General features: G+C 42.3%; 7 protein-coding genes and 1 pseudogene across 11 annotated transcripts; 2 read left to right on the top strand and 6 right to left on the bottom strand.

The window, feature by feature from the left end:
- The first annotated feature begins 4,052 nt into the window (after positions 1–4,052).
- apof (apolipoprotein F) lies at positions 4,053–6,749 on the top strand. The gene is made up of 2 exons (XM_085456558.1): positions 4,053–4,211; positions 4,784–6,749. Exon 2 carries the CDS (start codon positions 4,820–4,822, stop codon positions 6,098–6,100), a length of 1,281 nt encoding a protein of 426 aa, XP_085312684.1. The 5' UTR covers positions 4,053–4,211; positions 4,784–4,819; the 3' UTR covers positions 6,101–6,749.
- A 2,426-nt stretch (positions 6,750–9,175) lies between these two features.
- stat2 (signal transducer and activator of transcription 2) lies at positions 9,176–19,034 on the top strand. 3 transcript variants are annotated; one of them, XM_085456555.1, is made up of 24 exons: positions 9,183–9,398; positions 9,752–9,883; positions 9,971–10,115; positions 10,493–10,588; positions 11,181–11,273; positions 11,360–11,438; positions 11,595–11,677; positions 11,772–11,923; positions 12,027–12,185; positions 12,286–12,375; positions 13,104–13,163; positions 13,300–13,320; positions 13,417–13,510; positions 13,764–13,811; positions 13,908–13,991; positions 14,146–14,244; positions 14,368–14,503; positions 14,696–14,748; positions 14,943–15,028; positions 15,657–15,793; positions 15,905–16,093; positions 16,176–16,230; positions 16,420–16,511; positions 18,226–19,034. In XM_085456555.1, the coding sequence occupies exons 2-24, from the start codon at positions 9,753–9,755 to the stop codon at positions 18,453–18,455; spliced, it is 2,412 nt and encodes an 803-aa protein (XP_085312681.1). In that variant the 5' UTR covers positions 9,183–9,398; position 9,752; the 3' UTR covers positions 18,456–19,034. The 3 variants fall into 3 exon arrangements, with proteins under 3 accessions (XP_085312683.1, XP_085312681.1, XP_085312682.1); XM_085456556.1 differs by having other exon boundaries at positions 9,184–9,398; positions 11,598–11,677; XM_085456557.1 differs by lacking the exon at positions 16,420–16,511 and having other exon boundaries at positions 9,176–9,398; positions 18,226–18,350.
- A 6,466-nt stretch (positions 19,035–25,500) lies between these two features.
- LOC146709543 (G protein-coupled receptor 84-like) lies at positions 25,501–27,907 on the bottom strand. Its single transcript, XM_085458042.1, has 2 exons — positions 27,728–27,907; positions 25,501–26,974 (listed from the first exon to the last, which is right to left on the bottom strand). Exon 2 carries the CDS (start codon positions 26,961–26,963, stop codon positions 25,740–25,742), a length of 1,224 nt encoding a protein of 407 aa, XP_085314168.1. The 5' UTR covers positions 26,964–26,974; positions 27,728–27,907; the 3' UTR covers positions 25,501–25,739.
- A 14,753-nt stretch (positions 27,908–42,660) lies between these two features.
- LOC146709542 (G protein-coupled receptor 84-like) lies at positions 42,661–43,857 on the bottom strand. Its single transcript, XM_085457944.1, has one exon. The coding sequence runs from the start codon at positions 43,855–43,857 to the stop codon at positions 42,661–42,663; it is 1,197 nt and encodes a 398-aa protein (XP_085314070.1).
- Positions 43,858–49,880: 6,023 nt separating this feature from the next.
- LOC146709541 (zinc finger protein 385A-like) lies at positions 49,881–77,518 on the bottom strand. 2 transcript variants are annotated; one of them, XM_085456553.1, is made up of 8 exons: positions 77,044–77,518; positions 62,133–62,278; positions 58,057–58,167; positions 53,084–53,264; positions 52,576–52,905; positions 51,913–52,100; positions 51,736–51,822; positions 49,881–51,621 (listed from the first exon to the last, which is right to left on the bottom strand). In XM_085456553.1, exons 1-8 carry the CDS (start codon positions 77,054–77,056, stop codon positions 51,394–51,396), a joined length of 1,284 nt encoding a protein of 427 aa, XP_085312679.1. In that variant the 5' UTR covers positions 77,057–77,518; the 3' UTR covers positions 49,881–51,393. The 2 variants fall into 2 exon arrangements, with proteins under 2 accessions (XP_085312679.1, XP_085312680.1); XM_085456554.1 differs by lacking the exon at positions 77,044–77,518 and adding an exon at positions 73,078–73,488.
- A 6,881-nt stretch (positions 77,519–84,399) lies between these two features.
- Positions 84,400–85,980, bottom strand: LOC146709540 (neurogenic differentiation factor 4-like). The gene has a single exon (XM_085458041.1). It carries the CDS (start codon positions 85,978–85,980, stop codon positions 84,991–84,993), a length of 990 nt encoding a protein of 329 aa, XP_085314167.1. The 3' UTR covers positions 84,400–84,990.
- Positions 85,981–93,740: 7,760 nt separating this feature from the next.
- endou (endonuclease, polyU-specific) lies at positions 93,741–97,112 on the bottom strand. 2 transcript variants are annotated; one of them, XM_085456550.1, is made up of 8 exons: positions 97,009–97,112; positions 96,776–96,898; positions 95,093–95,252; positions 94,801–95,006; positions 94,578–94,691; positions 94,380–94,486; positions 94,155–94,297; positions 93,741–94,075 (listed from the first exon to the last, which is right to left on the bottom strand). In XM_085456550.1, exons 1-8 carry the CDS (start codon positions 97,055–97,057, stop codon positions 93,961–93,963), a joined length of 1,017 nt encoding a protein of 338 aa, XP_085312676.1. In that variant the 5' UTR covers positions 97,058–97,112; the 3' UTR covers positions 93,741–93,960. The 2 variants fall into 2 exon arrangements, with proteins under 2 accessions (XP_085312676.1, XP_085312677.1); XM_085456551.1 differs by lacking the exon at positions 96,776–96,898 and having other exon boundaries at positions 97,009–97,110.
- A 1,878-nt stretch (positions 97,113–98,990) lies between these two features.
- On the bottom strand, positions 98,991–110,862 carry LOC146709538 (uncharacterized; annotated as a pseudogene).
- Between the last annotated feature and the right edge of the window lie 3,977 nt (positions 110,863–114,839).

Genomic DNA, 114,839 nt, shown 5'->3' with positions numbered 1-114,839 from the left:
TTATTACTTATTATTAATCTCTGTCTTTCACCTGTCTCCCACCCCTCACCCCCAACTGGTCGCAGCAGATGGCCTCCCTGAGCCTGGTTCTGCTGGAGGCTTCTTCCTGTTAAAAGGAAGTTTTTTCTTCCCACTGTTGCTGAGCGCTTACTCATAAGGCGTTGTCTGATTGCTGGGGTTTTCTCTGCATTATTGTAAGTACATTGAGGCGATTGTTGTCGTGATTAGGTCAGATTATAAATTAAACTGAACTGAATTAAATTACAGTGCCAACAGCTCATCAGTGGCTTGATGAGACAGAAGAAACACCCCTACAGACTCATCACATGCAGAACAATTGGTTTCGTTTTCTTTTTGTTTTAATTTTAAATGGAAAATATTTTTAACACTTTTATTCAATTTGTCGGTGGTTAATTTGATAAATTGATAATGCTTTATTGATAGCTTTATTTATTTTCAAATGACTCTAGCAGTTAGCAGTAGGCATCACCCAGCTAACTCTGTCCATAGTTGCTGAAACCTGGTATTAGCATCTCTTAAACTTGATCTAGAATGTTAACGCTTTCATTTTGTACAGAACATGAAATGCATGGAGAACAATTCATCTTTCGCTGAAGGACTTTGTCATTCAGACACAAATAAAAGTTCTGAGCTTTTCTATTTCTTTCTTCTTCTTTTTTTAACCTCAGTTACTTTGAATTCAGTTTTGCCATAGGCAAAAATATTCTATTGCAACAATAAATCTAAATGTTTAAAGTCTTTCTAACTACACAAAAACAAATGCTCATTAGTATCACGGTATCATGGCTGCAGTCGTGCTCAGTCATACATTGCACAAACAAAGTGAAGCAGGCACTTAAAAAACCTGTGGTTCAAAACCTGTTGATGTAAATAAAGTGCTCCACTTATATGAAAAAGCTTCTGAGGATTTTTTATTGGACCCTAGGGTCTTAATCATATCCATATGTGTCATTTCCACTGAATTCCTTGCAGAAATTACTGTGTAAGCAATCAGTCCTCTAATTAGACATTTTATATAATTTATCAACCACATTAAATAGGACCGCTTTCCTGTGTCCGGGCAAGAGCGTCATATATTTGTGTTGTACACTCATCGGTCACTTCATTAAGAAATCTTGCTGCTATCTTGATTGAGCTCCTTTTTCTTTTAGAACTGCACTAATTCTTCATGGCACAGATTCAACAAAGTTTTTAAAACTTTGATTCATACTGACACGACAGCATCACACAGTTGCTCCATATTCATCATCTGCACATCCACGATGACACTCTCCCCTTCTACCACATCCCTAATCTGTTCTGTTGGGATGTAAATAGTCAGCAACTAATACTAATATTTAAAAAATAGGTGAAACATTCAGGTGGTTCATATTTCTTGCGTCAGATGTAAAAAAAAAAAAAAAAAAACAGACAGCGTTCTTTTCAGAACATTTTGCTCGAATCATTAAGTCTGTGAAGGTTCTCAGTCATCCAGGTCATCGTAGTCAAAGGAGCTTGCAAAGAAAAGCGTCTGGACTTCTTTAAGTTGCTTGAAGACGTTTCACCTCTCATCCGGTCAAACCAGATTTAAACCCAGTGGGAGAGGTGAAAACATCTTCAAGCAACTTGAAGAAGCAGAAGTTTTATTTATATTGACATCTGCTCCCATGAAAAAGAAAATATTTCCAACATCGCCCCCTAGTGCCAAGAAATCCTCCTATCACACATTATGCCAGGCATTTCATTAGGTACACTTTGCTACTATTGAGTTGAACCCACTTTTACCCCCAGAACTGCCTTAATTCTCATGCCATTGAGTCAACATGGTGCTGGATACATTCCTCAGAGATTTTTGTCCATTTTTACATAGTTGCATGACAGCATCACACATGCTTCAAATTTGTTGGCTGCACATCCATGATGTGAATCTCCCGTTCACCCACATTTCAAAGGTTTTCTGTCAGATTGAGTTATGGTGGCTGTGGAGGCTGTTTGAATAGGGGGAACTCATTAACATCTTCAAGAAACCAGTGTGAGAGGATCTGAGCTTTGTGTGTTATCCTGCTGAAAGCAGCCATTGTAAGATGGGTAGTCAATACAGTGATCATAAAGGGATCCAAAGTGGTATGCTATGAAATATTTTCACACCATTAGCTGACATATATGGTGTCTTCTGCAGTTGTAGCGCATCTTCTTTAAAGATGTGATGTCCTGTGTGCACAGAGATGCTTTTCTACATATCTTGGTTATGATGAGTAATTGTTTGAGTTACTGCTGCCTTCCAATCAGCTTGAAGTGGCCTGCCCATTTTTCTCTGACCTCTGCTCATTTTCTAAACCCTAGAGATGGATGTGTAGTAAAATCTCAGCAAATGCACAGTTTCTGAAATACTCAGACCAGCTAGTGTGGCACCATCAACCCACTACATTCAAAGTCATGTTTCATCCTTATGCTGATGCTTAGCAGAGCTTCAGCAGGTCTTCTTGACCTAATAAAGTGGCCAGTGAGTGCATATATTTAAGAAACTATTGCTGGTTAACATAAATGGGCCAAAACAATCTGCTCATGTGATATGATTGATTATCGTCTAATTGGAAGCAGCTCTGAATTTTATGTGTCTGTGCAGAGCGTTATATTACTGAATTACCAGACATGCAAGAATGACAACAGGACTTGTGAACACATGAAATGACTGATTAACTTTTATTTATTTATGGGTTTTTTTTACATTTTTTTATGGTAGTTGGACAATTTGGTTCTGAATGATCTTATTTATTTGTAGGACACTCATTGACATACATGGAAATTTAAAACTTTAACTCTAGAGTGTTATCGGAACCTACAAGGAACCTATTACTACTGGAAACTATAAGTGTGGGAGAACATAGGGATGAAAAACCTAGTTTTCCAAATTCTGGAAGAACACTGAACAAGTCTGACATGCTTCAGTCCACTACTGACTGGTTAAATGCAATAATATCACTCTCTGTCACATAACCTGAATTTGCTGAATAAGTGGGAGAAATCCATGTGGAACCTCAGAGTGAGTCCCGGGGAGGCCAGTTTTGATGTCTATTTAAGTTACCGAATACGGTTCCTCACCAAATATGGGTTATTCCTGTTATTTGAGAGTTCTGCAGGATTCTAACAGGGTAAAGCTATTTTTGTGTAAGGGTAAAATCGGTGTGTAAAGAACAAAAGAAAGAGAGTAGCCATAATGAGTGAGTGGTATAGGATCAGGAGAAGAAGTTAAGTTCTTTGGATAAGAAGTTCTTTTGTGCTTAATGCCGGTCCAAGAGCAACAACAAACAGGATATGTGCTTATTTTTGAAAATGTTTCACGCCTCAAATCAGTCAAAAAAAACAAACAAACAAACAAAAAACAAGCAGGCATTGCAATTCATTAGATTGTAATTTTAAAAATGTAATAAAGGTAACGACTTAAATGCGTCATCACAATGACTCTGATAAAGTCACATTTCTAAAAGACACTGATGCTCCAGGTCAAAACTGCACTATTCTGGGTGCAAGATGGACTTTTACCAGCGTTATATTGTGTGTCAACAGAGCTTCAGGGCAAAAAAAAAAGAAGAAAAAGAAAAAGTATGTTTGTAAATGGAGCAGTGTGTAATGCATTAGGATGTAAAATAATGGCACAAGGAAAAGAAACGCACACACAGCACACAGAGTTTTATGTGGGCTTTTGTGATGGGTCTTTACCTTAAATCCTCCCCCCCCCCCCCCCCCCCCCCCTTCACTTGGTTCTGTAAGAGATAAATTCGCTAACGGCACGAGGGGAGATTTCTTTCAAGTATTTGGGTCAAAAACAAAACCTGGCGACTGTGTGAGAGGGAACAGGGGGAGCAGAGGGACTAGGTGGGGGGCGGGGAGAATGAGAGGATGGCGGGGCAGACAAACAAAACTGCTTTAGAACACATGGACTTTCCCCCACGTGAATCAATATTCAAGCCCTGATCTCCCTGTTGAGCAATGAGGCCAAAGAGAAGAGGGAGTTGAAAGACGGATGATACAGAGGGAGGGCTGTGGGATGTCATGTGTAAAGAAAGAGATTCTCATTGGAGGCAAAGGGAGAGAAGATCACTATGTACGTTTGGAGAAAAGGGAAAAAGGGGAATACAAAAAGCATCCTACATGGAAGCCATCTTGGTCAGACGCTCAGGACTTCATGAGCAACACTAATTATTAATAAGGTAGGTGTACGATAAACATATGGAACAGGATGTTTTTGTTGTTTTTGAGAACAAAACAGGACATGAGCAATTGCTTCAGCTCCGAGTGAGAGGCCAGTTTCAGGACGTGTTGCTCTTTCTTGCTTTGCTAAACAAAATCATTTTTTTACTGCTTTTGCTTTTTTTTTGGGTTTAATTTCACTTTAGATGTAGAATAGATTTGTTAATAGCATTTTTTTTTTGTTAAAGTTACAGTGCGATTAACTCTTTTTTTTACAAACAGCATTTTTGTTCTGGATTTAAAGGTTAAATGTTCTACTAAGGTTATTTTCCTGCACAGCGTACCTTTGCAAATGCATAAACACCATTAAGTCAATATTTGCTTAGTGCCTGCAGCAAAGGATTTAACACCACAAGAATAACACTGCACGGCAGCTAAAAAATTATGAACTCATCTATAAGACAAAGTGGTTTACATTTACTGTGATGACAAACTAACCAAATAATCCAGGTCTTTGATTGCACTATTTACTCAGCACATACAATAATAACCCTAATGTTTTTTTTCCCTTGTTTTTACTATTCCGATTTAGTGTAGTGGCTTTGGAAAAGTGTTCTTTTAAAGCAGGATGATGTCCTCCAAGCTGAAGTGGCTGATTGTGATCCAGCTCCTGCTGAATGAACAGGCCTTGTGCAGGGTCCCACCTCCTTTGGTGCAAAAGAGCACTCTGCTTCCAGGAAGTGACACCCATGAAGCTGTAGAGGAGGTGTCCAAACAGAATCTGGACTCTCTCCTGGGATCTCAAGTTCAGTCTGGTCTCTTACCTGAGGAAAAATCTAAAAGAATCCGATCTGCCCAACGAATGACATCGGTCCTTGGGGCGAAGCTTCAGGAGCAGATTCAAGCTCATTTACATATTCAGGGGAACATCAGCTGTGAGGAGCTGCTGTCAGCCAGCGCTGTGGATGACTCGCTGTCCTCCATGTTTCCACAGGAGCTGTTGGGTCTCTCTTTGGTGCCTGTGTTGGTGGTGGCAGGGTGCCCAAAGGAAGCACAGACCCTGTTGCTGAAGCTGTATGATCTGCTGGGAGTGGCTGATACAGAGGAGCTCCTGATGGAGGTAGAAGGCCTAATAGAGCGAAGGATGAGTAAATCAGCAGCTGCACCAACACCCACATCAGCATCATTGCCTTCAGGGAGAGATCAAACTCAGCGACACATAAAAGCTGTGATGTTTAACATTGAGCAGCTGGCATTCGTGGGAGAAGGCAACACTATTCAGGAGGGGCACTGCGAGGGTTGGAGTCGAGTAAATGGGACCGTGCTGATAGGAAACGCTGTGGAGGGAGGCACAGGTGGACTGGAGGATGCTGTGAGCAGCTGTGAAAGCCTGGGATTCCTGTGTGCTGGTGTGACCAGCAGTGGGCGTCACACACCCGGGATGTACCAGGCAGTGTGGAAAAAAGGTAGTCGCATATTGCCATCTGAATCCACAGAATCTGAGACCTGGATCCATCAGTGCAGCGCCACAGCAGCAACTGGTCACCGGTGGAAGCGCAGCACCCAGAGGAACTGCATCAACAAAAGCGAGCAGCGCGTGTACAGTGTAATGGAGTGGATCCCTGGAGTCAGCACACTCTATAACCTTGGCACAGCTGTGTATTACGCCTCAGTCAACTGTTCTGAAACAGCCAAGGAGAGAGCCATCCTGAGCGCCGTTGACCTCGGAACAGATGCCCTCATGGTCGCCACGGGTGGGACTGCTGGGGTAGCAGGCTATGCTCTGGGTGCAGGGGTGAAGACCGGAGTGAAAGCTGGGGTCAAGTATCTGCTCAACTCCATGAAGGAGGAAGATGACATGCTGGTGAACCAGTTCAGCGTGGAGGAGGGTGTCATCACCATAGACTGAAGAATCAATGAATCACCCTCTTAAACTCTGGCAATAAATACTGACATAGCTACATGTGTAAAGATAGAGGATCAATAATTGATAGCTTACCTGTTTGCATAGTAACTATTAGTGATAATTTGCAGTGCAATTTTTCTTTTCTTTTTTTGTAAGTGTGTACACAACGAAAGAATATTATTAAGACAGATTCCAAATTGTCTGCATATATAAAATAATAAAAGAGAGACAATGTAAGCTAACGATGAAATAAAAGTCATTCCACAGAGTGAAAAATGTCCACATGAGCTGAAAACAGATCCAATAATTTATATCCTCAGAAAGTAAGCTTTAAGCCATTGCTTAGAAATAATATTTTAAGTATATACTTTATAAAGTAGTTTACTAGTTAATCGTATTAGGCAGCAACACTGATGACTGGTCTCAGGAAACAAAACCTTCAGTCCCTCAACACTTTGATTTTGCCCGTCTCTGTTTATCATCTTTTTTATTTTTAATTTGTCTCTTCCTTCAGCTGAAACCTACAGTCAGGTTGTCAGGTCGCAGTCATATTCTCAGCTCGGATTTAATTGCAGGGACACTAGCCTCATGATAAAATATTGTTGCTGTATATGTTTTCCTGTAAATGTTATTAAATTTTACATTAAATTGGTGGCAGTGTATAAAGTTATCAGATTGTTTTTTGTGCTGAAAATATTTAATGTGCACGCTCGTGTTGAACTGCAGTACATACCTAACACAGCTTTAAAGAATATTTACATAATACTTTAAAAAGAAGAAAATAAGTGGCATGGGGTTTGGCACTTATAAGGCGCCTTCAAACTCAATTTAAGCAATCAAAATGCTTCATACTGTAAATTTGAGTCAGCTGATCACACACACATGCGTGCGCGCACACACACACACATATTTGTACAAGGCTTTTTGCAATACCTAAGGACTTTTACCTAACATTCACACTCCAACAGATAACACAAACTGGCCATAAGTGCAGATGTGTTAGTGTGTGATTGTGATGTATTTTATTATCTTTACCCATATAACTAGAACAGACTTAAATGAAATCAATAAAACTCTTTATGTTTTATTTAAATTTTTTTCAAAGTAAACGCTAACAATGAAGTTCAAGGTCAAATGCTTAGCCAGTTGTGGAATTTGAAGATAAGCCATAAAGAATTGTCGGTAGATTTAAAGTTTTCACTGATTTTATCATTTGGGGTGACCCTGACCTTAACCTTGGCCCAATTTTCAGCACAATTAAATCAGCTCGAGCTGTTATTGATATCTACCATCACACAAAATTTTGATATCTTCAAAACAGTGGATGTTATGCTGCTAAGAAACAGACAGACAGACAAACAAACCGAACTGATTACATACTGCCTCCCTTCAGGGGGGTGAAAAATTCTGTTTAACTGCTTCACTTTCAGGGCCTTGACATTTTGCAGTTGGCCACACTGTTGCAAATTAGACTTAGATTTAAGAGACGCTCCTTGGTATTGGCTTACAGGATACACTCAAATTTCTATTTAATTCCAGCTGTCTGAGACGTTTGTGAATTTGTCTGTTCTCTCTGTTGATGCAGATTATTTATGAACCAAAAGAAAGAAACCCACTGTGTTTCTTTTTTTGTGTGTGTTTGGTGCTGGCCCTGTGACTGACCAGTGACCAGTGCAGAGTGTTGCCTGTCTGTTGCCTAATTCCCTCTGACTTGATCAAGATATTCTTACACAACATATTATTTATTTAAAATAACCTGCCACACTCTAAATATACTGAAAAAAGGATAAGAATCAAAATATTTAATCTGATAGGCCCAACAGACCTATAGAATGTATGGTTAAGTTAATAATAATAACTATATTAGATTTGCAAAAGAGAAATTATATTTAGAACTTAGGAATTTCTTCACACCTGCATGGCGCATTTGAGTCAAAGTTAAAAAAAAAAAAAAATCCAAACTGGCATCCTAATTTCTTTGAGTGAAGTGTGACATCTACTGGTGACAGTAGAAATCGAGAGAATGAACACATTAAATACAGTGTGCTGTCGTCTAATAAGCAAAATATGCCTGGCTTGTAAATCAAAACATGCGGAGCCACCCACTGTGAATAGCCCCTGTGGGTTAAGGAGCAGTAAATTGCTGAGTATTTTCTTTCAACCTTTAAAAACACAAAGATTTTGTTTTTCAGCACTTTTCACAGTATGAAAAACATAATGTCACATGCACAAACCCAATATCTGATTTACACACATGAGGACTTGCGTAAATACCTCTGAGCAGTTCTTGCCTTTAATATATTACCCTTTCTTCTTCATCTCCACTGGACCTTTAGTTAGCAACAAGCTGTACAAACTGCGCACAAAATGACAGTCTGTGTATGCTGATTTTTCTAAATTCTCGTTAAGTACAGTAACGAAGTACTTGTACTTCTAAGTACTTCGTTGCACGCCAGCTCTGGGGAGCAGCTACTGTACTGAAAATATGCACAAAGAACTGGAGACTTTCCATGTGTGTCAACGTTTTAGTTCACTGGTAGACAAAAACACCAACTACTCTTCTTCTTAGTATTAATATTATTATTAGTAGTATTAACGTTGTTGTTAATACTAGGTATGAAGGATAAAACGTCATGCTTTTCGAATTTTACTCCAATAAACGTAAAGGTACTTTTTTTCATTTTCATTGTGTTTGCATAAAGGAATACAATAAAAACGACGTGGGAATACAATAAAAAACGCTTTCTTCTCAGATGATTCTACGAAGACACACAACCTGTTTTGAGGTTTGTTGTGAGTCACATGCTCCTCTTTGGCTTTGTCACTTTCGAAACGTCATTTCTCGGGAAATCTCTTGGTTACACGGCCGTAAGTTTCTATTTTGCTCACTGCTATGCAACGCGAGAGATTGACAGATGCGTTAACCAGCAGAACGCGTGGTCCTGTCCACAGACTAACCAATCAGGCGTTAAGTCTGAACTCACGAGGAATCTGCGAGTCTTCTCGCGACATTTCGGCTCTTTAACTGCCTTTGGTGGAAATTCTTTCAGAGCCAAAATGGCGTCGGGAGTTTAGACGTCATGGTCTTCTTGGGCGGGACAAATAGATATCCAATGAAAAAGCAGTAAAATAAAGACTTGACGGGGAAACACTTTACACGCTTGGTTGCTCTTGACAGTTGTTTTGTTTTACCAGCGTTCCAAAGTAGCTCGACGGAAGAGCTAGATATGCACATTGTCTTAATCTAGCGGAAAGCTAATAAGGTATACTAAGTGGATTCGCACTGATATCTTGCACTGAGGTGAGTAAATGTGTTATTATCGACGGGTCATTATCGACGGGTATTTGTGGTCTTGGCACTTTTTCCGCCAGCTAGCTAACCTGCAGATATAAAGTTTAAATTTTCAGTATCGCTCTTAAACAGTGTGCACGGATTTCACGTCATGCAGTAAGGACTTGGTCTACGGTCATCTGTTGTTCGCTCAGCTGTTGATTTCATACTGGTACAAACTCGCCCACTATACTCTTTATGGCACTGTTTATAAAGTAGTCGCACTCTAGGATGACAAGTTAACACCCGGCATAGATACACATTCGTTCCCGTTGACTTGAATCCAGCCTTTAATGTGATTGCTGGCTGTTTGTGTGCCTTAGGATGGCACAGTGGGACAGATTGAGACAGCTTCCTGTTGCGTACCGACAGCAGTTACACGAGCTCTATGACAGAGATGCTTTACCCATGGATGTTCGGCACTACCTGGCCCCTTGGATAGAGAAGCAGGAGTGGTAAGGAACCCTGTGATTCAACGAGTTTCAATGATTACTGTAAGTGAGTATGGCTGTGAAAAGCTCTTATTATGTCATTTTCTACAGGCAGCGGGCAGCACGGGACCATGCCTTTGCTATGGTGCTGTTCCAGGTCCTGCTTGAGAATCTGGACATCCAACACAGCCGCTTTGTCCAGGAGGAGTCATTTTTACTGCAGCACAACATTAGGCGCTATAAGCAGAACTTTCAGGTGTGTCCAGTAAAGGAGCAACCCAGTGACGTCTCTGGTTTAAAATGGAAAAGCAAATTTTGAATAATAGTATCATAATTCCAACCACTCCGTTTACCATGATTTGCTTATGTGTTTACATGCTCAGAATTTCCTGTTTAGCCAAGTGAGAGATATTTAGACATAGGAAAACATTAACCTGTTATTAATCCTTTATTGGCTGATGAGAAATGATAATATGACAGTAAAGGTTTATAAAAAGTGACAAAAGTAAAAAAAAAAGCCTTTTAATGACCTCCAGTAAGTCTGCACAGTTGATTGGCCTATATACTGTATCAGTGTAATATAATATACTTTAACACATGTGACTCCCAGCCTCTGCTATTTCTCTCTTACAGAGGTATGTGGATGATCCGTGTGCTTTGGCAACCACCATCCTTTGGTTTTTGGAAAAAGAGAAGGAAATCCTGGAGAGCGCTGAACTGGCTGAAAAGGTTGGTGTAACGTCTCATTGTGGTAATTAAAAATAAACTTTATGTATAGCCACTTTTGATAACAATGTAGCTAAGTGCCTTAAGAAAAGAAATAAACCCAGAAAAGCATAGGTATTTAGCATGTACTGTAAAATGGTAATGCTCTGCTAAAAATAGTGCCCCAACACTACACTTGCACACTTGGATATACCTGTATGTGGTATTTTTTTTTTTTACAGGAAAACATTATATCATATGATCTATTGGTGTATTGCCATGTTTTGGCTTTTTTTATGTTATGACTCCATTGTTAGCTGTTGTGTTTGTAGTATTGCAATTCAGCTTTTAAGTGTAAAATTAAATGCAAACTTTCAAGGAGCCTAGTGTAAATTTTTATCCTGTTTTAGTTTTTTCCATTCAGTTTTTTAAAAAGAGCTGTGTGTGCGAAATAGAACCATGAAACTCACTGTGTGGGCTAAAACGTGAAGATTTTCCCCCCAGCAGTTTTTACACTACACTCTCACTTACTATTTCCCTTGTGACAGCTTCACCCAGTATTACATCTGAAAGACAATAAGATCTTGGTATTAGCTCCACCTTTGTTTATTCTTAGGTCCAGCTTTTGCAAGTTGAGCCAGAGGCAATGGAGACAAGCAGTCAGCAGGACCTTGAACGTAAACTGGCTGGCTTGAGGAATGAAGTGCAGGTGGAGATTATGTTCCTTTGTGTTATTATTTGTATTATATGGATAAAGCATGTCGCAGTTTTTTCATTTCCTTTTTTGTGCTATAGTGTATGGAACATACAATCATATGTCTGGAGGAGCAGCAAGATGAGTTTGATTTTAAATTCCAAACCCAGAAGTTGGAAGGTAAACAAATGAAAACAATCTGGTTATATTTGCATGCTTTAATGTCTGTGAGAGTTAGTAATAAATCTAAAAAAGATTTAAATCAGAGCTACATGTACTCTTTTGTTTTGGTCTTTGTCATGTGGAAATTTTCATCCCACCATGGAAACTTTTAAGCAGCTGTGGTAGACGAGGCCAGGAAAAAAGAACAGATTAAAGCGCTTCAGTTGCTTGTCAACAAGTTGAATAACTGCAGGAAGGTATGGAGTCAGTAATATTCCTAAATATATTCTTAAATGTTTTATTGTAGTTGTTTAATTATTTACATTCTTATCTCATTTTATCACTTTTTAGAGCACGTTGTCAGGCCTAAATGATATTCTGGACAGGATTCAGGACATCATTGATGTGCTTGTGAAGAAGGAGCTGGTGGAGTGGCAGAGGAGGCAGCAGAAAGCATGCATTGGTGCTCTGGACAATGTTTGCCTGGATCAGCTGGAAAAGTGGTATGTTTATTCTCTTTGAGCTGAATTTGTATTTCCAAAGTCCATCCCCCCATTCTCTAAAATCTGCATGAAATTAAAATAAATTCTCTTTCTGAATCTCTAGGTTCAGCTGTGTGGCAGTGTGTCTGTTCCAGGTGTGGGAGTTTCTTACTAAGTTGGAGGAGCTAGTAGGAAAAGTGTCCTATGAAAATGACCCTGTGAAGGCCCAAAACCCCACACTGCAGAAGAGAGTGGACACTCTTCTAAGAGACTTACTCAAGAGGTATTTCTTTTAGGACACTCTATGATGTTCTCTTTCACTTTTATGTTTTTTTTAGTTAATTAAATGACATTCCCTTTTTTTCTTTTACGTTTACATTTAGCTCCTTTGTGGTTGAAACTCAGCCATCCATGCCTCAGGGGAAAGGATCTTTGGTTCTCCGCACAAATGTCCAGTTCTCTGTCAAAGCCAGGTCAGTGCCCAGCACAGAAATCAGCGTGCACGCAGTGTTTCAATGGACTTATCTGCATTAATAAGAGAGCTACTTTCAGCTGCTCCCTAATCCACATGTTTGATTTGGCAGATTTTGTTTACACTGGGTGTCCTGGCTGGCACAACCCCAGAGGGATTTGTGTCTCCTCCTGGGATTGAACTTTGATCTTTTGCTTTTTAGGAAAATGTTTAAACCTGTAGAGCCACTAATGAGCTTACAGTAAATAATGTCAGAATCAGAATACTTTATTGTGCTCCAAGACAGTAAGAACATTTACTAACTAAACCAAATTAAATAATACAGTATATTACAAAGTTACAAAAAATTAATTAATTATAAATTATAAATATCTCAGCATATTACACAAAGTAAGAATATATGTTTGACATTGCGCCCCCCTTATCTTACTGTACTATGCTGTACTTATTAGGATAATGTGCATATCAAGCTGCTGTATCTTTATAGAAACAGACTGGTATAGAGAGTGGTTTGGTTGGCCTTTATTTCCACCATGTAAACAAAGAATCAATTGTGAAATAATGCGAGTAAGTCTGAAAGTTTGTTGCATTCCTGCAGAGCCATCTCATCTTCTTCCATGCTGTGACCTTGGGAGCATTCCTGGTTTCCTGTTTTTTTTTACATTTTTGTCTTCATCATCTTCATATTTCTCAAGCTCTAACATTTTGCACCTGACTTAACCATTTCAGACTTCTTGTGAAGTTTCCGGAACTGAACCACTCCATGAAAGTGGATGTATCCATGGACAAGTAAGTTTTCTCTTTCAGACCTTTAGTTGTTTTCATTACCCTTAAAACAAACTTCCAGGATTTAACATTAGAGAAAGATGTCTAATTCCTCCCTGTGATCACGTCTGCTGTGTTTTTTTCTCACCCTTGAATATAGGGAGGCTCCTCAGATCAAAGGGCAAGTTTTTTTCATTTACATCTAAGTTTCAGAAGCCACGTTGAGCTTTGACATTTGCTGTGAACTTGTTTTTAGTAAACCTCCTGTCTTTTGTAGGTATCGACGTTTCAATGTCCTGGGGACTAAAATTAAGGCCTTGAACATGGCTGAGAGCACGAATGGAGGCATGGTGGCAGACTTCAGACATCTGGTATATTCAATAATGAATTCATAAGCAATTAGATACAAAGACTTTTATACAACTGTGACACAAAAATGGTTTAAAACCAAATATTTAACAATGTATTTAACATGTAATACATCAGCTACACTCAAGTAATTCAAAAAATAACATTTATATCAATATACAGCCTTTACTGGCAGGTGAGAATTTTTATTTGTTATTTGGGAGTGACTGTGTGTGCGTTCTTACTAGTTAATTCATAAATACTATTTGTCTGTAGACTCTGAAGGAGCAGAAATCAGGAGGTGGTGGCAAAGGAGTCAGTGATGTGAGTTAATATCGGTAACCCTGCTGATACCATCTCTTCTTAATGTTACATCATAATAAAGGAATAATGATCTGTGTGTTACTTTCTTGTTTATAGATTTCTCTGAGTGTTACAGAGGAGCTGCATATCATCTACTTCAACACTGTATTTGAGCTGAAAGGCTTCTCTGTTGAGCTGCAGGTGGAGTTTCTTCTGCGTTTTTCATGTTATATGGCTGCCATCACAGATAAAGAACATTAGTTCCGTTTAAAAATTAATCATTAATTTGCAGCTTTGGTGACAGAACTATGACCTAAGTAGAAGCTATATGTTTTTATGGCACACACACTTGTAGGCCTCCACCCTCCCTGTGGTCATCATCTCAAACTCCAGCCAGCAGCAAAGTGCCTGGGCATCTGTCCTCTGGTTCAACATGCTCAGTCAGGATCCCAAGGTGATAAGTCACTGTTACTGGCAGACATGCTGTGCTTTTGCATTCAAGTTCCCTTGTAATACAATTACGGGCCAGACTAAATTAATCGTGTACATATGATGTGCATATGTCTGCTTTTCCCAGGATGTTATGTTCTTCGCCAACACTCCTGCAGCTACTTGGCCTCAGTTTGGAGAGATGTTGAGCTGGCAGTTTCTCTCGGCCACAAAACGTGGCCTGGATGACACTCAGCTGGAAATGATTGCAAACAAGCTCTTTGGTAAATTCTTCCACCGTCTTCTGCTTCATTCTGCTCATTGTTGACAACACCTACTTTCATGTACTGTTAAAATGTATCTTGATTTTGCAAACTTTACATTTATAGATAGTAGCACAAGACTGACATAATTCGTTGTCCTTTGTGGCTTGTAAGCATGCTTGTGATTGTCCATCGTGTTTTTTTAATCTCCAGGCAAAAAGCCAAACTATGACAGCTGCACAGTCCCGTGGTCAAAATTTACCAAGGTAAGAGCCCTAAAAGCTACTGGTTTTTTTGTAATCCCTCAAGCCATACTTTGCAAGTCTTGAGTAATTTAACCTTAAGCCTCACCACTAAAAACAATTATTACATCTCATCTAAATATATCTGAGCATTTCGTTGCAGAGAACATAGGCCTGTAAGTGTGTCCAAATGACATTTTCTGCTGTTTGTGTTACAGGAGAATACTCCTGACACTTTCTGGGTGTGGTTTGATGGCATTTTGATGATGGTGAAAACATACCTTGAGGATCTGTGGAGGGATGGGTATGATTGTTATACATTCTTAGAAGCTTTTTTGCTTGAATGATTCATAGGTCAGTTTTAATGGGTTAAACAAAACAAACATTCCTCTGATCATGGTTAACTTTAAGGACTGGACTGAGAATGACTGAAAAACAAACCAGTGTCCAAATAAAAATTTTGAAAGACCTTCAGAAAGCCTGGAGAACTATTGCTCAAGATAGCTTACACAATTACAAAATAACAAGGGATTTTGACTTTCTAAATGAATGAGATGTGGCTCAAGACTTCTGCACAGTACTGTACCTTCCATATTATTTGTACGTCACACAGAACAAATAGGTACCTCTTAACTCGTGACAACTATATTGGATAATCCTTTTTTGGAAAAATCTGCAGGTTGTCCTCCAAATGTTATCAACAAATGTCTGTTTTATGTAAAGAAAAGTAAGCGTCTGTATTTGAAAACTTGACAGCAGTGTCAGGTTAATGTTTAAGCAGATTAAAAGAATCCAGCCACTTGCCACACTGTCAGTATTGTAATCTGGATAACTCTGTTTCTAATATGCATGGTCCAGTTTAGCTCATAACGTCAGTCTCCGTGAAACCTGAAATGTTTGCCTTTTAAAATAAAATTCCTTTTGTGCTTCAGGCTCATCATGGGTTTTGTGACCAAAGGCAAAGAGAAATCTCTCTTGAAGAAGAAAAAGAGAGGCACGTTCTTGTTGCGTTTCAGTGAAAGCGTCATTGGGGGAATTACCTTCTCCTGGGTGGAGATCACTGTGACTGGTGAGAGTGTTTTGGGTTTTTTTTGCTTGTATGTCTGAAAGAAATACAACTAAGCTGCATTTCACAGTGGCCGGGGTAACCTGTTTAATACATCATCCACTGTCTGTTTAGGTGAGCCTGATGTAAAGACAGTCCAGCCCTTCACCAAAGTTGACCTTTCCCAGATTCCCTTCCATGAAATCATTCGAAATTACCAGATCTTAGAAGCTGAAAATGTCCCAGAAAATCCTCTACTCTACCTGTATCCGGACACCCCGAAAGATAAGGCTTTTGGAAAGTATTACACTGAGAAGAGTGGAGGTAAGGCCACCATTTAAAATATTATTGAAGTTAGTCCTGCAGATGACCCATTAAATCAAATTTCTCTTTCTTTTTGTTTCAGAGGACAGTCCATACATAAAGTACATCAAAACCAAGCTGGTGTTTGTTTCCAAGGAGTAAGTATGCGGTCCATATACATTCAGGCTAATTTATAGTGTCTTGCTTGTTGGAATTAAAGAAAAAAAAAACCCATCCCATTAATACAACAAACTTAAATACACTTCACTTAAAAAGTGGTGTGCCCACACCTTTTTTTTATGTCATGAGCTAATGGTTGTAATGACTGTTTATCATTGGTCATGTAGGAACACACTGGAGGCCAGGTCACCCATGCCCTCTGACATGGCACAGGGTGAAGGCCTGGAGCCAATGAATGGCCTGTGTGGAGAGGCAGCTGGTGAGTCATGCCTCTCCTTGCTGTCCAATCCAGCTTAAGACCTTGTCAAACAAATTACTCACCTTCCATCAAAAATCTCTGTCACCATCCCTGTGATGGTCTTGCAGTGCATGAAATCAATGCGTAGCATGCTGTCTGAATATAGTAGATGTCAGGTGACAGCTTTTTAAAAGATTTATTTATTTATTTTTTATCCTTGAATTGAACTTTTGTGGGAATGTTGGCTGCTTTTACTGCATGCACATGGTGCAGTGACCATAAAGCCTTGTTCTGGCCAAGCAATAGAATCACTAACACGTTTTATTATCCTGCTGCTTTTTGGTCCTTTTACATTAAATTACATTCTTGGAGTCGCTATTAAAATGACTACTGAAGTAATATACATACTTGCATCTCTAAAACTCACAATTAAATTATATTTACTTCATTTAATTACTACAAAAATGTTTACAGTACGTTATGTTTGACTTTTTGGTCAAATCAAAACCTTGCTTGATCCCATTCATAACAAGCAAAAATCTTACCTGATTTAAATCTTTGCGATCTCCCCTTTGAGGTCACCTTCTCTGCTGTCCTCACTGCTCAAAGTGCTTTTGCCCTGTTTGCATTGATCCCTACAAGTCCTGTTCTCATCACTTGCAATTGTTCATCTGCAATGCATGCTGGATCTCTTCAAGCTTTAAAGGTTAAAGTCATAGAGAACTGTAGAGTGCAACAGGGACTGCCCGCTTTTTTAATGGCTCCGCTTTCAGAAGCAAATTTTCCATTTGTTTTCTCTATTGACACGTCAGAAAATCCTTAGAGAAAGACTTAAGCCTTGAGCGAAGGCAAACAGCTATGAGGTTGAATCATAATTTGAATTGGAAAATGAAAAAAAAAAAGTCCTAGACCATGTACATAGATAGCTTAACTTTAATAAAATGCCCGTCCCCACGCGTTTGAAGGCATTTTTGAGGTTCAAAATGTGTTTTGTTATAGTTAGGTTTAGGCTAAGCGGCTAGGGAAAGTGTAATGTAAATGAGATGTCTGGACTAAGATATGAAAATGTGTGTGTGCTGTAATATAGAACAATTCAGTTCAATTTAGTTTTATTCATATAGCGTCAGTGCTTTGTTCATGGCTGCAGTCAAACTCTCACAGTTTCTGAGGTTTTGCACTCGTTAAGTGACTTGATGTTCTCGGATTTTAATATTTCCGTGATTCTGGGTTCACAGGGAAAATAATATTAACAGTATTTTCTATGCACGTCTGAGTTTTATGACGGAAAAATATGGGGGTGAGGGTGTAGTAGTAGTCAGATTTAGTCATGTGTAGGATTTTTATGTACAGGGTTAATTATTTATTCAGTAACATGTAAATTATTGAGCTTAAAAGACACTTTCAGTCAGATTTAAATATTTTACGGATGGTTAAAATGCTCATTTTTGTTTTTTCTAATATGCCATAAAATAAACTATTCCTTTACAAAGGGTATGTGATATTTGTATTTAGTATCGATTCAACTGAGCTATTCTGAGGTAAAAAAAAAACTATCTAAGTTAGACATCGTTTAAATGTTCTGTACAAAATCAGTTCCTGTGATTTTCTATTTTCTGCTTTGGGCTTCAACAGCAAATCGCATGTTTTTTCAGTTTCATTTCCCTAGCGAGAGCATAAATAAACTACACAGCGATGACAACAGATTCAACTTTTTTTTTTCCTTCTTCACTCTTAGAACAAGACGGGGATCTTTATCCTCTGACGCCACCACTGGAATCTTATGACCCTGATCCCATGATGAATGGCTCTGTTGAAGACCCAGAACCACCGCAGGATCTGCTGATGTATCTCAACAATCCAAACCTTTTTGACAACGACCTCCTGCAAGATGACCAATCTCTGCCTGATTTCAGCCTTCAAGGATTTAACTGTCTGCTCCCACAGTCCTGTGGCAGCTTCCCTTAGCTTCTGTTTGTATTCAACCATATCACTGTACATAATGCACTTGTTAGCTTTACACACAGTACAGCATTTCTATCAGAAAAATGTGGCACACGTGGCAAATCCAGCATAAATGAAATAGTTTGCTTTTAATTCCGTTTTCATGTGAGATGCTCAACAGCCCATCTGATGACCCTGAAAATCACACATAACTGATGTTTTTGTTCACTGTATAAATTTATAGAGCATCCCTGTGAATCCTAAACTATTTTTACTGCTATATGAAGAGATACACGTAAGAACATTGAATGAGCCGCACTCATATCAGTCCATACTTTATTATTTTAAGATTAGGCATAAAGTCTAAATCATGCTTAAAAACTGACCAGGTAAGGAGGCGGGAAAGGTTTGTATGAGCTATTACTGCATAGACTGCACATAATTTATTATATCTTTGTTTATTTTGAACCCTTTGTTATTGTTTTAATATTGGCACATACAACGTGATAAAATTCACGTGAACATCACACTTCCTGTTTTAGTTTGTCCTTTTATAGTAACACTGTCATTTAAGTCACAATAAAAGCACCAGTAAAGAAGAAATGTGTGGTTTGATTATTAACACAAATTGTACATTGACAAATGTAGGAAACTGGTTTTATATTTTTAGCCTGCACCTCATTACCTGTAAAAATTGTGGACTAGAACTAATATTTTGACTATTATGATGATTTTCTGCTGATAGAACTTTTTTTTTTTGCACAGAAACAGGCTGGACATGAAAGTCATGCTGTCATGTTAGTTTGTTGCAGCCATATTTGAACAACGGGTGAAGCCCTCAGTCATTAGCTGGCTTTTAGTTGCATCACACATGCCTGCTAATTGGTACTTACATTTTAATCACTAGAGCACAAAATTGTTTGGCTGTCTGTTTATGCAATTTAACAATGCTCTGTATATAGACACAATTAAGAGAGACTCATGAATATGAGGAGGAGGAATCTGAAAAAGTCACTTTCTCTGGAATAGCTTACAATCTAGAGGCAGCTAGAGGAGCTGCAGTACGTGTCACAGGGTTGGCTTCATCTTTCACCTATGACGCTGCCTTTTGTAGTAAGTAGGAAGCTAGTTGACTTAAGAAACAGATATTTCAATGACAGAAAGCCCCGAAACAAAGGAGAAAGGTCAGTGAATACTTGTTTTTTCTAATTTCAGGTTGCAAAGTTCAAAATTAGTTACATGGCCAATCAACCATGAATTATCCCAAAAAAGAGAATGAATATTTACTTCTTGAGAATTGCAAGTGTCACATTGAAATATTATTTTCTTTTCTACTTTCCCATTAGTAAACCTCAAATGTGACTGAGTTGATCGCTTAATGCCTAAAGAAACATGTCCTTGTTGAGATGTAATTTTTCATTATTTTGCTGGAGAGATTTTAAGGATGCTAACACCAAATTTACCTTTCTGATTGTCATCTTGAGACTCATACTCAGTGGCTGAAACCCTCCCCCAGGTTGCTTGGTTAGTCCGAGGTGCCACAGACTGTTGCATAACAGTGCATAACTTGTTTAAGGGCAAAACTGATGCAAATCTCAGCGAAGAGGCTCAGTATAGGTCACCACTAGCAGCACGTGCCTGCAACCAATAAGTGAAACTGTTTACCATGTTTCTGTTCCCCTTGTGATAATTTCAAGGTGTTTTGGGTTGTTTTTGGTTGTATTTGGGTTATTTCACAGATCACAGCTGTGATCCATCGACTGCACATAGAGTAAGGGAGAGAGAGAGAGAAAATTTCACTAATAAAGCTGAAAGAAAAAATCAGTGATGGAGCTGATAATTTAATTATATGTGAGTAATTTTCTTAATAAATCCATAACTGGTCAGAAAATTGAAACTAGTTTTTTTTGGAGACCTGGAGTGTAAATGTGCTTGTCTCTAAAGCACTTTAAAGCAATAAATAAAATAGTTGTGATATTGTGAATGTTTTTGTATTGTGAATTTTCCAAAATAACTAAGGGAAATTTATTTAACACAATTCAAAAAACAAAAAAACAAAACAAAACACAATTCAGTGGGCTACATACTGAACTTAGAGGTTAGAAACAAAGGCTGGTTCACAAGGCTGACTCTAGATAAGATTTACAAGCTATGTCTAGTGATAATAGATTAAATATTTTTGTTTAACAAAAAAAGAAATGGCATGAATTAGTGTCACCCTGCTACTTCCTGTACTTTCAATAGTAGTTCTGTATAGCTCAGTGTCCACCCTGTTACAGGGGCAAGTTGTTTACAACATGAAAGCTTTGAGTTTCTGTTTTATTTGATTTGATATACCTTTATTAGTCCCACAAGGGGAAATTTCATAAGGCTGCCGACCTATTGCACGCAATGGCTGCGCCATCTTACCCTCCGACCATACATACATTACACAAAACATCACATGGGGAAGACAGGTCAGAGAGGTATAACAATGGAAAAATGCACCACATGAGGAAAGATAAGGAGAAAAAAAAATAACTCCCCCACAGACTGAGCTCCAACAGGGAGATCAGTTTGAGAACAGAAAAAAAATGATGGGTGTGTGCATATCAGTGTATATGTATGTGTGTGCGTGTCCAGAGTTCAGCTGAGACAGTGTCCTTCGCCCTGCTAGGCTAAGTAAACAGTCTTCCAGCCAACCCAGGTGGCCTTGCATGGAATGGGAAGGAACAGACTAAACACAGTCGTTCTGTGATGTTGTCATTTCTTGTGCTCAAGGAGCAGATTCTGAGAACTCACGGCAGTGCGTCTCCCCGAGATGTCATCCAATTTGCGCACAGAGATTCCGAGCTAACCCTTCCGAGGTGTAATCCAGTCTGCAGTCAGAGATCTTATGAGTATTTATAGCAGCCGTAGCCTTTCCAAGATCTTATCCGTGCTGCACTCAAACCCATTTTGAGAAACTCACGCCTCTCCCATTGTTTCAATCCCAGCGGGCAGCCTTGTGGGGGTTTGAACAACAGGTTCCGCTTCCTTAATTCTTCGATAAGTCAGGGCCAAGCCAGCTCCGATCCGCCAGAACCCTGTTACCATGGTTCCGAATAGGTAGATATCTTCAGCACTCAGGCTCACCCAAGCCCAAACTTCTCGTTGAGAAAGGGGTGCTAATTGCATTTAAGGACCAGTTGATCCAATCCATAATTCCTCTTTTAGATTTTAGAGAACTGTCATGAATCGCTGTGCGGCAGGCAGGAGTTGGACCCAAATGCAGGACTCACAGACTCGGGGGGGTGAACTCAAAACACAGCTTTATTTGCTGGCAGGGGAAAAACATACAAACTAAACTAATCTAAACTGGGACCAACAAACTAAAACTCACAAGGAGGGAGACAAGGAGACACAGGGAGATCCACACAGCATGAGGGACAACACAACACTGACTCAGAGAAACACAGGGTTTAAATACACTGGGGAGTAACGAGGGGAATGAGACACAGAAGGAGGGCACAGCTGGGAGAAATCAGGACTGACGATGTCGTGTTTTCAATAAAACATCAGTAGTAGTGAGCAAGCTTCTTTATTTTAACGTGGCTCACATCCATGCACGCAAACATAACCTGCCGCTGCTTCTACGACACAGTATATATCACAATTTATATATCACAAACCTAGGATCACTGGACTAAATGACTACAGACCCGTGGCTCTGACATCTGTGGTCATGAAGTCATTTGAGCGCCTAGTTCTCTCCCATCTCAAGACCCTCACGGCCCCCCTCCTGGACCCCCTGCAGTTTGCATACAGAGCCAACAGGTCTGTAGATGACGCCATCAACATGGCCCTACACTTCATCCTGCAGCATCTGGACTCCCCAGGAACCTACGCCAGGATCCTGTTTGTGGACTTCAGCTCTGCCTTCAACACCATCCTTCCAGACCATCTCCGAGGCAAGCTTTCCCAGATGAATGTGCCTGATCCCATCTGCCGGTGGATCACTGACTTCCTGACGGACAGGAAGCAGCACGTGAGGCTGGGAAAGAATGTCTCGGACTCCCGGACCATCAGCACCGGCTCCCCTCAGGGCTGTGTTCTTTCTCCTCTGCTCTTCTCCCTGTACACCAACTACTGCACCTCCACCCACCAGTCTGTCAAGCTAATCAAGTTTGCAGATGACACCACCGTTATTGGACTCATCTCGGACGGGGATGAGTCTGCCTACAGGAGGGAGGTTGAACGTCTGGTGTCCTGGTGCAGCCACAACAACCTGGTGCTGAATGCCCAGAAGACAGTGGAGATTATTGTGGACTTCAGGAAGCACACAGCCCCACTCCCCCCCATCATCCTGACTGACACCCCCATCACCTCTGTGGACTCATTCCGCTTCCTGGGTACCACCATCACCCAGGACCTGAAGTGGGAGCCCACCATCACCTCCGTCATCAAGAAAGCCCAGCAGAGGATGTACTTCCTGAGGCAGCTGAAGAAATTCAACCTGCCAACACGGACGATGATGCAATTCTACACCGCAATCATCGAGTCCATCCTCACCTCCTCCATCACCGTGTGGTACGCTGGAGCCACCATCAGGGACAAACAGAGACTGCAGCGTGTTGTGCGCTCTGCTGAGAAGGTGATTGGCTGCAGACTCCCATCTTTGCAGGACCTGTACACCTCCAGGACACTGCGGCGTGCAGCTCGGATCTCAGCTGACCCTTCTCACCCTGGACACAGTCTGTTTGACCTGCTCCCCTCAGGCAGGAGGCTCCGGTCCATTCGCACCAGAACCTCTCGCCATAAGAACAGTTTCTTCCCCTCTGCTGTTGGACACATGAACAATAAACGTACGACTGTTCCCACCACTAACACATGACCCTACGCTGTGTTCACTGCATCATTCCATGTTTTGGCACTGATCACCACCTGCACTCATGTATATATCTTTCTACGTAGCACTTTTAATTCTTATTCTTACTTTTATTTTTTCATGTCTATTTAAGCGCAATTTATGACAGTATGTTTGCACTGAAGCACCGCAGCAATTTCCTAATGTTGTAAACCTGCTCAACATTTGGCAATAAAACCCTTTCTGATTCTGATTCTGATTCTGAATTTGGTTAGACAGCCCCCTAGTGGTGAAGCTGAACTACCCACATAACTCCTATCAACAGACGAGACAAGCAAAGCAGGACACATTCACATAAGACACGGACCTTCAAAGTAAAACAGGAAGGATCACACAGAGACGCGAACTTGACACAGTGGAGACAGCAACTAAGAAACACAGAGACATAAACCATGAGGCAGAGGACTCGATGAACCAAACGACAGAGGGAAACTCAAACATGCAGACACAGACTTACACAGAACAGAGGGGACACAGAGAGACATGAAGGGCAACGGATCAAAACTAGAAACCATAGAATAAATCACACACAAGTACAATAATACAAACATCACAAGGAACTAAAAACGCTGGGTCAGGAGACCCAGGACCATGACAAGAACAGACTGTGAGAGAACGTTCCAGGGAAAATACAAAAAAACCACGAGACTAGACAAGGACATAAGAGGCTAAGAAGGGAAGCTAAGGGAGAGGAGGAGGAGGAGAAAAGTGCGACTGCCTTCGTCAAGTGCAAGAGCAGAATCCGTCATTTGTTGTGGTTAATGAATATAGTGTGACACTATATTTTTTGTGCTTAGATTTTTGTAATTGTAGAATAATCTTTCACTTAATCATCAATCAATTTATTAAAAATGATTTACTCCCGTGGCTGATTTAATCCAACCCTGTCACCTGCAAATGCGTTGAAGTAGAAACTGGTTTTGTTTTACTGTTCAATTTACTAAAAATTCAGAATCAGTGTGTTTTTTAATGCAACCCTTAAACTGCCTTTCAACTGAACTGAAATTTAAAACTTCCACTGGCTGTCTGTTAGTGAAACACTGCATTTGATGAAGCTGTAATGTAAGTGAGCCAAAGAAAGACTTACTTTAAAAAAAAACACTTAAAGGAGTTAAAGATGATCGTAAACAAGTAATCAAGGAAAATCATTACCACAAAAAAAAAAAAAATTCTCACCTTAAAATACTTGTGGTTCCTGTTCTGACTACATGTAGCTGAGTAATTCTTTGCCGTGCACTGCAACACTGAATGTTTCTCTTTCTGCTGATGCTACTGTGTGTACGTGTCTCCTCTGTGTTGCTTAAGTACCCTGTGAAGTGATTTGAAGCAGGGGATTTCTGCTATCTAAATTTGGGGAAACAAGACTGAGTGTATTTTTCCATTTTACTAATTTCTGATGTAATAAATAGATCTGCAAAAAATCTGTCTGTCTATCTAGTATCCAATACCAATGGCAGTGTTGGTATTTTAGATTGATTCACCCACCTCTAACAAGGAGACAAGGTTAAGCATGTCCAAGAGCAAGAGCCATGTTAATGGTTTCCTTGTCACAGAAAAAACACTTCAATATCAAAAGTAGCACAATATGCAAGAAAACTGCTCCCACTAAAGGTGGAAACAGCAAACTTTTTCACCACAGATTACAACCAGGCTTTACTTACTTTCAGCAGCTGGATGACAAGGCTGACTCAAGATAAGATTTACAAGGTTAAGTTACTGTAGTTACTGTTAAGCTTAAACATGTTAAGCAGTTCATACTTTATACTATACTTATAATTTCCAAGGAAAGCACCACATACACTGCTTTTACGCTTTGACTTGTGCTGTGTCACAACTTTCACATTTGAATTAACCATTGCTGCTTCTGGCACTTTTTCCATCAGCTTCCTTTGTGCCGAAGTGAGTAAAATACTGATAACCCGAACATGTTTGTACATGCACGTTTCACCCACATATTACCCTAAAGGCTGCATGACCTGACCTATTCTTACCATTAGTCACTATCAGCAAAGGAAGTACAGAATTGAGACACAGTGTAGAGTCCTAAGTTCCTGAGTTGCTGAAATAAGGCGTGTTGCATTGAAAAGCAATATCCAGCACTGATTTTTTAATCCTGGAGGGTTTTTTAAATATGATGTAAGTGACACAAAATAATGACGTGTAACAAATACAACAATGTAATATGTATTACAATATATAATTTATTACATAACAAAAACACATGTTCTGGTTTGGGTATATACAAAGTACAGAACACTGTGAAACATCCCTCTAAAGATGACAACATATAAAAATATAATTGTTAAGATTTTTGTGCGTATTAAAGAGCTGTAATGTAACATGAATAACAAGAGTGATAAAAGCAGTGTTGTATGTCGGACAAGTTTCAGTTCCAAGGAATCAGGATCCAGTAGCGGCATGTTTTACCTGCTGTAGAGGCGGGTAAAGGGAGCCGCCATCTTACTCAGCACCACATGATAGGCCTGTCGAAACTGGCGGTTCATGATGGCATACAGCACAGGGTTAATGCAGCTGTTGAGCCAGGTGAGATTGGCACAGAACATGTGCAATACCTGTGGAGCGCGGTTCTGTTTGTCGGCTATGTTCAGCAACAGAAATGGGACAAAGCAGAACACAAAACAGAGGAAAACAGTGAAGCACATCCGTGTCACACGCTTGAATTCACTGTCGTCCCCTGAGGTTGCAGAATGCGATGAGTGAGCTGTTTTAGCAGGTGTGGTTGTAGGTGGTTTTTCGATGATATCAGTGGAAGGCTTCTGTGCTGCTGATGAATTTAATGCTGTGTCATTGCTTGTGGTGGAAAAGGAAGACTTTTCACAGGTCACATTTTGATTTTTCACATCCATGTTTTGGGATATTTCATGGCTGCTCAGATCAGAGGTGCTTGTCTTTATGCCGCTCTCCACACCGCTGTCGTCGGTCCCTTGAACTGAATTTGCTGGTTTTGTCTTGGATGACCGGCGGCTGAGTCTGTAGCGGAGCAGAGCCTGTGATGCAGCCTGAACTTTTTTGTAAATGAGCAGGTAGAATGCACCAACAAAGCCCAGACCAATAAAAAAATAAAAAAATAGCAGGATGGTGGTGTAAGGACGACCCTCGGTACGATGGAAGCTGCATGTGCACACCTGTGGCACAAACACATAGACAGACCAGAGTGGACCAAAGCTGACCAGGCCGAGCGCCCACGCAAAGATGATGAGTAAAGTAAGACCGTGGTTAGAAAAAACACGGTCAAACACAGCTCTCTTTGCGACCAGGAGATATCTGCCCACTGCTACCAGGCAGAGGGTAATGATGGAGACAGAGTTGGAGAGGAAGAGGAGCAGGCCGAAGATTCTGCACCACAGATGACCACTGCGCCACCTGAGGTGTAGATAGGAGTCGACGGAGATGGGCTGCAGGATGGTGCAGTACAAGAGATCAGCGACAGCCAGGTTGACAATGAGCACATTGAAGCGAGTCCTCAGACGTGGGTCTAAAACGAAAGCCAGAACGGTCATCAGATTCCCGACCGTACCCGTGATGGTTACAGCACATCCCCACAGCACAGCGAAGTACCGGTAGATTTCAACAGAAGGACTGTAGCAGGAGAAGACATCCTCGGTGTGGTTTGTTTGATTCATCATTATTCTGTCAACTAAACAGGAATCAAAACACTGGTTAATGTCTTTGCACTGTGCTTACTGAAAGTTAAAAGGGAAGCTACAGGTGGATTACACAGTTAACCACTTCCTTTTTTAGAAACACCGCTCATTTACTTTGTTGTGAAGAGCAGGAATAGAATAGAATTCAACTTTATTGTCATTGCACATGTCACAAGTACAAAGCAATGAAATGCAGTTGCTGAAATGCAGGAACACTTGATCAAAGATATTTTATGTGGTTATGTATAGCCCAGGGTCCACCCTGTTACAGGGCAAAAGAGCAAGTCGTTTACAACATGAAAACTTTGAGTTTCTGTCTTAGTTATTCATTTGTGTCACTGTGTGATTATATTTCTTGTGCTTTGATCTTTGTAGTTTTAGGAAAATCTTGCATTTAATGATCAATTAATTTAGTAAACATAATTTACTGCTTTGGCTGATTTAATCAAACGCTGTCACCTGAAAATGTCAACAGTGTTAACCAAAATGAAGTAGAAACTGGTTTTGTTTTCTGTTAGTCAAGTTCAGCTCACTTAATGCAACCCTTAAATTGCCTTTCAGCTGAACTCAAATTTAAAACTTCTACTTAGATGTTATGGCGGAAAAACTGCATTTAATTAAGCTAAAATGTAACTGATCCAAAAATAAGACTTAACATAAAAAAAACACTTCAGTAGTTAAAGATGATCATAAACAGTCATTACCAATAATCAAGGAAAATCATGAGAGAAGAAAAAAGTTCTCACCTTTAAATACTTGTGGTCCCCGTTCTGACTGTTAACATGTAGCCGAGTAATTCTTTGCAGTGCACCGCCACACTGAATGTTTCTCTTTCTGCTGATGCCACTGTGAGCATGTGTCTCCTCTGTGTTGCTTAAGTACCTGTTACACTGTGAAGTGATTTGAAGCAGGGAATTTCCACTGTCTAAATTTGGGAAGCAAGATTGAGTGTATTTTTCCATTTTCCTAATTTCTGATGTAATAATTAGATGTCCAAAAAAATTTCTCATCTATCTATGAGTTATGTGTGCATGGCATGAAATATTTTGATCATTATCACAGTATTTGCACAGTACTTCAATCAAAAGGTACTGCATTATTTTATGGATTACATTTTTATGCACAGCTGTCTGCTTTTAGAAGACCGACGTGGAGTTTAATGATCAGGTGAGTCGCTCCCTTGTCATTTCATGACAACTGAAACAGACAAAAGATGCTAAGAACCAAAAACAGGCAGCAAATGATGGCGACTTCAGTAAAGGCATGACAGAGCAACTCAAGGGACGAAACAGCATTTGATACAAGTAATGAAAATGGAATCCCTTGAAAAATGTATAACAATCTAAGTCCTAAATAGTCCAGTCCAATCTGAAGTATTTAAATTAATTTTCTACTTTGCTTTGGACAGGAAACACTGTCCAAAGCTGCATACTGACAAATGCATCTCCTTTGCATCTGCAGGTTAGTAACAGACAGATAAAAGTGTTACCGCCAAACCACAAATTTGTCCCTTTATAGTTTCCTGTTTCTGTAAATAGAGACCATTTTATGAGGTCTCAAATGCAACATACACACAGAGCAGTAAGCAGTGAGTCACGAGAAAATGCAGAACAACTACTGAAATTGTCTGTGACGTCTTTTCTTGTCTCTTTGAGTACAGAATTGCAACAAAGTTGTGGGGGGGGGGAAGTTGTGGCAGTTAATAAAGAGGATGTTTTTAACATATATGACATGTATTATTAAGCAAATCCTGTTCTTAAGTAAGACTTTTCCACTGTGTGGCAGTAAAAGGACAAAAGGACAAAAAGGAGAGTTTCTGAATATTGTTTCCACTGTGCACCACAGAGGGTTCCCGAAAGCTTGTGTTTATTTCACATGAAACATGGTTTTGACTTGGCAGTATGAAAATTAAGTCTGACACCTTTCAATACGATGTCCTGGAGACAGTTTTTCTATTCACCTCCGATCTCTGACAGAAGCGGTGGAACAGCTGTAACTATGCTGTTTCTCTGACTTTTTTTAAAAACGGGATTTCTATTGAAAGATTTTTTCAGATTATTTATTGTCTCTAATTGTATCTTTTTAACTGGCTGTTATGCCAGGTAATGCTCTTGTTTATTTTATGCTTTTTGTGTGCAGCACTTTGTGACTGTTTGTCTGTGGAAAATGCTTAATAAATTAACTTTACTTACTTATTATAATACTAACAAACATTAATTGTCTAAAGTCCTTAACAGCAATGTTACAAAGTGCATAATGAAACACTGGGGGCTTTGTCTGTGAAGGTTCTCAGTCATCCAGGTCATCGTAGTCAAGGAGCTTGCAAAGAAAAGCGTCTGGACTTCTTCTTTTTTTTTTTTTTTTGGCCTGTCCCGTTTGGCTCTTTTGCCATCAGAATTGTTGTCTAAAGGCAAAGAAAGATGCCCAACGGATTTACTTTACCAAATTGACCATCCCAGCCTTGCCGTAATGGTCCATTTGATTCACCTTTTATTGTTCATTTTATTTTCACTTACTGAATACGGGACAGACTTGACTGGGGGAAAGAAGGGGAGAGAGAAAGAGGGAAAGAGAAACAGCTGAGAAGAGGGACAGGGGAGAAGGGCAAAAAACAAAAACCAACAGAATGAGCAGGAAAAAAAAAAGAAAAAGAAAAAAAAATGCATATATCAATCACCTGGATCACCTGCTGAGAAAGAAAAAAGAAAACAAGCAGAAGAGAACAAGAGTAATAGAATAAACAACATCACAATGATATATGTATCCGAGGTTCGACTAACGGACGAACTCTCCTTTCCAGCACCCTGGCATAGACTTTCCCAGGGAGGCTGAGGAGTGTGATTCCCCTGTAGTTGGAACACACCCTCCGGTCCCCCTTCTTAAAGATGGGGACCACCACCTGCCAGTCCACAGGTACTGCCCCTGATCTCCACGCAACATTGCAGAGGCGTGTCAACCAGGACAGCCCTACAATGTCCAGAGCCTTCAGGAACTCGGGGCGGACCTCATCAACACCAGGGGCTCTGCCACCAAAGAGTGACCTCAGTGACCTCGCCCCCGGAAATTGGCGGGTCATTCCCCTCATCCCCAGACTCTGCTTCCTCCTCGGAAGACGTGTCAGTGGGATTAAGGAGGTCCTCGAAGTATTCCTTCCACCGCCTGACAATTTTCTCAGTCGACGTCAGCAGCGCTCCGCCAGCACTTCAGTATATGAATGCGGTTTTTGTCCTGGTCGCGGAACACTGGACCAGCTCTTTATCCTCTCCAGGATACTTGAGGATGCATGGGAGTTTGCCCAACCAGTCTACATGTGTTTTGTGGACTTGGAGAAGGCATTCGACCGTGTCCCTCGGGGTGTCCTGTGGGAGGTATTGCGGGAATATGGGGTGTCTGGCCCATTGCTACGGGCCATTCGATCCCTATACAACCGTTGCAGGAGCTTGGTTCGCATTGCCGGCAATAAGTCGGACTCGTTCCCAGTGGGTGATGGGCTCCGCCAGGGCTGCCCTTTGTCTCCGGTTCTGTTCATAATTTTTATGGACAGAATTTCTAGGCGCAGCCAAGTGGCGGAGGGCTTTCGCTTTGGTGGCCTCAGAATCTCATCTCTGATTTTTGCAGATGATGTGGTTCTGTTGGCTTCATCGGGTGAAGGCTTCCAGCTCGCACTGGAACGGTTCGCAGCCGAGTGTGAAGCAGCGGGAATGAGGATCAGCACCTCCAAATCTGAGGCCATGGTTCTCACCCGGAAAAGGGTGGAGTGCCCACTCCGGGTCGGGGATGAGTTCCTGCCCCAAGTGGAGGAGTTCAAGTATCTCGGGGTCTTGTTCGCGAGTGATGGGAGAAGGGAGCCGGAGATCGACAGACGGATTGGGGCTGCAGCTGCAGTAATGCGGACGCTGCACCGGTCCGTCGTGGTGAAGAGGGAGCTGAGTGTAAAAGCGAAGCTCTCAATTTACCGGTCGATCTACGTCCCTACCCTCACCTATGGCCACGAGCTGTGGGTAGTGACCGAAAGAACGAGATCGCGGATACAAGCGGCAGAAATGAGCTTCCTCCGAAGGGTGGCTGGCCTCTCCCTTAGAGATAGGGTGAGAAGTTCGGCCATCCGGGAGGGGCTCAGAGTAGAGCAGCTGCTGCTCCACATCGAAAGGAGCCAGCTGAGGTGGTTCGGGCATCTGACAAGGATGCCCCCTGGGCGCCTCCTGGGTGAGGTGTTCCAGGCATGTCCCACCGGGAGGAGGCCCCGGGGCAGACCCAGGACACGCTGGAGAGATTATATCTCTCGGCTGGCCTGGGAACGCCTTGGTATTCCCCCGGATAAGCTGGAGGAGGTGGCTGGGGAGAGGGAGGTCTGGGCCTCTTTGCTTAGGCTGCTGCCCCCGCGACCCAGCCCCGGATAAAGCGGATGAAGATGGATGGATGGATGGATGGATGGATGGATGGATGGACAATGATATATGGGAATATGACAGTAAATACTAAATATTAAACATTATTGTGCAGCACATAAGATCAACAGAACACAGTGTGCTTTGAGGTAGGAGCCAAAAAGGGTGTAGTTTGTGGGTGTGGTCACCCGTGTGTACACCTGTGAGCATGGACGCGCTTGTTTTTTTTTTTAAAAGGTTCCTTCATGTAATGATCTGCTAGAGGGTGTGGGGGGGCCACAGCCCCGTCCTCCAGGGCATGAAGCAGGTATGGAGGAGATCAAAACTCCAGACATCCAGAGGCCCCCAGAACACAAGAGACCAAGGAAGACCAACAGAGGGGCAGCCGCGCCACTGTCCCAGAAAGAGCTGAGGAGAGTCCCAGATGAGGGCTCACTCAGCAGCCGCGGAGCAGAAACCAGGGGGAGTTGCAGTGACGCGCCCGTGAGCTCCGCCGGCAGCCAGCCGTGCCTGAGTGACCGAGCCCCAGGCCGAGAGGCCGGGGACACCCCACCTCCGAAGTGGCCCGAGCGAGCCCCAGGCTCCAGGCCCCGATAAGCGGCCGCCAAGGAGTGAGCCGGTGTGTACCTGGACGCCCATCCCCGGACACAAAGAACCACCAACGCACCGATGTCTGAGGGAGTCCGCCACTGGCAGGGGAAGTGGTGGTAGGAAGATAGGCCTCCAAACCTTGGAGGGCCTGAGATGTCCCCAGAGAGGTGGCACCTGACACCCAACCTGACATATAGACACAGACATACAGGTACACACAGATACAAACATCCATTCCCACCCTCATGCTCTCATATACACTTACTCCACACTCAACCAACGTGGAGACAGACATAAAGAGACGCTGTACACACGATCACACTCCCCAAGCGTACTCTACAAACCGGGTCTAGGTACCCTTGCCCCTGGAGGGGGGAACTGCACCCAGAGCCAGGTAGTGTTACCCTTTTCCCTGCGGTGGGGGGGGGGGGGGGGGGGGGGAGGGGGAACATCTCCTGGGTCTAGGTGCAGTTTTCCCCACTGGGGGCAAGGGTACCTGAACCTGGGTATAGAGCATGTTTGGGGAGTGTGATTGTGTGTACAGGTCATAATGCTTGACATTTTATATTCATTTAAAAAGTGTTGGTATTAAAAGACAAAAGTCAAAATACAAAAGATTTCAGGACTGCACAAAGACCCAAGTCAAAGGAGCTTGCAAAGAAAAGCGTCTGGACTTCTTTAAGTTGCTTGAAGACGTTTCACCTCTCATCTGAGAAGCTTCTTCAGTTCTAAGGTCAAATGGTGGGGAGTCCCAGATTTAAACTTAGTGGGAGTATCCACCCGCAGAGGGACAAAAGGACCCCCTGATGATCCTCTAATCGCCTGAGCCAAGGTGTGAAACCGGGTGTGGGTCCCAATCAGCCAGGGTGAGCTAATTTCAAGACTTTGAAAAGGACAAAATCATTGACTGCCTTACATATCACCGCCTTTACCCAGGGGATGCCATACCCTGCATTTACGGACTTCCTAAAATCCACAAAGAAGCTGTCCCACTCAGACCCATAGTCAGTAGCATAAACTCAGCCACTTATAACATTGCTAAACACCTTGCTACCATCCTTGCTCCTCTCATGGGGAACACATCCCACACCACATCAAGAACTCCACCGACTTCACTGACAAGGTCCAGAAACTTACCCTGGATCCAGATGAAACCATGATGTCCTTCTATGTAGTCTCTCTTCACTTGCATACCCACCACGGAGACTGTGGAGACTGTCAGAAAACGACTACAAGAAGACAGCTCCTTGGAGGACAGGACCAACTTCACACCCGATCAGATTTGCACACTGTTAGACCTCTGCCTCACCACTACATATTTCAAGTACAACGAAGGCTTTTACAGACAAAAACATGGCTGTGCCATGGGCTCCCCCGTGTCACCTATTGTAGCCAACCTTTACATGGAGGAAGTGGAAAGGAAGGCTCTTGGCTCTTTCAAAGGAAGAGTACCCAGCCACTGGTACAGATATGTAGACGACACCTGGGTCAAAATCAAGACACAAGAAGTGGAATCCTTCACTGCGCACATTAACGCTGTGGATAAAAACATCAAGTTCACCAGGGAAGACACAAAGGACAACTGTTTGCCTTTCCTGGATTGCGCTGTGCACATTGAAGAGAACGGCAACCTCAACAACGAAGTTTACCGGAAGCCCACACACACGGACCAGTACCTCCTCTTTGACTCCCATCACCCTTTGGAACACAAACTTGGAGTAATTAGGACCCTACACCACCGGGCAGAACATGTTCCCTCTAAGCCTGAAGGAAAAAAGAAGGAACACACACATGTAAAGGAAGCACTCAAAACGTGCGGCTATCCTAAATGGGCGTTCTTAAAGTCAGCAAAGAGGCACAGAAAAGAAGACCAGACACCAGAGAGGGAGGATAAGAAGGACAGACGCAACAACATTGTCATCCCCTATGTAGCCGGTGTATCAGAAAAACTCAGGAGAGTTTTCTCCAAGCATGACATCCCAGTGTATTTCAGACCCAGCAACACGCTCAGACAGAAACTGGTTCACCCGAAAGACAAAACTCCAAAACACAGACTTAACAATGTGGTGTATGCTGTACAGTGCAGCGAGGAATGCTCAGACCTCTACATTGGAGAGACCAAACAGCCACTTCACAAGCGCATGGCACAACACAACACAGAAGAGCCACCTCCACAGGACAAGACTCAGCAGTCCATCTGCATCTTAAGGATGAAGGACACTCTTTCGAGGATGCCAATGTTCACATTTTGGACAGAGAGGACAGGTGGTTTGAAAGAGGAGTGAAAGAAGCCATCTATGTCCACTGTGAGCGACCATCTTTGAACTAGGGCTGCCACAAACGATTATTTTGATAGTCGACTAGTCACCGATTATTTTTGCGATTAGTCGACTAATCAGATCATCATCCATTGAACGTAAAAGTACAGCTTATTGCACCAGCAGCATCTGCTCTTATATAACTATCATTAACTTACAGCTTTAAGTGTTTAAGGTCTGTGCTAACTAAAAATAAAGACAAGATGATAGTTAATTGAATTCTAATTAAATGTGCAGATTGTTTCGGTGGAGTTTAATAAACTCAGCCGATTTACTCAGGAACAAATAAAATACTGAAAAAAGCCAAACAATAACATTTTTAAGTTATCTAAGTGACTTGTATATGTTTAACCTGAGTAGGGCGGTGGGTTTGAAAACGATCTGCCGGGAGTCCGGTGCTCTCATGGCCCCCGGCTAGCTATCGAGCTAGTGGGTAACAGACGCTTCCGAAAACGTCGGAGCGCTTTTGAAAATATGTGGTGTCTTGATAAACTGAGCAGATATTTGAGGTTTACACAGCTACATTCTCGCCTGAAAATATGTTAAACGTTTATTTTGTGACCCAGAAAGAATAATAAGAGTAATATTAAAACTAACTAGCTGCCGCCATTGTTGACAACTGCGTTGGGCCGCGCTATGAATTCTGGGACACAGTTTCTTCTTCTTCGGGGTTTAACGGCAGCTGGCATCCTTGTACATGCAGTGCTGCCATCTTCTGTTTCAGTCCGTTATTACACTCTTAAATCCTGCTACTTATTCCTGCTTTTGGGATCTTACAAAGCTTCAAATGACGTGTCGACTATTAAATCAGTCGTCGACGATTTTGATAGTCGACGTAATCGTGACTAGTCGACTAATCGTGGCAGCCCTACTTTGAACAGAGGCGGGGGTTTACGACACCAACTGTCTGCCATCTATAATCCAGTTTTGAGTTCCCTCCCCAGACGCCTTAACGCCCACTCACATCCTGGGCCATCTGACCTCGGGAATTCGCATGATAAGGTGGGGCCAGGTTTCACAATGAGCTCACCCGAAACCCTGGCTGATTGGGACCCACACCCAGTTTCACACCTTGGCTCAGGCGATTAGAGGATCATCAGGGGGTCCTTTTGTCCCTCTGTGGGGGGATACTCCCACTAGGTTTATATCTGGGACTCTCCACCATTTGACCTTAGAACCGAAGAAGCTTCTCGGATGAGAGGTGAAACGTCTTCAAGCAACTTAAAGAAGTCCAGACGCTTTTCTTTGCAAGCTCCTTTGACTGGGGGCTTTGTGCAGCCCTGAAATCTTTTGTATTTTGACTTTTGTCTTTTAATAACAACACTTTTTAAATGAATATAAAATGTCAAGCATTATGACCTGTACACACAATCACACTCCCCAAACATGCTCTATACCCAGGTTCAGGTACCCTTGCCCCCAGTGGGGAAAACTGCACCTAGACCCAGGAGATGTTACCCTTTTCCCTGGGGTGCAGACAAGCAGACCGCACCCGGCGCTGCAGCAGCAGGGAGGCCCAGACCCATCTGGATCGGTGCAGCAGCACCGCCCAGCCCCACAGATCCCGGGGTGGCCCACTCGACCCCACCTCAGAGAAAACTGCAACCATCCCATCATCCAATCATCTCCCAGACTACACAAGACAATAGACACCCAGGTTAAGTTCATTCTCCACCTCTCCTCGCAGTATTTTATTTTTTAATGATCACTCTCCCTTTACAGTGTTTTTGTCATTGCATTGTATTTATCTACAATGTAGATAAATACATTGTAAATACAATGTAGATTCTATGTAGATTCTACATTGTATTTATTTTACACTTCACAGAGTGGTTTTAGAATAGTAGTATCAAATGGAGCATAACAGAATACATTAACTTCTATTGTCTTCTTCATGGCATGCACCCAATGCCAGACATGCATATCTTTGAAAAGCACAACAAAACATGAACAGGGAAGTTACACCAAATGCAGTCAGGAGAAGGGTTCATTTTTCACTTCTGAAATAACATCAGTGACACAGTGCACATATTATTTCCTATGGAATGATGTCAGTGTTATTAAGTTTACAGCAGTAATATTTTTTTAACTAAGTTTCAGTATTTGAGCACAGCCTTGATTTTAGAGGGATATAATAACCTGAGATCTTTTACTGGGGATCATGAGTTTCAGACCGTCCCCTGTAACCATGGTTACTCACTGTCACACGTGCTCCTGTCACACAATTTGAGAGGAGAAAAGCAGCCTGATGTCACTCTGAGCAGCTGCACGATTTACACATTTGTGATCATTTCTTGTGTCTGTCTCATGCCCCGTGTCTGCTGCTACTGCAGCAGCATCCAAAAAAAGAACTAATAAAAAAGAATTCTTGAGTGAAAACAATGTGTAAAGCACACGTGAAATCACATGTTTGGTGTGTTGTGTTGATTGTTTGAAACCTGACCGAAAAAGCATGACTGATTAATAAAACCTTTAGTTTCAAATGAAATTCTATTCATTATTTGATCAGAGTAACGGATGTGCATTTTGACAGTGAGCACTTAGTTCTGTCGCTGTTTTCTGACATTTTCTGCTCTGTGAAAATATTTTTAAGGGTTGCAGGTTCTGTTGACCTAAACCTACTTTGAGTCATACATTTGAACAAGATGGAAGAGACGGAAGCAACCAAATGTTGTTCATTTCAGTTTTGGAGAAGTGCAGAAAAAAACCTCCCTAAGTTTAAAACTAGAATCAAATGAAACCCAGTGTGCCCACCACCTCTCCCAGAAGACTAAGCAAGGTGAAAGTGGGTAAAATTAGGAGCAGAAACCACTACAACGGTCGTTCTCAGACTTAGGGGCAGGCCCCACTGGTGGGTAGGAAAGTACTACATGTGGGGTGTGGACAACAAAGGGAAATATATGAAGTGAAACTAAGTTGTATAAAGACTTTATGATTTTTTTCTTAGGGCAAATACATGTACATGAGCATTAGTGGGTGGGGAGTGGACTCTTTCGGTGTCACAAAAGTCCACTACTCTGCATTTTCTGCGTAGATGTGAAAAGCTTTTACAAACAGTCTGCTAAGTAACACGACTTGTCGCAAAGCTCATCAGCAGAGTTGACAGGTTAACTCTTCTTGAAGATGAACACCAGGGGGAGGTGGAGGCTTCACTAACAGGTGGGAACAGCAGAACTGCTCTCTGAGCATGTCCTAAACCTGTGACAAGAAGACAAGCTAATCCAAATGCCAACCCATGAAATTGGAGACATTGTTTACTGGCTTTGAATGTTCAAATTTTACAACTGCAAGAAATGTTACGTCTCTCATTACTTCAGTGTGAATAAAAGTAAGCTAATACCAAAGTTGTTAAAATGAATTAGGGGACACTAAAACAAAATATAACTGTTTTTTCCACCTTGGAAATATTCCCATCTTTTATTTATTGGAGATTATGTATCGGAATTTCAGGAGCAGGACCACGCCTCCAAACACGCTCCTTCCGGCTGCCATCTAGAGTCACAGCTACGACAGTGCGACTCTAAGAGCCTGTGGAAAGGACTGCGGACTATAACGGACTATAAACGACCAGCTTCTTCAATGATGAATGCCGATGCTTCACTGGCTGATGAGCTGAACACGTTTTATGCTCGCTTCGACGCCGCAGCAATTAAAACAACAAACGGCTGCGCGTGCTCGGAGTGCACCAGTGAAGAAAATGCATTCGTCATCACAGAGCATGCCGTGAGGAACACCTTCAGGAGGGTGAACACCAGGAAGGCAGCAGGACCAGATGCAATCCCTGGCCGGGTCCTTAGAGCCTGCGCTGATCAACTAGCACCGGTGTTCACGGAGATCTTCAACCTCTCCCTGGCCCAAGCTGTGGTTCCCACGTGCTTCAAACGGTCCATTATTGTCCCTGTTCCAAAGAAACAACAGCCCGCTTGCCACAATGACTACCGTCCAGTAGCACTGACTTCAATTGTGATGAAGTGTTTTGAAAGACTGATGAGAGATCACATCACTTCTTCACTTCCTCCCACCATCGACTCACTTCAGTTTGCTTACCGGACTAATCGTTCCACAGACGATGCCATATCTCACCTGCTCCACACATCCCTGAGTCACCTGGACACTGGCAGAGGGAATTATGTTAGGATGCTGTTCGTGGACTACAGTTCAGCATTCAACACAATAATTCCCTCTAAGCTTTTCACCAAGTTGACGGATCTAGGACTCAGCTCATCACTGTGTCAGTGGATCCTCAACTTCCTCACAGACAGACCCCAATCAGTGAGGGTAGGAAAACAAGTCTCCCCCTCCATCTCACTCAGCACTGGAGTGCCTCAGGGCTGTGTTTTAAGCCCCCTGCTGTACTCACTGTACACTTATGACTGTGTAGCCACATCCGACACCACCTCCATTGTCAAGTTTGCTGACGACACTGCTGTTGTGGGCCTGATCTCCGACAACATCGAGACGGCCTACCTGGAGGAGATTAGGAACCTGGAGACCTGGTGCCAGGAGAATAACCTCCTCCTAAACGTCAGCAAGACTAAGGAGCTGATCGTGGACTTCACTACAAAGCAGGCGAGGAATTACAAACCCCTCATCATCAGTGGCACGCCAGTGGAGAGAGTGGACAGTTTCCGATACCTGGGTGTCCACATCACTCAGGACCTGTCATGGTCCTGTCACATCAACACCCTGGTTAAGAAAGCCCGTCAGCGTCTCTTCTTCCTCAGAAGACTTAGAGACTTCCATCTGCCACTGAAGGTGCTCAAGAACTTCTACTCCTGCACCATCGAGAGCGTCCTGACGTCAAACATCTGCACCTGGTTTGGGAACAGCACCAAGCAGGACAGACGAGATCTGCAAAGGGTGGTGCGCTCGGCAGAACGCATCATTCAATCAGAGCTCCCTGACCTGCTGTCCATCTACACCAAGCGGTGCAAGTCCAAAGCTAGGAAGATTATGATGGACCTCTCCCATCCCAACAATGGACTCTTCTCACTGTTGAGGTCTGGGAAGCGCTTCCGCTCCCTTAAGGCCAAAACAGAGAGAATGAGGAGGAGCTTCTTCCCCCAGGCTATTCGGGCCCTGAACCAGGTGTAGGACTGGACTCTCCCAAACACGTCACTATAAGACTGGACTCTCACACACGTCACCACACGCACCACCACACATTTCCTATAATCCTATAATTCCTATAATTTATAATCCTTATCTTTATAATCTCTTCTGCTATTTGCACATTCTTTACTGTAAATTCCTAAGTTAATTTGTAAATTTTTGTAGTAAATTGTAAATATTGTAAAACTTTTCTTCTGTCATTTAATGATCGGGCATTGTACAGCTACAAGCATTTCACCCCCATGTCATACTGTGTATGGTTGTGTGTGTGTGACAAATAAAATTTGAATTTGAATTTGAATTTGATCTATATAGGTTCCCCTAGTTCTGCAAGCTGATCATTCTCGTTTACACGCCCCACCCTGCCTCCCTCCTTCTTCTCCATTCTTCAGCTTCTTCACTTCTATTCAGTACATGGGGATCTGCCAGGCCCGGGAGCCATCGCCAGTCCCCTTCGAGGCCTTCCCCAAACTGCAGCTCAATTCATGTCAGAGCATTCACTTTTTCCTACTAAAACGCTGTCAAACATAAATGAGGACGTGGGCCCAGCTAGTGAAATGAAATAAAGGATGAGACAGAGATGATATTCTGATTGATGAACGTTTAATAACATTTATCTAATTTTGTAACCTACAAGATGATTTTGAAATTCTGTCCCAAATCATTAAAACGAAAGTTAGAATTCAGTAAAAGGACTAGATGTTTCATTCCCTGACAATGCATAGCTTTAAATGGAGAAAATCTTGGGGGATGGCTGTTATGAGGAAAAGCAGCCCAGAAACTTTACTAGCGGCACACATCGTTGTGTGCCTCAACTTTTGTTCTTTTACCCAAGCTAATCTGCCCTTTTTCCTTGGTTAGGTTTAGAGATTAGAGATCTGATCTAAATTATCATGTTAAAATTTGGGACACATCGTCAGTAGTGAACCTTGGATTCATAGGGTGTTTCGGCCATTATCACTAGACACCCTCATCCAAGGAGGCCCTGCCAGGGTTGATCAGGCCCCAGAGTGTGTCAATGGTTTATGTTAAAATTGTTATTTTTCTTCTTCTTTTTGCTGTTTAGTTTTCTATAGTTTATCCTATCTATTCACTGCACCTGAGAAATACTTGCCTCTTTAACATTTATGGAGCCTCATTTCTTCAAAGGGACAGAAAAGGTGATAGAGAGGAGTAAGACAAGTAAGTAAGATAAGATAGGAGAAAGCAGAGAGGAGATCTGGAAGGGGGGCGCCTGATCTGGCTTCCCACACCTCCTCGCTGGATCGGGCTGTACGCTCTACCTCCCCACTGCCTCCCAGAAAAGGGAAGAAGAGCAGAGGGGAGAAGAGCGGAACATTTTTCTTTCTTATTCTTTCATTGAGGTTTCATGAGGTTAGTTGCACAGTCCCCAGGAGGCCCCGAGACAGCTGTTTCAGTCAATCGGTAAAATTTCTAATGTTATGTTTTACCCTTTTGACGCCCCCTGTTGAGGCAGGCCCACCACGGGTCGATCAATCCTGGGCGTGTGTCTCGCGGTCAGCTGACTGCCTTAGCTGCCCAAGTGATGTCAGCCCTTTTTAGCCATAGCCAGTGACTGGTCCTCTCAGCAGTGTTAGCCAATTCTCTTATAGCTTGCCGTTGTGCCTGTTCTCTGATCCCAATCTCTCTAAGCAGTTTTGCTGTTGTACTGGCAACAAAGCCCCTGCACCCCACTTTCCGCACCTTGATCTTCCAGCCTCTGTCCTCTGCCCTCTGCCTCAGCTGCCAAGTTGGCAAAATACTGATATATGTGCGTTTATAAAGCTTGGCATCAAAGTGAGGAAACTTTACAGCTAAAAACCAATATTTCAGATTTAACTCCAGGCATTGATGGAGCGGAGCGTATGTACATCTATAATGTAGCTTCTCCTTAACAGGTGAGATAATGATAGAAAAAAAAGTGTTTGGGTTTTTTTTTTGGGGGGGGGGGGGGGGGAGGGGGGGGGGTCACACCAGAAAGTCACACCAGAGGACATTATGTCACACTAAGGGACAGAAATGGTGCTGATGGCCCAAATATGTGACATATTTATTTATTTAAACGTTGATAGAGAAAGTCATTCTTTGCATCAACAATACATCAATCAAATGTACTGATTGCAACAAATAAACTTTTACTTATTAAATGAGGCCTAATTTTCGGAAAGAACGTTGACTCTTCGTAGCTCATGCACTCAGTCTCTTGATTACATTCACGTCTTTGAAAAATGCATTTTAATTTTACTTTAAGAAATATGCAAAACATTAATGAATATAACTTTAGTTAAAAATGCACTTTTAGAGCTGTTATTAATTAAACAGTTAACACACTTTCCAGTTTCCTTCAGCCTTCTTTTCATGATATTTCTTTGGAAAATAGTAGACAATAGGTTAATGTCAATGTAATAAATTACCAAAGTGGATCCTAATTTGCTCTCTATCACTTCTTTATAGTCTCTTCTACTCATTTCTCCTTCAGTTCTTTCTTCTCCAAATAAGTTACGCACTCATCACACTTGTGCACTGTTTATAACCGTGGCACTAATAACTTAAGTGTCATTTACACAACGCTTTGTAATTATGTTGAGAAATATACATTTTAAACATAAGGTCAACAAAACTTAATCTGTGTGAGTGTCATGGGATTCACGTGGCCCCTCAGCTACATGACCTTGAATGGGGCCCTTTAGCTAAATATAGCTGTCCAATTGGAATTACCCAACTTAAAATTGTCACACCATTGACAGACATTTCTTAATTTGTTATTTTATTTTTACAAATAATATTACATTTCCAAATTTTTAGAATTATATGTATAGAAAGAAACTATTATCTTTTACTGGAATAATTCTCTGCCTGTTATTATAACAGACAGAGCTATTGAACTATGGCTGAGACAATCACACAACGGGGCGATTGTGAGATTTGGTACAAAGTTTTTAACAATTCAAAATGAAGTCAAGTCCATTTAGAGCAAATTGTTCATTTAAATTTTCAACATTTTATGGCATTTACAATGAGGAAAATTTGAACTACACATATTTTTGTCCTGCAAGACAGTGAAAATGCCCCGTCAAAAACCTTATGTCCGGAATAGAAACAAGATTTCAAAAAAATGCTGTCACCTCCCTAAAATAAAGTTTTAAAAAGTTTTTCCCACCCTGAAGAGAAATTGATGTTGATATTTTTGCTGTTTTGAAATTCTTCCATTGATTTCAGCTCAACATTATTAGCACGTCTCCCATCTTATAATGTCTGCTTTAAGTTTTATCAACGCTGATCTGTGTGACGGATACACAGGTGGGTGAAAGGTTCAGCAGCCTTGGTGAGCAGCATGTGATAGGCCTGTCGAAACCTGCGATTCATGACAGCATAGAGCACGGGGTTGATGCAGCTGTTGAGCCAGGTGAGGTTGGAAAAGAACATGTATAGTACCTGAGGGGCATGGTTCTGTTTGTCGGCTGTGTTCAGCAGCACAAAGGGGACATAGCAGAACACAAAGCACAGAAAAACAGTTAAGCACATCCGTGTTATGTGCTTAATTTCCTTTTCATCCACTGCAATTGTCGAGTGTGATGCCAGCATTGCATTTGTGGGAGTAGGTGGTGCAAGGTCAGCTTCAGATGTGGGCTCAGTTTTTAAGGTCTTAAGTGAACTTTGAGCAGACTGGCAGGACTTTTCACCAGCTGCCTCTATACCCTGAGCAAGTTCTGCCTGGCCGTACGTGTTTGTTATGACAGAATTTACACTACTATCGTCAGTCTCTTGAGCTGGTGTTGGTTTCCTCCTGGATGACTGTTGGCTGAACCTGTAACGGAGCAGCGCTTGTGATGCAACCAGAACATGTTTGTAAATGAGCAGGTAGAATGCACCAACACAGCTCAGGCCAACAAGAAAGCTGAAAACTAGCAAGATGGTGGTGTAAGGACGACCCCGGGTACGATGGAAGCTGCATGTGCACACCTGTGGCACAAACACATAGACAGACCAGAGTGGACCAAAGCTGACCAGGCCGAGCGCCCACGCAAAGATGATGAGTAAAGTAAGACCGTGGTTAGAAAAAACACGGTCAAACACAGCTCTCTTTGCGACCAGGAGATATCTGCCCACTGCTACCAGGCAGAGGGTAATGATGGAGACAGAGTTGGAGAGGAAGAGGAGCAGGCCGAAGATTCTGCACCACAGCTCACTGCTGCGCCACCTGAGGTGTAGATAGGAGTCGACGGAGATGGGCTGCAGGATGGTGCAGTACAAGAGATCAGATGCAGCCAAGTTGACAATGAGCACGTTGAAGCGAGTCCTCAGACGTGGGTCAAAGGCAAAAGCCAGAACAGTCATCAGGTTCCCGACCGTACCCGTGATGGTTACAGCACATCCCAACAGCACAGCAAAGTACCGGTAGATTTCAACAGAAGGACTGTGGCAGGAGAGAAAGTCCTCGGTGTGGTTTGTTTGATTCCTCAGCATTTTGTCAACTAATATAAACAGAAGATAGGAATCAGAATATAAGTAAACAAAATCCTGTTGCCTGCCCTCACCTCAAAGATTTTCAATGTCAGCTAATCCTTGAGGTTTCAGGCAGTGCAGTGAAGTGAACAAATGTAATCATTTGGTTTTTGATGGTTAGTAAAGAAAAATAATTATGAACAATTGTAAACAAAACAGTTCAACTATCTGCAGTGAAACTGTTCTCAACTAAAACAAAACTTCTGTTTTTGCCAGAGGAAATGACTAGTTACCAGCTTATTCAGGAACAGATGGTTAAATATTGTAATAATACTTTATTTATTATTATTATTATTAATAATAGGCTATTAAAAGAATATCTCCCTCAACAAAATGCGGTAACAAAATAGACAAAACCAACAATCAGCGTTTACTTTTATTTTAACTTAACAGAAAGTTGATAAACTAATTGAGGTTTAGTTTCTGTCATGGTCTCCGTGCCTGCCCGGTCGGCCCCACAAGGCTACAATTGCTGTTGCTGTTTTCTCCCTCTCTGCCTGGGCGGAGCTCACTGTGGGCTCCCGCCCTTGGCCCACACACACACCTGACAACACTCACCCATCATCACCAGGAGCACTATTTGAGGCTGGAACACAGATCCTCTCGTCGCTGGATGATTGTACCCCTAACGTTAGTGTTCTCACAGCTCTTGTGCTTCATATCCGTGACTTGTGATTTGTTGGTGACCTGCCTTCTCGTCTGCTTCAGATCTCCCCCCCCCCCCCGGACCTGCGACCTCCCTGCTACGGGAAAGTGTGTGAGTGTGAGCGGAGAAGACGTGAGCGAGTTACCCTGTGATTCCCCCCCGGAGTTTTTGGATCCCTTCACTGTACATATATTGCACTGCACTGTAAATAAACCACACCTTGGAGATACCTTACCGCGCTGCGTTGAATCCCTGTACCAGATCGTGACAGAATCATCCAGCCACGGAAATGGATTCAGCAGACCCAGCGGTCTCGACTCCCACCCTCGCCACTTTGGCCGCGATGCTGGCACGCCACGAGCAGATGTTCATTCACCTTCGAGCAGAGCTCGCGAACCTCACACAGGCCGTGGCTCAGCTAACACCGCTACCGGCCGCTCCTCTGGTCGCCGCTCCTCCGTTGGAGGCGCCAGTTCCAGCTGTAAGTGTCGCGCCACCTGTTCCCTCACCTGTTCACGTTGACAGATTCCTCCCTACTCCCAGGGCTTTCACGGGAGAGATTGATAAATGTGCTGGTTTTCTCACTCAGTGTACCCTTCAGTTTCGCCAGCAACCGCAAGCCTTTTCTACTGATGGTGCTAAAATCGCTTATATCGTCCAGTTACTCCAGGACCGTGCTCTAACCTGGGCTCAAGCTGCGCTTCAGGCGGAGCCGGACATCACCTTTTCTGACTTTCTGACTAAGTTTAAAGGTGTGTTTGACAGGAAAGCCACAACTGCCACCGCCGGCCAGCGCTTGCTTGCGCTTAAACAAGGTAAACGCAGCATGGCTGATTTTTCTATTGACTTTTCTACCTTGGCTGAACAGGCGAAATGGGGGGAAGAGGCCCTTAAAAGTGCATTGCTCACTAATATTAATGAGGAAATAAGGAATGAACTTATGCTCCGAGAACTACCTTCCTCCCTGGATGCGCTTTTGGTTTTGTGTATGCGGGTGGACGATCAGGTGCGCGCACATCGGAGCGCACGCGCGCGTTCGGGGCATGCCCCGCTGGACTTTTGTGGGACCCCTACTGCGGCCCATGGGTTGTGTGACGCCGACGCCGGGGATGGGGAAGAGCCCATGCAGCTTGGGCGCTCGCGGCTGTCGCCCGCGGAGCGCCAGCGCCGCCTTGCCTCCGGTGAGTGCGTTTACTGCAGCCGTAAAGGCCACTCTGTCTCCTCCTGCCCAACGCTGGCAAAAGGGCGCGCTCACCAGTGATCGTGAGGGTGCTGGTGGGCGATCTGTCGAGTGAAAGCCCTCTCCCCAGACTTCTTTTACCGGCTACTCTGCGTGTTCGGACTGTTTCTCATTCTCTCTCCGTTCTCATTGACTCTGGGGCTGAGCAGAACTTTATTGACACCTCACTCGCCGCCAAACTGAACATCGCCTTGGAGCCTCTGTCACGCCCCCTCCGCGTTCACGCACTGTCGGGCCAGCGCCTGCCTGACATCACTCATGTTTCTGAATTCCTTTCATTATCTCTCTCTGGCAATCACACAGAAAGGATTTGTTTTTTTTCGTTTAAGGCTCCTCTCACTCCGCTGGTTCTGGGTCACCCCTGGCTTGTCCTCCACAACCCGCATATCGACTGGGAGAAGGGTGCCGTACTAGGTTGGAGTGTGGCCTGCCATATGAACTGCCTCCGGGCTGCGGCTTCCCCCGTTTCGCTCCCACCCACGGCCTCGCCGTCGGACGCCCCGGACCTCTCGATGGTTCCGCGGGTTTATCATGATCTGCGGGATGTTTTTTGTAAGGATCGGGCGCGGTCCCTTCCCCCGCACCGCCCGTACGATTGTGCCGTCGATCTTCTTCCTGGAGCTCCGCTGCCGTCTAGCCGCCTGTACAGCCTCTCCCGGCCTGAGAGGGATGCTATGGAGCGCTACATCTCGGAGTCGCTGGCGGCAGGGTTGATTCGCCCCTCCTCTTCCCCTGTCGCGGCTGGGTTTTTTTTTGTGGATAAGAAGGATGGTTCGCTGCGGCCGTGTATTGACTTTCGGGGCCTTAATCAGATCACTGTTAAGAACAAATACCCTTTGCCGTTGCTTTTCTCCGCCTTTGAACTGCTTCAGGGCATGACCGTCTTTACCAAGCTGGATCTGCGCAACGCTTACCACCTGGTGCGCATCAGGGAGGGGGATGAGTGGAAGACTGCGTTCAATACGCATCGGGGCCACTTTGAGTATCTCGTGATGCCGTTTGGGCTGACTAACGCCCCCGCGGTGTTTCAGGCGATGGTTAATGATGTCCTTCGTGATTTTGTTAACCGTTGTGTGTTTGTGTACTTAGATGACATCTTGGTCTTTTCTAAGACGCTCGAGGAGCACAAGGTCCATGTCCGGCAGGTCCTGCTACGCCTTCTGGAGAACCGGCTCTTTGTGAAGGGGGAGAAGTGCGACTTCCACGTGTCGTCTGTGAGTTTTCTGGGCCACATTATCGAGAAGGGGGACTTGCGGACAGATCCGGAGAAAGTGCGAGCTGTGGTGGAATGGCCTACTCCTCCTGATCGCCGCCAAGTGCAACGTTTTTTGGGATTCGCCAACTTTTACAGACGGTTCATTCGTGATTTCAGCAGAATCGCTCTCCCTCTCACTAAACTCACCTCTCCCAAGGTTCCCTTCCAGTGGGATTCTGCCGCTCAGCGAGCCTTCGCCCTGCTCAAGGACAGGTTCACCACCGCTCCCATACTCCGGCAACCGGACCTTACACGGCAGTTCGTTGTGGAAGTGGACGCGTCGGACTCCGGGGTTGGGGCAGTTCTGTCGCAACAGATGGACGGTAAGCTGCACCCGTGTGCCTTTTATTCTCGCCGTCTCTCCCCAGCAGAGTGTAACTATGACATCGGGGACCGGGAGCTTCTGGCCGTCAAGCTGGCCCTGGAGGAGTGGAGACATTGGTTGGAGGGAGCAGCACAACCATTCATCGTCTGGACGGATCACAAGAATCTGGAGTACCTGCGCTCGGCTAGACGTCTCAATTCCCGGCAAGCCAGGTGGGCACTGTTTTTCGCTCGTTTTGACTTCACTATCACCTACAGGCCAGGAACACGGAACGTAAAGCCAGACGCCCTGTCCAGGCAATTCTCCATCACTGGGGAGGACTCGGACCCTGAGCCTGTCCTCCCGGCCGCCTGCATAATTGGAGCCATCTCCTGGGAGATCGAGGGGCTCATCCAAGAGGCGCTGGAGACCGAACCGGATCCTGGCACTGGTCCACCTGGTCGCCTCTTCGTTCCTTCAGCCGTCCGCTCTCAGGTTCTCCAGTGGGCTCACACCGCCCGCTTTTCATGCCATCCTGGGGTCCTCCGCACCTGCTCGTTCCTCCGACGTTACTTCTGGTGGCCTGCTATGACTAGGGATGCCAAGGAGTATGTAGCCGCCTGTTCGACCTGCGCCCGGAATAAGCTTTCGAACCGCCCTCCACCGGGTCTTCTGCAGCCTCTCCCTACACCAGCTCGACCATGGTCCCATGTTTCTTTGGACTTTGTCACGGGCCTGCCGCCCTCCGCTGGTAACACCACCATACTTACCATTATCGATCGTTTCTCCAAAGCTGCACACTTCGTCGCCCTCCCGAAGCTCCCCTCGGCCTTGGAGACGGCCCGGCTCCTCACCTCCCATGTGTTCCGTCTTCACGGGATCCCCGAGGACATCGTCTCGGATAGGGGGCCGCAATTCACGTCCCGTGTTTGGAGGGAGTTCTGCTCCGCACTGGGGGCCAAGGTCAGTCTGTCTTCCGGTTTCCATCCACAGAGTAACGGGCAATCGGAGCGGGCCAACCAGGAGCTGGAAGCTGCCCTCCGCTGTGTCACTTCGCACAACCAATCGACCTGGAGTGAACAGCTTCCATGGATCGAATACGCCCACAACAGCCACACATCCTCCGCCACGGGCAAGTCTCCCTTCGAAGCGTCCCTGGGCTATCAACCACCTTTGCTCCCGGCCATCGAAGGTGAGCACTCCGTTCCTTCTGTACAGGCTCACCTCCGCGGGTGCCGTCGTGCCTGGCGGACGACTCGGGCTGCCCTGCTCCGTACTAAGGAGCGGAACAAGACCCTCGCTGACCGTCGCCGGACACCGGCCCCCGTGTACACCATCGGTCAACAAGTATGGCTGGCTACCCGTTTTGTGCCGCTACGGACTGAGTCGAAGAAGCTGTCTCCTCAGTTTATTGGCCCTTTTCCCGTTGAGGCCATTGTGAACCCTGTGTCTGTCCGCCTCAAGCTGCCGCGCAACATGCGCATTCACAATGTTTTTCATGTGTCTCAGGTCAAGCCGGTGCTCTCCAGCCCGTTGTGCCCTCCCTCCAGGGCCCCGCCGCCCCCCCGGCTCGTGGATGGTCAGCTGGTCTACAATATCACCCGCATCATGGACTCCCGGCGCCGGGGTCGGGGTTTTCAGTACCTGGTTGACTGGGAGGGCTACGGGATAGAGGAACGCTCCTGGGTGCCTCGAGCTGCTGTCCTGGATGTTGCCATGCTCCGGGACTTCCACCGCAGGCATCCAGGTAAGCCTGGTGGGTCACCGGGAGGCTCCCGTTGAGGGGGGGGTACTGTCATGGTCTCCGTGCCTGCCCGGTCGGCCCCACAAGGCTACAATTGCTGTTGCTGTTTTCTCCCTCTCTGCCTGGGCGGAGCTCACTGTGGGCTCCCGCCCTTGGCCCACACACACACCTGACAACACTCACCCATCATCACCAGGAGCACTATTTGAGGCTGGAACACAGATCCTCTCGTCGCTGGATGATTGTACCCCTAACGTTAGTGTTCTCACAGCTCTTGTGCTTCATATCCGTGACTTGTGATTTGTTGGTGACCTGCCTTCTCGTCTGCTTCAGATCTCCCCCCCCCCCCCGGACCTGCGACCTCCCTGCTACGGGAAAGTGTGTGAGTGTGAGCGGAGAAGACGTGAGCGAGTTACCCTGTGATTCCCCCCCGGAGTTTTTGGATCCCTTCACTGTACATATATTGCACTGCACTGTAAATAAACCACACCTTGGAGATACCTTACCGCGCTGCGTTGAATCCCTGTACCAGATCGTGACAGTTTCATAAGAACTCTAACCTAGGTGATATTTTCAAAATTCAGACTTTCAAACATTTCTAATGAAAAGCGTTTAAATTTTCTCACCGTGAAGTTGATGATGTCCACCTTTCTTTTCATATGATGATTGGGGTTGGGGGTGGGGGGTGTTATTCTCTTTAGTTTTCTTGCCTTCTCATAGTGAGATTTCCTGTTTATGTGCTGCAGGACACTTAAAATAACTGGAAAACAAAACACCAGTCACCACTCGTTACAACCATGAATTCAGTTTAATGATTTTTTTTAATATATATAATTTTAAATAGACTCAACATTTAGGAATCCCAGACTTGAACCATTTATTATTATTATTATTTTTTATTAATCTACGTTTACAGCAACGTTTCAGTATCCTAATCCTAAATAACATTTATCACATTTGAAGACATTTTTTATTGCAGTTGACAAGAAAAGTTAGCAGGAGTGCTTAAAGTATTGCTACAGTTTCCATTTCCTAAAGCTTCCCTCTAAAGTTTCGCAAGCCAACAGTTTTCACTGGGATACTTTGGGTGATGCAGATTGGAGCACACGAGGCAGAGCAGACAAACAAAACATTTTTATCCCAACACAAACCTGCAACACTGTCAAAAAGGTTTTTTTTGCATACAACTTCTCATCTGTGCATGTGGTCCTTTTTGCTTCAATGCTGGTGTCTTTCATCACACTGTTTCCACTTCATTCAGATAGTGGTGAAATGCAGTCTTTTTAATGTGCACAAACTGCAATAGAAGCCATGAGTCAACGACTGTCCTGCTGTGCTCGGCATGTGAAAGTCAGTCCATTAAGACACTGAAAAGTTTCTGTTTTGCACAGTGTTGTGTAGATGATAAAATAATGAAGACATTTTCACTTATATTTCTCACCGCTTGTGTGCTTTGTGAGACTTTTATATACACGATCTGTGATGACTTGGGGATAATCAGAGGATCATCAGAAAAACAGTTTAGGGGATTTAAGAGACTTAGCACGGGTATTTCCTCTTGTTCTCTGTTTCTTATAAAGTCTAAGCTTGTGTTTCCTCTTAAAACGCTAAGAATAAACACCAAGAGCTGCATAGTGCATCTGTAGCCAATGATCTATGATTACCATTACTTCATAATCACTTCTGCTTTAAGACTTCCTGTAAGAACTATGTATTTCCTGTTCTTCTTATCACTCCTTATTTCTGTAAACCTGACACAATACAGACAAAAGCCAGCTGTGAAAATGTTTGCCAGAAACTGCAGACATTGTATCAACACTGTGGGCACCTTTTTCTTTTCATAGGCTACAAAAGCAAAAAATAAAAATAGAAAAAATTACAGTGGTACAATCCACTATACCTTTACAGCTACAGTATGGATACCAACTAACATCAGAGGCAACTACTACACCTAACTGCAGCAGGCATGTTTGTTAACGTTTGGATATGTAATGAATCCTTGCAGATGAACCATAAACTTAAGAGAGGTAGGGTTTTCAGTCCAATGTAGTGGATCTTATGACAGATGCAGGTATTTAGTCAGCTGCAGACTGGAGGATGCTGAAAGAAGTCCATGCTTGATGGAAACTGGAGAGGATGGAAACATATATTTTGCTACACGATGCGCCATTAAGAGCCATGTTCATGTTTTTATCATCCTGAAAAACCAGCTGGAGAAACACCAGCTGGTTTGGCTCTTGATGGCACGCGGTTGCCGGCCTCCGATTCACAGTGTGCTTCTTCCTGATTTGTCCTCGCTCTTTCAGCATTAATAAGGAGTGAAGAGGATTGGCCCGTGTGTGGTGCGGATGGGTCCTGGGGCTGGCCTCAGCAGGCTGAGGGGTGTTCCCTGTAGGAGGTGGTGATGAGGGTGAGGATGGGAGGCTGGGCCGGGAGGACGTAGTGCCAGCTGATTTGAGGACGCTGCTGCTGCCATTGCTGCAGCAACAGCCAGAGGATTTGGTAAAAGTCCAGCCCCTAGGGTTTTTGGAAGTTCCTTTAAAAAACAAACAAATAGAAAAACGACTTGTTGATCCTTTTAAGATTAAACCTAAATGAGGATGAATTTATGAGGGAGAAGTGCTGCATGTAAATAAAAATGAGCATGTACCATAAAGTCTGTGCGCTTCTTGTGCCGACTGAGAAGAGGATTAGGTTTCCCTGCGACTCCATCGCGGTGCCTCCGGCTAGATATATGCTGGAACATTAAATAAAAATAAAAAAATCAGATATGGGATTTCTCGTCACATAATCCACTCAGGATCTATTTTGAGCTTTTCTTCCTCACCTGTTTAAGCTGCAGCTCAGAGTTGACTCTGACGTTGCAGATCTCACAGTGGAAGGTGCGTTCCTGAGTGTTAGGGTCTGAGGAGAGCTCCCCTCCCTGCTCAGGGCTGGGTTTAGGACCCAAGCGTGGGTAAGCTTTAATCGGTCCCAGTCCACTTCGAGCCTCCAGAATAGTTTTGTGTTTGGTACCTGGGAACAACAAAAAGAATACTAGAGTGAGCATCTTCCAGGATTTTTTCCCCTTCAATGTTTTTCTCTGTTGCCTCTTTGTTGTTGTTGTTTGTCTGATGTTTCCACGAGCAAGAGTCTCCCATATGGATAAGAAGTTGTTCAAGTGGTTGAAATAAATAATAAGCTTTTTAAACTTCCAGAGGATTATGTAACAAGACTAAAAGCTCCAGAACAGCCAGTAAATGGACTTTATGATAGAGAATTGAGTGAGAAAATATTAAGTGTAGGTGCTGTGTGTTAAGGTTTTTATCAATTGCCATTTACCATGTTTTAATATGACATTCTCACCACTAAGTGGCAGTAACGCAGCTGCTTCACGTCTTCAGACATAACATTCAGAACAAGTGAAGAATAACTTCTAAAGAGGCACGCTTCAGTGTTTCTGAAGACGCTTTGAAAGCTGCACAATTTGTCCACTTCCCCTGGGACTAACCTTTGTTGTGTGCCTCCAGTTGTGAGAGGGAATTAACAGCCACTTTGCAAAGGGAGCAGTAGAGAAGCTTTTTGGCTTTCTCTTCCTCCGACTCTCCTGAAGATGGGCTGGGTGCTGGGGACGGGGTGTCAAGAAGACCAGCTGCTGCTGGTGCTGCTGAATCTGCAGAGGGTGTACTGAGGGCTGCAGAAGGGGAAGGAGACAGTGGCAAAGGCGTGTTGACAGAAGGCAAGAGGGGGCACTCTGTATCTGCTGAGCTTGGTGTGGAAGTAGGAAGGCAGCTGGGGGTTGACGGTGACTCTTTAGAGTTGGGACAGGACTGATTGTCATCTGAAAACAGCACAAAGATCTCTTGTTAGTGAATAATTTAGGAAAAAACAAAATCAGCAATAAAATGAACCTTCTGACTCTCCTGATGCGAAAATATATTATTTTAGATAAACCAGTTTGCCAATACTTTCACTTTACATTTCATGACAGGTTCCTGTATTTGAGAGGCGATGCTCACCCTGTTTATTGTTGTTAGGATCAGGCTCAGGGCTGGATGGTAAAGGGCCTGGAGGTGAGGGTGAAGCAGGAGGGGGATGGTGTTGCTTGTCACCATCTTGGAGACGGGTTGTTTTGGAAGTCTCGATACCCTTCACCCTTCGAGCATGACGGTTCCCTTTATAGTGGGCTTCTGCCTGGCTCTGAAAAACAAGAATAAAGCACATGGCACTTTAACATGGCATGTTCATGTCCTTATTTCCAAATGCCCACCACCTTGGTTGTCTTTTCTCCATATTGAACCAAGCAGACTCTAATAGATCATCAAGTGAAGTGTCTACAAATAGTAACACACACATAATAAACCCTAATCAAACTGTCTGTTGAGCTGTTTTTTGTGACGGGTGATGGTGCACCACTGATGAGGCAGTCAGCAAAGATTAGTCTCCAGAATATTCTTGTCTTCCTTCAGCACTGCTGTAATCACAGCACTGGCCTGCTGAGCTGATGATGATTATTGAGCGGTGGGATAATCTGAAATGGGCTGGGGGGATGTGGGTGAGGTGTGACAGTTGACAGTCAGTTGCTGGGCAAAAAGTTTGCATCCACGAGTGTGCACTTAAGAGGATCAGTTCCAAGCTGATCCTCCAAGGGAGCCATTTAAAGATCTACTGTGGGGATGTCGGATTTTACATTTCAGTTTTCAAGATGCAACAGGAAACAAGTTATCTATTATAAGTCTGCCATTTCCTCACTTCCTCCCACCTACGAAGTGAAGGATTCCCTGGAAAACACACGGATTTAACGTGTAATGTGTGCACTATCACAGCCATATCAGAGCTGCATTAAGGTTCCTTTTGCAGACATTTTATATGTCAGTTATATGGCTTCATCACTGAGGCTTTTATTGCTAGAAGGTCCCAGAAAAGACAATATTTCATGAGCTTTCCACTTTCTACATTAGCCGTACTTATTTTAGTTGTAACTGTTTATTTTTTAGAGCATTGAAGTCACAGCTTATTCTTTTGAGCTTTCAGTGTAACCGGCAGCTATTCAGACCATAGCTTCCTGTTCTGTCTTCCAACTGTACAAGTTCCTGTACTAGAAACCTCTCTACAGATTTTGCATATTCATAAACATTATCTTTTTTTTGTGGTAGAGGTTAAGGTTTGCGGCTACAATTATTACAAATATGTCCGCTGGGCACTAACCTCAATGCCCTTACTTTCTGCCTCATTACACAAAAGGTTTGTTGTGCTGGTATTTAACTTTGGCATTTGATGTAAATCATGTGGTGCATGATTTACATCCGAAAATATTCCCCGCTGATACGGAAATCAGTGTAAGCCTCCAAGTTCAGATATTACTGTCCATGTCACCATCAAGTGAAATCAAAGGAAAGGGTGAGGTGTTAGGGTACAAATATAGTTCCTGTAAGCTCCTTATATGACACTGTGTGTGTGACTCTATGTGCATGTGTATGCTCATGCAAACACGTTCTGGAATTAGATCTGTTTCATTATGTCAATAGAAAGGCTGAGAAACCCACATGAGGCGTGTGCCAGGTACATGTTGGGGCTCTGAGGCAAAGGGTCGACTGGGACGTGTCCAGCGTGCCTCTGTAAGCCTGTGGTATTAACTGCCAATGATAGTTACCCATATAGCCCTCATCCTGATTGGTGATGACAGAAAGGCAGATATAGCTCTGCTTGTGTAACTCTACTCCCCCAGCTGGTGCTTCCCTGCAATTAGGCAGGAGATGAGGGGCCTACAACTCGACAAACAAAGGACAGTAGAGAGCTGAAATAGCCAGTGGCCTCTCTTGTTGTAACCCAGGCTCTGTGCTGCCGGCCTTCATGTTTTGTTTTGTTTTGTTTTGTTTTTTATCTTTTTATGCAACCCAATAGTTTTCTTGCTGCTTGTGCTTGGATACTTTCACTGTCCTAATGACCTTCAATTTCAAGAAATCAATGAAGGGCTGCCATCCATTCATGCATAAAAAAATCCTGACAGCATCAGAAGTGGGGGCACAGTACATTACAGGATCCAAAGCAATTGATGTCAATGAGGGGTTTTTATGTAAGAAGAAAGGTAAATAATACAGCATATGATAAAACAGAAACTATGTTTTAGCAGGTGAAATGGATGGAGAGAAGCTGAGTGAGAGCCAACGGAAAGGAGAATTTAGATGAATGAAGAAGTGGGAATGGGATTTAAGGAGAAAATGAGAGCAAGTGAATGTCCCTAAAATCCTTTTTCTCTCTAAGCAGGATGTGCTTTGATGTTTTATCTATAAACCGACAAAAGGCACTGAAAGCAGATAGAGCTGGTCTAGCAGCCAAATCTACTGAGGACAGACAGCAGTGACAGGAAGAGGGGGTGGAAAGAGGCTTGAGAGGTGGAGAGAAAGACACGGTATAGAGTATACCCCCACAGAGGGAGAAGTGGAAACATGAAAACCGATGAGGAAAAAGAAAAGACAAAAGTTGCCAGACGGATGGGGGACGGTAATGAAACATGATTTTGCATTTGCCCGAGGAGGACAAGGAGAGATGGGGAAAGGGAGAGAGGTGTCCAGCATGTTACAGCAGTGGTGACGATGGCTAATGCAGCATGGTGTGACGTCAACCTTGCAGCAGAGCAGAGCTGAACACACTGGCAGGCTAATTTGTCCTCTGTGGCCTTAAATGAATTGCGGCGTTATAATTACAGCATGTGGGACTACAGTGGAGCAGCAGTGATAGGCACCTGACTCCCAGTGACCACCATCAACAATTTGCTTTCGCTTCGTATTCCCTTAAGAGCCATGGCACAGACCAGACAGCATGAGTAAGCCAAGTACAGCACTGTAAGTAGAGTATTCCTTCATTATTAAAGAATGTCCACTATGCTTTAAGCTCCCAGACTCTCAGGTTACTCTGGAAAGTGTTGTAGAGCTGCAGCAGAGCAGATGCACGCTGCCAGCTCATGAGTAAAGCAGCAGGCTGGACAAACAGGTGGCTCAGAATTGGAAGTCCCGGGCACACGATAAGCCACGCACACACACCTGCACAAGCATTTTCATACATGCACATTTCAGTGGACGCACAGGTATGCAAATGAGAACATGGTGAAGAGAATCAAAACACTTCCCTATTACACGTACCCCACCCCCATAATACTAATGATAATGTTGACCATGTGAGAACACGCAAGGTTTGAGCAGGGGAGATATAATTAAGCGGCCCCTCGCAGAGAGAACGGGGCAGTGTTACACAAGTTTCACATGACTCCCTCCTTGCCTGTGTCCTTTACACACCACTGCATTTAGAGTGAAAGTATTTAGCACTTGGTCCCTGCAATCCAATCATATTTTTAGCCAGGCTTGTATATCAGGCTTTTGTTTGATTTCTGCTCATGTTTTAGGTTAGAGGTTACAGCAGTAAGTCATAAAGACCAGGATTTTTCCATCCTTGAAAGCTCTGTCAGCGTCGAATGCATCGATCATTCAAATGCAGCCCCAGCGTTTTGTTGACAAGACAAGATATTTGCGTCTTCAACTGACGTGTTTTTTATTTCTGGGATTATTTCACTTTTTGCACATATATTGGTGTTAAATAAATACAGAAATGTAGAGATACAGCTTGAGAAGAAGTGTGCTCACCAAGAAATGGGCTGTCCAAATACATATTTTTTCATGCAAAGAAAGTCCTATATCATTAAAATGTATTCCCTGTGCTCACTCACTGTAACAGACCCAGCAGTAGACAGGCGCAGACTCGTCGGGCATGTCATCCAGTAGCTGCCCACATTATGAATGATTTGCTTTTCAACTTCAGTTAACACGACTGCCTCCTTAATGGGGGACACTCCAATATTTCCTCTAAAGTTTCATCACTTCAGGCCTCTTTTATTTCAGCCCCCCTTTCCTTGCGTTGGCATAGGCGCCAACTGTTAGTCATAATGTGCCACAAATGTGCCCCATCAGCAATACAGAAACTTCTAGGACTCCATCCTCCTGCTTTACTGTAACCAGCAAACACGTCGTACAAATGTCAGTTACAGCCTCGTCAGAGTGCGATAAAGAACAGTTATAGTCACAAGGTGGCCGTCAACAGCTAAGAAATGTTTTTCAGACTTCTGTTTGCACAAGTTAAAAAGACAAGTTTTTGGATAATCAGGAACTTATCTGAGACAACATTCCTTTGAAACTTTAATACTACCATGTGTGTGAGAATTCCAGCAGAAGTGAAGCAAGCAGGTATATCTCTCCCTTCCTCCCCCCCACACTTTTTGGTGGACAAGCTAAAAATGGAGCTGCTAAAGTGTGAACTAAGTTTTCACCTTCTCCAGCTGTGCAGTCAATCACCAACCAACTTCAAGTCCAGACTGCAGACTTTTTAGGTCATGTGCAGTGAATACAAGTTCAATTCTGGATTGAAGTAATTCAGATATTCATTATTTTAACATGATGTCTTTAACCAACTAAGTTTCTATTAACCCCATCCTTTTATTAACTGCTACACCCGCCAAACTTTAAAATCCTGCAGCAACACTACTCAAAATTCTTAAAGCAAACCTTCTGAAATACTGGGCTAACAAGCCTGGCACTCAAAACTTTCCCAAATCCAATAAAAACTAGAAGCAGAGGTGTTAACATAAGACTAAATTTTATTATAGAAGCATTCAGCACTGGTTTCCACAGTGTGGTAAAGCACTCTACAGTGGATGTGCCACCGCAGACTTAAGCTTTTAGCTATTTAATCTGAAGGTCTCTGCATAAAAGGACACACAGGTGCTGATGTAGCAGGTTGAGGAACTTGATTAATAATCCAGGTAAAACTAGGATGCTTTTGCGTTTGAGTGTCACTTTTTCCCCAGCATCCTACTCACCTAAGCTAAGCCGATAGAAAAAAAAAGCTGCTGTTTGTGTTGTGAATTTTGCAAGTGGTCAGTTAGTAGGATTTTTATGGCCATGAAAGCAACCCTGTTCTGGAACTGCTTAAGCTGCCATACCTCTGAGTTGAAGCGTATTTGACAGACGTTGCAGGAGATGATTGGCCGCTTTGTCTTCATCATAGGTGGCCCAAAGGTGTGCGTCATCACAGCCTTTTGGACAGGGTCCATCTGAGGAGAGACAGCCCAGAGGTCACATCAAAAATTCAGCACCACAGGAGAAATTCAGAGGCCAGTGCTTCTCCTAACTGCAGTGCACTCAAAGGTTCAGCCAAGTGAATGTGGATGAGAGAGAGAGAGAGAGGCGCTGAAGAAAAAGTGCAGGTGAATGACAGCCTCTGAAGGGGAAGAAAGGCTGGGAGATAAAATAGAGTTGGGGAAGAGGGAAGTGAAGAGGGAGCAGTGATTGATGCGGACAGGAAGGTGTGTGTTTTCTCTGCAGCAGCTGGTGCTGCTGTCTGTGCCTGAGTTCTTGGGTGCCGTTCAAACGCTTTAATTCATGTTAGGGTTAGAGGGGCCTAATTACAGACTCGCAATCTCCAAGAATTTTACACTGCTATGTGTGCAGGAAAAAAGCTCCTTTTTTTAAACCTACATACCAGTGTATTACAAGAAGCAGTAATTTCTCCATGCAGTACTCTGAAAAGATAGAAGCTTTTCTTTGGATTTTGCTGCATTTTAGATGATTGTTTTTTAAACAAATAACAGCGGAGTAAAAGGGTTAAGGGGTTACCACAAGATGAGACATTAATATCATAGCTACAGGCAGACATGTGATGAGTTCCAAAATAATAAAAATATGACTCTTAACTTTAAAAAAAATATGAATATATATATATATATATATACATATATATATATATATATACATATATATATATATATATATATATATATATACAAAAGTTTATTCTGTTCATCTGGACGTAGCGTTTTCAGTGGGAGAAACGTTTTGTTACTCGTCCAAGTGACTTCTTCAGTCTCTATCTTTCGACTATTTCTCCAACTTTTGGAGATTTACTTACCTGGATGATTGAGCATGCATCAAGACGTGCATATATATATAATACCCATGTTTGTCATTTCCAGATCAAGGAAAAATATGCCATGTCATACTCTTTACTGCCTCATTTTTAGACAACTGCATTGGAGTCGTGTGAGCTCTCTGACCCTTTGGCAGGGTTTGGAAACCGCAGTGCAGGGTGTTGCCCTCATTAAGCAGCCAAAACTCCACTGTGGTTTTACTCCACCTCTCATCTCCTTCTCAGACTGGATGCATGCTGCCAAATGAGAGACTGTTTACACTGTGAAGCTGCAGGCACCAGGGGAAATGGTGTAATTGGTCTGAGGACTTAAACTGGGTGTAAATCTATTGTTAGAAATATTTACAGACTTAAACGTCTTTCCCCCTCTTGCCTGTGACGTCAGCTCTTTGGTTTATCTTTCGACTGTTTTGTGCTTTTCATGTGGAGACCTGCAGCACCTCCAAATTTGTTTTGTTTTCATCTGCTCAGTTGTCCGTGTGCCAGCGCTGCGTCTGGGTGAGCTCAGCGCTCAACCTGTCTGTTGTGCATATGGGTATGTATCTGGGGCCTTTTAATGTGTGCGTGTGTGTTGTGTCTTTCTCTGTAGTCTCCCATCACTGCGTGTCATTCGCTGCCTTTCTTTGACCACCTGTTCTCATCAGGATCTCTTTCTCTGTCCCAACTCTTATGACCTCATTAACCTATTACTCCACTTTTCATCTTCTCTTTCACTCTAACTCTCCTCATGTAGTCGAGCTTTTTCTGCACCAGTAATTCACACTTTATAGATGCTTCCCACATATCTGGCTGCATATAAACCTTTTCTTTGGATACACCACATAACCATATAGCTTAGCTGACAGAGAGCTTAAAGAATCTTTAATTGCAATCAACAGCAAATCGATTGGTAGAAGCATGCCCATTAAAGTTGATTTAGATAATATTTCATAATAAAAGGCTGGAAGCGTTTCATGATAGGATTGCAAAGCATCTTTGTTGAAAGAGGTGATGTTTTACATTATAGGACACAGAGTTCTATTCAAAAATTTATCTTCAGCATCTAATGGGAGCATCAAAAACACTTTAGGAAGCAACTTCACCAAAACTGGTTAAGTAGCCGTGCAAAGGTTTTTAGATTTTGACTGTGGATCCCTGGTGTTTTGTTGCTTTAATCAAGAAATCTAAAGAAGACAGGTAGGTACATTCTTGTCCTCCAGATTGTGTCCTGCATTTCTGCATTGCTCATCAGTGCAGCAAAAAATGTAATTTCTGCTACAGGGGCTTTTGCAAGTCATCATTGAGAGAAGATAACACTGAAATCATCAGCTGCCACAGCTTAATGTTGATGGAAATTGAGGAACAGATATGTCACCTGCTGTTGACTTCTTAGTGCAAACGAACGTCCCTTTCCAAACCAAACGCGGTTAAACAAGAACACGATGTCAGACTGAATTATGAAGTGAAACCAAATTTGCACTTGAAGTCTAATTATCGAGCTCCCGGCAGTCAACAAGGCTGTCTGACATGGGAATACTGAACTCCTGGCTGAAGGTTGTTTTCTACAGTATTAAACAAGCTTTTATAAAATATAAATACATTGCCTGGATGTGGCTCTTGTCCTCTACGTTGCATAACACAAAACTGGCTTTTCTGTTAACAAGTTATAAAATGTTTCTGAATGCAGCACTCTTCCTCCTATAACAACAGGAGGACTAAGGAGTTGGATCTAACTAAAGCCATTTTCACACGTGAACATTACAAAGACTCTGTTAGACATTTGTGTTCTCACATGCACCTGTGCAGGCTAATGTCTAGAGAAGTGTGAGGGTGCAGCGCATGTGTAAAAACAGCTTGATAGCTAGTGTATGTCAGCATCTGTTTTTATTTCTTGTGCAGAGCAGTGTAGCTCTTGACTCTCTTATGTACTGTAGTACAAATTTACTGAGAATTCATTTTCCCCAAAAAACTAAAAAAAAGCCAGCTGTGCCACCTCTTCAGAGCCTCAGCAACTCTGCTCTATTCACCCAGGCACCCAGATGAACAGTAGCATTTTTATGCCTAAATTAACTCTTTTTTTGTCATTGTTTGGACCCTATTATTACCATAATTATGTGAATTGAATGGGAACGGCAGATTGTTACCATGGAAATGTGTATTTTTTCCCCGCTGAAGTGTATAAAATAAGGCAGTCTTCATTTTTGTAAAACAGCCTGAATTGTTTTGGACTAATGACCTAGGACTGCGTGGCTCTAAAGAGCAGTTTAAAGAGCTCTTACCACACAGCGCAGTACTGTGCAGTCTCAGTGCAAGAAGGCTGGATCTACTGTAGGCTCTGCAGAATGTTAAGTATTTGGAAATTGCCTGTAAACCTGGTGAGGTTGACCTGACTCCAAACAGGACCATAACTCAGTTTGAAGCAATAATCACTGTAATCAACTGTTTTTGTCAGTTTGCCTTTCACTGTGTCCTTTAAGCTCCCGCAGCCTCTTATCTTATATGATGACAGTAGATGTTGAAGTGACTCACACAGAGTGTTTTAGTATTGTGGACTTGTATAAATTTTTACTGTGCAGACAGAGAATGATTTGCATGAAAGTGCTGTGGGATTAGTGGCCACACTCAATGCCCTTGATGATGAAGGATGAATCATAAACCTGCACAAGGGTCATTCTGCCCGAGTTGACTGATTGTGTGTGTGTGTGTGTCTGTGGGTGGCGCTCGCCCGTCCCCTTTTGTCACCACGATGACCTTCACATGAAACCCAATCTAGAAATGTGAGGGAGGTGGAGAAAATGCTGACTGTGGAGAACAGCCCGTGCCTCTTATACGATTGATTAGCTGTAACTCATTTTATTGCTGTAAACCACTCGCTTGGGCATTTTCTCAATTATACTGAAACTCACTGTGCTGAATAAAAAGCAAACAGCTGTCACCTTATTATTTTGTATTAGACACCATAAATCCCTTATCAGTTTATCACTTGTCTTCACTCGAGAGGCTCCGGAGCCACAACTGAATACCAACTCTGTCTCCTGTTAAGTGAAACAAACTGATAACAAATCCCAGGCGCTGCCTGTGCGCATATGCACAGGAATGTCTGTGAGCACTCACTGTGTTAAAGTTGTGGAAGAGGCCGATGCTGGCTGGGTGAGGCGATTCCAGGGGGAACTGGAGGAACGGCTTCATATCCAGTGGAGGTGGGATGACAGGTGGGCTCCTGAGGAAGGCAGGGACAGGCCCTGGGCGGTTTACACCTCCTGCGGTAGATATGCAAACAATGATATTAAAAAACCTATAAATAATTACATATTCTAGTAAAAGACGGCAACCATAAAGCGTTCTTCTCAAAGGAGCAGTTTGACCTTTTGGAAAACGAGCTTACACCAGGGATGTCAAACTAATTTCACATGATGGGCCACATACAGCCCACTTTGATCCTAAGTGGGCTGGACTTGTGAAATCCCCCCTTTCTGTCACTGTAAGGAAGTTTAACTACACAGTTAATCCCTGTAATGTCTTAAGATAAGAAAAAGAAGTAAAGTCTCAATAGTATGTCTCATTTTTTAATAAATGCTCTTGTGTAAAATAAAACTGTAAGTAGTACTCTTAAAGTGTAAGAAATAAATGTGCAGCTGATTGCCCACACTGTCCTTTTATTATAAAAGAAAGTTTTTGTTAATTCACAGAAAAAGCTCTTTGAAATTTCTTGATGCTTGCTCAAACGTCAAGGCATGAAAAAACAAAACAAAACAGGGACTCTTCAGTGGTCTGACGTCATCATCAATACCAGATCTGGGCCAAGAATGAATATTATGACACTTCATTAATGAGTTTTTGAAATGATATCATGTTGGACGGGTTAAAATCAAAGCAAGGAATGAACTCTGTATATAACTCTGAACACTGAGCTGTTTTTTTCCAGAAGTGTCAAAACATATCCAACAATCTTACAACAAGTTCTAACACATCTTTTCTTTCACTGTATCAAAACAAAATCTGCTGCTTCCCTCATCCTCTGTGCCTTTTTTCACATTTGAACCCCACTCATCACCCAAACCTCTCCTCTCTTTGCTTTTGCTGCTCACTTTTCTCTCAGTAGTTGCTCAGCAGCACTGAATGCCTGCACTTGAAGACTTTTCTGTGATGGGCAGGAGAGCTAAGCTCCTTAAGCCTCGCAGCTCGGGTGCTGCAGATATCTGTCTTTTCTCCATTTCTCCCAGTGTCTCTGTCTCTCGCACCGAGCACAGTTTTCTATCCTTATTTCATGGTCTCTTATTCTGTTTGCCTGGCTCTCTATCCCTCATCTGTACTTCTTCTCACTCCAGCACCAGTTCTTCCATTCCTTCTTCTCATCATCATCCTCTTTCTGTTTTCCACTTATGCTTCCACTACTTATTCTTCTCCAGTGTAAAACCAGCAGGACACTTCAGGCCCAATCTAGCTACCCAGAGAGAATTTGTATAATCTTTTCTCTTGAGATTATATGCAGTCATCTCCCTTTATTGCTGCCTCTTTGTGATGACTATAGGCTCCTTAACAGTTTTGTTAGTTTTGAAAAGAAAATTGGTCACTTGTCAAAACGAGGGGAAGAAAAGACTATTTTGGTATCAGAGGATGCTCCCGTCTCTTACAACAGGGGAGACATAAATAATTTACTGTCAGGATCAGAAATAGATGGAGGGGAAAGTCTGTACTTTTGGCATTCCTCTTCAGGGTGTTTCAGTGTCCTTGGGAGGCTGTGACAGGTAAAGCTGAGCTGTAGCTGTTGTTAATCATGTGTGAATACTTTTACATGTGCTGCATGAGAAGGAGAGTGTTTGATATTATGGGAAAAAAATAGGTGTAAGGCTACAGGTTGCAGTTTAAATGTCCTTCAGACATAAAGCCCACAGTTCAAATGGTGGCCATTATCACCTCTTTAAAACAAACGCAGCAAGATTTGTGAAGGATAAAAAAAAAACTGGAGTGACACATCTAATTTCAGACGACATACCATCAGGAAGGCATGAGTGACTGCCCAACAACAGATACTGAGAGAAGGAATATAAACATCTATCTCTCTATATATCTAGCTTGCTAGCTATATTCCTTCCTTTCCTCCTTCTTTCTTAACAACAATTCTCAGTAGGCTGTTTAAATGATGCTCAACTGGTACTGTGAGGCCCAAATATGCAAAAAGTTGCACAATTAGACGTTAACCAGGGCAGCGATGGATCCATGGTTTGAAGCCGATTATGTTAAATTGTGACGCTGCCATTTGAATATTGCAGCAGAGCTTTCAGACCAAACAATGATTCTCCAGTCTTCAATTTTACAATTTTGGTGAGCCTCAGTTTCCTGATAGGTGACAGGAAGCAGGACTCGGTGTGGTCTTCTGCTGCTATATCCCATCTTCTTCAAGATTTAACATGTGGTGCTCTTCTGCATAGCATATGTGCAAAGAGCGGTTATATCCGTTACTGTTTCCTTCCTAGGCTGCTCACTGGATCTGACACCAACAACCACGCCATGTTTAGAATTACTTATATCACCTTTCTTCCACATTGTCATTCGATTCACACTTCAGCAGGTCGTCTCGACCATGTCTCGACCCTGCGAATAGCTGATTAGATATGCTTTCATGAAGGTTACGTGTACCTAATGAAGTGGCTGGTGAGTGTAGATGGGACAGACCTGTCACTGTATTACGAGGTCATTACTGGTTGTGTGGCTGCACAGTAAAGAGACTGTCTGTGGCCATGAGTTCTCTCGGTTCTCATTCACTAGTTTGCAGCATGATTTTCCGTTTGTGAAATATTCCAATTTATTAGTCACATGGAAAATTAATCAGGGAATGCCTTGAGCCAAGGCTACTTGGTGATTGACCAGCTGCTGCTGTATGACCATGTGGTGTCTTTGGTTTCTCAGTGAGAATCCCCTTCCACTTGTAGTATCTGGTTTAATAAAAAGAGAAAAAAAACAAAATGATGAACAAAAAAATCATCGAGTTGAAGCAAGAGCTCATAAACCAGTGGGAGGTGTCCAAGCGGCTGCACCCGAAGCAGTAGCATTAGTAGCGTTTTGAGAACTATTTTCAGACATGGATTAACATGAGGCAGCAGGATGTATTCACAGCCACAGGACTGTGTTTGTGTAAATGAGAAAAATGTTCATGAACATACCACCAAGCTATTTTAGTGGGCGGGTGCTAGGGTTAGGGTTACATGCAGCATACTGTAAATAATACTTATTTCAAGCATCAGTTCACCACTCTCCTTCTGCCTATTACACTTAAAATTCTGTTTGTTCTTTATTCGATCAAAAGGGTACATTTAAAAAAGTAGAAACTAAATTGAATGCAATTAAGCACAGTTTAATTCCCTGCCAAGCAAATAATAGGACAATAGTGTCTCAGCTGAGTGGAGCGATGGAGAGACATCATCACTGTGTTTCCTCTTGGGCTGGTGAAATGTATTCCCGGCACGTTTCTGGTAAATCCACAGCTCATTTTACGCTATATTACAATTTAAAGGTCAAAGAACGTCTTCTATAGTAAATCTGTATTTACAGTGCAGACACAGTAGAGTGCTACATTAAAACAATGCTGCTCATTGCTTTTAGTGCCACGTTCTGCACCAACCAATTCGGCGTGAGCGTAGCAGCATCGTCCCCTGACCTACCCAGCTCCTGAGTGATATACAGTGACATCAGATAAGAGAATGCCACGACCATGCAGGGAGAGAGAGCATTGATTGGACACATTCTGAGGAGCATTAAAGTGTTAAGATGCCAAACTCCATAAATCCAGTTCTCACCATCTACAGCTCCTTTTCTCCACTGAAATGAACTGACAGCACCGTCATCTCACTGATTTACTTCGCCCCCCCCCCCCCCCCCCCCATGCAAATGTGTGAGAAAGAGATCAATGTCTGTGTAATAGCTTATTGAATTTTTGTGTAGATTGTGCGAGAGAGGTAGTTGGACAGAAATGAAGAGAAGCAGAGGAGGGACAAAAAAAGAAAAGAAAAAGGAAAACAGACAACCAGAGATGGAATCTTATCTCCCCCGTTAGGTGCACACACAGGCGTGCGGTGCACACACCAGTATGCTGTGACTAAGGCTTCTCAAATTGGCAATTCATTTAGCCAATTTAGGTTTAATGATCATAGAGGTAATGTCAATGTCAGTGGCGTCGCAGGAGTCTCTCTGTATTCCCTGCTTGCTTCCATCTTCGTGCTCCATGATGGGACCGGGAGGGAAGGGGATGGGAGATTGTGTGACATGCTGTCTGCCAGAATGAAGTCTGATGAGAGGCAAAGACACTGCAGGCTCCCACCAAAGAAAGAAACCTTTATCCAGGCCCGTTAGCTCCACACTCAAGAGGACCGGCACACGATGCCAGCCGCGTCACATCTGCATCTAAATGGCCTGCTGTGCACAGATAATTCTGAAATGAGCGTCTGTGGTGGATTAACCAGCCTGCCTCCTGACAAAAACCCCCTTGCTGTCACTGCAGCAGAGACAGAGGCAACCGTGTGGTGGAAGGGTGTCTAATAACCAGAAAACCACTGGGCTCACTGCATTTGGGTTTGGCTTTCACCCTCAGGTTGAAGTACAAAGGAATGCGAGACAGAGCTGATCCAACATTTGGTCGCAGATGACACCATTGGTGTGTCTGTGATTCACGACTAACATTTTCAGTTTTGTAGCTGAAATGCTGAGTTGGTAATTGCCACACTTTGGCAGAGCTGACATTAAAACCAATCCTAGAAAAAAAAGAAAGTCATGCAACTGTGTTTAAAGCTCCAACCTTTAAAGAACCACAGTGCTAACTTTGTCGTGAATGCAGAGGGAAGATGGGTCTGTCTTAGTGTCGCATACTGCTGCTGTGAAGGACTGAGCATGAAATCCAATTTACTGCGGCTCAGCTTACCCTCAAGTCAAAGGCAGCTATTTCAACCTAAGCGGGGGGACAGACGACGGTGCACACATTCACATTCGCACACAAACCTTTGTAGTCTGAATAGATGATGCTCTAAAAAAAAGGGTAATTTATGGGCTGGGTTCTGATTAATGTTGTGTTGGTCTGTGTGAGATCTGGAAAGGACACAGCGAAGAGGAGAGTCAAGTGGTTGAGAAGGAGAACACATTTGATTTCACTCTGCACTTTGTTTTAATGATAGATGCTTTGCGCCCCAGTGGCCAAGCTTAAATGCCGCCTCCTAGAGAACTCTCTGAAGTCCTCTTTCAGTGGAAATGTGTGTGTGTGTGCCTGTTATGCAGTGCTCTTGAGATTCCTTAGTCCTTCTGCAGCTCCAGTCTCTGATTTGATGCAGTGTTTGTAATTACCGAAGACTTTTTTTTCTTCCTCTGCAGATTTTTCACTGCTCTCATTAAAATTAAAAATTATTCTGTAATGATGCAGGACATTGCTTTGTCTGGATATTTTCCTGTAAATAATTTCTCAAGTCTTTTCACAGTCTTTCCCCATGAAGAGGTTAAGAAAAAAAAGTGACTATCAAGGAACTGGAGATGATAAGCTGAGAACTAATGGCCTGAACTGAGTGGTTCAAGTCGAGTGAGCGAGAAAAGGAGGTCTGGACAAGGAGGCGAAAGGAAGGCATCAGAGGAGGGGGTGGGGGTTGTGGGGGGAAAGAGCCGCATGTTTTGAGGTGAGTCCAAGGTGACCAGAGGAGGTAAAGAGCCATGTCGACCTGCAGGTTAATGTACAGAACAAAGGCCATCTGCTACCTAAAGGAAGCAGTCGTACTCCATGCAGCTGAACCACAGCGTGGAACATGCTGGTTAAAAACATTGCTTTAAAAATACTGAAAGGAGTCAAGTCAAGTAGGCTACAGCTGTTGCAAAGGGTTAACCTCTGCAAGTCACATGCAAAGCGTACATGGATGAGCAATTTCATGCTATGCCTCTTCTAGTGGGTCAGCTACATGCCATGACTTGCTTTTGGTAGAAGTCAGTTTAACTGTGTATCAGAGTACAAAGTGTCTCCTGTGAGGTGTCTGCGCAATCTGCTTAAAGCTTACCCCAAAGAGTATACAGTAAATATGATGTAGGTCTGTGACATCACTCAATTCTTTGTTGACAACAGTTTTTGAAGCCTCAACAAGGACTGCATCCATATTGCATCCATATTGTTTTTCGGAATTTTATCTAAGAGCCAGAAGTGACACTATATGGAGAAAAAGGTGAGATGCTAATTTATCAGCTAATGCTGCAAGATCAGCTAATAGCAAAGATATCTGCTTAATACTATAATTTCATTCACTTAAACTGGAGCTCAGAACTCTTTGATGGTGAAATTAACCACACAGCGAGCCAATTATTTGCCATGTGACTATTAAAATTAGGGGCGATCGTGGCTCAAGAGTTAGGCGTTCACCTTGTAATCGAAAGGTTGCTGGTTCGAGCTGTCCCCAGCTTGGACAGTCTCAGGTTGTTGTTGTGTCCTTGGGCAAGACACTTCACCTGTTGCCTACTGGTGGTGGTCAGAGGGCCCGGTGGCGCCAGTGTACGGCAGCCTCGCCTCTTTCAGTGCGCCCCAGGGTGGCTGTGGCTACAATGTAGCTTTCCATCACCAGTGTGTGAATGGATGACTGGTTGTGTGAAGTGCTTTGGGGTCCTTTGGGACTAGTAAAACGCTATACAAATACAGGCCATTTACCATTAGAGGAGGGTGGATCAGTCCAAATATTGATCATTGATAGAAACGAATGCTGGCATGGGCATCTGATAGAAACTAGTGCGACAGGATCAATACAATTTTTGTGGTGGTGGAAACAAACTTCCACAGAAACCAACTCACCAAATACTAATAAATGAACCTTAAGAATATTAGTAATATATGTTCATTGTCTCACTTGCTACTGATTATGACAGGCTTTTCTTTTGCAGTCTTTTCACCAGAAGTGTTCGAGTTTGCTAGATGTCAGCCAAGAAACTCCTTGATGAACTCCTAGCCAAGGAGTGTCCAACACATTTGTGTCCATGTGTTTAGGAAATTCTCCCATTAAGCCTATTGTGGCCAGAATTGCAGCATTTCAAGGTTCTGTCTTTAAGAAAAACAACAGCATTAGTAGTTTTATCTACTATACTTCCATTAAAGACACACAAAGAGTTATAATATTAATAAAGTAAAACCAAAGTCTACTTAACAAACTGGAAACAGAAGATGCATTACTATTTCTGTGTTGACATAAAAAACCATCCGTATGTCAGTTAGAAGGTCCACTTCTCCAATTAACAGCACCTTGACCTTTTCACAAGTTTCCCTTTTACCACCTACAAAGTTGACTGATACAGATATTTCCTTTTAAACTATAAGCTTTTAATGTTAAAACTGCATCTGTCTATTCAGTCTTTTGCATGGTTGTGTGGATGTCAACATGCTGCATCCTGAAGAGATTTGTTTCCTAAAAAGACTGTTGAACATCTGCCTGTTCTTCAGCTCGTGTCAGGCTTCAGCTCTTTGGGGAGTTGCTGGAAACAGCCCGAATCCAACTGCCAACTTTGTCTTTCATTGTGTCGCAGGCACCATTGAGGCTCTACCAGAGCTCTTTAGCACAAAGCTACACAGAGCAAAGTGAAGGCCATTAAGAGAACCACCAGGACAACATGAACAGCAGCCCTGCCCCACATTATTATCCCTTTTTTCCCTCAAATCATTTAAACACCTGCTGGGTGGTGGAATAATATACTACTGTAGATACAGACATACAGAAACCCGAGAACCAAAAGTACACAGAACACACAAGAGCATCCAAAGCAAACACGTTCAGTAAAAGTGCACATACAAAACAATGGCATCAGACAAACAGCAGCCAGATGCATCATCGTTTTATAAAAAAGAAAACAGACAAAAGAAAGGAATACTTGATCTTCAATGCATAGAAAAGTCACAGAGAACAAAGAAGGATTGTGTGGTATACAGCTGAAATACATACAGCACAGGTTTTATTCCACAGAAGCAGAAATGACCAGTTGTATTTTGGGATTTGATTGCAGTCTAAAAGGGAGAGTGTGGTTTTATGCTATAGCATGGCCATAAAGCAACACGCAAGGGTAAGATTGAGGCGGGTGGCGCACATAGTGTGCATAACATCAGAACAATAAACAATAAACAACTGTATGATCAGCCTATGTTCTCATGCTACTTTTGGAGTCCTTAAATCAGTAAATGATAGACATTACTGTTTTGTGCTGTAGATTTCAGAGCATTTAACTGTATAATTATGGTCAACAAGGGCTCCAAACTTAATGACAAATGTGTTATTGCCTTCCAAAATGACATATGAGATTTCCTGATCTAACAGCAACATCACCTATCATTACTTTTGCTGCAGGTTTACAGACTTTAGGCATGAGAAGCGTCTTTGCAAAAATGAAAATTGGTCAATTTGGGGATTTTCAGTAACATTAATTACAGTTTATATACCAAACTGTGATCACGGTTTCTACCTCGTTTCCTGGGTCCACACTTCTGGTCCCCTCTCACAGTTCCACCATCACTCCTCTTTCATTTTGCAGTACTTACAGGTGGGTAAACAAGGCTATTGTGGCCCAGCATCACATGACACTATGTCAGACTCAGCGTGCAAAAAGCAGTGGTGATGAGCATTTTTGCTGTGACATCATACAATACCGCAGATGCTGGTGTCCCCCGAAATGACACACTCTGATTTCACTGTCCAGTGACCCATTTATGCCAGTTTGGACTAGCGTAAGGTTAGGAAGAGTTATGGGTCATTTGTGCGCAATCCTCCTCGAGCAGTTTATATAAACAAATAACAACGATACATTCAGAAACAATATGCCACTTACTGCAGCGGTTTTACTGTTATCTCACTGTAATTTAGATAAACAAAATGTAATTTCTGGACTGCATGAGCTCCTTGTGTGATAAAAGGTAGTTGTTGATGTCCTGTCTGAGCTCTGCTGCATTTACTGTCAGCATATAGCCCCGTATAGTCCTGCAGTTCTCAATCCGCTCTCTGCAAAAGTTTCAGGCTTCTTAAGCATATGAAATGTGTGTCAGGTTGTTGAACACAGAGTGGCAGCCCTCTGTCTCCATTTAAAATGCCAATACTTTTCACCCTTCATTGCATTGCCTGGATTTAAAGGTCATGTTGTTTATCGGGGTCAACGTGCACCTCTGATTCCTTTGGAGGCCACGGATGAGCGGGGAAAATTCGTCTATGTGTGTCTAGATGTGATGCAAGACGTGAACTTTTATATAGTGCTGACTGAGGTCTTTGCATCAGACTAGAGGAAGCCTTGGCTCACTTTTAAATAAATAAAAACCTCTGGGTCTGAAATATTCATCACAAAAATTACACAAGAGTTACTAAACTGTGTTCTCCACTGCTCTGCATCGAGGGAGATGAGCCAGGTTCGGCACAGTTCTTCTAGTCTGCGAGGCTCACTGTGTCAACATGTTTGATTTTCCTCCTTTCATCAAAAGACATTAAAACTAGGTGTAAATGTAGGGACAGAGCGAAGGGAGACACAGAACTGTAGATCGGTGGAGGCTTTCCCTGTTCATCCCCTCCATCTTTGCTGTTCCTGCCTTTGCCTTTCATGGTTGCTATTTCAGTATCTGGAGCTACTTCTGTCTCTCGAAAAGGAAACTAATACAGTTTATAAAATCCTATCAGCCCATGTTGTTGTGATCATGTGTCAGCGCGTTTAGTGTCTAATGCATGCAGAGTTAAAGCTTCTGCACTGGGAAAAGGATTACCACAAGCTCAAGCTCACACTCAGATCACAGGAAGACTCGAGCAGGGGTAAGAGCAAGCAAACAAAAATAAAGTAGTCAAATATTTAGTCAGCGCACACGTACATGGGACAAGGTCACAGTGGTTAATCAAATCTACTGTGAGGAAAGATGGATTAGTGTTGATAAACGGAACAAGATAAAAGGCTGGAACTGGAAAACATCATCTAAATTATATGTTTCTAAATTATACGCCTCTGCCTCACATGATTGTGTCTAAAGGATGGTTGTTTTAGCCTTTAAATAAAAGTGCGGTGCATGACATTATTGGACGGGGCATTGAAGAGCTACTGTAATATTCTGCAGATTGCAAAACATCAGCATAACTCAACTGACTGCAGTAAATGCGTTTCACAAACGTAATCCAAACTCAATTTGTGTACAAGCATACAAAACAGCCTTTATATAGACTGAAGTTGGAGTTCATTATTCTGTTGCACAAAAAAAACCACTCTGTGGCTTTATGGCACTGCTTTCTTGACCTTTTTATACTTCTTCTTAATGCTGATTTGTCCCCTGACACCTTTGAGCATTATGTTGGAGTAATGTATGTACCGACCACAGGGAAGTGAGCCAGCATTGTTGTTGATCTTAAAAATTCTCCTTTAAAAACGGAATCTAAAAGCCAGATCTCCAGTTTCCAGAATCTGTTCCGTAATGAAGCTTGCTGGCGAGGCGGAGGATTAGACTGATTAATGACATGCAGTCTTGCACCCTGTCAGTGGTGAGTGCTTTTATGCCTTAGGCCAAGAGAAACTGAGATAATTGATCACATAATGCACTAAGTTCTTTTTTAATGAAGGACTACCTCAGCTTAGGGTCATGTTAGACTACTTAAAATGAACACATTTTCATAGGAATTTGGAATATTTCCTTAATCGCCTTAATGTGGTTAAAGGTCTCTTCTCTCATTCATTTTGCAATATTCATGTTTTTTGTGGGATACATATATTTTTTTAAGACAGCATGTCCTTATTTCCTCTGGAACTGACTAAAATCATCTAATGTACACGAGCTTGGTGAGCGTGAGAGTCAAGTTCTCACACAAAGTCAAATGAACTGGAGCAAAGCGAGCCTGCTCACAAGACCCTACAGATTTCTTTCACACAGGGTGACACATTGATCACGCATGTCAAAGAAAACATCGCATAAATGCATATCAAAAGTTTGCACCATACACAAGAGATCATCTCATCAGAACAGAAATCTAACTGTGTGGAAGAAAAACAAAATCAATCAGATCAATGAGAGCACGGAGGAGGAAAAAGCCCTCCAATGCTGTCTTACCCAAGATCATGCTGTATTCTCCCACTTCTCTTTCCCACGTTATCTTCCTGCTTGACTCCTCTCCTCTTTGATCAGCTACAAGGACGACTCAAATCTTAAGCGCCCCCCTCTCTGGTTCTCAAAACTCAATGTGGAAAAGACATCCAACATCACAACCTTCACTTTGGTTCTCTACACTGTGTCTTCCCTCCCGCTCAGTGTCCCTCATCCACATTAGATAGTTCTCCTTCTTCTTCTCCTTCAAGTCTCGGTACACGTCTCAGGCAGCTGTTGCCAGAGGAGAAACACAGCAGCCTTGACTGCAACACAGCATGCACTCAATCTACTGCAATGAAGCCTGTAATTTATTCACTGTTATATATTCACTCCAGCAGGAGGAACACCAGAGAGATAGAGGCTTGCCTCACAGGAGGAACCTCTGCACTACAGCATGCCTCTCTCTCTCTCGCTCTCTCTCTCTCTCTCTCTCTCGACCATATTTTTGGGGTTGGGTATAACCTAAAGGCACCTTGCATTTCTAAGCTGTGATTGGTTGGAGGTTTAGCCAATGAGAGCAGCTGGAACTGAACATTTTCTTGGGGTGTTTGAATCAGGACGCAGACTGATAATGCTGCTGTCGATTCTGCTCTCTCCTTCTCTCCGTCTCCCTTTGTCTCCTGTTTACTATTGACGACCCCCCCCCAGCCCAGCACACACACACACACACACACACACACACACACACACACCTCTCCTCGTCTCACTTTCACTCTCATCGACAACATCTGAGATCTGTAATATGTCTTTGTGCTCTGACAATTTCCTCCTGAGATTTTCCTCTGCTCTCTCCCTCTACCTGTCTGTTGTCTGTTAGCTGTATACACAAAAATCAGCAGTACATTTTGGAAAATGCTGACCGAGTTCACGGTGTTGTTGCAGACAAGTGTGCGAAGAGACAAAAAGAAGAGCAGGCGCAGAGGCGCAGTAGAGACTGACAGCTTGAGAGACTCGATGAAGCATTGTGGGGAGGGGAGGAGAAATTGAGGTTAATGCAGACTGACTCGGGGATGAAAGTGTAAGGTGAGGAAATGTGGAAGATATGGTGAAACAGCAGGATGAAGGAGGGAGCTGACAGCTGTTTGACAGGCAGTGGCAGAGAGTGCTGAATGAGCTTAAATACTAAGCTCACTGCACGCACTCCTATACCAACATTTACCAGAACAATGAGTTTAAGGTGTATGCTGTGCTAATGGATGTGCGAGCCTTCGTCAAACACTTTCTCACAAGATCGGGCTGTCACATGAACTCTTTTGTTCGGGCTTTAGGCAACACGATCTGGTCCATTTTTACATAATTAAACAGTCATCCTAAAGTAAGTCAAATAATGCTGCGTGTCAGTCTGTTTGTGTTTAAGTTTGCTTGAACCCAGGGTAGAGTTTGTGTGTGTGTGTGTGTGTGTGTGTGTGTGTGTGTGTGTGTGTGTGTGTGTGTGTGTGTGTGTGTGTGTGTGTGATAAGGTTTCCTCATTAGTAGAGTCAGCCTGAATAATGCAGGCAGGTGTAATGTTGTGGCCAATGGGCCAGGTGCTAATATGGCTGTCTGAGGGTGGAGGGTCAGACACAGCATGACTTTAATGGATGTCACCATGGGAAAATGAAATCGGACCTCAGAGCTCATGTGACGAACCATCCCATCTGTGTATGTGTGTGTCTGTGCGTGTGTGTGTCCTTGGGGATTTATGCTAAGTCTTTGCCTTGTCTACTTAATGAAGAGCCTTTCTGGTTTTCGGAGAACAAAAAGTTCTGTCAGTGTGAAAGAATATCTTTGCTGAATTGATCAATTATACAGTGGATTTAATGACAACTCAAATGGATTATTTAAAGTAATTTTTAATCATTATTCAAATATTTCTTGAACATTTATGAAGAAAGTTTTCACAGGAGTCACTCCATGATTCAGTAGCTTGTAGAACCACTTTTAGCAGCAATAACTTTGTTTTCTGTATAATTTTATCAGTCTGTCACGTCGTTGTGGAGGAATTCTGGCCCACTTTTCTTTACAGTGCTGCGTCATTTCAATGAAGTTTCCAGGCATTCATTTATGCACCTGTTGGACTCTAAGTCTGGCATATGACTGGACTGTTGCAGCTCCTTGATTTTTCTCTTTTTCAGCCTTTGTGTTGTAACATTTGTTGCTGTGCTTGGCATCATTCTTCTGTTGCATGAACCAGTTTCAGTGAAGGTTTAGCTTTAACCTGTAGAGTCTGAGGTGTGGCTCTTGGGTTTTGTGCTGTTTCTCTGAGCATAGCACAGTCTGACCATGGGGTGAGTTTCCTGGGATGTCCAATCCTGGGAAGATTGTGGGATTGTAGCATTGTGGCAAACCAGCAAACTGCCTTAGTACCAACTTGTATGGAGGTGCTCACACTTGCTGATGATCAGTTAATGAAGTTTGATCAGCTTCTACTTACCCTGTGAATTTCTATAGTAGCAGGAAGGGTGTACTTAGTCTTTTACACGACTCGTACGGCTCCCATTATGTTTAGAATAAAGTATTAAAGTTTTGATCAGTGTTTAGTTGCATACTGTTCATTCAGTAGTCCTGTGTACTGCATACTGTCCCGGGTGGCCATGACTGTATCGACTGATTTGTCAAAAAGTCCAATTTAGGTTTAATCTTTAGCGGTGAGGCCTGAAGTGTTGTGCTAGTCCACCTCAGATAACATTAGAATAGCCATAAGCATATACTTAACGTATACGTAACCCAATACAGGCTATTGTGCCAAACAGACGATGCAGATGAAGTAAATGCAAATTATGTCACACTCAGCATAAGTGTCTTTTTGTTTGTTTGTTTTTTTTGTTCTACATATGAACTACATACTAACTTGAGCTACGCTTAGTTATAAAGCTGTATAATGTAAAGTGTATTTCTGCACTGACGTGATGAGAGAAGATCTACTGAATTTACTGCACCGTGGAGGTTAAAATGGGCTTGAATTAACTAAATGACTAACATGCACTGTATATAAATACACACAAACAGGCACACACAAGGACACACACTGGACTAAACACAGGTCTGTGTAGAGTAAAGGGGTACAGGGCACTTCATCAGCACGTGTGTTGTACATTACAGTGCCCTCTGATGGGGAAGGGGCAAATTATATATGTTAATATTTTAGTGTTATTAAAGCATTTTTTATGTGATCATAAACAAATAATTTCATTTGCACTTACTACATTTTTAACCAGATTAAGACAAATACTTGGAATAACTATGATGGAAGGTAATGGGATTCAACTAAGGATAATGTGAGCAGAGGCCAGATGTGCAATCAGTTCCCTCTATGTAAGCACCCAAAAACTGGTGTCTTATACTTCACATGCTATTAACCGAGACGCCAGAGTGCTTTAGATTCTGTTTATTACTACTGCTGTATATATGAGGAATCAGAATATGCTGACATTGGGCACACAAGAATTACCCCCACACAGCTCTAGCTGTGACTAGCCTTCACTTTAATAACAAACATTACTGATATCTTTTGTGTGTCCACAAGCTTTTCCGTTCTGCTTATCAATTTGTTTAAGGATGTCAGGGAAAACAAAAGTTCTGTTCTATCTATTCACGCCAAAGGTTGCTCTCTTTCTTTCTCCTCCTTCTATGCACCTTCCTTCTTCCATCATCCATTTCCTGCATCATATCAGTGAAGTGTGTAAAGGGTCACACCAAGTGTGAGTGCAAAGTCTTATCTGACCCTACGTGCTGATGTTTGCAGGAGACTGGCCTAACTTTCATCAAAGAGAGAAACCTTCAAAGCCTCGTGTAGCCACTGTCACTCGCTCTTTATTTCTGCTCAGAATATTGCAGTAATGAGGGGATCCCGGCTTACCCAGCCTCTCAGTTCTTCTTAAGCTGATCAAAGGAAGCAAACTCAGGCTGGTGGGTGTTTTTGCATTGCTCAGTAGTCTGTTATGATCTTACCTGAGCCCCACATTGGTTGCTTCTGCACTTCGCGATGCTCAATGCGATCCAGCTCCTTTGACCAGTAGAGAGTCCGGAGGTCAGTGTGTCAGCCAGCGTAAAGTACCACAGAGATGCCGTCCTCTTTGAGTGGAATAAAAAAAAGTATGCTCACATTATTGTAGAAATATAAATAAATAAACACTCAGCGTCGTGAGCGCAGAACTGGCAACAGTCAGCTGGGGAGTGAAGAGGGAAATGCTCGGTGCAGACAGCCACATGCCCACAGTGTGGCTGCATCAAACTACAAGCATCTTGATGTTCAGCTTCTTCATCTTCGGTTCTCTCGCTCTCTTTATCCTCTTCGTTTCAAAAAGCTTCTAATACTCTGTGTCTGTCTGTATTTTCTCTGTGTTTTCCTTTTATGCTGTCACCTCTTTGCCGGGAGTGAAGGAAACAAGTGCACAAGATTCCAGTGGCTAATTCTGCTTCTTAGGACTGGGGAACCTAATATGTGAGGACAACTGTGGAAGGAGGGAGATACAGGCAGAGAGGGAGTGTGTGTACGGAAAAGGAGGGGCAGGAGAGAGGAGGGGAGACCCAGCAACGGATGGCAGATCAGAGGGAATAAGGACTGTGTGTGTGTGTTTTGAAGATGGTGGAAAGTCACTGAAACTTGAAAGAAGTTGTTGACATGGTGAAGCAAAGGGAAGTGTAATTGGTGGATGAAACAGATGGCTTATGGACAGATAAACTGTGTATTCTTTTTGCTTGTTTGATCTTGAAACAGGTTCCCACACAAATGGCTCTGCCCCACAGGGTTCGTTCGCTCATTTGTTGAATGACCGGGTTGTTATAATGAGTTATGAGCAAAGCCTGAGTTATTTACACAATCGTCAAAACCCTTTGCTCAAATCCTGCTCTGTCCACATGTGCTTGATGATTCTGCTTATCGGTTCAGTCCCTGTTATCCACAAGCTGATAAATTTCAGTTTGGCAAATGTGTCAGAAAGGCTTATATATATTACAGATGGACAATATGTAAGAATTTAAGTTGCTAGAAACTTTATGAAGATTTACAACATTTTAGCTTCACATCATTATCTTTGAACAGCCCTCAATTTGGGCACTTTTGCAAAAGTGAGACCCCTATTAAATGCTTTAGATCAGTATATCGAATAATCTCGTTTTATATTTATTTCAGTCAGTAAGCAGGCATTTAAGTTGCCATTTTATAAAAGTTATATATATATGTGTGTGTGTGTGTGTGTGTGTGTGTGTGTGTGTGTGTGTGTGTGTGTGTGTGTGTGTGTGTGTGTGTATATATATATATAACAGTTCTGTAACTGTAACTTTGGTCATTGCTGTGCTTTTTTTGGAAGTCGAATTTCCCAGAGGAACCCACCCGAGGGATTAATAAAGTTCTATCTTATCTTATCTTATCTTATCTTATCTTATATATATAAAATATATATATAAATATATATAAAATATATATATATTTTATACGGTTTATCCTTCAAGCTTCAAGCTATAAAAAGTTTTATAAAAAAAGTTAACAATCAAGTTAAGTTTTCAAAAACATAATAAAAAACTATAGCAACTTCCATCTTTTATATATAGTGTATGACTGTGCGATACCACCATAAGCATTCATACATTCATTCATTTGGTTTCTCTTTTAATTCAGTTTAATTCAATTCAGCTCAGTTCAAGAGCCTACTATAGCAGAGAGAAAAACCCAAACAACCAGCCAACTCACTATGAGCAAGCACTTGGCGGCAGTGGGAAGGAAAAACGCCCTTTTAACAGGAAGAAATCAGGCTCAGGGAGGGGCAGCCATCTGCCGTTGGGGGTGAGGGGAGGGAGACAGCACAGAAGACACACTGTGGAAAAGCTCTGTTTTAGCTCTGCTTGTGTCCTTTGATTGTGCAGGAATTAATTGTAGCTGCCAGAGTATCAACTCTGAATTCATCAGAGCTGAAAACACCCATCAGTATCTGCTGGAAATAATCCAGTCAGAGCGGCAAGAAGTGAACAGAAACAGCTGCAAAATCAGGTTAAATCAACATTTTTATCAAAACATTAACTGGTGCAGCTTTAAATACTGCATAATGACCAGTTTAACTGGTGCACTTCAGTTTTAATGTTTCTTTTTTTCTCCCGTCTCCATCATTCCAAACTTTTAATCAGGATATTAAAAGTTCGGATTTGTCAGTAATCACTGAGGTATAGTGGGGATGACAAAGCACTGATTGTCTCCACTTGTGCAACTTCCTGAGGACATCAGCCTCCTGGTGCCACACTCTGTTTTTTCACTCACATCACGCACCGAACATCAGGAGGTAAATTTTACACTAGGTGGCCTTCTTTAAAATGCTGATCCACTGCAAATCCAAAACACTCTCAGCCTCTCTGCCACCCAGTTCCATTTCTCACCTACTGAAACATCTAAAGCGAAGCACTGGTATAGCTGAGATGGTGAAATTAAATGTGGATGGCTGCGAGATGAAGATAGTCACACAAAATTTACAAACATGATACTGTGGGACTCCTGTGCGCTACCATGTTGCTTCCTGCTTTCTGCCAGTTAAGGTGTAGATTCAGATCAGATGTCCTAAATGTGCTTGCGAGTGTCATTTTGGAGAGGTAGGGGAGTATTAGGTGGAGCAGAAGGAGGCAAGGGCTGAGGTGAGATTGACGCATGGCCCAATATCAAGTAAATGTCAGTCTAATTCTGATACACTAAACGGTCTGAGCTCTAGTCTGCCTTGTGCGCTCCAAGTAGTCACCTGAGGAATATGGGGAATAAATGCGTGGCTAACTACAGTCTATTAAAATGATGTGAACAGTTTAAAGACACTGAGTGTGTGAAGTGCTCTTGTGTAAATGAGACAGGCCATTTAAAAACACCAAGTGTTTAATGCAAGCTGTAAAAGCCTTAATGGTAGCGTCCAGTCAGTCTTGGCAGGGTCACTTTATAACTCTTCTAAGGATGTGCTCATGTAAACTTATATCCCAGTTTAATTTAAGGCAGACATATTCACTTTTATTTCATTTGCATGTTTATTACGGACAAAGCAACACACCAACAGCTTCTGGCACCATGCCAGATAAGGGGTTAGGTTGAGGGACAGTGAGGAAGGACGACAAACTGGAGCAGTAAGCACATTTCATCAGCGGATACAGTTACACACACACACACAACACACACACACATTTTCTGACTGCCCTGTCCTTTGCTCTTTAACTAATCTCTCTCTGTCATAAAACCTTTATAAGATGGCTCACCGTAACATCCTGCAGAGTAATGCAGTGCATTGCATTCCTCCCTCAGTGATCTATATATGGATTTTCAGTGTTTGCTCACGTCTCTGTTCTCCTTTCATGTGTGCAGCAGGTTAGTTTGACGCAACTTCTTCTTCAATCCACAAACTTTTACTTGAGCAGAAAGATGTGGTTTGGCTAACCTCTCTCCCACACCACTGACCACTGGAACTATACTGACACAAATTCATTTTAATTCGGCTTAAAAAATATTTATAAACTTAAATAAATACAGGAGACAGTAAAAATACTCAATTACAAGTAGAACTTATCCATTTAAGATTAATTAAAAAAAGATTCTTTCTTAGGTAAAAGTGCAAAATTATAATTAGTAAACTATACTTATACCTCAATTATAGTTTTATATGTAAACACAAATTAATGCCACAGATGCCCTAAATGAACAGATTTGGTAAATACCAAAATCAGCTTTTATGTTTCTGTAATGATAATTGCAGTAATGCAATTAAGTGTTTTAATTAAAATTATATTTTTGAATAACATAACAACATAACCATAAAACTAACAACACAATGTTTAGTTTTAAATGAGTTTCAGATTTAAAAAATGTTTGTTTTCTTGTTTTTATGGCAGATGGTCTGACAAATTTGTACTGTATTTGTATCTGTACATATTTATTGTTAAACAAATATGAAGTATTTCTTGAAATTTTTATATATGACATGCAAAGGTAAATCTTTAAAAACTGGTTGAAAACACTTTATAATGTGTCCACCAGTCAGCTGTACAAGTTAACATTATCTTCTTAAACCTGCTCTGACCTGTGAGCCCTCATGGCGTCGTCCTATCAGGTCTGACACCAGGATGCTGGTAGTACGTTATACAGGTCCAGTGGGCTGTGGGTTGTAGGGCTCCAGTCTTATTCCACTGAGTCCTAAATATGCTTAATCATATCACATTCTCAGGAATTTGGAGACCAGCTCAGTGCTATAAGGCTCCCAGTGATGTTCCTTCTGGTGTTCCTGAGATTTTTCTTTGACGTGTGCATTGTCCTGCTAGGAGAGACTACTGCCATCTGGGAGTGCTTTAATTATCTAACTAATCAAATAGTGTGTTTGTTTCTATATTTAGCTTCCACTTTCATCAGAAACAAAACACATTGTTTGCCTCATTAACTCTGAAAATCTTATCACATAAAATCAAAGGTAAGTTTACCAAAAAGCATTTTAAAAAGCATCAAAAAACACTTTTTCTTCAAATCGTGCCAGCTGTGTTGTTTTTCTAGCCATTTTTTTGTGTTTCTTTCCTCTCCTTTACTCAGTGTGCCAACAGTCCTGGAGAGCACTGTCTTTCTCTTTTTTTCTTTTTTTGATCATTCATTTCCCCCCCTCAAGGATAAAAGCCCCAACCACAACCTTCTTCCCTAATAGCCGATGCACTTCAGTGCTGGCTTTGAAGATTTAATCAGTCAGATTTCCTTGATTAATCCTTTTTCATGTCCTTTCACGGTAAATAATTAGACTCTGATATGATCACTTGCTGGATGGAGAGGACAGCATGCAGTTCTCTGATAGAGCAGAGTCCCCAGGTATCTTCATTAGCCTGATTATTCTCATCCAAACACACTCCATCAACCAGTTTACTTGTAAATAGGTTAATTCTATTCCCACTCCCTGCTCACTCTGCTGGCTCACTGTGTTTAGCAGAGGAGTTCTCACCAAATGTCTCTTTTGTTATGTGTCTACCTTCACAGTCATCGCAAAGGAAGTATTTGAGAAATTATCTCATCTCCATCGTATTTAGTCTGAGGGGTTTTCATTGTAAACGAATGCCAGTCACTCGATGCCAAATGTGTCTTTGTCAAACAGTTGTTGTATTTTTATTAATACAGTATGCTTTACAGACTTCAGTCAAGACCAAGACTGTAGAAGTTGTGTAATGTTGACACCTAGTGGCCAAATGCTTATATCTCATGCAGCTGATACATATATTGCAGGAATGAACTTCTACCACTAGGTGGCAGTGAGATTCCTCCCTCCTTCATTATAGATTTTGTCCTGACCTCTTGTCATCTAACATAATAATAATTAATAAAACACAAATAACAATGAGCATATTCACAACAGAAGACTCATTTTTCTTCAAATTCTTCCAAAACAGGATCTGTTTAACCGTGCATTAGATGCTGAGCTGAGTAAGCGCTGCAGCTGCATACTGTTGCGCATCAAATGGAGAAGAGGAGCTGCTGCACTGACTGCCCCTCTCTCCTCTGGATTAACGAGTAAATGACACCATTCAGACACTGAGCTCTGATCAGCTGCTTAATACTGTTTCATCCCAAATAACACAACCACCATCCACACGTGAGGTGGATGGTGGTCCACAGTTTGTGCGTCTCTCTCACAGACGCACAAATTGTGGATTCACATAAGTGAGCACGTATTCTTTAGATAATTTGGTACTTATATTCAGGCAGCAGGAAGCTACTGTTCCATATGATGTTAGAGTGACACAAATATATACACTTATTGTTCTTAAAACTTTATTGGTTTCATAAATATGACTGAAACCCTTTTCTAACTACTAAGACTTGATGGCGCTTGATTTAAACTGTGCTTGAATTGTTGCATTTGTCTAATTTTTTCATATAAATGTTGCCAAGCTGCAAGTTTCCTTTGGGAAAATTGACATAATTGGGAAATTATTCAAAACATCACATGTAAATGAGGCACTGTGAACAGTTTCTGCATTTATTCAATAAAAGGCATCGTTGATATTAAATGTCAGAGGGGTCAACGGTCAAAAGGTTAAGGGTGAATGCAGTCCTTTCTTTCTCCTGTGTGCAGAAGTGTCCTTTTTAAATCACAAAACTTTTTTTTTTCTTTTTCTTTTTCAAGACGCTGGTCGATCAGCCGTCCATCATTTATCATGTAGGAACACTCCGCATGTTAATTGTCTGGGGATCGTCTGTGTCTCCAACAAGCAGAGAGATGTCCTGCTATTTGTTATTCATCCTGCCCCCTCAAAGTTAGTCCCTGGTTTTCCTGGTTAGTAGTGCAAATGCATTACAAATACACGCACAGGCTTATACTAATCCTTGTGAAAACAAAGCGATATATTTTTTCCCAGTGCAGGTCATGCGTGGGATGTTCATCAGCGTGTTTATCGGGATTAGGAGCATTTCAGCCAAAATATAACCTCTAACGTCATACTTAACGCTCGCTGCTCTGAATGAAAAGATGAAGGCAGGGCAGAAACACGCAGAAAGATGACCGGCAACGTGATGAAGAAACTGGTCACCAGTGTTCCTTCAGTGACCATTCCCACCACTGACCCATGACCTCTTGACCCCTCTCCCTGACCTCTCAGTGGGTGGCCCTTAAAGTGACCAGCAAGGACTATAAAGCAAGACTGGCTGCTGTCAAATCAGGTCTCTCTTGTTTTTGCTTTTATCTTCATCATTTTCTCACTCTGGCTGTTTATTTCCAGGCTTTTAAAATTTGATTCCAGCATTTCAAATGTTTTTTGAAATGTATTTATTAAATGTGTATAATACAAGTGTTAAGTTGCAGCCTGGGTGGATGTCAGGGCAGGATTATGCCAACGCAATGTCAGAGAAGTAGAAAGCCTAAGAAGGCGGGCAGCCATGTTAATCATAAATCTTTATCTTGCAATCCTGCCTCGCACATTCGTCCTTCATTAAAAGACGGCACCGGGGATTAGTGCCGCTAAACCACAGAGATCTGGAGAGAAAAATGAGAAACAAAGTAGCAAGTAAACAAGGCGTGTTAATGTTGGTAGTGTTTAAACGATGGATTCTGATGAATATATATGCTTAAAAATAAAACATTTCATCAAGTAGTAAACAAAAGAAAAAACAGACTTAATTGAACTTTCAGTATTTTAATAACATCAATTGTCCCAAAGGAAACAAGACTGAAAAGAAAAACAGTCATATGTTGCAGTTTCTTTACAATTTTAACCTGAGAATTACAATTTTTGCTTCTCCGCGATCCCCTTTGCAAACCTCCACATTACAGAAAATTTAAAATAAAGACAAACAAACAAATATCTCTCTCTTCGGTCATTACTCACAGAAGATCAGCTTGATCCCCACAAATGAATGGTTTCAAGTGTGAAACTTGAATATAATGGAACAAAAAACTGGACACAAAACAAGGATAAGATATTAGATGGATGAGTCTAAGTGACAAAGAAAAGCTTGGACTACAAATATGTACAAATAAAAACAAAAAAAACAAAAACACACACATCAGAAAAAAATTAATTTACACCATCTTAAATTAACGAATAAATTAAAAATACTTTATGTGGAATAATATCTGGTGTTACCAAAGCTTAATTAGAAGTGCTTATTTTACAGTACCCGGGCAGCTGGACAGCAGCAGCCTGCTATGTCCTTATATCATTTGGTAAATGAGTTTTGGAAAACAATTTATTGGTTTAAGTCAAATATTTTCTAATACTAGCAATGCTGAGTAGTGCTACTCTACTGTGCAAATGTTCCACAAGTGTTAAAAAACAAACTATTCTACAGTGCTTGACTACCAGTCTGTCTACTGAGAGAGAGCCAGCTTCTTTAAATCAGCCTGAGTGTTTGTGAAGGACGGGACTCCATCCTTCAAGTCGTACTGAAGGCTGATGTGGAACCGATCCTCCTCAGTCTCTGTAGACAGATGTAATCTGTCGGGGAGGCATGTGCGGTGGATGATAGGAGTCATATGGCCCCTCTAAGTGTACATCATATCCGGTATGTGTATGATACAGCACCTGCTCCACAGGGGTGGGAGAGTAGCGGTGGGAAGGTGGGTAGTGAGGTGAAGGCTCCTGTTTGGCCACCAGGTTGCTACTGATGCTGAGAGGTGGTGTAGGCGGGCCGTCATATGGAGGGGTTCCCACGCCACCAGCATTGTACTCGTTTGGTGAGTGATTCTCATAGGGTCTTCCCTTCATCGCCCTCAAGTGAAGCAGGTGAGCTGAGTCAAATGTGCCATATGGGGGACTTGGCAGTCCTGGAGAGGAGTAGCTCACCATGCCACCAAGTGTAGGTGGTGGCCGACCTCCATGTCTGTCTTCAGGCCTCATCCCAGGACCCGGAGCTGGTCCCATCTGTAAGCAGCCGGCAACCAGGTTGGTCGTGGGCTGTGACAGTCCCTTACACAGCGTTTCCATGAAAGCCCTGCTTTCTGTGGACAGGCCCCCCTCCAGAGCCTCAGACAGAGCACAGATGTAGTTGCGGGCCAGCCGTAACGTCTCGATCTTGGACAGCTTCTGTGTTTTGGAGTGACAGGGCATGATGCTGCGCAGGTTTTCAAGTGCATCATTTAGGCCGTGCATACGCGAGCGCTCCCTGGCATTCGCTTTTATTCGCCTCGCACGGAAACGCTCCTGCCGGGCCTTGGTCATCCTCTTTCTCTTAGGCCCTCGTCGTTTTGATTCATCCTCTGGTCCTTCCTCTCTGTCCTCCTCATCTTCCTCTGCGTCCTCACTCCCCATCTCTCTGGCCTGTTGGATCATGTCACCTGTTCTGTAGCTGTGCGATGGGGCCGATGGATCCCCATCAGGTGAGCTCATGTCTCCGTCCATCCACTGCAGAGGGCTGACGACCTCCTCACCCTCCCCTTGTCTAACATATGGCTTTATCATCATAGCAATCTGCCAAAAAATAGAGAATAAAGAAGATCTTTGTGACACACATGCTGTAATAATAGCAGACAGTATTGTTTATTAGACCTCAGATTCATCATTGTCAAGTTCGTTGTTGTTGGTTTCCAGCTTCTTCTTTTATATAAAGCAATGCATTCAACATGAGTACTGTAATACATACAGTGACTGTACTTACACTAGGATTTGTTTTGAAATTCTATGAATGTTATCTGTTTTTCCTAAACATATGATAATACAAAATATTGGGGTTTTTTCCTAAAGTCATGTGCTGTTGAAAGTATTGCATTAAACTGGAATGTATATTTTAGGTTATTGGTCACTGAGGTCATCCTACATAAGTATTACCTAAATTCTGAATAATTTATAATGCACTGAAATATATTTATTTCTGTAATATTTTGATCAGAGCCTTTTCACGTGTGAATTTGCTCCTTTTAACTTTTATTTTATTTATTTAATTTTTTTTTAGCACCACTAAAGAGGAATACTTAGCAGCTTTTGTTTGGACTGAACTTGGTGATTCTGGACCTGTCTCAGATTATAAGTGTTCCAGTGGATTAAACAGCTCTTCATAAATCAGCAGGTGATCAGCAGTTTATCTTTCCTGGCTTCATAATAAAGGTGTGTTAGCCATAATTAACAGCCCCACCTCCTACAAATGCTCATCAGTATTATCGTTTGTTTTTCAAGGAACATGTAATCTCTTCTGGATCATGTTTTTAATGCATCATAAAATAATTTTGTAATGACATTGCCACTAATGTTACTAATTTCTGACTGTTGTTTTAATCATGTATGACTACAAAATATAGCAGGTGGTTAATATTGTTCAAGGATATTTTAGCATAATCTCCTAAACCTAACCAACACTATTTGGTTCCTAAACCTCACCAAACGGAAGTGGAAATAAAAAATCAAAAGTTTGCAAATTAAATGAAAGAAATTAAGTATAAGACCAAGTATAAAAATCTAGTGTATTTCTGTCACTGTTTGCTTCTCTTTGCTGTAAGATCTTTCGATTAGCGAAAAAATACTTTTCCTGTTCTTTTCATCTAGAAACATAACTTAACTTACTTCCCAGAAAGATTGTCTGTGAAGGTTCTCAGTCATCCAGGTCATCGTAGTCAAAGGAGCTTGCTAAGAAAAGCGTCTGGACTTCTTTAAGTTACTTGAAGACGTTTCACCTCTCATCCGAGAAGCTTCTTCAGTTCTAAGGTCAAATGGTGGCGATATCTGGGACTCTCCACCATTTGACCTTAGAACTGAAGAAGCTTCTCGGATGAGAGGTGAAACGTCTTCAAGTAACTTAAAGAAGTCCAGACGCTTTTCTTAGCAAGCTCCTTTGACTCCCAGAAAGATTATACGATGTTAAGGTTGGGGAAGGTTAAGGGGTGAATTAAGGGGTCTGATGGCCGTGGTAACCTGGGGTTAGTGAATACAAGTCTTAAGTCACAAGGAATAAACATCAATAACCTTTAAAACCATTATTTTTGCACAAATAAGTCCTCAAACGGGCCGACGGTTTCAGCACCGGACAGTTCCTGATGCGCGCTTCTCAGCCTCATGTACTTCTGATTGGCCAAACATTACAGCTGCAGAGAGAGGTGATGGCTTTTAATGCTTTTATAGCTACATGAATTTTCCCCTATATGTATTATCTGCTTTACCCGTCTTCTCCCCTTCCCTTGTTCTTTGGGTAATCCCGGTCAACTTGTGAACTGGTAATGCCCCAGCAAGTCACCGACAGGACTTTAATCTGGGCCATCACAGGATTTACTCCGTGGATGAAGCAACGACCATGGGATTAAATGAAAGATCGACATCCCGCAGATCAGTAGCCTGACAGAGGGCTCAGTCTGAATTCAAATAGACATTTTCAAAGGCAGAAATATTAATGTCTCCCCACAAATTGCGTGCCTAAGCAGTTATTGCTGAAGTATATTAAGATAAGCCTTTTGTACTTTTTTCATTAGATATATTAATTTCTTGTTGACTTTACGTGCACTTGCTTTAGTTCAAAATAAAATCCCTATGCCAAAAAAATCTGGTACTCTAAACTGAAAGCAAGTTGCCTGTAAGATACATTAAAATGTAAATTACGTGTAAACAGTGTGTCCACACTGACTCACTCACATGTGAGACCCGCAGAGCCTCTCTCGGCTGCGCTATGAAACATACCGGTGCTGATGTGTCCCGGGACCGCCTCAGGAAGTCTGTCAGATGATATTTGTCCTTTCTCCACGGATCACAGCTCGGTCACACCGTCCATCAAGCAGCGCTGAAGTTCAGTGGCGTCTCCTTGTGCGGAGCTGCTCAGCCTCTCAGTGCGGGTCACTCTGAGGGGGCTCCGGGTTTTAACCTTCACGTTAAAGCTCCTCCTCTTCCCACTCCCATCCAATTCCTGTTGACGCGCTTCGGCTCGCGCGTGGCCGGCCCGTGGCTGTAGCCCCTGGAGCTCAAAGACTTGCGCGCACGCGAGCGCGTGTGTGAGAGATGTGCATAAGCTCACTGAAATTGTCGAGACAAACAGGGGAGGCCCGGGCCTTTGTTGAGGCGCGAGGGCGGCCGCCAAATCCGCAGCACGGTGTCAGTGAACGGAGGGGAGACGCGCTCGGTCGCGTGAGCCTAACTGTATGTGACAGCTCGGAGTTGCGTGTGAGCAGGTGTTTGAGCCATTCCCCTCGTCCAGCATAGGCCCTTTGCGCTGTGGAGATGAGGCTGTTAAACAAGTTCACCTCAACTGAGAGGCCGCTCTGACCAGAAGGGGTAAGTTTGGTCTCCTGAGGTGTGCGCTTAAATGAGCAATGTGACTTCGAGACTCGCTCCAGCCCCCCTCGTCCTCTCTGCGGGACATGGGTGTCTGAATATTGAGGCTTAGCACCATAACCCACATTCACTGACAATGAATGAATGTCTTCGCTTATCAGAATTATTCAATAGCTGTAAGTTAACCTTGAATTTGAAAAGTCCAGTAATTTCTTTTATTGCATTGAACTTTTATGTCAGTAGTTTGAGCAAATTGCAACACAGTTTTCACTCTGATTTGCTCAAAAAACAAAAAAATATATGGATGCTAGCTCTATTCAGTGTTGACCGCAGAACCTGCTGTATCGCTTCAGCCACGTCACTCTATTCAGTGATGGGGACCATGAAACGTGGCTGAAAGTCTTAAAGACAAGGGAATATGATGAGGTATACTAATGATTAGATTAATAATGATTAATAATTATTATGATTATACAGATTACATTAACTTTTCAGCTGACTAAGAATTACAACTAAAACACTTGTGACTGTATATTTGACATTTTATTCGACTAATATACAGGTAACGTCAAGTAGGTGGCAAATTTCACACAATGATTTAAAGTCATATTATTTCAAGGAAAGAAAATGTTAGCAATCCAGATGTAAATAGACGCATGCTCATAACCATCCAAAGTTCTCCAAAAAGTGAGGATGACAAATTGTCTTGCTGATTGTTGTCATTTTTCTAAACTGGAGAAAAGAGAGAGCGTGAGATTGGGAATGCTGTACAGGGAGTGCAGAATTATTAGGCTAATGAGTATTTTGTCCACATCATCCTCTTCATGCATGTTGTCTTACTCCAAGCTGTATAGGCTGGAAAGCCTATTACCAATTAAGCATATTAGGTGATGTGCATCTCTGTAATGAGAAGGGGTGTGGTCTAATGACATCAACACCCTATATCGGGTGTGCATAACTATTAGGCAACGTCCTTTCCTTTGGCAAAATGGGTCAAAAGAAGGACTTGACAGGCTCAGAAAAGTCAAAAATAGTGAGATAAAGTATTCTGATTCTGATTCTGATATCTTGCAGAGGGATGCAGCAGTCTCAAAATTGCAAAGCTTCTGAAGCGTGATCATCGAACAATCAGGCGTTTCATTCAAAATAGTCAACAGGGTCGCAAGAAGCGTGTGGAAAAACCAAGGAGCAAAATAACTGCCCATGAACTCAGAAAAGTCAAGCGTGCAGCTACCAAGATGCCACTTGCCACCAGTTTGGCCATATTTCAGAGCTGCAACATCACTGGAGTGCCCAAAAGCACAAGGTGTGCAATACTCAGAGACATGGCCAAGGTAAGAAAGGCTGAAAGACGACCACCACTGAACAAGACACACAAGCTGAAACGTCAAGACTGGGCCAAGAAATATCTCAAGACTGATTTTTCTAAGGTTTTATGGACTGATGAAATGAGAGTGAGTCTTGATGGGCCAGATGGATGGGCCGTGGCTGGATTGGTAAAGGGCAGAGAGCTCCAGTCCGACTCAGACGCCAGCAAGGTGGAGGTGGAGTACTGGTTTGGGCTGGTATCATCAAAGATGAGCTTGTGGGGCCTTTTCGGGTTGAGGATGGAGTCAAGCTCAACTCCCAGTCCTACTGCCAGTTTCTGGAAGACACCTTCTTCAAGCAGTGGTACAGGAAGAAGTCTGCATCCTTCAAGAAAAACATGATTTTCATGCAGGACAATGCTCCATCACACGCGTCCAAGTACTCCACAGCGTGGCTGGCAAGAAAGGGTATAAAAGAAGAAAAACTAATGACATGGCCTCCTTGTTCACCTGATCTGAACCCCATTGAGAACCTGTGGTCCATCATCAAATGTGAGATTTACAAGGAGGGACAACAGTACACCTCTCTGAACAGTGTCTGGGAGGCTGTGGTTGCTGCTGCACGCAATGTTGATGGTGAACAGATCAAAACACTGACAGAATCCATGGATGGCAGGCTTTTGAGTGTCCTTGCAAAGAAAGGTGGCTATATTGGTCGCTGATTTGTTTTTGTTTTGTTTTTGAATGTCAGAAATGTATATTTGTGAATGTGGAGATGTTATATTGGTGTCACTGGTAAAAATAAATGATTGAAATGGGTATATATTTGTTTTTTGTCAAGTTGCCTAATAATTATGCACAGTAATAGTCACCTGCACACACAGATATCCCCCTAAAATAGCTAAAACTAAAAACTACTTCCAAAAACATTCAGCTTTGATATTAATGAGTTTTTTGGGTTCATTGAGAACATGATTGTTGTTCAATAATAAAATTATTCCTCAAAAATACAACTTGCCTAATAATTCTGCACTCCCTGTATATGCAATTTAGGAAAAGAGCACCACATGCTCTAACAGAGGGGCTTAACATAGTTTACAGGGTAATCTGCAATTCCAAACTATGTGCTTTCACTTTATATTCATTCCCAAGTCGACCACCTTGCCCCATGCTCCTCCCCCCGCATCTTTTCCTGTCCTATTCCACACCTGCAGCCTGAGATGGGAATAGCAGAGCTGGGTCTCTTACATCCCCAGAGTGGAACCGGCAGGGGAATATGATAGCTGAGGCCTCGTGTCCCCGTTGCATATGCTTGTAAAACATTTTGTAACAACCTAGCAGAATAAATTTTATTCATTATTCTTCTAAGAGCTTTGATCCAAACTTGAAAAACTTCTCTCTCTTCTAGCCTGTTAATAATTCTATTTAAATGCAACCTACTTGCAGTTTTTATCCGATCTTTATGTTCGACAAGTGGTGCTCGTATGTATGCCATGATGTCCCCTGATCCCTGTGTGCTGGCCACACATGATGAAGTCCTGCTGCAGATGGTCTTTGCTTGAACATATATCATATTTTAACAGTCTGTGGCTCAGATGCTCATCTATTCTCCACTGGCTGCTCAGCCCACTCAGCATGTTCGCATGCTCAGAGGACTCCTCACCTTCTCTAGGTATGAGACGGGAATTTGTTTTAATAAAAAAAAGAAGGACAGATAAAACTTCACTTCAGTACACACACAGACATGACCTTCCTCTGAATCCCCAGTGTTTCTGTGTGTGACAGTGGGGAAAGTGGGTTTTGTCCATCTGTCATACTGGAATTCCATAGAGAGATGCCAGTGCCGCAGCATGAAGACAGTGTGTCTGTTTGTGTTTGTGCGCGTTCTCATGTTTGGGGATGAGGATAGAGCCCATGTGTAGCCTTTAAAAAGTTTTTTTTTTCTCCATATGAGAAATGTAATGTGAACATGTAATTTGATATGGCCGTAGGTTGTATCGGTGCACTGAGATTGTATCTCTCACTTTGCACATGTCAGTATCCATTTCAACATCTATACCAGCGGTAACAGCAATAACAATACGGTCTTCAAATTGTTTGGAAAACGTACAAAACAACACCAGAGAATGAATGTTGTTCTGTATTTCATGGTCCCCCATCAACTTTAGAAATGGCCAGTCTTCTAAGCCAAACTTGAACCTCCCTCCAGCCCAGGATCGACCCTGGGGAGACTGGGGTGATGGTGACCATGTGTCTTTCTACTAACCATCTCACTGATGGACCCCACCACTGGGTAAAATACACGCCCCTCCCCTCCTCCTCCTCTCCCTGTGGCTGAACCCTAAACCCCCTTAACCCTTTCCTAAACCCCCTGCTGGCCCCCTGTTGAGCGTGCTCATTGGCTGACCGCCTTCAGGCGTCCCTTTTCCACAGGCCCATTGTCTGGCCCCCATAAGCAGCTTTGTTTCTGCGTGTGCAGCTGGGCTAGCCCGCTCAGCCATTAGCCGCAACACACGAAAGAGAGAGCGGGATAATATAATTACAAAACAAAAGTCAGGTGGCTCACGAGATGTGCCAGGAGAAGCCCATTTGAGGGAGATGCGAGGACACGCTGGCGGGTGGCCAGCTATAATTTGATTATGAAGTTGTGTGAGTGACAAAAGAAACAATTGAATCTTTTTTTTCTCCCCCTTTTATTTGCCCCACTGTGATTTAATTTGATTCCACTGGGGCTTAAAAAAGAGGGCAGAGTGAAAAGAGAGGAGATTTACTCTTCTAATTTCCAGAGCCACCAGCAAAGAAAATGTAATATGGTCTGACAAAATAGCAAGAGAAATTCTTCCCTGGGCGAACTTTATTGTCATGTTGCTGCAGCACTTTGACTACATGTGAGGCCTAAATCAGATGAATTGCTGAAGGCTGAGTTTTCCTGCGGACTGACTGGTCTTGTGCTCTTGTTTTGCATGAATGCACACAGACTGGTGGACAATGGGATCAGTGGCAGATCCACCTCCTGTAATACTTTCTTTAAACAGGGCAGCAAGTGTGTCCCCCCTGTTCTGTCGGCAGACCAGAATTTATCCTGTTAGTCACCCTAGATGAGTGAAAGAGTAAAATCAACCCCCATACCAGCTGGACACACACATACACATCCATTTATAAAGGCAGAAACGCACAAGCACACACACACACACACACACACACACACACACACACACACACACACACACACATTCTTAACCCCACACACTGGGGAGTTATACACACTGGCAGCTTTATGGACAGCTGATAAGAACAGGTTTAGCTGGTGGTTACTGTTCAGAGCAGGTCAAGCAGAACAAGATCTGTTAATGTCTCTTTGTTTCTATAGTTCATACTGCAAAAGACTGCATTTTGTTTTCTGTTTTTTTGTTTTGCTCTTACATAAGACAATAAGCAATTGTGTCAAGTGTGCACACGCTCTTATGACTGAACGGTTAGTGTCAGCGTTGTGCCCGCTCACGGTGTGTAAACGCCCATTTTTTGCCCCATTAGGCACAGCTTGATCGTGCCCCTGAGAGATCGCCACATTCTCATGCTCCGAGAGACTTCTCTGAAAGGTTTCACTGCAGATTAATTGCTGGTTTACAGTTTTGTTTATGCAACTAGATAATCAGAAAGAAACCATCATTAGGAGATAAAGTATTTTTTAATTTATTGCTCTGTATTGTTTTAATACAGGAGGGAAGGTTGTGACAAATTTACATCACATTACATCTTTCAATTCGGGAACTTGAACTTAAATGCTACTATTGGGAAAATGATTTCAAAACAATTATATAATGAGTGCAATGAAACACTTGCAGGCAGCTCTGCAATTTGTTTATTGTTTAGGGGGAAATGTCAGTCCTTAAGGGGATGCGGGATAGGCCGAGCCAATGAACTTCTTCCCATCTCCATAGGAGGAATTATCCCAGGTGTAAGTCTGAATAATGAGCGTTTTCCCTCCCACACTTAGATGACACCTAAGGATGATGATAGACAGCAGAAATGAGAACAGATCCACGTTCAATAAGGCGTCACAGGATGTGAACATTTACTCACTGTTTTCCAGGACGAGTGATGTAGCAGAGGCTGTAAATGGCAAAGTCAAATTCCGGGCTGCAGCCAATGACCGCAGAGCCAACCTGCTTGTAGTAGCCGTCCCACATGAACTGCATCCCCAAGACATCAGGAAATGTAGTCCACTGAAGCAAGAAAGAAAAAAATGAATGCAGCGCCCTTTGTAAATTAAAAGAGTATTTTAGGATTTTTATCATCAGTGCTTACAGGCCCATTGAAGCTGTGGCTGTAGTAGTTTAGCTTTCCACTTTTTTCAAGAAGATAAAACCGGATCCAGTTGTGGAAACCGGAAACCTTTCCTCCCTTGATCTCTCCTGTTAGAGAATGTGGTTTTAAAATAGTACAAAAAAGAGAATATGTTTTCAAATAAATAAGATGTTCAAAAGAAATCTGCTCTGTCCAAACCTGCAAAGATGTGCTCAAAGCCGCTGGAGTCCAGCTGGTTGTTGTTGCGAGAGTACAGACCAAACCACATCATCTTCAGGTCCTGAATGAAGTCTTCCTCTGATTTGTAAATGCCTTAAGATATAAACACAGACATTGAAAACACACGAGGATAACCGTACCCGACCTTCAAGTATTGCTGAGGATGCGTGAAGGTGAAATATCATGCATAGAAATGTTTTACCCTTGTTGTAGAGAAAAGCAAACAGCTCCCGTCCCAGCTGAGTGTTGGACATAGTTTCCCTGACAAACTTGTCCTGCTCAGCCACCTGCTGAGAGCTGAAGTTCTCTGCCTGTCCAGTCATCCTGTTGTAGTTGTCCAGCACAGACAGCAGAGCAGCGTAGGTGGGCTTGGAGAAGAGAGCATTCTCATTCAGGTAGCTGAACAAGCTGAAAGCAGAAAAAAAAAGATTTAGGACATAGAAAAACTGCTATGTAGCGAGAGATTGCTGTGCTGATAAAACGGCTTTTCTCACGGCTTTGAGGAGCGATCTGTCTCAGAGCTGGTCTGAGAGTCGGCCACCAGAGCCTGAGGGTCAATGACCAAGTCTGAGGCTGAAGCCTTGTTTGAGTCCAGAGAATAAAGTCTCTCAGAGATAGACTTGATCTCTGCATCAGTTACGGTACCACCCGCATCTACAAAATACATGCACATATGTGTGTTACTGGAGATGTCAGAGTACAGATAACAGGAATGTAAATAAGTCACGTTAAAAACAGTATGTGAAATAGTCCAACTTAACTCTGCTTGAGTCAGAGATCACATTTAAACCGCTGTTTAGATCACCACACAAACCATAAAACATCAACTTTCCACAATGAAAGCTGGAGTATCTTTATACTCTAGTATTGCTGCTTTCATGTATCAAAATACATCTTCCACCACTGGGTTATACTCAACATAGAGGCAACAGATGCAGTTAGGGAATGAACAAACTGAACCCTTTTAATCTCCGTTCATTATATGGACTAGCCCAACAATGACACCTGCTGGACATATACTAAAAAAAAAAAGCTTTGCCCATGAGTTGCTGACACACAAGCCAATAAAAAGTGTTTAGATTATTGTAGGTAAGAAAAAGTAGCAAAAGCACAATATGGATCTGTGGCACAATATAAAAATACTACATTACAACTATAATACGTCAAAAGAAAGAAATTAAGAAAATTAGTTCTCATTATGCATCTAGATGATAAAAATCTTCATGACTCTGAATGTATTAATTTATAAAAGAAAATTTACTCTAAAATATAAGTGGTCAAAGCACAGTTACATTTAAGTAATTTACATGAAGTTTGTTGCTTAGTCCAGAGGTCCCCAACCTAAAGGCTGGACACTCCAAGATAAATAAAAGGGCGCTGAGATGAATTATGAGAGAGGTTCAGATATAAAATTAGCTATTTATTTATTTATCTATGACAGATAATGAATTTAATTAATTAATAAAAGTAGCAGAGTACCCACTTTTGGTTGAACTCATCAATTCAAAGAGCCCCACAAATTAAAATCATTTTGAAACACAGCTTTGATCTCAGTTCGTCGCATTAATTTGTTGTGTGTGTGTGTGTATATATATATATATATATATATATATAGTCATTTTAAACTAAAATCTAACTAGAAACTAAAACTCCCAAATTAATGAACAAAATTATCCCCTTAAATGCAATATACAAAATAAGGTTAATTGCCTAAAGCTGGAATTAGTGATTCAGCTATGATGTTACTGACATAGAGGACAGATTGAGAAATTCAGATTTTGGGACACAGGACCCCACAGCCCGCTGTCTTGCTGCTTGTTGGAACTCGTTAGCCGTGTGAAAGCAACCAGGGGGGGTGGTAGTGGAAGATTTTGTAGAACACAAACTAAACAGCTAGTAGTGTAGAGACACCATCTGGCACGTGAGGTGGGGTCAGCTACTCACGACACATATTTTGGTCTTACTGTAACAGAGTTCGGTGTAGTCATTGCAGCAGTTGTTGTACTGGGGGCACAGGGAGTTACAGTGACACTCGTTCTGAGAGTTGTAACTCTCACCACACCTGCCCTTACAAGAAAATAAATACTGATACTAATAGCTTACCACAAACTCTAATAATGGCAAATGCACATGTTTTTGGTATCAAATATCATCAAGATTGTACTTCTGTCACGTACCTTTACATAATGCAGCGTAGTCTGAGCAGCAGTCATTGTAGCGCTCACACGCTGGGTTGCACTGGCACGAGTAATTGCTATCTGTTCCATAACCACATCGTCCCTGACATGAGTCCAGCGTATCTGGAAACAAACCGGACAGACTGGTGTTATAAACACACTGACATCCTTGTTCTGCCTGTAATATGATCATAATAAAAATGCAAAGACGGGTTAAAAAATAAATGACTTACTGCTGAAACCCAGGGTCAAACAGAGTACAAGGACAGCAAGGAGCTTCATCTTTGCTTAGCAGCAGCCTGATATCTGGGTGTACTAACTGTTATGGCCTTTCCTTTATGTCAAAGTGGGGTGTGGTTTTTGCCCAACTACCATCAGAGAGGTAGGGCATACTGGTTCAGGGACCATTGGAGGTGGAGTTAAGTGACAGAGCACCTATGCACAGGTTACTCAGCTTTAATTCTCTCAAGTAGTCACTTGTTGGAACATGATGGCCACAGCTTTTAAAATGAGAAAACAATAGCATTGTTAACCTGATGATGGGAACCCACTAGTAGCAGCACACATATGTATGTCAGCAGCTGATGACACAGTCGGTAATGAACTGACAGCACCTTTAGAGGTGGTTGAGCTCCAAGGGGATATGGCAGGGGGGACTGTGGCACCCCCTAAACTAAAGTGCCCTCACCTCCCCACAGCTGGAGCTCCAGGCCTCCACTGGATTTTTGTTCTTATAGAGAAGTTCTCAAGGTGCTTGAAGGAAACTTCAGCATCATGTCCTGAACTTGAGAGGAAAACTGCATTCAATTCACATGAATGCTAACTACGCCATTAAAAAAGTGGGACTTATAGAAATTTAAACTAGGAGATTAAATGCTTCACGTTCACAATGGTGCAGAGTAGAGCCATTGCTTCTCCACATTGAAATTAGGCAGTTAAGATAACTCTTTATTGCCATTGCCCATTCATACCTAGTACAATAGTACAACAAAATTGGAAACTGTCCAACGTCAGCACCAAGCGCAACTAAAAGCAAGAAAACACAAAAAAACACAGTAACTTTTCATTTTTTTTAAAAGTGCAAGAAAAGTATGAGCAAAAAATAGGAATGGCTTAATAAATAAAAGAATGAGTGAATGTTTATTGCACATTAATATTATTATATTAAAAAATTAAAAAAAAAAAAATACTGATTAGGGCTATTGCCCTGTTGTAAAAGCTGTCCTTGAGTCTCCTGCCAGATGGCAGCAGCTTAAACACCCAGTGTCCTGGCTGTGTACAGTCCCGTAGGATGCTGTGTGCCTTCCTGAGACAGCGAGTGCTGTACAGCTGCTTCAGGGAGGTAAGAGGATGGCCAATGATTTTTTGGCCCATATTAATCACCCGCTGAAGTGCCTTTTTGTGTGCCGTGGTGCAGCTGGAGAACCACACACAGATGCCGTATACCAGCACACTTTCAATCGAGACGATCAGCAGCTCCGTCTTCAGGTCCATTTTTCTGAAGATTTTCAGAAAATGGAGACGCTGTCGGAGCTTCTTCACTACTGCAGAGGTGTTTGAGCTTCATTGGAGGTCTGTGTCTATATGCACACCCAGGAACTTGAAGCTGGACACGTTTTCCACACACTTCGTGTTGATTCTGATGGGCTGCAGCATGGTGGTGGTTGAGGTGGTTTGGGCACCTGATTAGGATGGCTTTCTGTGGCACACCCATAAGTCGCTGGAGCAATTCTATCTTGGCTGGCTTGTGAACAACTTGGTGTGCCCCCATGTTAATTACTCTCTGTGCAACCTGCTCTCAGTTGTGAGCCCTGTGTACCAAACACCCAGGCAGTAGGAGAGCACACTCTCCACTGAGGAGGTGTAGAAGGCCAGCAGCAGCTTCTGGTCCAGATTGTTCTTTCTCAGGGCACGAAGGAAGTGCAGCCACTGCTGTGGCTTGGTGTTGTGGGTTTAGGTGAGATCGGTGGACATGTGGGTGCCCAGAAATCTGAAGTTGGAGACAGATTCCACCCGTTTTCAATTTATAATAATTGGGGAGTGGATCTTCCTGTGCCTCCTGAGCTCTTTTGTTTTAAGGATGTTCAGTTTCAGGTTATTTTCTGAGCACCAGTGGGACATGTTCTACCTCCGCCCTGTCACTGCCCCATCTCCATCAGAGATGAGCCAAACCACGGTGATGTAAAGAGCATTTGTTGGGTGGGTTGGTGTGCACTCATAAGTGTGCAGTAGATCTGGTACTGAGTATCAGGGGAGGGGAAAGGTGGGGACTGAGTAGGCCTGATTGAGGCTGTTTGGTGAAGAAGTCTTTGATCCAGGAGCAGGTGACAGGGGGAATATGAAGATGGTCCAGTTTTTTGGTGAGGATGTCTGGGATTATGGTGTTGAACACTGAGCTATAGTCCACAAAGACTGTCTCCACATAGCTCTCCCTGTTCTCGAGAAGGCTCAGCACTGTGTGAAGGGTGATGGTGATGGCATCCTCCGTGGACTGATTTGTTCTGTAAGCAAACTGGTAGGGGTCGAGGGGGTAGGGTAGATCGTCTCTGATGTGCTGACACTGACACTATCCGCTCAAAGCACTACATGACTGTAGACGTGAGGTTTATAGGTCTGTAGTCATCGAGGCTGTCTATACCAGTTTTTGGGGGGACGGGAATGATAGTGGAGGCCTTCAGGCTCTCCTGGGGTTAACCACTCGCAGTCTCCTCCTGACCTATTGTTCCTGATGGATGGATGGATGGATGGATGGATAACATAAATGTATGCCTGCCAATCTGGTTGATGACCAATGTTCTGCAGTACTAGTATGCAGGATGAAAACTAGTACCACCCTCTGTTGAGACCATGTCAAACTGCAGTGACTTCACTGCATGAAGGAGTCCAGCCACTGGCTTCATGCTGGATCTAGCTTCACGGCTCTGTAGATTCATGTCAGTCCAAAAAAAAGTGTCCTTTGGATTGAAACACCAACTGTTGCAACATTGGAACAAATTACCCTGTTAGCAAATGACGCTCAATAAAAATAAGAGTGAGAGATGGTGTTTTAAATGACAAATTAAGAGCTGATGCTTTCCACTTTATTGTCACTCAGTGATTACTTTTGTATCTGAAGAAAGCAAGAAAACTGCTTGGTTAATTTTTTTTTAAAATTGCCTTGGCTTGCCAACATTTCTTTGAAACATTTGTCCCGCATGTTGAAAAATGATGTGTAAAGAAGCGTCAGCATGTGATGAGTTGGAGCTCACTATCTCAAGTCACACTGTCACTACGACTGGTGCATTACACATTACACACCTTGTGAGTTTTGCTGTTATTTGAAGCTTGCAACTGCAACAACAAAACAGGCTGGTTCCCCAACCTAAGTCAGCCAGTGAGCCTGTGTGGTAGTGAGCTGTAGTTTTCCCCAGCTGCATAAAGAGAGGTGGCTGAGGGAGTTCAGAGAGCAGTGCCAGGTGGAGCTGGTTAGTACAGCTGCTGTGCATTGATTATTAAAGTTTTCTTCCCTTATGGAGTGTGGTGCTGGGACCAGTCCATGCCGGCATACACCGACACACCAGCCGTGAGACCTTGCTTGAAAGCAGTCTTTTGTGTTATTGTTGTGAGTTGTGTGCTATCAGGAATGCCAGGCATACCACAAAGGAGCACACAGCCTTTATGTTGTTCAAGTGTGTGTGCAGTTAAAAGAAAATAATAAATTACAAATTCACTCGAACAATCCGAAAGCAGCACTCACATTACCCAGACCCATAAGTCATGTCACTTCATCACAATTGCACCTTTTATGCAAAACACACCAGTGTGCTTTTTGAGGTGTTATCTTAATTAATTATGTATTTATATGATTGAAGTTATATTTGAATCACATTTTAAAAAAAAATATGTATCAATCTTTTTAAGGATAAACATCTCCAGTTTTTTTTCTCTTCAATGGAAACTACATTTGGTTATCACACAGAGCTTTAACACATAAAAAACATCAAAGCTCATAACATATATGTCATAAGCTGTTTTTGTATATGGAATTTGCCTTGAAAAATAATGTCATTTCCATCAAAGTAATCTGAAGTACATTTATGCATTATTATGGGACCCTCTCTGATTTTTCCACCTGAATGACCAGATGCTGTATTTCACAGGGTTTATGTGAGATAACCCAGAATAGCTCACACATTTCGGTATCTCTCATCATGTGGAGATCACATGCTCAAATGCAACACTAACTGAGAGTGCAACCTTGATTTAAAGCCTGGAAAAATTGATGCCTTGAAATGAAGTTCAATTACAAATAAAACTACTTCTGCAACAAACACTGGTTTGGATTTTTCTTGGGATGCCTGATGACATATAAATGTTTGATTTTCCTACCCCAAAAGTACACATGAGGGTTCATGCCCCCCCCCCCCCAAAAAAAATAGAACTTATATTGCACAAGTGCATATTTTGTGCCCATATTATGTGCATATTTTCTCAACCAGATTTATTTTAATTTAAAATCTGGAAAGAACTACAAAATTGCTGTTTAGCCTTTGGGCTTTTAACCTTTGAGAAACACATAAAATATTGTAGTGTTATTGTTGTAGCCTGTGTTATAGCCTGCCCTGCAGTGTTATATTTGATCGACAAATTTTCAACACGATTTTGAACATTTATATTGAAAATGTTCAAAATGATGAAACAAGGAACAAAAAATTAGGCAGTTTTGAATTGCTTTAATACAATAATATTTTATAGTGGACAATTGGACTTAAATTCCTTTTGAAGCTAGCATATTTTGATTTGGCAAGCTAAAGGTCACCGAGTACACAATGCATACTCAAAATCAATAAGTTGCCCTAAATTAGCCGTCTTAAGTAAGCTTTACTCAATTTTTTCAAGGCAACGAGTTTGCATAGTTTTTTTTTAGTTCTGCAAACTAATTAGATTTTACAGTGACTACTGACCTGTCTGCTGTCTAGTGTCTAATGTGAACACCAGCATTATACTTGGCAGGAAGACAAATTCTGACCCTACTACCCAAATTTTACAGCAGGAAGACATGTCAGACAACGCAACACTTTCCAGTCTTCTACTGTCTAATTTTGCTGATCCCTTGGGAATTGTAGACTCAGCTGTCTGTTTTTAGCAGACACGAGTGGCACCCTCTGTGGTCTTGGTTATACCTTGTATACCTTGGTTGTAACAAGTGTATATAAGGTACTATTATGGTCCACTTGATAGTCATATTTCATTAGAGAATATGACTGAAAGGCTGAAAGAGGAGAAATGCTTCTGCACCTATTGAGAAAAAAAGAAAAAGAAAACAGCAGAGAAACCACAGCAAAAACCAACATATGCATAAATAACAGTGGCAATGTTACTGAACAGCTCACAGTACTGATAATACAAGATATTTTTAGAGGCAGCCCAAGATAGTGTGTGTACCTGTGTGCATGAGTTGTTAGGGTCCCTGGGTCGTTGACCCAGTGTTTTGTGTTTTTGGTTCTTTGATTTTGTTATTTCATTATATTCTAGCTTTGCTTTATGGGTTTTAGGATCATTCTTAGTTTAGGTTCTCTGGGTGGGGTTGGTTAGAGTTTTAGTGTTCTGGTTTTCTGTCTGTGTTCCTTAGTTGCTGTCTCCCCTGTCTGCTGTATCCCCACATCCAGTCAGTGTCTGTGTCTGTCCTGGTCCCACGTCTCTGTTCCCTCTGTTGTAGTGCTTGCATGTGAGTCTGTGTCTTTTGTTCAGTCTGTGTTTTGGGTTTCCTGTTTTACTTTGAAAGTCCATGTCTCATGTTAATGTGTTTGGTTTTGCTTCTCCTTTGTCTCGTTAGGCCTGATTTGCCCCAGCTGTGTTTCCCTCCTGTTGCCCATTCCCTGATTGCTCCCTCTATGTATTTAAGCCCTGTGTTTCAGTTTGTCAGTGTTGCGATCTACCGTTTATTTTGCTGTGTGTTTTGTCAGTCCACCGGTGTTAGTTTATTTGATTTTTTTCCAGTTATGTTATGTTTGAATTCAGCATTAAAGCTGTTTTGGTTTAAGTTTGTCTCTGGAGTCTGCACCTTGGGTCCTATTCCTGTCCGCACACAGCCGTCACACAACATGAGTGCACTTCACCTTGTATGTGAGGAGCAGGATTTTGAATCCAATTCTGGATTTAACAGAGAGCCAATGAAGGGAAGCCAACACAGGAGAAATATGCTCTCTCTTTCTAGTCCCTGTCAGTACGCTTGCTGCAGCATTTTGGATTAATTAAAGGCTTTTCAGGGAGTTTTAGGACTTCCCGATAATAATCATCTACAGTAGTCCAGCCTGGAAGTCATCAATGCAAAGCTAGTTTTTCAGCGTCACTCTGAGACAGGATATTTCTAATTTTAGAGATGGTTAGATACCATATTTCTAAGATTTTCAGGGCCAAGTACAATAACCTCAGTTTTATCTGAATTAAGAAGCAGAAAGTTAGCGGCCATCCAGGACAACACAGACAGCATCGTCAGAAAGAAAGTTGATAAAATAAATTTAAAAATGTTGTATTATTCGATACATATGCATAGCTGGACTGGCCATCGGGCATACCGGGCATTTGCCCGGTGGGCCGCTGGCGATTTTTTGTTTTTATGGGCCGATGGATTTTTTTATTTTTTTTTTAGGGTGTATATATAATGAAAGGTGTTGGATTGGCCAATTGGTCATGATCGACTCTGGGCTGGACCAATTACAGCCGAGGAGGCCGAATGCACCCGACCCCTTGTTTAGCAATCACGTGATTTTCGCGCATTGCATGCCGGGAACTCGTGGCAAAACAATTCAAGTACCATATCAAATGCAAGCATTTGCGGCATCGCAAAACGTTCATTCCCCGGTTAGTGATGTGCGATACCACTGATTTTCTTTCCGATCCGATACCAAGTAATATTCAGGGTGGTATCGACGATACTGATCCGATACCGATACTCTGTACAAAAACTTATTTTATTTATTGTATCTCAAATTATAGCGTCATAATGATTACAGGACATCAGATTACTTGTTCTTATCACTTAATAGTGCAGAGTTCATCATATAGAAATGAAAAAAACTGAAGTGCCTATTTGAACACCTTGCCTGCCTGCATCACTAAAGGATTCCGTGAGAGACGTCTGTCTCGCCCTAGCAGCACCTGTCCCGGTCCTCCTCTTCAGTTCGCCTCAACATACGCTCGTCATATTCTGTGATATGATTTACTCTGAGGTGTTTGACAAGGTTAGTGATGTTGCCACAACCATACATGCCAACCCTCCTGATTTTTCCGGGAGAATCCCAAATTTCAGTGCCCCCCCCCCCCCCCCCCCGAAAATCTCCCGGAGCCACCATTCTCCCGAATTTCTCCCGATTTTCCACCTCGACAACAAAATTGAAAAACCATATCGCAGAATTCAAAGCGCGGCCCAGCCAATTCCAGTTTCCAACAATGGCGGCAGCGACTTCGTTTTAATATTACTCTTACTTCTCTTTCTGGGTTGCAAAAAAACTTTTAAGATATTTTCAGGTGAGAATGTAGCTGTGTAAACTTCAAATATCTGAGCCAACCGACACATCGTTTTCAAACACCCGCGGTCTTTCACTACTCAGGTTAAACATGATATATAAGTCACTTTGATAACTTAAAAATGTTATTGTTTGGCTTTTTCAGTGTTTTATTTGTTGGTGAGTAAATTGGTTTGGCTGAGATTAAAGTTATTAGATTAGATTAGATTAAAGTAAATTAAATTTAACTTTATTAATCCCTCAGGAGGGTTCCTCCGGGGTTTTCACACAGCTGAATAAACATCAAACAGAAGACTAATTAAACAAAGTGTGAGACGGTCCAGAGTTTACGCCAGCGCCCGGTTATATTTTAGATAGCAAGGAGCAGACGGGAGAGTTTCACTCCACCGAGGGAGCTCGTGACGTACTACCCGGCTTTCTTTAGACCGCGAAGGCTGGGTCCTCAGGTGGAAACAGCCTCTGAATTTGGACACCCCCGCTGTTTCCGGGCCCGCCAATAATAACGGTGACATTTAACGTATTTTATCCGATAAATAAACACTGCAAAATGTATTTATCACCCCCCAACAGCCCCTTTGAATGTCTCCCTAATTCTGAGGTCTCAAGGTTGGCAAGTATCCGGTTGTTCAGTGATGACACGATGAATCCTACTTCCGGGTCTAAAGTAGTCTGCGTTTAATATGGCTTTTGTGTTGTTAACATGTTTAATGTTATGTATTTTCTTATATTTGATCTCAAAAAGCTCCTAAAACAGTCAGTGATCACTGCTGACCTCCCTCTGCTTTTATTACCGCTAATCATTTATTTAAGATGAGTTTTTAAAACCTTAGGATGTAACTACAGCCCAGCCCATGCAGCAGTATATGAATGACTAACCTCGTATTGTGGATGGATTATCTCTGTTGTTCTCCTGGCTGAAGTTTGGTCCTTTTACAGCACCCTGCCATGCGATTACATTTGTTCCTGACCACCGAGAACACTCACGTTAACTTTTATTGAGTGGAAAAAAAGTTAGCTTGTTCATATTATGCTAACATAGCTGTGTCGCTAGCGGTCACGTAGCACATCATTATATACCAGCTAGCCCAACTTCAGTGACCCTACAAACGTCACTGCTGTTTCGTTTTCTGTCTTCATTTATGTTGGAAGTGATAACAGAGCTGTACGTTTTAATTTGTTTCCAAAACCCTGCAGTCAGGACATGCTATATTGTATTTAGATAGAAGCTACCGAGCTAACTTCCTGCTAACTTCCAACTCCGTTAAATGTCATAAATTCCGTTTTCATGGATGCCTGGATGTTAAACTCAATTGTTACACCTGGTAGAGCAGAACGCTGATCATTTTATTAAAGATGAAAGACTTTAGACAGTTTTTCAACTCTCAGTAATGCCATAGTGATCGTTTGATATATGGACCTGCAGCGGAGTTTAGACCCAGACACTGCTAGTGACGTCAGACTGAACAACCGGATAGCCAAAACACCTCACTTTTTTGCCACATGTATCGCAAACCACATCTCAGCTGTTTGGAGGTAAAATACGTCCGCACAATTACGCATAGCCATTTTTGTGAGTGCGCGCGCCAAGGGGCTGCGAGGCATTTATACAGCCGTATTTCGCACATGACAATGAAAGGCGGAAGAGGAAGTAGTTCCTTTGAATGTAGACAATCCGAATGTTATAGTTTCTTTCCACTGTGTTCCTGTTAATGATAAACTACAAATTCACCCTATATTACTAAAACATCGATATTTTAACGTGAGAATCGATTCTAGAACATAAATGATTGGTATCGGAGGAATCGATATTTCAGGATCGATCCGCACATCACTATCCCCGGTTCCAATACCTTCTTGTTTTTTCTTTGCCGCACAAAAAAGGAATGTACAAAACAAAAGGAGAACAATGCCAGTCCGTACAAAGACAGACTTGACGAAAAGACAAAGAAAAGATACGAGGAAAAAATCAAAGGAGTGAATGGGTCAGACCCTTACGAGCACACAGAGTGGACAAAAGACCTTAGCGTGCTGCCCAACTTTCACCACGCGCAGATTTATAATTATACGGTTCTTGGAGTGAGTGCATACACTCATGAAGTTTAGTAACTTCAGGTCACAGCAACAAGACCAGGTACAGTTTACCAACGGATGGGTACAGGACCTTGAAATGCACCGTGTAGAACAAAAGACCATCGTACGAACAAAGGTAAGTTTACCAGTCTCACAAATCGTCGTCATCAATACACATTCGTTAACCGTTTATTAATATAACTTTTGAGCTCAACCGTAATTAATTAGTAGTGGAAATAATTTCTGGTAGCATTACAGAAATGTAGCAGTGACAATAATATTGTATGTTTTAATCGCACTGGACAATTAGTGATACAAAACAACTGTTTTATCCTGTGAATAAAAGTATATGTTTTTGTCAATGTACCATGGTAATAACAGAAGCGAAACACAATATTGTGTCAGGACAATTCACTATTTATGCACAATAAATAAAGGAGCATAGCGCGACAATTTCTGTTCAGCGCCAGACTTGCTTGTAACCTATATCACCAATTATGTTAAGAAAAATGACATATTAACTACTACAAAACTCTGACCTTTGTGGGAATGCTTGGAGCAGACTAACATGTGAGCTGGAGTGTTCTGAGACGTTATATTTGGTATATCCAGACCATCCGTCGGCTCTTACTTCGGAAACATGGCTTAAAAAATTTCTCTTCAATGACATAATCCGATAAAAAAAAAAAGATCTCTTTACCCGTCGGCTTCCCATGGCTGTCATGCGACCGGCTATTGCAGTTAATAATACAACAGCTTCTTGCCATTTTTTGGGTTTCTTTTTATTGCTGTGTAACTGAGTTCAATTGAAAGCCTGCGTGTGCTAGTACCTCTTGCCACAAGTTCCCAGAATCCTTTGCGGTTTTACCCCTGAATGACGTCACATTTTCAATCTTTATCCTGGTGGGCCGGTCTCTAGTCAAAATGCCCGGGCCGATTTTTTGTCCCAGTCCAGCCTTGTACATATGCGTACTGAACCGAAAGCACTGTATCGAACGGTTCAATATCGATACGAGTATAGTTGCACCCCTAATATATAGATATATTCTCTATAGAGAATATAGAGAATTATATATTTTTCTTTAAAGACAGCGTTGTCAAGAGGAAGAGAATGACCTGCCCAGTTAATAGGAAATATACTTTACTATGATATATAATAAGCTCAAGTTATTCATGTACTTTATTATTAAATATTTAAACAATGAAATGAATGTTACACATGTAGTATATCTGCATATCTGTGTAAATAAAAAAGAATTATGTCAAGTATAGTAAAGTGGTTTTCATCAGGACAAAATAAAAGCCCTTGCTCTTTTTTTTATTTCAATACAGATTTCTTAAAAGAAGGACAAAGAAAAGGAAATAAATAAATAAATACAAAAGATCACACTATTGCCCTTTAATTCGTTTTAAAAACCTGACATCTGTGCAGACCACAACTAGGAAGATAAGCACATCGGATTCAGATTTGATTTAAACTCACATCAGTCAGTCTCTAGAAGTCTAAAAAGTCTGTTTCTACCATTAAACATCCAATATACTCAACTTCCCAGTAGAGCAGGGCGATATGGCCAAAAATATTTATCACGATATATATTTGAAAATTTGCGATAACGATATAACTGACGATATAATTGATGCGAGACAAAATACAACTCCACAACATTACTAGCGCAAAAAGACAACCTTCCATTTATTTTCACTTAAACAAGAAGCTGGTTTTTATGTACATTAAAGCTTTATAAAAATGTAACAGTGCAAATGCAAATTTCTTGCTGAAAGTTTAACCAAAAGGCATTTCCAGTAGAAATGGGCTGACATATACTGAGCATAACCATGTATAATATCCACTGAAGTGGTATTAAGTATTAAGAGGTGCTTTGCAACATTAAACGGCAGTGTGCAGTACGTATTTTTCGGACCATAAGGTGCACGGGATTATAAGGCACATTAAGCGAAACAAAGCAGTCAGATAAATCAAACTTTATTAAACTCATTCTTCTTGCTTCCTCCACTTCTGTACCATTGATTCATTAATGTTGAATTCTCTGGCAGCTGCTCTATTCCCATGTTGTTGCAGTATATTAATGACTGACCTCATATTGTGGATTGATTATCTCAGTTGTTCTCCTGACTGAAGTTTGGTCCGTTTACAGCATCCTGCCATGCGACTGAATTTGTCTCCAACTATCAGGAACCTTAACGTTAACTTTTATAAGTGGGAAAGTGTTAGTGTTCGTCCTCCAGCTTCACTGTTTATGTTATGCTAACATAGCTGTGTCGCTAGCGATCACGTAGCACATCATTATATACCAGCTAGCCCAACTTCAGTAACCCTACAAACGTCACTGCTGTTTAGTTTCCTGTCTTCATTTATGCTGTAAGTGATAGCAGAGCTGTACGTTTTAATTTTTTCAGAAATCTCTCAGTCAGAACATGCAATATCATGCTTAGGTAACTAGCGAAACTAGCGAGCTAACTTCCGCTAGCTTCCTGCTAACTTCTAACTCCGTTAAATGTAATAAATTTTGTTTTCATGGATGCCTGGAAGTTAAACTTCATAGTTACACCTGGTAAAGCAGCAATGCTGATCGTTTTATTAAAGATGAAAGAATTTAGACAGTTTTTAACTCTCAGTGATGCTGCAGTGTTGTTTGACCTGAAGCATACGGAGTTTAGGACCCAGATTACTCCCAGATTTAAGAGCATCTTAGTCCGACAAATACGACAATAAGGACAGCCGCTTGCATGTTCTGCAAAAAAATGTGCTTTGTTGTGTATCTGACGGACAAACACCAAACCAGTTCCACATCACGGAAGTTAAACCATTTTTACAAACCAATTCTGGTTCATCTATTTCATTCAACAATCGGCCATGTGCGTATGAAAACAACGGCACTGCGCATGCGCGTTTTACTCATATTCTATCGCGATATTTCATTTTCCTATCGTTGCCTAACATTATACCGGTATTACCGTGAACGGTATAATATGGCCCAGCCCTACTTGCAAGCCTTCGTTGTGTTTCTCAATGTTCCTCAGCTTGCAATCCATTTCTTCCTGTTGTATTTTCTGTTGGTCTTTCTCGTGAAGCAACTCTTTATTTTTGAGCAGTGTTTCCTCAAGAGTTATTTGGAGCATTTTGCATTTTTCCTCCACGCCTTGGAGTTTTCTCTGCATGTCTCTCTGCTCTGTGGACTGTTGTTTCTTGTCTTGGAGGATCTCTTTATTTCTTTTCAGAGCTTCATCAAGAATTACTTGCAAGCCTTCGTTGTGTTTCTCAATGTTCCTCAGCTTGCAATCCATTTCTTCCTGTTGTATTTTCTGTTGGTCTTTCTCGTGAAGCAACTCTTTATTTTTGAGCAGTGTTTCCTCAAGAGTTATTTGGAGCATTTTGCATTTTTCCTCCACGCCTTGGAGTTTTCTCTGCATGTCTCTCTGCTCTGTGGACTGTTGTTTCTTGTCTTGGAGGATCTCTTTATTTCTTTTCAGAGCTTCATCAAGAATTACTTGCAAGCCTTCGTTGTGTTTCTCAATGTTCCTCAGCTTGCAATCAATTTCTTCCTTTTGTATTTTCTGTTGGGCTTTCTAGTGAAGCAACTCTTTATTTTTCTGCTGTGTTTCCTCAGAGTTATTTGGAGCATTTTGTATTTTTCTTCCAAGACTTCAAGTTTGCAGTCCATTTCTTTCTTGAGCATTTCCTGTTGCTCTCTCTCTTGGATAAACAATTTCTTTCTGTGCACTGTTTTATCTAACCTTATTTGAAGCCCTCTGTGTTTTTCCTCCATCTCTTCAAGCTTGGAGTCCGTTGCTTTCTGTTTCATTTCCATTTGCTTCTTGTCTTGAAGCAACTGTTGATTTTTGTGCAGAGTTTTATCATGCTTCACCTGCAGCGCTTTGTATTTTTCCTCCATGCCTTGGAGTTTGCTCTGCAGGTCTCTCTGCTCTATGGGCTGTTGTTTCTTGTCTTGGTGAATTTCCTTAAGTTTCTCTAGAGCTTCGTCAAGCTTTTCTTGGAGCTCCTGATTCTTCTTGACCATATTTTCCTCTTTTATGCTCTCTTTTCTCTCCTTTTGGAGCAGATCTTTAATTTTTTCCAAAGCTTCATCAATCTTTTCTAGGAGCTCTTGATTCTTATCCTGGAGAGCCCATTGTTTCTCCTTAATAATACCCTCTTTTTCTTGAAGCTGGTAGGATAATTTTTCTACGTAATTCACCGCTCTTTCTCTCATTTTCTTCCGTCAGGATCTTAATCTTCTCTCTGTTCATGAGATTTTCATTTTGCATTTCTTCCAGTCGCTTTTCCTCTAATTCTACCTGTTAAACTGTTCTATGTGAAAATGTTGGGAAATGAAATATCAAAGCTGGAAATCAATGAAAGTCTAAATTCAGAAGAAGTTTTGTCCTTTTCCTCATTAATGCACATCATAGATAACTATGTAATGTGTCTGTTGCACACTTTGTATGTCAGGAATAACCATAAATGTGTTGTCTTACAAACGGCTGCATCAGGTCTTTGCATCCAAAATAAGCGAGGATAACAGAATTCCTGGGAAGCAAAAAGAAAAATCTGGTTCTTGTTTTTAAGACAGTCACCTTTAGTTTCACACTGAGTAATGCTGGATTGTTGCAAACAAACCTTTCCCACTGGGTTTTATACTTCGGAGGCAACACAGAGTAAAGAGAAGCATTGTTATTCCAGTTTAACTTTAGTCTCAGTTTAGTTTTATCCCCTTGTAAATTTGATAAGAGCCAAATTCAGGAAACAAACTCAGTGTGTGGCCAGAAAATGCCATGGTGGCTTACAAACACATGTCACAACAAAATATGAAGCATAAGACATCACACGTTTAACGGAAACAGACGCAGAAGAATTCATCTCTTAAATTACTCACTTTGTTGAACTGGCGTTTGCCCGTGACCACCGGAATTGGTAGAATGGACACAAAGAAAATCAAAGGTAGACAAAAATCCGTCAGGAGGGATCAGAAGAGAGCAACGGTCTGCCAAGCCATTCCCTGTTTCAGAGTTTTGTAGTTTTGTACCTGCTGTCGCTTTAATATTAAACTAACGAGGTTGAAATAGACTCACAGTGGTTTCTGCTTCTTAATTGGACAGATGTATATCCATTAAGTATCCCAGTTCTCCATCACCGTGTCCGATGGGACAAATGAGGTGAATGGCAGAAGATTTTAACAATACCTGGTAGCTTAACACATTTTAAAATTTATTCATGAAGGAGGTCTTGATGCAGATATCTGCTGATTACAACAGAAGCTCTGAAATATTATTTGTCCTTCCTAAAGACTAATTGGGTTTTTAAAATAACTTTGTTCCCATTTTGGCCAAGAAATAAGTCAACAGTCCTTGTGGGTCCAAAGAGGGACCTTTAATCTCAAGTGCAGGGAACAACCTTAAATGGTGCAGAAAACAAGCTGTTGACAGGAATTAAGAAAGAAAAGTTTTCTGATCACTTAAATACTTAGCTTAATTTAAAAAAATTCTTAATGATGTCACTAAATTGAAAGATATGAAAGAAATGTGAAATCTAACAAACTCTACAGCTTTTATAACAGCAAAAAAGTGGCAGGTTCTCGTCCCGGTCACCTCATGCATAAATCTGCCTTGCTAATTCAAACTAATGAGGAGGGTGTGAGAAAGACCATCACTGAGTTTGAGCTGAAAGCCACTGATGCAGACACAGAGGTAACACACAGGCTACATACGTTTTCTGCAAATCTTTCACAGCTTTAATTACAGTATGTGCGTGACATCATGACAAGAATCAGGTGTCACCTTCTGTGGCGGGAACTACAACAGAGATGCTTTGAGCACTTCAGAAGGTCTTAAAGTAAAACAAAACAAAAAACTTTTCAAATGTGTAACTGAGGTCAAAATACAGCATTCGAGAACTGATTTCTTCAGCAAGCACACTCATACTTCTTTAATTAATGCGAAACTAAATGAAATGTTGCTCTCCATCCTCTGCTGCATATATTGTAGTGTTAATAATATGTATGAAGTAATTTAAATTAGCTTATTTGCCTTTTTCCTTCTTTAAGCATCTGATTCTCGTTATGAGCTGCACAATAGAAACAGATCATATCTTTGAAGCTTGGTATTTTTGTGAAGTAATTGGCATCATGTTTGGAAACATTCCAAAGTTACCAGTTTAGAAAAGAGCTGGACCTCTGAATGTTTATTTTGAGATCATTACCTAAGTTGGCTAAACTAAGCAGCCAGCTTAAAGGATAATCCAACACTGTTAATCCAATAAATCTGTAATTCTCAGTAAAAACTTGAAAATTAATTTTCTACAGCCTATTGTACAATTTTAGAGAATAAAACTCAAAAGTAATGTTAAGGTTCGCCACTATAGATATTTTGAAGCTGATTCCTGAATTTGAGTTCTCACTATTTTACTGGTTTGTTGGTTGTGCAGAACCAACACTGCTTCTTTATGTAGCTTCATCCTAGGGAGACATTGTAGGCGATATCATTGAGTCGTCCTTCCTTTCCCTGCATTTTCCCTCCTATTACACGACCTTCCTCCAGGCGGAATCCATCGTCTTCAGCGTCATCCAGGCTCCTCGACACGACACCATCGACCGCACCATCAACAGCCAACGCTACCGACAGATCAGCAGCTTCACCATGGATGACATCTACCAGAACCGCATCAGTTACAACCACGACGGCTCCAACTTGCTAAAAGACCGCTTCACCTTCCGTGACCGATAGCACCAACCTGCTCTTCATGGTGGAGGACAACGGAAAAGAGGGGTGTGTGTGTGTGTGTGTGTGTGTGGACAGTTTTATTACATTGGGATGATTGAAATGGCAGAGTGAGGGCATCTCTGCAAGAGTGTGCGTGCTCTGACCTTTTGTGAATTTGTGTATTCATGTGCTTCTGTCTTTGTGAGGATAGAAGCTGGGCACTTTTGCAAAGGGCGGGCACCTCCGGAAACAGAGATTGAAAATATTTTTGCAAAGGACATGTTTGGAAGGACAGGCTATTTCTGTAGCATGGAAGGAGCAGCTTTATGTTTGCCGCTCACCACAGGTTGAGCAAAAGAGTGGGTGAAGTTTTGCCTTTTCCCATCCTCCTGTAAGCTTTGATGTTTTTTGCTTTTCTTGCTTCAAATATTCATAAAAAATTAGGATAATTTTCCTTTTGTGTGTCATAGTGAATACTAATAAACCATGTACTACATGTGCATTTTAAAAACTCACATCAATTGGCTGATGGTGTATAATATTAAAAGGAAGTAAAGGCTACTTTTTTATAAGGTATGCAGAAAATGCTTATCTTATCAGGTTAGTGTGGGATCACCGCAGTCATGGTTGGGATATATGGTGTACAGCCGCAGTTAGTGCCAATTTATGTTTCCAAATCAAACCCTTATGACTCCTTAAAATGAAGCCATGGCTTTCTGACTCCCTTCAAGTTCAATCTTTTTTCACTTCTGAGATAGGACTTTTTAATGCCTGAGGATTAGCTATTCCTCAGAGCTGTTGGGACTCACAAATTGGAAACCGCTGCTCCTGAGCTTTCCTTCTAAACTCCCTCACTGGATGACATAAACCACAAAGACTTCTGTATCAGTGTATAAAGAGCCTCCTGTTTCCTTCACTGCATCCAGTTCAGTGTTGCATCGGTGCCCTCTTCTGTTCATCCTGCATCCTTCGTGCTGCTGCAGATAAAACTCTCTTACTGTTGGAAGGTAAAGGAGGGGGGAAAAAAGACTCCTTTACATTTTGCCTTCACAGTGAGAAGGAAAGCTTGACCCCACATTCTTCACTCTGATCATTTCTCCTGAATGACAATGCGTATCTGCTGTATTTTCTGTTGCACGTGTTTACTCAGCTAATTTGCAGTTTAAATCAGCAGTTCTCTCATTATGAGCCTGCTTATGTGCACCTCAACGTTGCAGATGAGGATCAGTGTCAGCCTGATGTTGTAAAATGTTGATCCTCCAGGCTGGAGGATCAACAAACAGCCACTTATTATTGTGGCAACAAGCACAGTAACTAGTTATGCCAAAATCAGGAACACGTTTATCATTACTGGGATTTAGATAGGGTCGTTATTGGTTACTTCTTGTGTTGCGTTCGACTTACCTCGGAAATCAGAACACGGACCTGGGAATGATGTCACACCCGAGTAAACGGCGTTCTGGTTAGGGGATTCCAATATGGCAACGCCCTTGAAAACGGTTATTTTGCTAGCCCTCTACAAAAACAAATTACCAATAAACACATATGCAGCTCATCTGCAGTCTGGGGTTACCTACATCTTCCTACTCGCAAGGCAGAATTTCCGAGTTCCGAGTACAAACGAAAGCACCACGACTGCAGTTTCTGTGTTGGACGTAAAAAGCGCACGTGACGCTGTGACGTAAGCTTAGACCACTGAAGCACTTAATCTACCATCATATTTTATTTATCTACATGGCCTGACTGGAGGAAATATTATTTTGGTTAAA

This window comes from Copadichromis virginalis, linkage group LG5, assembly GCF_057382275.1.
Source record: "Copadichromis virginalis isolate Kocher_CV1m ecotype Utaka linkage group LG5, C_Virginalis_male_GT1.1, whole genome shotgun sequence".
Lineage (NCBI taxonomy): Eukaryota > Metazoa > Chordata > Actinopteri > Cichliformes > Cichlidae > Copadichromis > Copadichromis virginalis.
The sequence above is the reverse complement of the archived record's forward strand: the minus strand, read 5'-3'. Positions and strand labels throughout refer to the sequence as shown.

Bases quoted from the DNA above. Each gene is read 5' to 3' on its own strand.
- apof (XM_085456558.1), top strand. From the start codon at position 4,820: ATGATGTCCTCCAAGCTGAAGTGGCTGATTGTGATCCAGCTCCTGCTG.
- stat2 (XM_085456555.1), top strand. From the start codon at position 9,753: ATGGCACAGTGGGACAGATTGAGACAGCTTCCTGTTGCGTACCGACAG. The intron at 11,924-12,026 runs GTATGTTTATTC...CTGAATCTCTAG, and splicing joins CTGGATCAGCTGGAAAAGTG to GTTCAGCTGTGTGGCAGTGT. The intron at 13,511-13,763 runs GTATATTCAATA...ATTTGTCTGTAG, and splicing joins TGGCAGACTTCAGACATCTG to ACTCTGAAGGAGCAGAAATC.
- LOC146709543 (XM_085458042.1), bottom strand. From the start codon at position 26,963: ATGATGAATCAAACAAACCACACCGAGGATGTCTTCTCCTGCTACAGT.
- LOC146709542 (XM_085457944.1), bottom strand. From the start codon at position 43,857: ATGCTGAGGAATCAAACAAACCACACCGAGGACTTTCTCTCCTGCCAC.
- LOC146709541 (XM_085456553.1), bottom strand. The intron at 53,265-58,056 runs GTATGGCAGCTT...CTTGTTTTTCAG, and splicing joins AAATACGCTTCAACTCAGAG to AGCCAGGCAGAAGCCCACTA. The intron at 51,823-51,912 runs GTGAGGAAGAAA...TTAATGTTCCAG, and splicing joins CTGAGCTGCAGCTTAAACAG to CATATATCTAGCCGGAGGCA.
- LOC146709540 (XM_085458041.1), bottom strand. From the start codon at position 85,980: ATGATGATAAAGCCATATGTTAGACAAGGGGAGGGTGAGGAGGTCGTC.
- endou (XM_085456550.1), bottom strand. From the start codon at position 97,057: ATGAAGCTCCTTGCTGTCCTTGTACTCTGTTTGACCCTGGGTTTCAGC. The intron at 94,298-94,379 runs GTAAGCACTGAT...TTCTTGCTTCAG, and splicing joins GCCACAGCTTCAATGGGCCT to TGGACTACATTTCCTGATGT. The intron at 94,076-94,154 runs GTGAGTAAATGT...CATCATCCTTAG, and splicing joins ATCACTCGTCCTGGAAAACA to GTGTCATCTAAGTGTGGGAG.